General features: G+C 31.8%; 11 protein-coding genes across 19 annotated transcripts; 5 read left to right on the top strand and 6 right to left on the bottom strand.

Moving 5' to 3' along the window:
- Positions 1-499: 499 nt before the first annotated feature.
- On the bottom strand, positions 500-1,605 carry LOC25500444 (uncharacterized). Of its 2 annotated transcripts, none has more exons than XM_024772561.2 (4): positions 1,444-1,605; positions 1,180-1,270; positions 963-1,087; positions 500-884 (listed from the first exon to the last, which is right to left on the bottom strand). In XM_024772561.2, the coding sequence occupies exons 2-4, from the start codon at positions 1,253-1,255 to the stop codon at positions 678-680; spliced, it is 408 nt and encodes a 135-aa protein (XP_024628329.1). In that variant the 5' UTR covers positions 1,256-1,270; positions 1,444-1,605; the 3' UTR covers positions 500-677. The 2 variants fall into 2 exon arrangements, with proteins under 2 accessions (XP_024628329.1, XP_013444318.2); XM_013588864.3 differs by having other exon boundaries at positions 1,374-1,545.
- Positions 1,606-7,763: 6,158 nt separating this feature from the next.
- Positions 7,764-14,226, bottom strand: LOC25500443 (beta-galactosidase 1). The gene is made up of 19 exons (XM_013588863.3): positions 13,827-14,226; positions 13,576-13,671; positions 13,369-13,481; positions 13,176-13,242; positions 12,952-13,044; positions 12,665-12,808; positions 11,833-11,921; positions 11,620-11,725; positions 11,441-11,528; positions 11,210-11,328; positions 10,950-11,114; positions 10,677-10,855; positions 10,472-10,581; positions 10,092-10,201; positions 9,868-9,978; positions 9,672-9,782; positions 9,290-9,495; positions 8,861-9,197; positions 7,764-8,372 (listed from the first exon to the last, which is right to left on the bottom strand). Exons 1-19 carry the CDS (start codon positions 13,986-13,988, stop codon positions 8,262-8,264), a joined length of 2,517 nt encoding a protein of 838 aa, XP_013444317.1. The 5' UTR covers positions 13,989-14,226; the 3' UTR covers positions 7,764-8,261.
- Positions 14,227-25,332: 11,106 nt separating this feature from the next.
- On the top strand, positions 25,333-28,730 carry LOC25500442 (uncharacterized). Its single transcript, XM_013588861.3, has 3 exons — positions 25,333-25,492; positions 25,573-25,728; positions 27,988-28,730. The coding sequence occupies exons 1-3, from the start codon at positions 25,429-25,431 to the stop codon at positions 28,293-28,295; spliced, it is 528 nt and encodes a 175-aa protein (XP_013444315.1). The 5' UTR covers positions 25,333-25,428; the 3' UTR covers positions 28,296-28,730.
- A 3,073-nt stretch (positions 28,731-31,803) lies between these two features.
- LOC25500441 (uncharacterized) lies at positions 31,804-35,892 on the top strand. Its single transcript, XM_013588859.3, has 3 exons — positions 31,804-31,969; positions 32,057-32,227; positions 35,249-35,892. The coding sequence occupies exons 1-3, from the start codon at positions 31,900-31,902 to the stop codon at positions 35,557-35,559; spliced, it is 552 nt and encodes a 183-aa protein (XP_013444313.1). The 5' UTR covers positions 31,804-31,899; the 3' UTR covers positions 35,560-35,892.
- A 13,042-nt stretch (positions 35,893-48,934) lies between these two features.
- On the top strand, positions 48,935-53,607 carry LOC25500440 (3-epi-6-deoxocathasterone 23-monooxygenase CYP90D1). Of its 2 annotated transcripts, XM_013588857.3 has the most exons (8): positions 48,938-49,486; positions 49,704-50,028; positions 50,760-50,909; positions 50,988-51,233; positions 51,747-51,836; positions 51,924-52,109; positions 52,409-52,530; positions 53,069-53,607. In XM_013588857.3, exons 1-8 carry the CDS (start codon positions 49,272-49,274, stop codon positions 53,157-53,159), a joined length of 1,425 nt encoding a protein of 474 aa, XP_013444311.1. In that variant the 5' UTR covers positions 48,938-49,271; the 3' UTR covers positions 53,160-53,607. The 2 variants fall into 2 exon arrangements, with proteins under 2 accessions (XP_024628007.1, XP_013444311.1); XM_024772239.2 differs by lacking the exon at positions 50,760-50,909 and having other exon boundaries at positions 48,935-49,486.
- A 1,411-nt stretch (positions 53,608-55,018) lies between these two features.
- On the bottom strand, positions 55,019-60,819 carry LOC25500439 (calcineurin B-like protein 10). Its single transcript, XM_013588856.3, has 9 exons — positions 60,662-60,819; positions 60,340-60,529; positions 60,134-60,216; positions 58,863-58,922; positions 57,932-58,040; positions 57,777-57,829; positions 56,218-56,298; positions 56,026-56,138; positions 55,019-55,444 (listed from the first exon to the last, which is right to left on the bottom strand). The coding sequence occupies exons 1-9, from the start codon at positions 60,683-60,685 to the stop codon at positions 55,384-55,386; spliced, it is 774 nt and encodes a 257-aa protein (XP_013444310.1). The 5' UTR covers positions 60,686-60,819; the 3' UTR covers positions 55,019-55,383.
- A 350-nt stretch (positions 60,820-61,169) lies between these two features.
- Positions 61,170-65,944, bottom strand: LOC25500438 (phospholipase D alpha 4). The gene is made up of 4 exons (XM_024772238.2): positions 65,746-65,944; positions 64,610-65,170; positions 62,655-63,834; positions 61,170-61,861 (listed from the first exon to the last, which is right to left on the bottom strand). The coding sequence occupies exons 1-4, from the start codon at positions 65,830-65,832 to the stop codon at positions 61,428-61,430; spliced, it is 2,262 nt and encodes a 753-aa protein (XP_024628006.1). The 5' UTR covers positions 65,833-65,944; the 3' UTR covers positions 61,170-61,427.
- Positions 65,945-67,859: 1,915 nt separating this feature from the next.
- Positions 67,860-68,841, top strand: LOC25500437 (PRA1 family protein F3). Its single transcript, XM_013588853.3, has one exon. It carries the CDS (start codon positions 68,111-68,113, stop codon positions 68,651-68,653), a length of 543 nt encoding a protein of 180 aa, XP_013444307.1. The 5' UTR covers positions 67,860-68,110; the 3' UTR covers positions 68,654-68,841.
- A 1,020-nt stretch (positions 68,842-69,861) lies between these two features.
- Positions 69,862-75,863, top strand: LOC25500436 (uncharacterized). The gene is made up of 10 exons (XM_013588852.3): positions 69,862-70,212; positions 70,286-70,348; positions 71,380-71,461; positions 72,043-72,117; positions 72,646-72,712; positions 72,872-72,917; positions 73,203-73,309; positions 73,471-73,540; positions 75,346-75,428; positions 75,527-75,863. The coding sequence occupies exons 1-10, from the start codon at positions 70,033-70,035 to the stop codon at positions 75,558-75,560; spliced, it is 807 nt and encodes a 268-aa protein (XP_013444306.1). The 5' UTR covers positions 69,862-70,032; the 3' UTR covers positions 75,561-75,863.
- A 4,122-nt stretch (positions 75,864-79,985) lies between these two features.
- LOC25500434 (inactive protein kinase SELMODRAFT_444075) lies at positions 79,986-86,227 on the bottom strand. Of its 6 annotated transcripts, none has more exons than XM_013588849.3 (12): positions 85,988-86,227; positions 85,462-85,644; positions 85,239-85,351; positions 84,699-85,007; positions 84,386-84,537; positions 84,204-84,298; positions 82,828-83,867; positions 82,397-82,557; positions 82,082-82,158; positions 81,583-81,730; positions 81,008-81,157; positions 79,986-80,537 (listed from the first exon to the last, which is right to left on the bottom strand). In XM_013588849.3, the coding sequence occupies exons 4-12, from the start codon at positions 84,883-84,885 to the stop codon at positions 80,280-80,282; spliced, it is 2,268 nt and encodes a 755-aa protein (XP_013444303.1). In that variant the 5' UTR covers positions 84,886-85,007; positions 85,239-85,351; positions 85,462-85,644; positions 85,988-86,227; the 3' UTR covers positions 79,986-80,279. The 6 variants fall into 6 exon arrangements, with proteins under 6 accessions (XP_013444303.1, XP_024629031.1, XP_024629032.1 ...); XM_024773263.2 differs by having other exon boundaries at positions 85,581-85,644; XM_024773264.2 differs by having other exon boundaries at positions 85,239-85,347; positions 85,581-85,644.
- Positions 86,228-96,637: 10,410 nt separating this feature from the next.
- On the bottom strand, positions 96,638-104,187 carry LOC25500433 (probable sugar phosphate/phosphate translocator At1g06470). Of its 2 annotated transcripts, none has more exons than XM_013588846.3 (13): positions 103,885-104,187; positions 102,984-103,674; positions 102,522-102,691; positions 101,901-101,986; positions 101,701-101,750; positions 101,015-101,082; positions 100,062-100,162; positions 99,049-99,061; positions 98,094-98,278; positions 97,869-97,955; positions 97,589-97,683; positions 97,322-97,464; positions 96,638-97,018 (listed from the first exon to the last, which is right to left on the bottom strand). In XM_013588846.3, the coding sequence occupies exons 2-12, from the start codon at positions 103,535-103,537 to the stop codon at positions 97,356-97,358; spliced, it is 1,518 nt and encodes a 505-aa protein (XP_013444300.1). In that variant the 5' UTR covers positions 103,538-103,674; positions 103,885-104,187; the 3' UTR covers positions 96,638-97,018; positions 97,322-97,355. The 2 variants fall into 2 exon arrangements, with proteins under 2 accessions (XP_013444300.1, XP_024628444.1); XM_024772676.2 differs by having other exon boundaries at positions 103,889-104,187.
- Positions 104,188-108,425: the final 4,238 nt, after the last annotated feature.

The raw sequence follows: 108,425 nt of genomic DNA, 5'->3' as shown, positions 1-108,425 counted from the left end.
ATGCAGAGTGGTTGAATATATTTTCATTATTCAAGCTTAGGTTTACAGATAACAACTTGTGTTTGAATATTAAGGTCCAACTGGGTTACAAATTATTCAAGCTCAAGCGACCTACCCACATCAGAAAACTATGAGTCATACCCAATATAATGTATTGAGAAAAAAGGAAACATTGATGGAACATAAAGAATGATGTTTTTCATGTGTCTAATTAGTGTTTGTCTATAACACCCTATCCACTATAAAAAAGAAACCATCCTAGAAAAAGAAGTAAAAATACCTTTTGAGAGGCATGGTATGATTTGTGAGCATTGACAGCTTCCAACGCGGTAATTTTCACAAGATCCTAGTGGAGTGCCAAAGCTAGCAAATTTGATTGATGATATTTTTTGTCCAATACCACATGACAGATGTGTTTTTGGACTCACAGGTATCTTAACTTTATTTATAATAATGATAATAAAAATAATAATAATAATGAAGTAGTAGATTAGAATAATTGAATGCAAATGATGATAAAGTAGTTTATATTAGATAAAATTAAGAATAAGAAACATGCAGAAAGTAGAGTGATTATTATACATCCATGATAGAGAGAATGTAATTCTGTAACCAAAAACATAATATATAACATAAGAAGCCACTAACTAACTAACACACATGATTCCAACCTATAATTAAAAGTTAAATGGTATCTTCATCTTGCTTCTCTTGTTTTTCTTCATCTTCCTCTTGGTGGTCTCATTCTTCTTCCGACTTGATGGTCCCATATGAGTAGCCGCAGCCTCCAACTGTTGTTTTGCCGCCCATAAAACCTTGTTCTTCTCATAACCCTCTAGCATTGAAGCACAAATAGCATCCACATCTAAACGGGGACCCTTCATCTGCGGGTTTAGAGATTGATATAAGAAACAAATTAAATATGTGAAACATTGTTGAGAGTTGAGAAAAACTAAACTTGCCTTACGAACTATGGTGTGGTCACAAAAGGTAGTATACTTGGGAGAAAAACACTTTGGGCGCTTCATAGCAACTTGTTTTTTGTTTTTGTTTTTCTTTTTTGAACTGCACTTGTTAGTAACTCCTCCTGTGATGTGAGTCAGTTTTAGATTCACAATTTTAAACGAAAGCACTGTGAATTAGAATTTAAAGTTTGTTTGATTGATTAAAAGATTATACCAATCTGCGGTGCTTCAGAGATTGAGGACAGACATTCGGATGCTGCTTCTGCCACCGTTCCTTTCAATTCCAACATATAGATAGACCACAACTGATGATATGAAAACAATACAAAAAAATCTAATTAAAATTTGAGAACAGATTCAAGAATTAGAAAAACAACAAAATTAGTGTAATCGAGGGTCGAAGATTACATGAAACACACAATTTCACTAAATTCTGAAGCAACACAGAATTGATTGAATTGAAAAGGAAAGAAAAGACCTAATGATTGAATAGCGGCAACCCTTGTGAGCACAATCTAAATCGAGCAAATTGTGTTACCTGGACTACAAGTTTCATTGCATCTCTTTTCTTTAAATATACTATATTGGATAATGAACACTTTATGGATCCTTGTTTTGGTTCTTTTTCTATTTCCTTCTATCCATTCATAATCACCAAAAATTAATTGTATCCATAAATCTTCAAACAACAACAACAGATAACTTGAATTAAATTCTGCAGAAACCTTCAAAATTTTACATTAAACCACACAACAACAACAACCCATTAAACCACACACCAATTGCATTTTTTCTTTCGAGCAACACATTTTTTCTAGCAAATTTCAGACGCCCAGTTTTTCAAAATATGCTAATTTGAAACATTGCAACGTTCTTCCAGCCATAAAAAATCCTATCATATTCCTAGGTTTGTTTGATCTAAGCTTATGTTCTAGTCCACATTGACGAAATTAAAATTGGAATTAGAAGAAGAAGATTTGGGTTTTGGGTTTCTTCTCAACATCCTTCATATATATTTTTCTTCATTGAAGTTTTTTTCCTTCCTTTGTTTAATTATGTTTTGTCCCTAATATGGAATTGAAAGAAGGGGGAGAATTGAGGATTAAGAAAGAATATGTTTAAAACAAAGAGTTTAAAAGAAGAGTTTAATAAGAGGAAATGGAAAATGAGATTTTGATTAAAGAATTTGAATGTTTAATTTATGTTTTCTGGGTTTGATGAAGATTGATAAATGTTGATGAAGGTGAGATTGAAGATGATGAAGATAGGAAGGAAGAAGATGAAGAAACGAAATCAAAGTTTTTAATTTAAAGTTTTGCTAACTCGTGTTTTTGAATTTCATCAGTTTTCGTTTTTGGATTTAGTCCCTATAGCCTTGCCACTGGAATGACACATAAGCCTCACTTGCCACGTCACACATCGCCATGTCAGCTGCCGTCATACACATAAGCGTTTTTGTAACAGATGCTGACGGCAGGGACCAAAAGCAAAATGTTTATAAATTACAGGGTCTGTTTTAGAACAAAAAAAGATACAAAGACGAAAACAAAAAACACGCGAACTTACGGTGACGATTTACATATTTAAGTCTTTCATTTATTATAACAACAGTATACAAAATAGTAACATCCATAACCATAATCAAAACTGGTTTTTCTTAGATTTTGGTATAACTTCTCGCATCTGTTAATCCTTTCTTCAATAATATCTCATTAGTTTTTTGTTTGTCTTCACAAATTCTCACTTGCTTAACACTAAGTACTTTATTTCTTTCTTTTAGATAAAAAGGTCCTGGATAGACTCACGAAATGGATAAGAGCAGCAGACAACCATTAAGCCAACATCAAGGCAGCAAATGAATTGAAAGGAAAAGTAAACAAAGAATGAGCGTTGTGCAAAGAGAACATCAACTATCCATAAGAAGAGAAAATTACAAGTGACGTAAAGGTCAAAAGGATAATAAACAAGTTCAACCACCGCGCACACCGAAAACAGACAGCCGAGAGTTCAAGGAACTCATGAAGCTGGACCTAGTAGAATTAGACATGTTACACTTGGTTAGCAATGTCAGCCATTACTGATTATTCACATAACATCATTAATTGTACATTTATTACTTTCTATTTTACCTTACAACTGTTCCATTATTTTAGGTTGGAGAAAAGTAGAGAAAGAGGGGCTGCTATCGTCCATGACAGACATAGAGGTTTCCTCATCGTTTACAATGTATGTTACAAGAATTGAATTGCACAAAGTTTTTTTTTTCATTTTTTTTTAATCTTCTTATTTCGTTCTAACTTATATTTGAAAAACACAATAACTTTATGAGAGGGATTATGGTTTCTTGAGGAATGTCCCGAAACAAAGAGATCAAAAAAATAGGAAGAAATTTGGATTATCGACGGAGCTTTGCAACAACGTTTTTGTAATGGAAAAACTGAGATTGGGATATATGGTACATGCAACAGTACTATAAAAGCAGCACATAGTCGGTGTTGGAATGATCATCTTTCACCTTCGAGATATTGCGATGAGAAAAGGGGAAGGGTGGTGGTAATCTTGGCCATTGGTGGAAAGTAGGAATGTGTATTAAGGTTCTGCCATAATTATTTAATATTTATCACTTAATTTGAAATTAATAACACTCAGATGCTCAAAATCTATTCTTTATGGAATTGATTTCTCTTCAAAAACAAGTGCTCAAAAGGATTTCCTCTTTCCTACTATGGTTTACCACAATATTCAACACCATCGACTTTTTGAAATATACTTTGATGAAGTGATTATGAAACAAGCTTTATTCCAAGCTTCTGAAATGCAAAGTGCTAATAAAGAGATTCTCGCGCGCATGGGAAATAGAACGGGATCAACCTGCTCTGATATCGTCAAAGCAAACACAGAACTCATAGAAAATGGAAAAGCTTCATTGATTGATTAACCGAAAAAGATACTGCAATATATACAAGAGTGAACAAGCCTAACTGTCTAACAAACTATGACAGCTTAGCAATAGCTAATGTAACTAACTGTAAGGTAAGTAAAAAACTAGCTGTTAGATAGCTATTGCTCAGCTGTCATAGTTAAATATGTTGTTCTTCTTTGTTTTTGCTTCATTGATTGTTTATGCTATGTAATGTGTTATGAAATTCTAACAAACTAACTATTAAATATGTTTTTGATCTAGTAAATATTTCAATTTTTTTATAGTTCTCCAAAAATTTATTTCGACTTTTGGTTCTCTAAGGCTTTGTTTGCGTATTTAGAGGGGAAAGGAGGGAGGGTTTGAAAGAGAAAAGAAAAAAAAAGGACATTGGGAATGAGGGGTTTTGGAAGACTAATTTTTCTTCAAAATATAAAGAATTCTGCTCTTTACCCAACCAAAATTTCTCGTTCCCAACTGAAATTCCCACAACGCCTCTGCGTGACTCACGCACCCCATGCATGCAACGTGAGTTAACTCAAGCGCCTTTGGACGGTGGCGTAAGTTAAGTCACCCACCTTTGGCTGGTTGCGTGAGTTAACTCACGTAATGTTGGCCGGTGGTCTAACACAAAGAATACATTTTTTGGACGGTGATCAGTAATTGATTTTACACATTTTGTACACCTTTTTACACTTTTTTTGACTGCATTTAGTGTAGTTAAAACCCATGTTACCCTAAACCCCCTGTAAATACCCTTCCAACCTTCACCATTTCTCACACCATCATCTCACATTCTCTCCTCCTCACTCTCCTCCTCTTCCTTCTACAACAACAATGTTGTTTTTTCATCCTTGGTCTTTCATAGAAAGAGACATCTTTGAAAATTTCAAGAGGTTGCTTTGAACTTAAGATGATTAGTGACCAATCTTCTTGGGGTAAAAAGAAGCAAATTTAGTTTTACCCCAAGAATGTTGGTTTTCTTGTGGTTTTCTTCTTACCAAGATTTAGTTTTAGCCCATTCCCCCTTCTCTAATGTAAATGTATCAATTATATTAATAAAATGAGATTTTATGTCTATTATTTTTGTTCCTTTATTTTTGCTTATATTTGCATTTATTTGTGCATTGAATAAATAAATTCGAATAAAGTGAATTTGGATAAAAGTTGCGTATTAAATAAATAAATTCAAGTTGAATAAAAGTTGCGTATTGAATAAATAAATGGCAGATGCTACTCACACTCCAAAAAACACAAGTTACACCCCAGACTGACTAATATACCCTTTAACTAATTGTTCAAAAAAAAAAATACCCTTTAACTAAAATAAAAATTTCAAATTAATCTAAAATCCTTTCATCCATCGCTTAATCACTGAAACCTAACGTAAACCTAATTCACATATTCCTCCTTCCAAACACACACACACACAACACACACACACACACACCGTGTTTTTGAAACTTCCAAACCTAATTCACAGATTGGCTAATCCGTAAATTTAATTTACATTAACCTAATTTCACATATTGCGTGCACAGAGTCTCTCTGAAATCAACTATCTTGGCTAATCCGTAAACTTAATTTACATTAACCTCTTTAATTGTACATTTGTAAACTAAATTTACACTACCCCTCTTATATATATATGTAAACTTAATTTACATTAACCTAAATTGAACATAAGTAAACTGAATTCACACTAACCTCTTATATACATACGTAAACTTAATTTACATTAACCTAAATTAAACATACGTAAATTGAATTTACATTAACGTAGATTGACCATACGTAAACTAAATTTACACTAACTTCTCTGTAAACTGAAATTACACCAACCCTCTTATATAAATACGTAATCTTAATTTACATTAATCTAAATTGAACATAAGTAAACTGAATCGACACTAACATCTTATATACACACGTAAACTTAATTTACATTAACATAAATTAAACATACGTAAATTGAATTTACATTAACGTAGATTGAACATACGTAAACTAAATTTACATTAACCTCTCTGTAAACTGAAATTACACTAACCCTCTTATATAAATATGTAAATTTAATTTACATTAACATTGCGGTTAACACATGCATATCTCATACCAAAACAAACCATAAACAAATAGAAACTCTTAGAAAATGAAATTCATGAATAGATTACCGATCAATGACAAAGATGTTGATTCAGATCTTGGTTGCACATCTATGGTGATTTGTGGATGAAAGGGGGTGAAATTCAGAATGATCATAAAAGATGGGTTTTTAGAAATTTACATGAAGAGGGCAATTTTGGTATTATTGTAAAATTTTAAATAAATTTGGGTGTAACTAGAATTATATGGGATGAGACTAGCAAGAATCTAAATAAATTCGAATAAATGACACATTACATTCTCCCTGGAAGTTGTGTATTTGTGGGCATGCAGGAAAATGATGTATTGAGATTAATGAAATCATGTGAACTCAGAAAAATTAGTTTTTTTTTTTTTTTTTTTAAGGAAAAAATTAGTTTTTTTTCTTCTTTCTTCCATGTGAATATGGCCATTGGACTCTTCCCAATCTGATAAAGTTCATTTGGTAACTAAATTGTGCTTTCTGTTTAATTTTTAATTGTCAATTTAGAATGTTGAATTGTTTAATTGATTTTGATTTTTTGAATTTCGAGGTTTGATGAATTCAGGGATTTTTTGTATAAGGGATTGAGATAGTTTTTTAGTTTTTGGAATTTTGGGGTTTGATGAATCAACAAAAAACATGATATACCGAAGTTTCTAGCTGTTCTTTTGTTAGTTTTTTTTAGGTTAAAGTATTTTTTATGTCTTTGATGTTGTCTGTTGGCAAGGTTGTTACTAACCAACTCACGGTGACTTTAAGATACACAAATTGTTAAATTTGTATACTCATAGACAAGTACATTGACAGCCATAGAGATATCATACTTCAATTCAATGGATATGATTTTGTGATACACTATATACCATATCATACCGATAATTAAGAAAACTGATTTACTTGTATCCTGCAGTAATTATACCTGAATAAAAAAATTCCGTTTAGTTTTTTTTTTTTCTACAAAAATAAATGATATTCATTCATTCAAATTGATAGAGTACATCGATATAATATAAATTCGCTAAAAACAAAAATGATGAATCTGTGAACATGCTCACAACACCCATGCTAATAGCATAAAACGACAAGGTACAAATGGCTACACATATGACTATATTTAAATCTCCGGAATAGCCATGTCTCCGGATCTGCAACGTGGATGACGGCAAAGTTATTGATTGGATCTGCACTAGATCGAAGCTGATCTGACAATCTGAACCGATCAAATACTTGAGAGAAACAAGAAAGACAAACAACGTCGCACGAAGACGACGAACTAACCAACGTCGCACGAAGACGACGAAATCACAAAATAAAAAACGTAACAGAGAGATATGGGAGGTATCATTTCCTCTATTAAATCTATTTTTAATTTTTTTTTTTTTTTTGGGGGGGGGGGGGGGTGTGGTGTGAGGAGGTTAGGAAAATTTCTTGGATTAACTGGGACATTATTTGTTCCAAAAAAGAGAACAGAGGTTTGGGGGTGCGGAGGATAAGGGAGTTTAATTTGGCGTTACGTGTTAAATGGTGTTGGAGGATTATGGTTGAAAATAGGAGTTTGTGGTATAGAGTTTTAGCATCACGATACGGGGAGGTAGGAGGAATAATCGATGAGGAGGGGCGATTTTTCTTCATATCAACCTAAGTTCTATACCATGTAGAAGGAAGACAGCAATTTAATATCTCAACAGCAGAAATATAATTGGTGGAAACCAAGACATGGCAGAATGAAGGAAAAAGAAAGAACAAGGAGTTAAAAGCATAATACCATAACATTACTTAATTTAACATATCTGATCTTATTACATTGGAAAATTTCTTACATAAGGAGGAAAAAGTAACTAAATTGCTTTCTCCATGAATCTACAAGGAAAGACAACAATAGTTTTACAGGAAGCAAGAGACTTCCACGCAAACAAAAACCAATTTGCAGCACATGGACTCCAATTGGTGTCGTCTCAATGTGCATCATCAACCAACTTTTCATCTTCCTTCACCTTTGTATAACAAGTTGAAACACCAATATATATATACACACATAACCACAATCATCACAACAATTCTCTATAGGCTTTTCAACCAGTTGGTGTGTTGTGTTTATCTGCAACTTCACCTTGGTAAAGCCAAATTCAATGCCAGCGGTGATCTTGAAGTGTAGACTTGTATTTGACCCAAAAACCTGTATTGAATTGCATAAGAAAAAATATATTCTGGAGTCTTTGTTCAATTTATTTTCTAAGGTAGAAAATCATCAGGTGCAAATAGCCTCTACTGAGAGTTTCTTCATAACATGTGGACATGGATCACCTCCAAAAATTCCAGGTGACACTGTCACAGTGCACGAACTTTGACCAACACAATTCTGTAACAATAAAGAATGAGTTAGAACAACAACTTTGGTTCTAAAGAAAACAGATATGAAAAACACAAACAGAGAACACACAAGATTGGATCAGTGTCCGGCCAATTGTTCCTACTACGTCTCCAACTGCAGAGTGGTTGCGGTGATTTTCTATTATTCAAACTTAGGTTTACCAATAACAACTTGTGTTTAAATATTATAGTCCGGCTTACAAGCTTAGGGTTACAAATTATTTAGGCTCGAGCGACCTAGCCACTAATCAGTAAACTATGAGTCATACTCAATAGAACGTATTGAGAAAAAAGGGCCATAAATATTGATGGATAGAACATTAAAACTGCATATTTTAACTTCTTAAATCAGGAAGAAAAAAAATATAATAATAATAAAGAGTGATGTTTTTCATGTGTCAAATTAGTGTCTGGCTAGAGCACCCTATCCACAATAAAAAAGAAACCATCCTAGAAAAATAGAACAAATAAAAATACCTTTTGAAAGGCATCATATGACTTGTGAGCGTGACAGCTTCCTTCGCGGTAGTTTCCACAAGACCCGACTGGAGTGCCAAAGCTAGCAAATTTGATTGATGATATTTTTTGTCCAGGACCACATGACAAATGTGCTTTTGGACTCACAGGTATCTTAACTTTACCAGAAGCTTGCATTTGATAACTAACAAGATTTGGCTGCCACTCATAAATATCAGCACAAACACTATCTATATCCCTTCTAACCAAAGACACACCATTTGGATCCCCTCCCAATTCCTCAAACATAACCAACAAATTTCCTGTTGGCTTCAGCCAAGATTTAGGAACATGATACCTGAAAACATTGGTCAGTGATTAGTTCATCTGGTGTTTCTCATCAGCATTAAACAAAACTATTAAATAAGCTATGTATGACATATTTCTTACCATCGTTGAGAAGCCTCGCCGCAGTTGGATCCACACTTTTTCTCATTATAGGTTCCTGCATAATTGCAATAATCACAAGAACCAGATGCTTTATAAGCAGGCCAGTAGCGTCCCAAATTCTGTCCATTTAACCACATTTGACCTTTTCCCATGCTATTCATGTCTAAGGCCAAAGGTGCAACTCCAGCCGGGGCATCAAAAGTTGTCTGTAATAGCATATAATGCATTAACATTTATAAGAATAATAATTAAAGAGTAGATTAAGAGGAATGGATCAATATGATTAAGAGGAATGGATCAATATCAATAGGCACTAAAGCAAAACATAAACATATGCTTTTCTGAAACTTCTGCAGGGTTATTGAGGAATAATGATACTCACTTTGTACCAAGTCAATGGCTGCTTGCGTGAAACTAAATATCCTTGGAGCCAATCAACAGAGGAACTTCCAGTAAGAGAATGAAGACTCAAGGCTTCTCCTTTAAGACCAACCTGAACAAAACATGCATTCAAATGAATCTCAAGCAAACTCAAGCAAAGATGGAAAATGAGATAGCGCGGTGAGTGTTTGAAGTACCTTGTACGACCATTTCTGCCATGTTAAGTCCCTTCTTCCCTCGTTGAGACCATTCAATGAAATTGGACCAAGAACACCGGCGTTCCATGTTTCAAAATGTGGGCCAATATTCTGTATATAAAGACACCAAGTGAATAACATAGACATAGCCATGACATCGACACCGGTTCATAATTTTAGAAACGCGCGTGTGATCACACAAATAGAGGAGGGAGAAAACAAACCGGAAGTCCAACTGCAACACTTAGAAGGGAGATTTTGTTAACACCAGCTCTAAGCTTCACACTCTCACTAAAGGTTAGTTTGGGGAAATCCACACTTCCATATGCAGTTCCTGGTCAAAAGAGGATAAAAAATAGGCTCAATATATTGAAGATGAAATTGAATGGGAGCATTGATTAATAGATCATATCTTGATATATTATTACATGTAACAGTCTGATTCAGTGAATTCTCAAAAGTGTGTGAGTGTGTGTGTGTATATCAACTACTTATTTTCAATATTTCTGAAGCGAGATTGCAATATGTCTGAAGCGAGAATAGTTTTAGTAGTCAAAATAACTGGTGTTGTTGAAATGGTATACGCTGAGGATTTGCTACTGACCTGACAGCTGACCATTGATAAAAACATGCAAAGCATGACCAGCAGATAATACTGTAAGAACAGGATTCTTTCCATTCCTAAAAAATCCTTCATTGGAGTTGATCACAACACTAGCAACAAAAAAGGGAACAAGATAAGTAATCAATAAGAAGAAACCAAAATGAATAAATATATCAACAATGCTGCCAAGTTATATGTGACTCACTCTGTAGAGTACCACAAATAGTCCGACAAATCTCTGGTTGCATTAACCTGTTCCAACAGGCCAGTCACAGTGAAGGAGCTATCATCGGTAGTGGTTGTCTCTTCATTAAATGCTTGCCAAGAGAGCCCCCCATGAATAGGAACGCGGCTCATCTTCATTTGTGCGCTCTGCGAACCAACCTATACAAAGATTTCGAAACTTAAAAATCATCATTGTTGCTGAAATATGCTACTTGGTCAATGAAAATGAAAGTTTGTTCTATTTTTTCCTCACCCTTGCAGTGTTATAAACAGTGTGCTTGCAGTTAGGAAGAATGCTTATAGACCAAGGAGGTAAGTTGTAATGCTGGTTCCCAAATGACACTGTTGCATAAGATCGTGGATTGTAGTTTGCAAGGAATGCAGCACAAGCTCCAGATTTTGATTTAAAGACATGAGCCTGTACATCAGCCACGAAAGGTAAATATTTCTTCCAATTACACAGAAATCTAGATAGTAATTCAAAAATTTACAATAACTCAATTTGAGATGTACCTCTTGATAGTTTCCAAGACGAGTTACAGTAGGATCTGCAGAAACTAAAGCAGGTTCGCAGAGTTTAATTGCTCTGTGTAAATCCTTTAAATGACCCCACTTTGGTTGCCTTAGAAGCCCTGCGTAGCGAAAATAATAATATAATACAATGCATGGAATAAAGAAGAAAAAAGCTTGGTTTTCACTTAATATATGTAGATATAGATAGATGTTTGAATGTTGAGCACATACCGTATTCATCAAGAGGTGCATCATAATCATAGCTTGTGGCAATAAAAGGACCACCAGCGGTTCTTCCAAAATTTGTTCCACCATGATACTGAAAAGAACAAAACAAAAGAGCTTAGTTGAATTAAAAAAACAGTGAATCTATACACGGACACTCTGGAATCAACGAATATTGAAGTTACCATGTAATAATTGATAAAGGATCCTCCTTTCTGTATAAACCTTGCAATTGAAAATGCCAAGTCTTCAGCAGGTCTATGAGGAACTGGAGTTCCAAAGCCGGTAAACCTACAAGGTTAACAAAGGAAAAAAAGCAATGATTTTTTTTCTTTTTCCTTAAGAAAAATAAGTACCACTACCAGGGCACTAAATATGAGTTACAAATTTATTTATACCAGCCAGTCCAAGCTTCTGTCCACATCTTTGGTTTGTAAGCCTTATTTGGAGAGAAATAATCACAATAGAAACCATTACAAGTATTAATCTGCAAAATTTTACACTGGAATTAGAAGCTGGAAAATGACATTGACTCAAAGTCGACACAACATTATCTGGAAAAATTGGATTTACATGCAAAAATACAATATTTCTTCAGCATATATAAATATGTTTATCTCTCCTTTGCTAAAAAAAACAGGAAATTGACTAGTGTCAAATTTTGAATTTTAACCACATGCATGTAGGGTAATGATTTCATTAAAGTTGTGATGCTGAAAAACTAGACATGATGATGAGAATGGAATTGAAAGATTTTAAAGGACTAAACAAGTGAAAATATCAGTCATGCATGCACAAGGAGGAATAATATTAATTTTTCAAACTCTTTTCATTTACATCTCCTTTTACGGACCCGGATTGCCTGCTGTAAAGATATCACCCAGTTCAACCGGCAATCAATCTCGGTCATTGATTAGAGATCGGACCATTCAAATTACACCGTCAGTAAATTAATTGTAAACGATATCAAACATTGATTCGAGATCGGACGGTCCAGATATGTAACACAATGATACAGTTACAGTAGGAAGTCCATTTCCCTCCTTTAACACCCCTTTTCCCTTTCAATCTCTCTTTTACTTTCTTATCATCACATCATTTCTTTTTTATTTTCTCTTCCCTTTCTATCATTTTCTTAGTTACACCTCTCACACTCAACATTTACAATCTACAAGTTTAAAAAAGGTAAAAATATTTTTCTGTAAAAGGTTACATGTCAGTTTAACTTACAACAGGATCAGGAGCATCATCTTGTTTGCACATGACCCATGGAACCCCAGTATTAAGTCCTACAGCCATATGTGCTGCCCACTGAGTATAGGCTTTAGCAGGAGCACCAAGTTCATACTCCATTGGTCCATATTCATTTTCAATCTGTGCATAAACAATGGTACCAAAAGGCAATATATTCATTATATATCTCCATTTTTTCTTCAACTAGTAAAGTAACTAGATTAACATTGTTATTTAATACCGCCAAGAAAATACAAAGAAAGTAACAAGATTAACATCTTTACCTGAGATAGAATTATTGGACCACCCTGAGACTCATACAACCTTTCAGCTTTCATTATATTCACAATCTTGGTAGTAAATCTTTGCATTTGAATCTTCACCAAACAAAAACATTAAACAAAAGTCAAATTAAGTTATTGGGAGGGTAAAGTAACAACATCAAATTAATATATTTTTTCTATTTATAGAGTGATTCTTAAAGATATTATTGTAACAGTTATATTACCTTAAATGGTCCATTGTCTGTTCTGAAGCTGATACCTGGAATGTACTTGAGCCAAACAGGGAAACCTCTACAAAAATGAATAAGGTAAAACTCTTAACAAAAATCAATAAGGTAAAACTGTTAACAAAAATTTCAAGTAACCATAATTTTTGTTTAAGTAAAAAAAGAAATTAATATTAAACTATTTTATTACCCAAAATTCCATTCAGCACAAGCATAAGGACCAACTCTCAAGTGAACATAGAGGCCTGCTTGATGCACCAACTTTATGAACTTCACCAAATCATAGTTCCCCTCAAAATAATACTTCAATAATAAAAAACACAAAAAAAAAAAAAAAAAATGATTAGTTCAAATTACACTACAAGCAAAACAAACATTGTTTAATGTTCATTCTTACTTTGCCAGGTGAAGGTTCATGTCCATTCCAGAAAACATAGGTTTGAATCACATCCAATCCTCCTTCTTTAGCCTTCTGGATAAGATCTGGCCACATCTAAAACAACAACAAAAACAACCTTAAATTCAGTAATCCAAACAAAACAAACAAACAAAAAAACATCTTTTTTTCACAAAGGCTGAAACTTGAAACAACCCATTTGATAAAAACACAAAATAAAAACAACCCAGAAACACATTTGATGAAAATACCTCAGGAGTACTTCTAGGGTAATGAATAGACCCAGAAAGAAGTATTCTTCTTTGTCCATTAATGGTGATAGCTTTATGATCATATGATACAGAAGCTTCACCATAACCAATCAATGAACTTGCAAGTATGAACAATAGCAACACATTGAGCTTGAAGGCCATGATAGTGTAAAGAAAAAGTGGTTTTTTTTACACTTTATTCTATGCTTCAATGTATAGAGAGAGAGAAAAAAACATAAATGTTGTGTTGTGTGTTTCTTCAACTTTTGTTCTGTTTTTCAAACAATGTTTTTTTCTTCTTCTTTTTGTATTGAAAAGTGTGAAAGGAAGAAGAAAAAGTTTTTAGAGAGAGAGAGTTTGTTTTTTTGTGTGTGTTTTGGGAATTAATGAAAAATGTAGTGTTTGAATTAATCTTTGTTGTGGCAAAAAGGAAGTGGTTTGCAGGTGCATTTATAAACATTCAAAAATGTGAGGAGTGGAGGGTGTAAGTGTTGTTGGATAGAGCGAAATTTAGTAGGACCAACTTTTTCAGACAATTTTGGGACCCACTTTTTGTCCTTTCACCCTCCAATAAAATTCCTTTTTCATTTATTTTGACTTAACCTCATCTCTCTCTATGTGTTCATTTCTTTTTTATAATATTTTTTTATTGTATTTCAATAATCTAATATTATCCGTCGAGTTAGTCCTTATATGCACAATCATAATTTAAATTATTTGGACATACAACAATAAAAGAAATTAAAAGATAAATAAGTTAGTAAGATCAGAACCATTTTTTGTTTAAAAAAAATATCTCTTTCAACGTGTCCAAATTTTTCTAATTTAAGTTTGTTCTTAAACAAGTACTACCTCCGTCTCTAAATATAGGAATTTTTTGTAAAAATTATGCAAATTAAAAAAGTTGGTTGTAGTATTAAATTTATATATAATTATTATTGTTTTTACAATTTTATCTTTAAGAGAGAGTTAATTTATATTTTCAACATAATACTCCCTCCGTTCCAAATTGTATGTCGCTTTAGGGAAAAATATTTGTCCTAAATTATATGTCGCTTTACAATACCAATGCAATTTTAATGTTATTTTTCCTATTATAATCTTAACTATTTATTACTCTCTCTTCTTCCAATTCTTTCATTTATCTTTCCCATATTATTTATTAAGGACAATTTTGTAAAACAACTTATAATATTTATTTTCCACACAATATTAATTGCATTTCTTAATATATGTGAAATGCCTAAAACGCCATACAATTTAGGACGGAGGGAGTATTTATTATTGATTGAAGAAAATGATGCAAAATAAATAAAGGTATGTTGGTAAAAAAATAATTAATGTATTTGAAAAGGATCTTATAAAAAGGGACAATTTTTTTTCGCAAAAGAGTATTATAATCAGGGACGGAGATAATACTCTCTTTGTCTTAAGTAAATCATTTGATTATTACACAAATGTTAAAAAAAAAAATGTAAGAGTAAAAGAGAACATTTATTGTAAGCCGATGGAGTATTCCTCTTCGTCATATTCCATCATATCCTTTATTGTTGTTCCCTTTCTATATGTAATGTAATGAAATCAGACACTCTAGTTTTAAAATTACTAATAACATAATTTGTGTATTTCCTAAAAAGAAAAACATAATTTGTGTGATAAAAAATTATCGATTAACGATTTTTCATATTTTTTATGTGTTGATATAAAATTTAATTAATTATTTTGTTCATAACAACTTAACAGCGACTGAATATTTGAGCTTGGTAAAGGTGTGTTTGGTTTGATTGCTGAAAACGCGTTTTTTGTGATATTTTTAAAGCCAAACGAGAAGGGACAAAGCTTCATTCCCATTGCATGCATTGCTTGCCATCATAAGTCATACCAACCATAATAAAAAATAAATAAACTTTTTATGACCAAAAAAAATGGTGTATGTGTGAGAAGCTAATCGGCGTTGCATCATAAAATTAAAAGGCTAATCGGGATGGTAGCAAAAAAAATAAATACTCATATGTTAAGTGTATAGTCAAGTTCGTATTGAATTTGGCAAAATCATTTTGTTAGATCAAACATAAACTGTCATCGTGAGCTTAATTCAGTTGGTTGAAACAATGCATAAAATATACAAGGTTTAAGATTCAAACTTCAGCCATTATAGAAAAAAAGATCAAACATAAACTAAACATGTTTCTCAAAACTACGATGAATTTTCATGTTGACGTGAAAGCTTGCATCATTGACAAATCACGGTGAAAAAGCCAATGGAACCTGTAAATGTGTAAAAGAAGTAGAAAATGCAAAACCAAACAATTACTAAGCCAACATTTTTTTTTTTTTGAGATTTTCGTTCATATTTTCATCTTTCATTACAATGATGTCATAATTGAACCAAAGATCAAACTGTGGTATTAATCAAAATAACAATGGTATTTTGATTATTTTTTGAAATCAATTCCAAGATAACTAATGTCATCATGATAAAAATATTTTGATTCGTCAATTAGTGATCATTGTTTTCTAACAAATTTAGCATTATAGTCCTATAAGAAAGAGTATATGAAGCAACCTTTCTATTTCATAAATAGAAAAAAGGGATTACTTGGCTTAAGGAGAAAGGGAAAGAGAAAAGAAACAACAACTTAGGTGCTTTTACACAAGCTTTATGAATTATAAGCATTATCTCATATTTGATTTCTGTTACAACTTCCAAATCCAAACACAAAGCAAAGAAGTAACGTTTTGCATATATGCACTTCACCCCCACTCACTCACCACCCCCCCATGCATGATTGCCAACACCTACCTGGCAAGTGGCAACTTCACCTCCCTTCATTTTCATATGTTTGTCAACAACTTACAAGTATCAAACAATAATATCTTAAGCACTATTATTAAAATCATTCATGCCCTAATTTATGCATATATTCAGATTTAGATTTCAATTGTGTGTTTGACTTCTCATCTTCCATTAATTATAAGTTGATTTTCTTAAACAAAAATATAGTATAATGAGATTGAAACTCTTAATTAATGTGGCTCTGATCTTCCATATATTACAAAACTATTTTGAGGGAAACTTCCCAGGTATGGGAGAAATTGATTAATATAGATTAATGTTGAAAATTATTATAAAGGATGAATAGGATTGTGGAATATAATTAAGTTGCATTATTTGTGGTGTAGTACCTACAATACAAAAGGGTAGTAAAGCATGTATAAACAAATTAAAAGTGATGGGATCTAAGGATACATATCTTGCAAGGAATTGCTTCGTCTAGTGCCCCAATAACTCATCATTGGTTTTTAAATGTACCTAACTAAACTATAACTAATATATATTATTTGATGGTTATAATGCTCTTGTAAAGTTACATTTAACATAGGCTCGTAGACATATCCACCGAAAAAGGGTGAAAAAAAACTTAGACATACATTTTGTTTTTGAAGTGTATTTAGCTATATGAATCAAACTATATATATATAAAAAAAAAACATCTATATAGCGATTTACTTAAAAAAATGTGAATTATATTTCTTTATTTCTGTTATTATTTTAGATTTTATTCAACCTTTTCACCATCTCCTTTTAGAGTTGCGAAAGAGTGGATCATATCATTTACAAGTATCATCATTGTTGATTTTTATTCAACCTTTATCGATCATCTCATTTCTTTGAAGATTGCGATGATGCGGTTGAGTCGAACACAAGTCTATCTCTCTAGTAAAATTCTAGATCGTCAAGACATGGTTAATCGGTTGTTGTAAATCCTCTTCAAAAAATCGTTTTCTTTCTCCATGTCCACATGAGCCAACAAGTGGTCATGAAATATGATATCCTATAAGTCATATTCTCTAAAATATTATGTTAAATATCAAAATGATGCATAATCTCATTGATATATTAATTTTGTTATAATCTATTTAAATATATGTCTCATGACTTATTTAGTATGTTAAAACTCAAATAAACATTTAAGTAAGTTAATTAACATGGCATACCATAGTTAAAAAATGGTCAGACAATAGCGGTCATAAAAAATGAAAGATGACATCTCGTTTGACTGCGTGACGCACATCTATGCCATGCAATTCCAAAAGTGACACCAGATTTTGAAATTTGTACTCCATTAGTAGTACTTTTTTCGAGGATTTTTTCTTTAATGGGTACAAGATATATTTTCTTTTACAAATACGTACAATATTTTGAAAAGGAAGTAACTTTATATTTTTATCAATTTATTAAATATGCTACTTTTATTTAAGGTGTACTTACTCTATAGGTGGTTTAATAGCATACTTTAAAGCATGAAAAATTGCATACAAGCCCTTTAATTTGGGAAAATAATTTTTAGACACCAATAACTAATCTACCACTAAGAGAGGAAGAAATAAATAGACTAATTTGATAGATATGATAGAACAATGATGTGTTAGGATGATAGATATAGAGAGAGAAAATGAAGTGTAGAATGAGTAAATGAATAATAGATTTAGATTATTTTATTCTCACATTCTCCTCTCTTTCTTCATTTTGTGTATTTCTCTCTCTTGATATTCTCTCACCTTTTTTTTCTCTCTTTTGATCTTCTCTCTCAAATTTAGAGAGAAAAATATACAAAATGGAGAAGGAGGGAGAAGAAGAGAATTAGAGAACGAGATGATTCATCCTCGTGAAAAATATGGGCTTTCGAACTTAATTTTTAAGGTTATTTGCATCTTATAAAAAAATAGAGTCAGAGTGGGTCATCTAACACAATTATGGGTATCTTGAGACAATGTTTTATAATTTTAACTCTATTTTTATTGAGATTTAATAAGTTTTATCCTTAGGTACAATCTTTTTTTAACTTGAAAAAAAAACACAATTTGAATTTCAAACTTTTGATTTTAAAGTGGCATTTGAGGCTAAGATCAAGCTTGTATTAGTATGAAATATTTATAACTTTTTAATATCTTTTATAAAATAAGTTTTTTAAATGATAAATTAGTTATAGACACAAGTTAACATTTCCTAATCTTTATACATTTATGGCCAAGTCATATCTCAAACATACATCCATCATGTTTCACATGGAACTATGCAAAAAGTCAAAGCAACTTGTTAAAAGAAGGCATTTCATTAGATGCTCTGTCTTCCACTAATTAATTTTTATTCTATTGCTGCTGCAACTTTTCATGGTTTCACTTCAAATTTCATATCATAGTAACTTCAAGTCAATTTCTTCTCCAACCTTTAAACTTTAATCTCAATATCTAATTGAAAAGAAAATAAGTCACTTGTTGCTATGTTTGTTGAGATGTTAATTTTAACAAAACACAAATAGTACTAGAGGTACCCTACTCAATCACCATCTAGTAGTTGTTTATTAGCTGTGATTCATCAGCTATAGTTTCTATTTCTAAACAACTAGAGTGGACTTAGTTAGCCATATTAATTGCTCCCATATAGTATGATTTTATGACCTGCAATACCATTTTCTTGACCATAATACAAATCCAGCTCATTTATCTTTCATAGTTCATCACAAAAATTCCTTTATGAGCTTAATTAATCAATTAAATTAACATACCTGCAGCATGTTCATTGCCGGTAACCTAATTAATTTGAAAATATCACATGCTAGTCATGTTGTACATTAATTGGTGACAATCCAATTTTGTTGTCAGCAATGTGATTGTGTGTTTAACTTATACTTTGCAAAATGTTGAATTTTGAAAATTATGATTAGATATACTATTAATCAGTCCAATAGTCATATAGTTTGTTAAATATTTTGTGATCATTGTTTGAAATTAATTTGAAAACAACTAAAATTCGCAAACTCACAATTGTTTTCAGACTTCATAGTGACAAAGATATCAGTATGCATGGTAGATTAAAAGTATTTTAATTTTTTTTGTCAAAAAGTATTTTAATTTTTACTCTCAAAAAAGTTTATTAACCTTTTCAATTCTAAAATAAATTGATCTAATCACGTATTTAGCTCATTATTTTTTTTCATCATGGTACTAATATGAGATCTAAGGTCCCTAATTAATATGGAAACATGGTACCAAGATTGAATATGTTTTTTTATTTCTTATAAAATTTCAAAATTTCGTTTTAGTTCATATAATTTTTTTCAACTTTTACTCCCCACAATATTTTCGGTCAATTGTTTTAGTCCTTACTATTAAGTTGATTCATGTGTATCATTCAAATTTTTTGAATAAATTTTCTCAAACCTGCATAATATTTATACATATATCTGATATCTCCTATGAGGATATATATATATATATATATATATATATATATATATATATATATATATATATATATATATATATATTTTAAAAAATTAATCAAATATAAATTTTTAAGTGTCAAAAGTTCAAGAAATTAAAATTACAAAAATTTAAATTTAAAAATCAAATTTTGAAGTCATTTACACATAAAACATACTATATTTAAAGTGTGGTAGTATTCTGATAAAACTTCAATCTATATTTTTATTTTATATGAACTAAAACTGTTGACGGAAAATATTGTAGAAACTAATAGTTAATTTTTTTTTATATTAAAAAATAGATATTATTTAAAATTTTATTGAGACTAAAAACATATTTAAGCGAGTCAAAATTAAACTATCTTGTTTTCTCAAATTCAAATATAACTAAGAAGATTTTATCTTATAAAAGGATGAGTTTGCCACGTATACACTCCCACTTTGGATATTGTTGCTAAGCTTCTTTGCATCTCTCCCGTCACCACCACTTGTCATCGATCGGATTTGGTAGGGTCTAATTTATCCAACAAAATAGTGGTCGCTAAAATGTGAGGGCATGAATAAAGTGCATGCATGGGACAGATGAAGAGGGACCAATTGCAATTCTTATCCAATCCAATTACATCAAATGTGTAATTTAAACCAAGCTACAACAATACATTATACATGTTGCTTTGAGTGTCGGGGATTTCGAACACTTAAGCAAATGGTTAACGGTTTGATACACGTTTTAAAGAAAATTAGTTAAGAAGAGAGAATTCGTGTTTATTGATTTTATTATAGAGATTAATCTTCACTAAACGACGGTATATACTTTACTTTATAACTATAACATGGTTATGAACAAGCTACATAATTCAAATTCAACATAAGTGTGAGAGTTTGGATTGGGATGGAGTTATAGTGAATCAAGTCTAAACTAATATATTGAGTACTATAATAATTAAGATCTAGTTCTACACGGTAATCAAATTTAATCAATAAATCGGTAAACATGATTGTGTTTGTCATCTTATCATATTGAAGCATCAAAGACTTATGGCGTCGTACATAATAGTACCTTTTTATTTTCAATACTAAATTGATGACAATTCATTCATATTCATATTCATATTGTAATATAATTGTTTAAAGGAGGGCTAACTGGGATTTCCTTTTGTTAAAATGCACATCCTGATTTTTTCTTCTTCTCTAAGCTTTCTTTAAAATATATGTGCATGCATGCACTTTGTTTTTTATATTGTGTTTGGTGGAGATTTGAATTAATTGTCATCATTCACTATCAAAGAAGAAAATGCACAACACCCCAAGTTATTATTATATAGGTCAAATATCTTATGTGATCATATAAGTTAAAAGATTGTAACGTATTAATCTTTCAATGTTTCCTTATAATAAATTAGTCCTTGAATTTGTGAAAATACAAAAAAAAAAAAATTTCAACCAATTTAACTTGTTTTCAAATTTTGTACCACAAGTTTGAAGACTCTAGGATTATTGGTATTGTGATAGATGTTTAACGGTATACATTTGTCCCAATTTGTAAAATAAGATAGATGAAAACACTTTTATATGGATAAAATATGATAATTTTTTTTTTTTTGTTTTTTGCAAAAGCAATAAAACCATGATTAGAATCTTAATTTTTGGTTGGGTTATAATGAGAATGATAACTAAGGGGCCCCTTATCTCCTAATGTGAGTCACGCATTTGTTTCCCTCTCATCTCAATCCATTTCTAATCTATAAGGCAGATAAGCACTTGCATCACTCTCCCTAAAAAAAATAAGCAGCCATTCATTTCACAAGAACAATAATATTATAAATTTCCATCTATACTATTGTGATCAAGTATTTATTATTAGTGCTAGTAATTGAGATGTACCTTTCACTACTCTATACTATATATATGACCTGTGTCATGTTAGCTTATCTTTTTAAATTTTAGTTACATTTTTTAATCACTGTACTAATCTGAGATCTTAGGTCATTAATTGAACTATACCTAACTTTGTCATTAGTGAATTTAAGGAAAAATATGCTCTAAATTATAATATTGATATTTTCCCAAGTTACTAACTCTTTTACATCATTAGAAGTTTCTATTCGTAATATACCTCCTTTTTCGGTAGTTAGTAAACATAATTGTACTTAGCTAGAATCCGTTGGTCCTATTTTAGTTAAGCTTGATTGAGACCCAAAAAATGAAGGTAGTTAGACATAGTTGGCATGATGCATATACTTTTAGTTCAACTACCATAGTTCCTTGAAATAGGATTTTCCTCTAAGTTTTGAAGATCTTATAGACCAAACTAATTGCTTACATATAACTCAATGTCATTAGTTAATTTCATTATGATTTTGTTTTGCTTTGTTCTTTTGGAAGTTGTGATGGGACCAATCCCATGTTCTAAATTCTAAACATTGTGCAATTCTTTTGTTGAGTGTCAATTCACATTGACTCACAACTAGACAATGCCAACAAGGACCATGTGTCCAATTAACCAAACTAACCGGACATAAAAGATAATATTGAGTTAAATTGAACAATACTCTTTAATCAATATTGCAAAGATTAATTTTATGCTTCTTTGGGTGGGAAAGAGAAACTATGTATTGCTGGTACTTTAAAGTTGTTGGACCACTATCCTACTTCTAAACGTTAACACTTTTTATTTTCTTCCAATTTTCAAAAAAGAAAAAAAGACTATCTACCAAGGCAAAGAGAATACCACTCTTTTTTTTTTTTTTTTTTTATTTTTTAAATTATTATTGTTGGCTGAAAGGAATGTGAATGTCACATATTCATCAAGTGTAATACCATACAATAACTATGAACATATCTATAAAGTTGATAGAATGGGTAACCTCCCATACCTGATCCAAATGAACATCAATATGTAGTTACAACTTGAGAAGATAGATAGCATTCAATTTATGAGTCATTATCTATTTGCCTATGCCTTATCCATGAATGTGATGTTACAATCAAACCCTATCATCAGTTCATCACATATTCTATTCTCTTCAAACAAATTAAATTTGTGGATAAAATTTAAGAAATCAAATGCATTACGAATGTCAAATCCAAAGGGACACAATTTCATATTATTAATTGTTGTTACTTCAAGTGATTGGGTACACTTTTTAATTACAATACAAATCTATAAGTATATTATTACATAGAATCAAAGGATATTGTTGCATTATCATCTCTTGATTGTGTGCTTCTCAGAACAATATCTTTTGCTATGGGACCACGACATGAACATTTTTTCATTTGTAAGGACATGAATGGGTTTAGATTTCTAGCATGAAATAGAATGTAGTTGGAATGTGTCTCAAGTTCTCCCATCACTAGTTAAAAAGGAAATTCAATCATGTCCTAAGATAACATTTTGCAAATAAAATGCATCAAAAGAATCTCTAATATTTTTATCTTTTTCTGGGCCAGTCGAGGATTTTCAACAATCTTTATGAATTATTCTTCCTGTCTGTCTAAAAGTGATGAAAATATGTAGTTTTATGAAATGTTTTAATTTTCACATTTTATGCTCAACTAGAATTTTGGTTACACATACTTCAAGGAATGATTTTTTATCATGTAACATGGTTTGTTTGAGTCAATAAAATTTTGTTGTAGATATCCCTCTATTGTACCAAATAAAAAATCTACTCATTACTGATTGTTATTTCCTCCATCTTAAATCATAGATCTTTAACTATTCCATACGAATTAAAAATATAGTTAATTTTATATGTGAAAAAGCAAGTATAAATGATTTTATAAAATTATCCTTCATTAATGATACGAGAAAATGATGATTTAATCCAAAATTACTTGAACAAAATACCATCAAAGACCAATGGAGGAATATTGAGAGGTATACTGGTCTCATTATCCAAATCGATTTAGTCCAAAAAATGTGAGCAATTTTAAGAGATATATTGTACAACCATAGGGTTGGAAAAGAAACAGTCAATGTTTAATGAAATTCTTCTCCTCCATGGCTATCACGCACCCTTTTCAACAAAAATAAATAAATCACGGGGCTCACACTCATTTTACTATATTTTCCTTTTTAACCGAAAAATTTCCCAAAACGTTTTTTTAGCTACACCAAGAAATACATGAACAGATAGAAAAAGGAAGACCGGTAAAGATATGTAAATATAGCAAAATAAGTTTTGTGTTTAATTGGATGTCTCTAAATTATGCATATTAGCCAAACAACGTGACCTTAATTGTATAGGCTCTGCTAAGCTAGTTTTGTGGGTAGTGTGTTAGTTTTCCTCATTCAGGAGTTTATGGTGCCCCGTGTTCGACTATGAGTTTCTCCCTTCATGGCATGATTCATTGACAAAACTTTTGGTCCGCAACTCCACTATGAACATGATTGCTCTTTCACCCTCTTTTTAGTTAATGGCACTACAAACAAGAAAACATGAATTTTATGCATTATTGTCCAATCCCACTTAATTATGACTCAGTATGAGGTTCTTACGTCCCATATACCCTCTTGGCTGACTTGAGAAATTGCCTAACCTTTCATTGACCGGGAAGTTTCCTTGCCTAAAGTTCAATCATCTATTTATTGATGTTGGCTAATATGATAATTATTTTTAAGTATAAACAACAAGTATTCCACAAATTTCAAGTACTTGTAGGTATTTATGGATATCCACCGAGAACATTTTTTTTAAATGATTTGTATAATCCTTTATTTATTTACCTAAAATTTAAGAAGCGAATTCATCACATTATTTCATCTCAATTTAACAACAATAGATCATCACATTCATTTCATTTTTACCAAAATATAATAACATTCATACATTTCCTTTACAATCAAAATAAAGTCCATTACATTCCACAAAAGCATAAAAAAATCTGAGTTACGGTGAAATTTCAAGAGGCCTGCTCGAGAAGAATAGCATAAACAATATCTAGGTTTTCAATTTAAAATGAAACTTGTATATTTAGTTAAAGATATTTAAGCAATATAGTTAATTTATTAATAAATACGAATTTCATATATACTATCGTTAAATCTATATTCATACATCCATTACATAAGGAGCACGAATATATGTTAGGATACATATCCCGTGTATGTAACTACAAGTTTTTTACTATCCTTACATATATCAAATCTAACAATGTTGATATTATGGTTGTGTGAGACATATAATAATATTATTTTTTTCTTAAAAAAGAAAAAAGAAAAAACTAAAGAAAACTTGGTGAGAAAGTTAATGAAAAAACAAAAGAGTTTGGTTGTATTGCAAGACAAGTAGAGTGTGATCTGAGTTAGGGTAAAAGTGAATAAAAGAATGAGTGAAGGTGGTGCTGATCACGGTTCTTCTCCAAAGCTTTATAATCACAAACCCAAAATATGTATTCTTTTTTTCTCTTTCTCTCTGAGGAATTTTTCTTCTTTTTTGCTTTCAATTCATAATTTATATTTTTTGTAACAGCGCAACTGAAGCAATTTCAAGGGCAGAAATCGAACGAGTTCTCTTCGCAGTCGTCGATGGGGGCACAAACGGCTCCTCCTCCGCCGCCGCTACCTAAGGAACCCTTTATTAAGCACTACAAGTTCTTTTTTCCTGTGCTTTTGGCTGGTGTTGGAGGTAATTTTTCTAAATCCCCAAAAGCTAAAAATTAGTTTTTTAGGTTAGGTTTTTAGTCATTTTTTATGATTGGTGAGTTTGTGAAATGGGGTTTGATTTCTTTGACTTGTTGCTGTACTAGATAGTTCATGTTGGAGAATAATTTATGATTCATGATCATGATGTTTTTTGTAATTAATTGTCCGTTAATGCAATAGTTAAATGTTAGCATAGCGGTGTTAGCTTGGGACCTTGGAGTGTGCTCCTCTCAAGGTCTCTCTAGTTTGATTCTCCCATATGCCAATTTTGATCAGCTAAGTCCCGTACAGAGCTATATGTGGCCGTGCAAGTGGATGGTGGGATTGGGCCCATAAGATTAGTTGGTCCTTGGGCCGGATACCAAGTTTAAAAATAAAATAAAAAATGCAGCAGTTAAATGATGGCCCCAAGATATGGAAAGGTTTGTTCCAGAAAAGGGGGAAAAGGTATAGGTGGTGTGGAGGAGACTTGGATCTGGATACCCTGTAGTCAAGGAATTATGTATTTTCCACAATCACACAATCAAAATCATTACATAAAGATTGTATGATTCACGTTCTGACTTGGTTTTTGAAATCAATTTACAAAGTCGGAATGTGAGCATTGGACAGTTTAGATTGTTTGACTTTGAATTTTCCGACCGTAGGGAATCTAAATCTGAGGAGACTTAGGGGATGAGATTGTTATGCTGAGTGGAAATTGAGTGGGGTACTGGAAAAGTGGGAAGAAGGGAGGCGGTTACGAATAGGGAGGGGGCACTTTGTGGGATAGCCATATATCCGAGTATAACAGAATCTGCAATTTCTAGTGTTGTTTCTTTTATTTTCTTTGTTATTCTGAATCTGTTTATTTTCATCTTCTACCGATACATTCATGTTTCTGAATACTTTTGCTTCTTTCATGTTATTTGTGTTCGGATTTGTACCATAGGATGGATGCCTTATGTCTTTACTGTTGTGATGATTCCTTCATTCTCACTTTCTTAATTATGATAGTTGAGTTTGTTAGTAGTAGCATTGTTTCTAAGATCTGTTTCTAGTAGTAGCATTATTTCTTAATTACGGTAGTTGAGTTTCTTAATTATGATAGTTGAGTTTGTTAGTAGTAAGTAGCATAATTTCTATCATTGCACTTTGAAGGTTCTATTGTTTTGACGGTTACTGTTATAATGTATAGTTTTCCTTATGTTGATTCATTGAAACAAGGTTTGACCTACAACAATAATCTAGCTCACACCTTACTAATGTTTGAAGCTATAGATTGGACTAAAACGTGCTGTAATCCTTATAACTATAAGCCATCAATACATCATCCTATATATGTATATTTGCACAAGATCTATAGCTGTTTACTTGTTAAAACTTCCCTGGGTAAAAAATTAAATAGTGCTACATTTTATCAAATGGACGTTTTTAAACTCAGTGAATTAGATAGAGGAAAAAAGACCTGAAGATCAAATCAAAGTACACATTTAGGGTATTATTTTACATGTAAACTAGCTATCTAATCTTCAAGTAATTACTTCAAAATATGGCTAGCTGCATTTAGGTTTTGATAATAAATTTCAAGTTCGCTTCCTAAATTAATTTTCTAAATTGAGTTACAGCATTATCGCTTGCGGATGGAAGAAACCCGAAAATCCGCCATTTTGAGCCCTCATATCTTGCCTTAAAACACCTTGGTGCCACCATCCTTCGCAAATTGGTCATGGAAGTTGTTAAAAAGTCCGCCGCCACTATCCGCCATGGCGCCACCAAGGCAGATATCTGATAACACTGTTTAGTAATCACTTTTATTAGTATTCTTTTGCACTGTTTTCCAATTGCTTTCTTCTAGAGTTACAGTTTTTAGCAACAAATAGGAGCCATCAATTCGAAGTCATCCTTGTGTTTTTTTAAAACATTGTGGAAGAAATTATTATTAATTAATGTGATACTAATGACCATTTTACAACCGTCCTCGAGGGAATTTGAAGTCATCCTTGCATATATAACCGCGAGATTACAACAACAACAACAACAACCAATCCTTATCCCACTAACTGGGGTATATAACCACGAGATTAGTCAATTATATTTTAAATGAACTACTTTCTCCGCTAGCATGTCACATTTTTAACTATCAAATTTAACTCTGGTTTTTCTGATCCGAACTCTAGTTCACTTAAGTGAATTTCTATTGTCAAAACCTATCTTGAACTTGTTGCTAGATATGTGACTGATAATTGTTTGAACTCTGCAGTTTATTGGGCTTTAAGGACAAACACAAAGAAGAAAGAAACTGTGGATGATGAAAAAGATGCAACTCCCGTTTCGATTAAAGATACTACTGCTCCTGTTGTCAAGACATCTGTGTCCCCGCCCCTAACTGCAAATACTGTGATTAAAAGAGAACCGATTCCGGAAGGCCAACAACGTGAACTCTTCAAGTGGATATTGGAAGAGAAGAGGAAGATCAAACCAAAAGATTCAGAGGAGAAACAGAGAATTGATGAAGAGAAAGCTCTTCTTAAAAACCTTATTCGGTCAAAATCTATCCCAAGTATCTAACGATGATGTTTCTCCTATCTTTGTCCAAAGGAAAGAGGGAATTTTTTTTTTAATTTGAATATACTTGAGTTGATTCCTTCAATGGTTCACTTTTCTGGTTGCTTGGTTGGTTGATGAGTTTTAGACTGTACATATTTTTTTAGATTGTCATTATTTGCAATTTGCAAATTTGGGTTTGACTCATGGGTTCTTTCTTACTAGACAATTGTACAAGAAATTGATGGCACAAAAAAAAGAAAGAGCTATACATTACAAAGGTAGTTTACAAAAAAGATGTGATGGAAGAACCCATTACTATTGATCATGTTGGTCCATATTCACCATTTTACTATGTAGAAAAAATCGAATATTTTTATTATGCTGCCAGTGAAAGTTGGATGTTACCTTTTGCTTGCAATTTGAAATAATGAAATGATGCAATGGATGTGAATGAAATATAACATAATTCCATTTTGTCTAATGCTGCAATTTTTTTCTCCTCTAAATTAGAGGTAGAAGGTTGAATCGTCATTTCCCCCTCTCTATTTTCTATTTTCTTCATAATAATAGCCAAGCATTAATCATTTAATTAATTTCACTAGACATGGTTTCCTTTTATTCCACTTTGGATCTACGTATAATTGATCCTCATCCTTTGTATTGAGAGTCTTTCATTTAGTCAAATTCAATGTGTTACAACAACAATCACACCCTTCAATGGGGATTTCTCGTTATATTCTCTGCATATAGGATGAAACAAATCATAAACTAAGCAGAAACCAACCGTGCATTAGCGGTTAATATAAATATGGCTAAATTATCTTTTTGGTCCTCTAACTATATAATTGGTATCGGATTGGTGCTCTAACTAAAAATTGATTTATTTCGGTCCTTTAAGTTTCTCACCGTTACTACATTTAGTCACTTTTGTTAGTTTTATTCAAATAAACGTTAGAGTTTGTGTTATGTGGGTCATCTAACTTTATTTATTAGTATCATTTTGGTCTTATGCCTAGTTAAGGTATTATAATTAAATAATGACCGATATTATTGGTAACTGTTATGGTTCATATGTATGTGTGAAACAGGAGGTCAGATACCCACATAACACAAACCCTAACGTTTATTTGAATAAAACTAACAGAAAGGACTAAATGTAGTAACGGTGAGAAACTTAGAAAACCGAAATAAATCAAATTTTAGGTAGAGGATCAATCCGATACCAATTAAATAGTTAGAGGACCAAAAAGGTAATTAAGACTATAAATATTCTAAGACCCATTGAAGTATCTAATAGGTACCAAGTCTTTAAATTTGAGACCCCGGTGGAGACGGTCTTATTCGGTGGATTCTAGAGTGAGAGTCCAATTAAGTCCCTCATCGGTGGACCATGAAGGAAATACCGTTAGATTAATTGAATTGATCCGATTTGTTAAAAGTAATATTGAGAACATTTACATTTGTTTACGCACAATCTTGTCCCATGATCTCTTCCCCTCTCCTTCCTCGTGTCAGGCTTCCATCAACCTCCACCCTTCATTTTTCTCATATTGGGGAACCTCTCACCGTCATCCGAGTATGGTTCTTTTTCCCTATTTTATTGATTCTTCTCTCTCCGTCCAATTAATTATTCTCTGAATTGCTTAAATAAGCTTTGACATGAAATAAAAAATGAAGACGAAGGCTTAATTAATTAGTAGATGATGCATGGCAATGGCGTGGAATGGAATTAAATTAGCAATATGTATATCTTGACCCTTGCAACAACACCAAACTACCTAATTGGACTCATCCTTTTTTGAACCAAGTAATATTCAACACAAAATTGGAATGCAATATACTACAATTTTCATGAATCGGTGGAGTAGGAGGAAAAATTATGCTCAAGTTATGGTGAGAGGTTATCTGATTTGATAAAAATGAAGGGTGGGGTGATGGAAGATCACCAAGTGATAGGAGAAGGAGAAGGAGAAGGAGAAGGGAAGATGTGGGAGAAAATTGTGTGTGAACAAATGTAAAAGTTCTCAATATTATTTTTAACAAATCGGAACCATTCATTTCATCCAACGGTATTTCCTTCGTGGTCCACCGGTGAAGGACTTAATTGGACCCTCACCCTAGAATCCACCATCTTATTCTCTCACTTTACTTAAATTTAAAATAACTTTTTTAAAAGATTAAATATAATGATACGCTATCAGTAACAGTGTGTAGTTTTCTGCAATTAGGGTATAGATAATAAGGTACATTGTTCTGAGACCACGTTAAGTTCAAAGTTAGCACTAAAGTTCTTCATGTAGTGAGAATAATTGAATTGAATACACTATAATTCATTAAAGACATTTTTGGTCCCTACAGTAAATACATTTTTATTCATATATTTTTTAAGAGATATTTTTACTCATTCTTGATAGTTAGGGTGGCATTTAGGGTGGATGAAGGAATGATTTTTCCATCACGGGAAAGTAATTTTTGATCATTAGATTAAAGAGGAGCACATATTTTATGATGGTCTGTCATTACTATATTATTTCTTTGCATTTGTCTTCAACCTCAGATTTTAAAACGTGCAATTAACCTACACCACCATCAATAACTTTAACCTCTATTGCATGTCCAATTCGAGCCTCTCATCCATTAATTTCTGATTCTGAAAACAAAAACGAAAATGAATATAATTAACTATTAATTTCTAAAAAGTAAAAACCCATTAATTTCTGAAAACTCATTGATTCCTTCAATTGATTCTTTTATATGCTGTTTAATGTTCTTTAAAGTTGCTTAATCCAGCAAAGGGGAACCAATATAAACGTGGCTCATTTATGTTGAACATATCTTTTGATTTTCTTCGGATCTTGGATGGAGAATGTGAACTGTTGTGAATTTAGATTTGGGTCATTCCACAAAAATGCTAGAAATTGTGAATCTCGGATATTTTTGTTTTTTTTTTAAATGGTGATTAAAGCTATTGTATTAGGAACTACGGTGGTAACCAGGTGAAATTAAATCTTGAGGTTGCTGGTGGTGGTACTGATGGTGGTGGGGGAAGGGAGGACACATAGGAGAAACAAAGATGGTGAAAAATAGTGTAAAAAAATAGTGTTGGGAGGAACAAATGGATTTGAGAGGTTGTTGTTGTTATTGTTGTTGTTGGTGGTGAGTGAGTAAGACATGGAGAGAGAAGCATGATGGAAGATAATGAAAAAATAATCTAATGTTGAGAGACTATGATATTACCATAGTCTTTATTTGATCTAATGGTTTAAAAGTATCTTTCGATGAGAAATTCTTTCCCTCACCCACCCTAAATGCCACCGATAGTTAGGGTAGGGTACATTTGAATTTTGATATGCAAAAATGTAAGTATTTAATATAACAATTTAAGATAAAACAACACAACATAAGAAATAATAAACTTTTATAATATCGAACATTTTTTTTTTGTCTTGTACGAATTTTGATGAACAAAATTTTATTTTGGTATTTTAAATCATCTGTAGATCGGACAAAAAATTTTGTAGTGGTTTAAAGACTACATTTCTTTCTGTTTTCGTCTGTTATGTTCTATTAACTCAAATAGAGTCTTAAATGTGATTTGGTAATTAGGGTAAAAGTGAAGAAAAGAATGAGTGAAGGTGGTGGTAGTGCTGATCATGCTTCTTCTCCAAAACTATATAATCACAAACCCAAAAAATGTACTATTTTTTTTCCTCTCACTTGAAGGATTTTTTTCTCTCTTGTTTCGATTCATTGTTTTTTTTTTTTTTTTTTTTTTGTAACAGCGCAGCTGAAGCAATTTCGAGGCCAACAGAAATCGAACGAATTCTCTTCGCCGCCGTCAATGGGGACTCAAACGGCTCCTCCTCCACCTCCGCCGCTGCCTAAGGAACCCTTCATTAAGCGCTACAAGTTCGTTTGGCCTATGCTATTGGCTGTCAATTTTGGTATTGGAGGTAATTTTTCTACAACCCAAAAAGCTAAAAATTCGATTTTTCGGTTAAGTTTTTGCCCCCTTTTGATGATGGATGAACTTGTGAAATTGGGTTTGATTTTACTGACACTTGTTTAATTTTGTTCTTTTGGATTATGATTTGTTGTTGTAGTGATGTGCTAGATCTTTTAGGTTGAAGAGTAATCTAAGTTTCCTTTTTCTCTCATGAAAATGTTAGCTTCAATTCCTATTGTTTTTTTTTTTTTTTAAATGGCCAAAGTTAATAATTTAGTTGTTAGGTTAGTATTTTTATCATTCACCGGGTTTGAACCGGGAGTCCTCAAGTTCCTTTAACCTTTAGCTCAAAAAAGTTGTTAGGTTAGTATTTTTTTCACTCACCAGGTTTGAACCGGGGTCCTCAAGTTCCTTTGACCTTTAGCTCAAAACAGTTGAGCTATCCAACCTCATGGTTGCTAGTATTATTTATTTTTAACGGCTAATTTCATTAATTAATTGTTAGATTTATATTTACTCTTTCATCCGAGTTTGAACTCAGACCTCCAACTCCTTATCCCTTAGCTCAAATCAGCTGAGCTACCCAACTTTTGTATTATCACTTATTGATCACATAGAAGGAGGAAAAGAAAGCAAACTTAAAAATAAAATAACCTGATGTTTTTGTAATTAAAAGTAAAATAGGAAATGAAAGTTAAGGTGATGTTTTATCAAACTAAACTGGTCGTAATTTTTCTTTTTCACTTTGAAATTGCATTGGGTGACATCCTTGAATATTTGATTCTGTTTGTGGAGAAATGGGGGAAGCTAACTTGAAACTACAAGTTGAGTGTTATATGGTTTGGTTTACCTTGCCCATGTTTGTTTGTGGAAAATATCCGCGAAAATTGATGTGCTGATATTGGTTGAGGCAGGAAGGTCAATATGGTGTTCCATTGAGCTGCATTTGACTTTGCCAAGTTGATTCACGAGGGTGGTGTTAGTGAGATCATAAGTTCTGCTCTATTGTAGTATTTTTTTTATTGGAGAGGTGGGCTTAATGATCTTCTGATTCTACTGCACCTAGGTAGTCAATCCCGGATAATGGCGCGGAGCGTCCGACCCCAAAAAGGAGATAGCGGGATCGCCACAATTGATCATTTTTTGGGACAAATTACATGAATAATATAAAGTATAAACAGCCATATATTGAATATAAAATAAAAAAAAATAAATAAATGTTTGAGACCGATATAGTTAGTGACTGATGTTAAGTGCCCAGTAATGCAGCAGTTAAGCCATGGCCTAATGTGTGGAAGGTATGTTCCACAAAAGGGAAAAAGGTATATGTGGACATTGTGGACTGGATGAGACTTGAATCTGGATCCCATGTAGTCAGGGGATCACGTATTTCCGCAATCACAGTCAAAATCATTAGATAAAGATTGGATGATTCACGTGCGGACTTGGTATTTGAAATCAATTTACAATGTCAGGACGTGAGTATTAGACGGTTTGGATTGCTTAACTTCGGATTTCCAGACCATATGGAATCCAAATCCGATGAGACTTAGGGGGTGGGATGGTTATGCTAAGTAGAAATTGAGTGGGCACCAGGAAAAATGGGATGAAGGGAGGTCGTTAAGAATAGGAAGGGGACACATCTTTGTGGGATAGCCAGAAATCCGAGTTTAACGGAGTCGGCCTAGGGGGTTAGAAGCTAGCATTCATCATCTACTTCTTGTATTCTTCCTTTTATTTCCTTCTTTGTTATTTTATTTATTTTCATCTTCTACCGATACACAAGAGGCTACCTTATGTCTTTTCTATGGTGATGCTTGTTTGATTATTATTTTATTAATATATAATGTAATAGTTGATGTTCTTAGTAGCATCATTCTAACTTCTAAGATCTGTTTGCTAGTTTAACATCATTGCAACTTTGAAGGTTCTATGGTTTTATAATCATTGTTATGGTTTATAATTGTCTTTATATCGATCCATTCAAACAAGGTTTGACCACAACTTGATGTAATCCTTATAATTTCGTAATACATCATCCTATATACATATTTGAAAAAGATCTGTAGTCTTATAATTGTTAAAATTTTCCTAATTAATACATGGAAACCTAAATGGTATTAAATTCCATCAAATGGACATATTTTGAATATAACCTTGCAGAAATTGCCTCACAACTTACTGAAGATGACCAATTGCCCTTTGCCTGAGTATGTTTGTTTTAGGTCTGTGAGAAATCACATGTGTAAGCAATTTCTCTTGTACTACCGTACATGATAGTAAATTAGATAGAGGATAAAAGGCCTGGAGATCAAATGAAAGACATACAAAATACACATTTCTGGTACTATTTTACATATAGACAAACTACTGGTTAGTAGCTATGCAATGTCCTAGTATTTACTTCAAAATTACGGACATTTGATAATAGCAAAGTTACAGTTAGTTTTCTAAATTTAGTACCCACTTTTACTAGTATTCTTATGCACTATCTTCCAATTGCTTTCTTGTCGAGTTACATTCTTTAGCAACAAATAGGAGCCATCAATTTTAAATCATCCTTGTGATTTTGTAAAGAAACATCGGGGAAGCATAAATTATCATTAGTTAAAGTGACACTAATGGCTATTTTAGAATTGTCTTCAAAGGGATATGAACTCCATCCCTTGAGTTTATAAAGTCAAACATGTTCCATTGAGCTGATACATCATGGACATCATCCTTGTGTGATATCCACTTGAGTAGCAAAAGGTGTTGGTTGATCTTGTTACTAGTTTATTCTCTAGCAATAATTTAGCTAAGTTAGCCTCTCAATTCTGTATACACATAGTTTAACATACTGAAAAGGTCAGTACATATAACATGAGAGATTAGTCTGTATATTTTGAATGAACTACTTTCTCTGCCAGCATATCATATCTTACCCATGTGGTTTTTCTGATCGTTTTCTAAATTTGAGTGAATTTCACTGTCAAAACCTATCCTGAACTTGTTGATGTTGTATCTGATGATTGTCTGAAATCTGTAGTTTATTTGTTTGCAAGAACAAGCACAAAGAAGGAAGATACTGAGGTGGAGGAAAAAGATGCAGCACCCCCAATTTCAGTTAAAGATACTACAGCTCCTGTTGCTGTGACATCTGCATCCCCGCCACCAATTGCAAATCCCGTGATTAAAAGAGAACCGATTCCAGAAGGCCAACAGCGGGAACTCTTCAAGTGGATATTGGAAGAGAAGAGAAATATCAAACCAAAAGATTCAGAGGAGAAACGGAAAATTGAAGAAGAGAAAGCTCTACTTAAAAACCTTATTCGATCAAAATCCATCCCAAGTATCTAAGGATGATGTGCCTCCAATCTTTGTCCGAAGGAAAGGGAATAAAAGTTTTTGGATTCGAATATATTTGAGCTGATTCCTTCAATGGTTCTCTTTTCTGGTTGCTTGGCTGGTTCATGAGTTTTAGCATGTACCTTTTTTTTTTTTTAGATTGTCATAATTTGTCATTTGCAAAATCTGGGTTTGGTTCATTGGTTCTTTTTAGACAGCGATAGAAGAAATCGATGGCACTTGATGTATATTACCGGTGTTCTGTTATAGATGTCATGTGCATTTTCAATAGCCTTATTTGTTTGATGAAGAAAGCCAGATTTGAGCTACACTTTAGACCCATAATAACATAGCAAATGAAGAGGTTGGTAAAAAATAAATTACTAAGGTAATTTAAAGCATCAATATTGGTTTGGAATTAAATTCTGCCAACACAATGAACTTTGATGCTTAGGTGTTTATAAGAACTTATTTGGACTTATCTCAAGTGTTGGTTATATGTTTAGAATTGCTTGACATATATCTGTCTTGAAGTAGTTGTTAGCTTATTATCAAAAGCTTTTCCAAATAACTTCTGGTCATAAACTGTTTTTAATTTACACGATTTTACTTTCATTTTCTCTTCGATAGTAGAAATAACTTATATATAAGTTCTTTTATGATAAACATTTATTTAGAGTACTTGATTAATTTTTTGCTTATATTTTAGATATTTGCTTTTGTAAACTAATGCTAATATGTTATGCACAAATTTTGGTATAAAAACAGTCATGTGAAACGGATACGATATTTTTGTCTTGTGTATTTATTATCAATTGTTATTTTCCAACTTCCAAAACGAAGCATATATTCAACATGTTGAATGCACCCCCAAAAGAATGTTGTCATGACAATGTGCAGACTAGCATGCATGCGAATTGCAAGCTTTACCCAACCAATAGTATGTGAATAATATGTGCAAGTTAGATACGTTTTACATCATGTACAAATTACTTTTGGATTAATAATTCTCACTATTTAATCAAATGAGATGAGACTTATTGATTAAGGGGTAAAAAAATACACTTTCATATGATGCAAAATTACTATATATGTGTACCATAGAGAAAGCCAAACTTAAATACTATTAATTATTTTCTTTTATGATTTTTTTTTTTTTTTTTTTTTTAAGAATTGCATTTGATGTAATTGATGCCCACATTCCTCAAATTACAAGAGAATATACAATACAATATGTTCTCATCTATTTTGTTGGCTCTTAATTCTTATAATTCGAATTTTCATTTGTCTTTAGAATTTTTTTTCTTTTCAAAATAGATACTTTTTTCCTCATTTTGATCTTTCATTGATCTTTTGAAAATTAAAAACATTTTGTAATAAATCCTTATAACATTTCGGTCCAAGTTTTTTTTAGGGAGGTCCAAGTTTTGTTTGTCAGTGTAATATGACTATACTAATGCTTTACGGTTTAGTTCTTGTAATTTGGTTCCTTAGAAAATAAAAGTTCTTGTGATTTGGTCTTTGTCATCTCAATAATTAACAACAACAAACTAACATCAAAGACTATGAAAAGAAAAACAAACTAATTAACAACAAACAAAGATCAAATTGAAACAAAACTTTTACAAGAATAAGTGAAAAATCATCCATTTAATGAGTTTTTTTGGGTAAGTTCGATGAAAAATATATTTAATACTGATTGCCTAAATTTATGTTGGGTGTTTTAACTTTAAACTAAAAAAAAGCTGATATGATGATTTGAGTTTAGCATCAAAGAAACTACATAATCAAGAAATGGGCCATTGCTGATTACACACAAGAAGAGTTTATACAAGTTGTCTTAATTGTATTCTTGGTGCCTTAACTTATTTGTCGTTTTCATTTTGATCATATTACTTATTAACGTTATATTTTGGTCCATTAAGTTAGATTTTATTAGCCAACTAAATTCTCTTTATCAAAATATGTCAACCCAATGTCTAAAATGGATACACATTGTAAGCGTTCCACCAAAGACTTTAGTAATTTGTTTAATATTAACCGTTTGATTTTTTTCTCTCGAAATGACAACTATTAGATCATATCTGTCTACTTGATTAGTACGCCATCAACACCTAATTTTTTTTTTATGCCTTTCTTCTTCTCCTTTCCAAAGATAAATTAAAATCCAAAAAAAATGGATCTCTTTTTTTTTTTTCTTTCTTCTTCTTCTCTTCTCTCTTATTTTTTTTCTTCTTCTTCTTCTCTTCTCTCTTATGTCTTCTCTTTCTCATTCACATAACCATAACCAAAATAAACACAAACACAAGATCCTACACTCTCTCACTCTTCTCATTGAATCAACAACAACACAACATCTTCATTTGAAATTCTTTCACTCGTGGCTGTTCTTTGAGCTCTTCTCTGTTGTTTTCAATTCATAATAAGTTTTAAACTTAGATCCACACCTTCAAACTCATAAACGATCAGAATTATTTCAAAAACAAATAAAAAATTCAATTAAAACCACATATCCTTTTCAGTTTCATAAAATAACAACAAATAATTTGGGTATGTTTTTGTAAAAAAAAACTTATAACATTTTGGTCCTTTTAACAACAAATGCCATCTGAAGCGACGATGTGATGTGTGATTTTCCTTTAGCTCTACGACGATCACCACTATAAAAGAAAACCAACACATCACCATCCTCCATTTACTTGGCTAACATTGTAGCTATTGCCAATGCGGAATGAAGATGCTCAATTTGGTTCCCGTAGTTTCCATCATCCATCGTGAGATGAATGTCTTCCTCACAAAAATCAAAACTATTCATCAGCAAGTCCCTTGTGTCATCCTTATGTGTAGGCTGTCAATGTTAAAAAGGAATAATTGTACGATTGACTTTTACAATGTATCAAAACAATATTGAATTTACCTCCTCTAACACTTTTTATGTTGAAACTAATATTACAAAATTAATTCACCTAAATTTAAAATATTTGGTGATCTCTTGCTTTATGCGTGCATTGAAGAATTAAAGCTACAAAATTTTAAGAATCTAGTGATATGAAACGCCACCTAATTTTTTTTTTTCTTCTGGGTTTGTTTAAAGTTCTTTGAATAATGTACAAATATGTTCATGAAGATGAAGAAGATGAGTAAAGAAGGAGATAAAGAAATGTATAAAAAAAATTAGATGTTGATGGTGTACTATTAGATCTAGTAGACATGCATGATCTAATGGTTGCCATTTTGATTAAAAGATCAAATAATTAATATTAAACAAATTACTAAGGTCTTTGGTGGACCACTTACAACATGTATCCACTATAGACATTGTGTTAGCATTTTTGACGGAGAGGATTTATTTGGTTAACGAAGTCTAACTTAAAGACCAAAATGTAACATTAATAAGTTATGGGACTAAATTAAAAACAACAAATAAATTAAATGACCAAATATGCAATTAAGTCATAGTACAAGTTTAATCATTGTTGGTATTAAAATGAATTATTCTCAAACAAAAGGTGATTTATTTTAATAGCAACTTCTGTTCATAAAAAAATATTATAACAAATCTCAGTTTCCTATTCAATATTAATTATTTTTTGGATTATGCTAATAATATCCTAAAGACACTTGTTAAGATATAAAAGAAGAAATTATTTATAAACTAGTGTATTTACCCGACGTTGTTCAGGTTAGACATATACTTAAAGATGAGCAAAATTTGGTATGCATGGTATCCGCAAATAAAATTTACCAGAGACTAATACATGACAAATATCTTAATAGGTACTCACAAATAGAATAAAAAATATATTTTAAGTACATGTAAATCACCTTTTAATCAATAGGTACCACAAACCGTTTCTTATAGTTTTTTTTTTAAGAAATAAATCACTTTTTTTTTCTTTTTTTTTAAAATAATCATTTTTAAGAGAGTTGCATCCGTTTGTTACAACTTTTTAAAAAAATCATAATCTTAAAAAAAAATCTAAAAACAGCTTCAAAATGAGAAATATATATATTTTTTTAGAGGAGAGTGAAAATATGCTTTAAAAGATTGAACTAATTTTGTAACAAAAAAATCCCTTTTATATAGTTGTATCCAAACAAACTAAATTATTTGTTTAAAAAAAGTTATTTTTATTACACTAAACAAAGGCAAAATAGATTCTGATTTTTCATAAAATCTCTAAAATATAGGGTCTATTTGTTACGGATTAAAATAAAAGTGATTTTAACATAAAATAATTTAGAGATTTTAGGAAAAAGCAGAATCTATTTTGCGTTTGTTTACCTTAATAAAAATCATCTTTTTAAACAAATAATTAGTTTGTTTGGATACAACTATATAAAAGAGACTTTTTGTTACAAAATTTGTTCAATCTTTTAAACCATATTTTCTCTATCCTCTAAAAAAATCTATTTTTGGAGAAGCTACAACTTCTCATTTGATGTTGTTTTTAGATTTTTTTTAGATTCTGATTTTTTTAAAATGTTGTAACAAACGGATGCAACATTCTTAAAAGTGATTATTTTTTTTTTAAAAAAGTGATTTTTTTTCTTAAAATTGCTATAACAAACAGACTCTTAGACTATAATCTTTAAATTATTTTATGTCAAAATCACTTTTATTTTAAATTTTAACAAACGGGCCCTAACTTTAATAAAATACTTTTTGGTAGTATGAATTTTTTAGTGGATATGATGAAAATTCGAAGAAAAAAAATCAATTTAAAAAAATAACAAATTTTCCTTCAAATTTTTATTAACAAATTTGTAAATTCTTAAACAAATAAAAAAACTACATTTATTGAAACAAATAATGCTCAAATTGAAGTAGCCATTCATTCATTAAATCAAAAATTATTTAACAAATGAAGTGAAATATATAATGGATAGGATTGAAAGTATTATATATAGTTTGTTGAGATATTTACTTTACATAAAATATTAATAATTCAATAAAAAATTAAATAAAATATTTAGTGGATAAGATCAAAAGTTTGTTGAGATGTTTATGCGTAATAAAATAATGATTTGCAAAAATAAAAAATAATAATAATATTGAGAATAAACGTGGAAGTGACACGTGACATAAAAAAACTTTACTTTATATATATACTATTGATTATATGTAGAAAATGTTCCTTTTTAAAGTTTTTGTGTTGAATACACAATTTTCAAAAAAAAAAAGTTTCTTCTTTGGACTTCTAAACTTGTTTGAAAATCCACAATGGTAGTTCCCTAACAAAGACTCCTTAAATGGACCCCACGTGACGCATCACTTATTTATAATTTTTTAATAAAAGTACATATTAATGACTCAATGACTCCAATGACAATACACTAATAAGGACTTCAATGAAAAGTACTTAAATATGTCTTATTACACCTTTTTACAAGTGGGAACAAGTAATACACATTTTATTGCTCCTTTATGCAAGTAGGACCAAGTAGTACACATTTTATTGCTCCTTATATAGTTGCCCGTTCCTTAACGAGGACTCATTTTTTCTTCCTTCAATGGAGGGTCCTTAACGGGGAGTGGTCCTTGTTAAGTAAGGACCCCCCATTGGAGATGCTCTTAGCATTTTTTTTTTTTTTTTCTTCTTCTTCTTTCAATTATACACTATAATTAATACTACTTTTATCATTCTCAATTCAATATCTTCCACTTTGTATTTATGATAATGGTAAATACACCAATGCTTGACAAGGACACTCAAAATCATTTTTCTCTCTCTTTCACTTATGCATTTATCTTAATATGTGTGGAAATGAAAAAAAACTTAGATATTTTGGGACAAAGGGAGTAAATTAGAAAAAAGATGAAATCAAATTATAATAGGTTTTATTTATTGATTGGTAGACATAAGGGAGGCAATAATGTACCATTAATCCGTAAATTTATGGGTTAATATTGTTTTACCTTTGTAATATAGGTCATTTTTGGGTTTACCCCCTGTAAAAATTTTGTTTTGGTTTTCGTACTTGTAAAATTATTTTTTTCCAGAATACCCCCTAATAGGCCATTTTCAGAATTTTTGGTATTCTAGAAAAAAATAATTTTACAAGGACGAAAACCAAAACAAATTTTTTACAGAGGACAAACTCGAAAATGACCTATATTACAGGGGTAAATCACTATTAACCCTAAATTTATTTATCACTTATCACTTCACTTATATATATATATATATATATATATATATATATATATATATATATATATATATATATAAAAGCTTCTTAGTATAGGCAATTGCTTAACCCTAGTCCCTCAAGATTTTCCCTCCCAAAACAATCATTAAAAGTGTGCTTAGCAGGTCGCTTCCCACCCACATTCTATTAAATTAAATGCTTTTTTGAGTTGCCATTTTCCTCCTTCAATGAAATAAATTCATCCTTAATATTAAAGAAGCTATTCATTCCTTCTAACGCCATTGATGCCGAATTTTCTCTTGATGGGTTCATGTTGGTTTTGAAACGATTGCAACTTTGTGTGAAAGAATTTGATGCGAGCCTTTCTTTATACGTTGAAGCGTTCTTCTATAGCGGAGAATGACTTTTTTGAAGATTCGACACCTAAAATTGTTTAGTGCTGTGTTTTTAAGAGCCGTTTTTGGTATCCCCTGTGTTTTAGGAGGTGAGAATGAGATTAGTTTGCACTCAAGAAAATAGCTCTTTGGACTGAAGTTCTTATGATAATTGTACACACTCCAAATCTCTTATTCCAAGTCCAATTTTGTTGTATTTGATTTCCAAAAGTGTAATAGGATAAGTAGAGTTGTAGAAGATAAAAACATAGTCTTCCTTCTCATTTACATGAAAGAGTACAAGATGTATTTGAGTTCCTTTTTCTTCCTTATCATTTATTTAATGGCTTATGAATATAAATTTAGAATTTGTTACTTATTTCTTTTCCTCATCTCAAACATTGGCGCATATGTTTAGAATAGTTTTAATGAGTAATGACACATGGTTCAGGCACATATGTTTTGATCACTCGAATTGAGAAATTGTATCTTAACTATCCATGAATGCCAATGTTGCTTTGAGTAGTAAAGAAGCAATAAGGGCATGCTCCTTTTTGCAAGGAAGATTTTCATGCCAATACTCCATGTCTACGCTTTGAGTTGCAATATAGAAATCTTATAGTGATATTTAATTTGACTTCACATGTAGTTAGTTTTGCGATAGAGAAGTAATTTAAATTTTGTAACCAATTAAGTTGTAAAATAAAAATTCCAATTAAGTTATAAAAAAGGTTTACTACACGGTAGTTATTTTTTATTTTTATTTTGTAACCAATTTTGTGTACACCTCTTCAGGGTTTATACATCTTAAAACAAAGAAAAAAAAAAAGAATTGTGTGATAAGTTGGTGATGCAATATAGAAGAAGAGAAATATAGAAAAAAATGAAGGTAAAAAACTAAAGAGTGTTTATTTATCTTCAAAAAATAACTATTATGTGCATAGGTTCCTAAAAAGGTGATGGGGAGAACCCGTTACTGTTGATCACATTGCTCCCATTCATCATTTTACTGTATGTAGAAAAAATGGTTGTTTTTTTTTTTTTGGTCAAGAAAAAATCGATTTTTTTACTATGCTACAAGTGAAAGTTGGCTGTTACCTTTTGCTTGAATTTTGCAATCATGAAATGAAGCAATGGATATGAATCAAAGAAATAAGAGAGAACGAACTATAACACAAATCCATCTCATCTAATACTCTAATTTTTCTCCTCTAATTAAAGGTATAAGAATCGTCATTTCCCCTTCGCTGTTTCATCATAAAAATAGGCAAAAAATAAGAAAAATAGTAATTTAATTAATTTCATTACACACACTGTTTCATTTTACCCCCCCTTTTGGATCCAAGAATAATCGGATCATTGTAGCCTTTTTTTTTTCTTTCGAGGGAAGATCATTGTAGCCTTTGTTGAGTCAAGACTCTGGGTTCTGTCGCTTGCTAACAATGATACACGTGCAGTGATATGAGAGTCTCGTATTCGAAGAAAGATTGTTAAAATTCATATGTATGGTTTGACTTGATTGGAAATTATGTTGGGTCAGTGGGGGAGTTCCGCGGACGGTCCACATCGAGGCTTGAACAACCACACAAGTGAGGGAGACGTCACACTCTTACAAAAAACCTTAAGGCAATGGGTTTATGAGTCCTCTTACTTATAAGATGTTCAACCTTTACTATTCTATCCGATGTGGGACATATAATACACACTTGCATACAACAAATTATGCATGGTTCAAGATATAATGAACCCTTGTATAGGAAGTCTTTCTAGAGCAAGAAAACATATTTTGTTGGTTGTTAATGACGCTAGTGTAGTGATGCAAGTTACTTTAACTTGAAAATGAGGTTTCCAAAATTCCACTATAAGTGATTAGTCTTACGTTGACTAAAAATTGACTAAATGACAAGAATTTTATGGTGACACATGCTTATAGCGAATGTAATTCTTGTGTAGATAGCCTAGCAAATAAGAGTTTAACCTTAACCTCTCATGCTTGTTGGAATGATTTATTTGATGTTTTGAGAAACGTGTACTCCCTCCATATTTTAATATAAGCAAAATTGACTTTTTAGATTCATTCATTTAATTATGTATGTGGTTCATATTATAGACCATATACATCATTAAATGAATGAACCTAAAAAATCAATTTTACTTATATTAAAATACTGAGGGAGTACATTAAGAATAGGTTGGGTTATCAAACTTTCACATTTGTAACTTTTTGAAAAGATTTTGGTATAATTCTCCATTTTTGTTTTGTACTTGTTCTCCATTCTTATAATTTCGTGTGTTTGGTTCTTAGATATTTGCTTTTGTAACTAATGTTAATATGTTATGCAAAATTTTGGCATATAAAACAGTCATGTGAAACAGACACGATATATGTTTGTTTTGTATTCAAGCAACTTTGGTAGAAGGATCAATTTGCTGAATAATATACCGATGTTCTTGGTCAATACTCAATACATTGGACCTCCCTCATCATCAACTTGTCTGTATTTATTTATTATCAATTGTTATTTACCAACTTCCAAAACCAAGCATATTCAATATGTTGAGCACTAGAGAATCACATGGAACTCGTGTAAGCATGCACAATTCCCCAAAAGAATGTTGTCATGACATTGTGCAGACTAGAATGCATGCAAATTGCAAGTTTTACCCAACCACTAGTAAGTGAATAATATGCGCATGTTAGATACTCCATCCGTTTCTAAATATAAACAAATTTTATTTTTTAGGTTCATTCAATCAATGATGTATGTGGTTCATAATATGGACTACATACATCATTGATTGAATGAACCTAAAAAATAAAATTTGCTTATATTTAAAAACGAAGGGAGTACGTTTTATATCATGCACAAATTACTTTTAGATTAATAATTCTCACTATTTAATCAAATGAGATGAGACTTATTGATTAACTGGTGAAAATACACTTCCATATGATGCAAAATTATTTTATTTTTGTACCTTAGAGAAAGCCAAACTTAAGTACTATTAATTATTTTCTTTTGCGATGGATATTTTTTTTTTTAAAGAGTTGCATTTGTTGTAATTGATGCCGGCATATACAATATATGTTCTCACCTATTTTGTTGGTTCATCTCTAAAAAAAAAAACCTATTTTGTTGGTTCTTAATTCTTATAATTCGGTTTTTCATTTGTCTTTATAAGATTATTTTTCTTCAAAATAGATTATTTTTCCTCATTTTGATCTGTGATTGGTCTTTTGAAATTTAAAAACATTTTTGTAAATAAATCCTTATACATTTTGGTCCAAGTGTTTTTTAGGGAGGTCAAGTTTTGTTTGTCGGTGTAATACTAATACTTTACGGTTTAGTTCTTGTAATTTGGTTCCTTAGATAAAAAAAGTTCTTGTGATTTGGTCTTCTGTTTGTCATCTCAATAATTGACAACAACAAACTAGCATCAAAGACTATGAAAACAAAAACAAACCAATTAACAACAAACAAAGATCAAATTAGTGAAACAAAACTTTTACAAGAATAAGTGAAAAATCGTGTATTTTATTTGGTGTTTTTATTTTGGTCCATAACTTATTAAATTACATTTTGCTCCCTTAAGTTAAACTCCGTTAGCCAAATAAATCATCTCCGTCAAAAACGTTAACCCAATGTCTAGAGTAGATATACTCGGTAAGTTGTCCACCATTTGGGTTTGTCTGATAGTATTGACTTGAGACCTGAGAGTGCGCTCCTTCTCGAGGTCTCACGATCGATTCTCCCGGAACCAATTTAGCTTCTTCAAAAAAATAATTAACCGTTTGATTTTTTTTCTTTTCAAAATTACAACCATTAGATCATGCATGTCTACCAAATCTAACATTACACCAACAAAATCTAATTTTTAATACCTGTGTTCATCTTTCCTATTTCATCTTCATAAACATCTTCATACATTCTTTAAAGAATTTCAAAAAAACCTAAAAAAAATCAATAAAAATAAAATAAAATTGGATGTGGAGTTTTTTTTTCCTTCCCTTCTCTTCCTCCTTCCTCCTTCTCTCCTCTCTTCTATTCTCTCTTTCTCATTCACAAAACACAAAATAAATACAAACACAAGATCATACGCTCTCTCCCACTTCTCACTGAATCAACAACACAAAATCTTCATTTGAAATTATGTCATTCGTGGCCGTTCTTTGAGCTCTTCTCCTCTATTATTTTTAATTCATAATCAAGTTTCAAACTTAGATTCACACCTTCAAACTCATAAACAATCATAAGTATTTCAAAAACAAATAAAAAATTCAATTAAAACCACATATCTTTTTCAATTTCCTCAAATAACAACGAATCATAATGGGCCTGTTTTTTGTAATAAATCTTTATAACATTTCGGTCCTTTTAACAACAAATATTTTTCTTATAAAATGTCATATTTGTAATAATTTTTTTAGAAGTCTTTTTAACAACAAATATTCATATAAAATGACGCGCCGTTTGAAACGACCATTTATGACTTTCCTTTAACTCTGCGGCCATGACCACTGTAAAAAAACCAACACATCACCATCCTCCATTTGCTCGGCTAACATTTTAAGCTTCGTAGCGATGCGCTACCGCCAATACGGAATGAAGATGCTCAAGTTATTTCCAATAGTTTCCATGATTCCTAACAAAAACCAACACTATATTGGAGCAACTCTTCGTAGCAAACCCATTGTTGTGTGTAGCCCATGCAGACTCTCAATGTACCCTCTAGAAAAACACATTCAATTGTAAATACACATGTAATAAAATAGAAAGAATTTACAATTGAATTTTATATATAATGTGTATCGACCGTGCATTACAAATTAATATATTCAATTATTTCAATGGCATAGGTTTACGATAGTGTACAACTTGTATTAAAATACATGTCGTTTGGATTGCAGCATTACTTCTATGAGTCATATTCGACAATATTCAAGTGTAGTATCAGTCTTACTTTAATTAAAGAATTTTTTTTAAAGAAAACATGAATTTATATTATTCGCAATCGTAGGTTTCTTAAATTCATTTGCTAAATAAAAAAGGTTTATTGTATTCACACAGTCAGCTGCATCGATGGTTGTAGGATTTAAGGTTTAGGGTTCAAACAAATTTAATAATTTTAAAAATTGATTTTGAAATCTACAATGATATAATGACTAAACTGCATTTTTGGTCCCTTAACTATTTAGGTAGTATCGCTTTGGTCCCTTAACTAAAATTTGATTTATTTTGGTTCCTTAACTTCTTCTCGTTGCACATTTTGGTCATTTCCGTTAGTTTTATTTCAAAAACGTTAGGTTTTCTTCATTTTCTTCTGAAATTTTTATGGAATTCTTGTTGTTGAAAGGTCGATGGAGATCATGGGAAAATGAAAAAGAGGAAAAGAAGATGAAGAAAATCTAACGTTTTTGAATTAAAACTAACAGAAAGGACCAAAATGTGTAACAGAAAGAAGTTAAAAGACCAAAATCAATCGAATTTTAATTAGAGGACCAAAACGATACTACCTAAATAGTTAGGGGACCAAAAATACAATTTAGCCTATAATTGACCGCGTGAATACGAAAACATGCAGCAGCATGAATCAAAATCGAGAAGATATATAAACTTTATATTGTTCTAGTACAATGTTTAAACTTTGAAAAATATACTCCCAGTACCATTGCCTAATACATTTTAAGGATTCAAATGATGGGAAAAGATAAGCAAATTTATATTATAATGAGAAAGAAAGGTAGATGTGGCCTCTAGGCTCTAGCATATAATAAGAGAAAGGAAGGAAATGATGATAACTTGAGAACATGGTTGGACTTATTGAGTTTCACATGAAAGCACGATCTCACCCAGCTGCTATTGCCAAAGAATTAAAGGAAAAGGGATGAAGGGGGGGCCAAAATCTAATGTGTTACAACAACAATCATGCCCTTGCAATAACAATCATAACCTTCAGTGGGGTCTTCTTCTTATATTCTTTGTATAGCATGAAACAAAATCATAAACTAAGCAGAAACCAACCGTGCATTAACAATTAATACAAATATTCAAAGATCTCAAAATATGAAAGATCTTATTATCTCACTTTACTTACATTAACAACTTTTTTTAAAAAGTTGAAATATGATACATTATTAGTGAATAGTGTATATTTTCTTGGAGTTTAAAATATAGCTAAGGTACACTGTTCTGAGACCCAATTAAGTACAAAGTTAGCACTAAAATTCTTCTTCTGTCGAGAATAAAATATATAATTGAATTGATTAGCATATTCACTAAATACATTTTTGGTTCTAAATTCGTGAGATTCTTCTCATTCTCATGTGCAAGTCAATTCATTAATTTGGGATTACTTCTCCTCGAGCGGTATTTTTTTCATCCACATTTATTTACTCTGCCATTGGCTCAACGGGACACAATGCCTAACCAACCCATTGTGGTAAAGATTTTCGATACAAAAAGTTGGTCACCTTTGATCAAACTATCAACTTTGATAACATTGTTGGGGCCATGGGAGAAGCCCTAAAATATTGGCAAATCATCACATTGATCTGAGAGCAAACATAAGTTATTTGAACACCACATCTTCGTTCAAAAGCTAAAGACATTAGATATATGGATCTCTTTACTTAAATCTTATTCAAAATCCACTTTTCCAAATGTAAGACTCTTACTCACACTTGATATATCAACGATTTATCTTTTTTATTTTATTTTTATTTTTTTATATTATCTTTGACACATCTAGAATGACATGTCATTGTTGCCACATATGACTAATATTCTCACGTGAAGTCTACTTCACCTTCATCTTCTTCTCTCTCTCAACACCATAGGAGGTTGGAAGTAGGGAGTGTGAAAGGCTGAGTGAGATGAGTGACTAAAAGAAATGATTCTAGAGTTAAAATGAAAATTCTTTCTAATAAATAACTGTTTTTTTTTTGTTGCATAAACTAAAATAAAAAAAAAACCTCGTATTTGCAGAAACTAAAATTATTATACTTAAGAAAGAAAGCTCATGCTTCACAAACCTCTTACTATGTCCCTCTTGCACGCGTGCACACACACATGCACATAAAAATCTATATATATCATAAAGCATAACTAGGTTACGGCTGTGTCCACCATATACATGATTGATTATGTATATTTGCATATTTAAGCCAAAGCTAGCATAGAAAGTGTGAGAAAAACAATGGACACTACTTGGATTCTATTTGTGACACCAATTTTCTTGTGCACTTTGATCCTCTACTACAGAAACAGGCTTAGTCTTAAGCTCAAACCAAAACAAAGAAATCAGCTTCCACTAGGCACTCTTGGATGGCCTTTTATTGGTGAAACCATAGATTTTGTTTCTTGTGCTTACACCGACCGCCCTGAGAGCTTCATGAACAAGCGATGCGCCATGTAAGTTCATCATCATACAATACTTCATTTTAGTTTAACTCACTTTCATTCATTGGCATAGCTACCTTTCTATGAAGCTCAAGAGACAAAGCTTCATAGAAAGTGTGTTTGTCAGTAAAATGGTCGTTAGTGTCACTTTAATTAAAAATAAGAAAAGCCACGCGAGATTGTTTGTTTTTGACAAGGATTTGTGGTGTGCTGTTGCAAATTGTTGCAGGTATGGTAAAGTGTTCAAGTCACACATATTTGGAAGCCCTACCATTGTTTCAACAGATGCAGATGTGAATAAGTTTATACTACAAAGTGATGCAAAGGTTTTTGTTCCTTCTTATCCCAAGTCATTGATGCAGTTAATGGGAGAGTCTTCTATTTTGCTCATCAATGGAACCTTGCAAAGGAGAATACATGGACTTATTGGTGCTTTCTTCAAGTCTCAACAGTTAAAGGTTCAGATTACCTCAGATATGCAGAAGTATGTACAAGAATCAATGGCAAATTGGAAAGAGGACCAACCTATATACATACAAGATGAAACAAAAAAGGTTACCTCTGTTTCCTTCCCCCTCAGTTTCTGAGTGTGTGTGAGTTTGTACTATCTTTGTTTGCTTCTCTCTCCCACGTGTGTTGGTGTCAGAATCTATCTCCAAAGTTTGAACTCTAATATTTTACCTTCAATCTCACGGTGACTTCTTGAAAAGAGTTCCATTCAACTGACACAAGATAAAACAAAAATTGCATGTTCCTTCTCTTAAATATATATTTGGCATATCACCTTTTTCTATGTTCAAGTTGTTTATATGAAAGCAACCAGTCAAAAATCATGTCACAAATTGACCCTCCTCTCTCTTATGTTTTTGCATGAGTTGTAAAAGTAATAATTGGTGATCAAATTATCTATCTAGCAGTGCATGTTTAAATTATTAGAGATAAATTTGGAAAAATCATGGTGTGCCGTCGTGATTTTGACAAAAGCTACACTTTGGAGCTTCAACAAACTCACCACATCATCATGATTTTGTCAAACTCAATGTGATTTTAAACATGCTCGTCTTTTGATTCCAACTTTGTTTCAACATGATATTATTAACTACTTAAATTAAAAATATATCTTAGTTATCTTTATAGGGTTCATAATCATTTTACTGGAACCATGCTGCATTAAAAAGGAGATTCACAATAATTTACTATTTTCCAAGATACTTACACCAACAATTAATTTCTACCAAAAAAAAAAACACCAACAATTAATCACTTCTTCTTTTTTTGTCCATAGATTGCCTTTCATGTACTGGTTAAGGCATTGATTAGTTTGGAACCAGGTGAAGAAATGGAACTTCTAAAAAAACATTTTCAGGAATTTATCTCTGGCCTAATGTCTTTGCCAATAAACCTACCAGGAACCAAACTCTATCAATCTTTACAGGTAGTAATGAGATTGATTTCTTCTACCATATATAGCATGCTTTGCTGAAAGTAATGATGACTTCACATTTGGTTTCAGGCAAAAAAGAAAATGGTGAAATTAGTGAGAAAAACTGTCCAAGCTAAAAGAAATAAAGGCATCTTTGAAGTTCCAAGAGATGTAGTGGATGTCCTTCTTAATGATACAAGTGAGAAATTGACAGATGATTTAATAGCAGATAATATTATTGATATGATGATTCCTGGAGAGGACTCAGTTCCAGTTCTTATGACTCTAGCTACAAAATACCTATCAGAATGCCCTCCTGCTTTACAACAATTGACGGTATATGTGTGTTAACCATCTCGTTTAGATAATTAATCGCATACGAATTGTTTAACCTTCTATATTGTTGTCGAATTTGATGCTAAATTTGCGTGTCAAAAGTTATGCAGATGGCTCCTAATGGCCTAGTCTAAAGTTAGAATAACATTTTTTTTTTTATTAAAAGAAAATCAAGATTTTGCGAGTGACCATTATGCTTCTTTTCATCTATGTCATTGAAGTTTGAAATTTTTCCATAGACAAAATTGGCTGGTAGTGGTAGGTTATGTCCTTTCTATACTAGCTATATATGACTATAAACAATCAAAACGGAAACATCACAATCATACTCAGAAACTCAAGATAAATGATTGAAAGTTCTAGTGGTAGAAACGTGTGCAATTTTTCCTCCCATTCACCCAAGTTTTTGAAAATCTCAATGGTTATGGTATGTGATTGCAACACATGCCCTTAAAAAATTCCTTGAAACGATTTCTTAATTAGCTTTTGGTAACTGAATTTGGTGATTCACAGGTGGAGAATATAAAGCTCAAGAAACTCAAAGATCAGCTTGGGAAGCCTTTGTGTTGGAATGATTACTTATCATTGCCATTTACTCAAAAAGTAAGCCAAGCACAAGTGTGTTTGTCAAACACAAACAAAAATGATCCATAATTTTAAACTGACTTATTATATGCCCAACTTATACAGGTAATCACAGAAACTTTGAGAATGGGAAATATTATAAATGGTGTTATGAGAAAGGCCTTAAAAGATGTTGAAATAAAAGGGTATTTAATACCACAAGGATGGTGTGTGTTTGCAAATTTTAGATCAGTTCATCTAGATGAGAAAAACTATGAGTGCCCATATCAATTCAATCCATGGAGGTGGCAAGTAAGAGAAAAGTCCTCTACACTTTAGATCTTGGTATAGTTTATATGGATATAGGTTTTGTCCAGTCACAACCCTGTGACTGCATGCAGTTATAGCCACATTTGGACTGTCTGGTCAAAATAAGACAATCCTGATTTCAAGCTTGGTATTTTGGATTTAAAAAAAATAAAACCGGCACTGAAATCTGCGCCGTTCGATCTTGATTAGACGATTGCATACAATTCAAATCTAGTTTCTTTATAGTTCATTTTCATGTTACTACACGTATAGGTTAAATTAATGTAACGGGGGGTTTTCAGGATAAGGACATGAACAGTTACAATTTCACTCCTTTTGGAGGAGGACAAAGGCTGTGTCCTGGTCTTGACTTGGCAAGGTTGGAAGCTTCCATCTTTCTGCATCACCTTGTTACTCAATTCAGGTAATAATCATTCTATACTTATTAAATGTTATATTGCTTAAACTTAGGAGCAGAGGCAAAATTATAACATAAGAGCAGACACTAAAATTTCTGAAATCACAGATTCCATATGTGTCCAAGTAGATAGAATAATAGCAAAAATGTCTCTTTCTAATTCCATATGGACAAATATGGAATCCAACTAGTAAAGTTTGTGGGGGCCATATAGATTTTAAATGCTGCATCAGAACAAAGAAAAGCCATTTGATCCTAACCTTTGTTGTAAGATTTGTGTGTTTCATTGGACAAGTACATTTGACTACTGTCTCTTGGGACTGTTTACTTATTTTCTTGCATTGAAGCAAAATTACCCGATGTTCAGAACCAAATTTGTATAGCATCATTATTGTTGTTGTTAGGTTGATTCTGCATAGTATACAATCCTATGATGCATTTTTATGCAAAATTTCTCTACTAAGCTAATTTCAGACTTCAGTAAAAAAATATAATATATAATTCAATGAATATTAGACATTTAAATTTAATGTTTCACATGCAGATGGTATGCAGAAGAAGATACAATAGTGAACTTCCCCACAGTAAGAATGAAAAGAAAGATGCCTATCTTAGTAAGGAGAGTGGAACCTTAGCCAGAAAGTATGAAGCCACTACTACATACTGATACAGTACAAACAGTATATGAAAAATACACAAGGCAATAAAAAAGGATAAATGGAGAGGCCAGGAAAAATTGGCTAATGTAGACACACGTGTGGAGAATTTCACTAGCATTTTTGTTTCTTTGTATTTGTCTTTTGCAAATAAAGACAATAGAAAAAGTTTTGTCTTTTGAAGGACCCCGTGAATTAGGTATTTACTTTTCATTAATTTTGCTTTTCCATTTTACCCGGTATGCTAGGGAAGAAAAAGTTGATCGTAAGAGACAACACTAATAATCATTTTATAACTGTATTTGAGGAGATTATGAACTCTGTCTATTGAAGTTATAAGGTTAAATTCTTACCCGTTACCACTGAGCTACTACCTCATGCACAAGGACAACACTTTCATCTTATTTACTTTGTTTTCTCTCTCTTATTTACTTTGTTTTTTCTTTACTTTGCTTTTTCTCCTTTTCCTTTCTTTAGGAGGGAAGGATTTAATAAGATGAATAAGTGGACTTGGAAATATAGTAGTTTGAGTTCAAGGGTCCCATTAATCAATGATATTGATAATCATGGGACAAGTTGCTGATAGTCCCATTTCAATCATGAATCTAACTGTATATAGTAGTGCATTTATTCATACTTTAGGTAAGGATGATTGAAATGGGAAACTTTAGTAGTAAATAATTATCCCATTTCAATCATGAATCTAACTGTATCAGATTCTTGATTCCCCGTTTACTCTGATTCGTTCTTCTACAAAGTTGTACTTTGAACCTATCCCTTTGTTCTTTTTTTAAACCTTAGGAAGGGAAAAATGTTTCTTGATCAAACAGAAAACTGCACTACTTATAGATTATGAATTTTTCAGTTTATTTAATCAGTTGTTATCTGACATGGAATCCAATATGAAACCATTGGATGGAACTCAACTTAACTATGATTGCATCAATTTTCTAAAATCTAGTTCTAACCGTGATTCTTAAACTCGTCAAGCTTTTTTTTTATTCTTTTGTTTATTTATCTTCTTCGGTCCATTTTTTTTTTGAAGAAAATCTTCTTTGGTACATATAACTTTGAATATAATAAAATGGCATCATAATGAAATAAAATAATTATATGGACGTGTAAAACCTTTTTTACAGTACATAATTATTAAACTCCTTTGAATATTCTAATGTGTAATATGCCATTCATCTTTGATGGAACAACTAGGCATGAAACCACACAATGCATCCAACTCTAAAAAAATTGTTTTACATGTTAGTTTTGTGGAATGACTTATTTGAACATTTTATTTATTTATCAAAATACCTAATTCTAACATAACTAACAAACCATAAAAAAAAACATTACTACCCAAAAGCACCTAAAAAAAGACATCCACGCTTTATCCTATGAAGAACTCAAAATGAATTAAAGGACTTTGGAGAGTTTTGGAAAACTTAAAAAAGATTTTATTAATTTGTTACCTCTTTTCATAATACTCTAAAAACAAAATATATTAGTAATAAGTCTTTCCCTCGCTTCCCCCTCCCGATTCCTACACGCAGCCTAAGAGACAATACTAATTAAGACTGAAAGCCGATGTAATTGTCATGTAATTGGTTGCATTGATCAGTCATCAATTTGGTTCTAATGCAATTGTAAGTATAACTGCGTTCTGTGTTTTAACCTTTTCAGTCACCAACCTGGATTATAATGACAAGCAAAAACGATGATAGCTGTTTGATGACCCAATCACACTGCAGCGAGATTTTATTCTGATGACGTTACGTGCCAGATGGGTACCGACAGTTCCTTGGTCTCTGTTATCAGTTCCATTCTCCTCAGGCGTCATTGCATCTACAACATGGAGACTATGTATAATTTAAACACAATAAAATTCAACAAATTGTTTGTTTTAATACTAAATCACATTTTAATCATTTAAATGTTTGTACACTGCACCAAACCAAGGTATACACCGCGCACCACAATTTGATACAATTTAAACGGGTCACTCGGTTTGGATAAGATTTTGGAGCACCACTTTACTCAATCAAAACTTGTTGGATTTGTCCACTTTCAAAAAATTTGCCCGGTTGATCTTCAAATCAATGGGAGAAGGAATCACCATAATCTAATTCTCAGGGAAGCAACAGCAGAGGCATCAAAACAGAACAAGCTTCAATTCCTTGATGTCAGATTTTGACTAGCCAATGAGTTGCTAGTGGAAATCATCAACTCCAGTGTTGAAAATGAAACTGGTAAATAGAGTGGTTACGTCCCTGGCAAGTGACCATACAAAAATTAAAGCTTGAATTCAGTCCTAAACCAATGCAATCCAACCATTGAATCATAATACTGTCAAAATGTTGGCAATGGTGCCTAGAATGACTTTTGTATTGATGGTGAAATGAGTATAAAGCAAATTTACATTAGCAATACATCAAAATTCACGTATTACAATTTATTGGCCTTATCAACAGATTTATACATGACTTCATTATTTTAATTTGACATGTTTGTAGAGCTGACAAAGATTTTTTTCCAAAATGAAAAAAAAAGTACATATTTAAAATTTCAACACTTTCTCTGTAGTCTAAGTATGTTAATATTTATTCTGACTATTTATGCAAGTAGTGAATTGAACAATACAGCACTTGCTAATGCTTTGGATACTAATCGTTCTCATTCACTCATCCCATGAGGTGAAGACATATAATGATCAACTCATATAATACAAATTTACAAATTATATAAGATATGGGAGAAAAAAAGTAAATACAAGAACGACGAAGGCAGGAATAAAAGTGTCAAAGAAGAAATAAATAAAATTAAAAGAGGTAAGGTATGAGGAGTATTTTACTTCAGTTCAGGAAGAGTCAGGTGCCTCAAGAGTGATGGGTTCCGAATGACAAATGCTTTCCACTCTTCTTTACTGATCTTATCATCCTTGTCAGCATCGGCATCTTGAAATGTCTGTTTTTTTTTTAAAATGTTACCTAAGGGATTAGACTTAAACAACATACGAGAAACACATGTTCCAGCAAACAATTACCTTATCAATAATGGATTCAAGGATTTCATTTTCCACATCCATACCACATTCTGACAAAATGGCAACCACCATTTCCCGAACCTGGAAAAGGATAACAAAATAGATCCAAGCATTAGTAAACATATAAGTATTGGGAGAAACAAGCTATATAAAAAAGCAGGGCCCTCATGGTGGTTATAAGAACCGACTTTAAATACAAATTTTATTTAGCAGGGAGAAGATGAAACAGTAGCACCCTGGATAAGGAGAAGATGAAACAGCAGCACCATGGATACTACGCTCGAGCTAAGTGTGAATGTCACAAACCAAGCAGGCAACTTCATTTCTGATTCGAGATTTATCTGCATTTGGCAATGGCATAACTTAGAAAAAAATGAGCCTATTGATATCTCCTTCAAAAGCTCAATGTGCTCAATGTTGGATTTGTCTTCGGCAGAAGGAGGAAAGAATGCAAGCAAAATTTGTAGCATTTATGCTTGCGGTGGACAACCTCTCTGGCGCAATCATAAACGCAAGAAGGAATCAAGGCTTTAATTTCATTTTTCTAGTAGACATGACAACGCTGCAAATCTTGCTTAAGCTCTTTCCTCCTCGTGCCGAAGACAAATCCAACATCGAGCTTTGGAAGGAGATATCAACAGGCTTATTTTTTCTAAGTTATGCCATTGCCAATGCCTCAAGATAAATCTCGAATCAGAAATGAAGTTGCCTGATCTTGAATGAGACATGAAGAAATGAAGCTGTCAGCTTGAGCATAGTATCGGCGATGTTGCTGTTTCATCTTCTCCCCACTAAATAAAATTTGAATTTATTTATGGGGATTGTATTTAGGGATCTCTTGAACATAAAAGAGGATTTCATTTTTCAGAGTTATTGACCGAAAAATTTGGCTTCAGGTTTTTCATCTTTCGGCCATCAGCATCAACAATCTTAAGGAATTATTCGCAAGATTGCGCAACTCCCTCAGAATACAGGTTCCTCACACAAGAAATAATCATAAGGTAACCCAAGGACTTATTTGAATCAATGATGAAGCTTATGTTAACGCCATTTATGAAATGAAAGTGTATATAGGATTTTCTTTTTTTTTTTGGTTACAAAAGTGTATATAGGATATGGTTACACTGAAAGAAATAATATAATTTTGATTTAACTAAAAAATGGTTGTGTGGTGATAATTTAGTAAAAATTGTCACTTCTGTAATTCTCTATATTGCAACTATATAGGTGAGCTTCAGAGAATAAAACAGAAAAATTAGTCAAAGCCAGCCTTATTTTTCTCTTTAGTTGGTTGTTAATGTAGATACTAGTTCCTAAAAACTTGGTCAACATGTGACAATTTAGAACACGTGGGAAGGTAGAATTTTCAATAAGATTAAGTCAAAGTTCATCAAAAATAATAATAATGATTCTATACAAATATATTCCCTTTTTTTTTTTGGAAGAAATATTTTCCCATATTTGTCACTGAAGATATATGAGACCCCAATTTAATCGATGTTGCATTAAGAAAATTCTAGAGCAATATTATTCTAGGATAAATATGCCAAGATACTTACTTCTTCTCGTTCAATATATCCAGTTTGTCTCAAGTCATACAATCTAAAAGCAACTGCAAGCAAACCAGGAAAATATAATTGATCTTTAATCCATACAGATGGTACTAAACAAATAATATGAAAATACAACTGCAAGATGCTTACTGAAGTCTTACAATCAATTTTCTTTTCCAATGGAGTATAAGGATGAAAGACACTGAGAGCGTGCACAAACTCCTCAAATTCTATAACGCCATTCTTTTTTTCATCAAAGAGATCAAAGACCTGGGAAATTTTACAAACAACCAAACGTACTCAATTATACATACAAAGGAAGAATAGTCAACGTCAAAAAAGAAAAGAAAAGGAAGAATAATCATAACACAACATATCATTCCGCATATCAAGTATAGACGTATATCTGTCTAAAATGATAGATTAACACAACCTTAATGCCCCATTCCCTTGGATACTTTTATACAAATATTATATCACTTTTGATTCAAAAATGAAAATTTTATCCTTTCTTTCTTTCTAAAACCCTTGGATCCAAGCATAAAAAAAAACGAAAAATGGGGAGAATACACATAGAACATCATCTCATACCACTGGGATATAATACATGGGAAACAATGAAAAATTAGATATTAAAACATTAGAATTACATCTGTCAATTTGTAAGATACATTTTGCAATATCTCTGACAAAAGAAAAATATGTATTTGATCTTTTAGAGAGTTCTACTTAGAGAACAAAAACTAGGAAGCTATATCAATCCATCACAACAATTTAAGACCTAAGTTTGTGAGGCAAGGCAACGATTAGGACTTAAAAATATAAACAATTAAGATTGAATATGCTTTGGGGTTTTATTTTACAATTCCCAGGGTGAAAAGTACCAGTAGGAATAGATTGAGTGGTGTGAACAAAATGAAAGTAGAGTGTGAATATATTTCGTCCTACTTGAATACAAAAATTGGGTTCCTAACAGGTGTTTTCCTTGCAAATCAAAAAATTGACTTCCTTAATACAATATACCCTCGCAAATGATATCAAGAAAACAAAAAACAAAAAGAGAATCAATAACAATTATGAAAATGCTTATACCCTATCAAGGAAAAGATTCTTGCCAACTGAGGTCTTCAATAGTGCCAATGTAAGCTCTTCCTTCATAGAGGGAAAATGAAAAAAGAGTTAAAACAGTGCTATCTGACCAGAAATTCAACACTGGTGCTGGTAATGATAAACCTAACAGAGTCGACACCAAACACAGTTTTTTGTCTTTTAAAAACAGCACAAAGCATTGTACTTAGAGCATTGTATAAGAATATGCATTGTACTGATAATAATAAATAAGGAGTAAATGGATGATTCAGTGGATTAAAGATCGGAGTGTCACAAAGATAGTCTTCTAAAGATTAGTCTCACCAAATTAGCCCCTCATAGATTAAAGCATTGCCATAAATAGCCCTTCAAAGAATTTTTCAACAACATGGATCCTCGGTGGCCAAAATGTTCCGGCAGGACTCAAAAACGAAAAATGTAAATGCCAATAACTCGATTAATTTAACACTTGACTTAATGTCTCAACTGGTAGATTGGTCCAACAACTAACATTGTAGATGGAGACAGCTTTAGCAGCATTTTGACTTCAAAGGATCCAGATTCATTTTTCACCAAATAATTTGGAGGATATCAAAATTGATGACAAAATATTTCAGAACATTACATGGTGCAAAAAAGTTGTGAGACGACTAATGCGACCACAATATGAAAAGATGGAATTGAGTGTTCAGTCACTAAATAAATAGAATTATAACAGGCATACACTACCAGTGTAATTCAGTTTTACATTCACATCCAATGAGAAACCTCTACTTTTTTATCTCATACCATCAATTTCAAAATATGAGTGGGGTGAAGGGGCCAAAACAATAAATTTCCATTGGATTATTAGAGCTTAACTACTAGCATAAGTTTTGTGAGATTGTTTATGAGAGCTTATTAAAAAAAACTTATGGCATTGCTCACAAACTATTTTTAGCTTCTTTTGCAAGAAAGCTTATGAAAACCAACAACATAACTGTATTTTGTACTTTACTATAAAAATAGCTTATATACAAGTGGTTATCATGATAAGCACTTATTCTTTAATCTGCAAATAAGTTGTTTATCCAAATAGTGCCAAAGTCATATATAAGCTATAAGCTAACCTAGAAATCTTACAAAAATAAGTTGAAAATGTGTTTGGACAAAGTCATAAGCTGTTTTTATAAACTCTACCAGCCTCACAAATGCTTGCGTCAGTAGATAAACTCGAATAAATCAAATTGAAAATGAGACTTAAATTAAAGAAGTAGAGTTAGTTAGTTAGTTACTTTGTGGATGAGACCATCGTCGATGATTGAACAACTCAACTTCTTGTACAACTCATGCAACGCCTCAATTTCATTCACATTAACTGCATTCCACAAAAATCATACCAATTACTACAAGATTAAAACAAAACAAATAAATTAAAAATAGTAGTAATAATCATTTCCTAAACAAACAAAAAAAGATGAAAGAGAATGAAGAAACGAACAAGGAGAATCGTTAGCGAGTGCGAGAATCTCTTGGAAGGTAGAAAACATCTTCTTCTCTTTTTCTTTCTTCTTCAGCTCTGAACTACGGAAATCGAAGCAACCAGCTAAGCTGCAAAACAAAGCTTCAGCTATTCCAATCAATGGAATGCACACCATACATAGTGTTTCTCCAATCGTCAACCTCGACCCCTAATGAATATGAATGATAAAGAACAAATTCGAAATCAAGAATAATGATAATGATGATGATTGAATTTCTGGGTAATGAATGAATCAGAAATTGAAATATATATGAAAGGTTAATAAGAAAATTGAATTTACCAGAGATTGAGAGTTTTCTTCCATGTCAACTTAGCATTGCAAAACTTATTCTTCAAGGGATCACGATCCAAATTTATTTTTGTCTTTTTCGATGGATTTGGATTGGATTCAGAATTCAAACTTTTCCACTTTCGGCTTATGTCATGTTTTTACTTATAAAATAAAAATTATTTACTAAATTATACATTTTTTTTTTTTACAAAAGTAAATTATACTACATTTTATTACTCTCTAATTTGGCTGTGAAAAAATATTTTGTTGAACGGGTAAAAATTATCCTAAGGTGCAAAAATGTGGTTGACTGAATTGTATCCATAAATTGAATCAAATTGAACCACAAAAAAATTGCACCATATTAAATAGTTTATGGATACAATTCAGTTAATCACATTTTTGCACACCCCTACTTAGGATATGTACACATTTAGTATCCAATCCATCTAAAATATGACTACTTTTGGAAGAATAATTTAGGAAAAACCAAAACTAATAATAATAGAGTAGTTACGTACCGTTGATATAAAAATAGTGTTTTGGAAATATATTGGTTATATTTTGGACTGAGAATTATGAATAATTTTTTCTATATTACTCAGATCAAGCAAGAAGTGATGATAAATATGTCTATAGATAGAACTAATTGTTGTGAAAAGTATGAGATCCATATTCTTCTTCAATTTATAGATAAAAATGATTACATTGTATTTTATGTCAAATTTGTTTTAAAGCAATTTTTGAAATTATAAACAGTGCACCAAATTTGATCCTAAGTGGTCAAGTTAGGGGGCAACAATGTAGATCTCTTCCCTTTCACTAGAGAATTTGTATCAGGAAAATAAACTCCATTACTCAAGTCTTTCACATACCCTTCTTGTGTTACCCTCATTGGATAAGTAACAAGGTGCACACCTTCCATGTCTACAATTTCTTCATTGCTGTAGATTTCCCACATTTGATCTCCAATTGAACACATTCTTTTCACACATTCCAAACTCTGTGGCTCTAAGAATAATTCATCAACACTATTTGTGTGCTCATACCATAGTGCCATTCTGTATGCATGAACATCACCAAGGTTTGTTTGTTTCTCAAGTTCATCTTGAGATTGAAAGCATCCTATGGCAATCTCTGTGTCCTTTTTTCCATCCATGGATCTTTGGTTCATATTAGCTGAACCTATTAATATGTACATGTCATCCACTGGTGACATACATACATGCAAAAAAACAGTACTTTTGTCAAACAAAAATATCCATAAAATTTAAGCTACAATTTAATATTTGCACAAAATTACTTGCTTGTTTATCCTTATATAAACTGAGTCAGAATCAATTATTGGTTATTATGTCATATTTTAAACATTATGTAAATTTGAAATAGTAAAAAAAAAAACACTAACTATTACATGCCTTGAGAAAAAAAATTATTGGAAATGAATTTGGTGAAGAAGAGGTGCATGAATTCAAAAAGGTAAAAACACCTGTAAGTTTATTATTAGTCATTATCACCATGTGTTTCTTTCGGTTCACCAAAAATTTCAAATTTCATGATAATCGAGGCTAAGGATAGTTTACAAACATATACTCTTCTCAATCCACCGAGACGTCTTTTAATTAAGGACAAAATCGTGAGAGCTCACAAGACCAAAAACAAACAATACCTCAAAAAATACTTGGAAGTTAGATTTTAGAAGGACTTAAGCCACACGCGAGGGTTGACATAACCTTTAGTCCCACGTTATTTGGAAATCGAAGCTAAGAGTGGTTTATAGACACTTACTCTTCTCAACCCACCTAAATGTCTTTTAACTAAAGACAAAATTGTGATACCTCACACAAGACTCAAAAATGGATAATACCTCAGAATAACGGTGCAACCGAGTTGAGGTCGGGGACACAAGTATGCAAATTTCCTTTGAGTAATGTACATGTAAAGACCAAAAAGTGGAAAATAAAATAATGATAAATAAACACTAACAGAATAATAATATTACCTATCATGAGCTTGGAATGAACATAAACCATGAATCTTCTATTTTTCTGTGCATTCCAGTATTGTGTTTCAGGATAAGGAGAATCCAATGGAAGATACTCTCCTTTTCCCTTATGCTCCCTATTTGCAAGACAAAAGAAATTCAAGTAGTCTTTTGGATGTCCTATTTCACCACTTTCTTTAATTGCTTCACCAATCAATCTATACATCATTGCCACAGTTTCTCTTGTCCAATGCAATATATCTTGAACAGATTCACTTTCAGGCACTCCTTCTGGCCACATTGGTATAACTATATACACTGCAAATCTCTCTTTTGCTTTGATCTTACTTACCACCTTAAGTGCAATTTCAATTGGAATTAGATTTGTGCATCCACATTGCTTATCTTTTCCCCACCATTGGCATCCTCCAATAAAGTATTGGTTTTCAATGTATATAAACCTCTCAGCATGCCTAATTGCTTCAACATAAGCTTCATGGATAGTACTCTCCACATTGAAATTTCCACAAAAATCATCAACAGAAGTATGATCAATAGACCTATAAACTTGAACTTTCCAATTAGTTTCTATTGAAGTGTTTGAGTTTGTTTGAGGAATGAGATTAACCAAGGTGCTCGTAGGGACTAGAAGCGAAGGATCGCATTGCTTTGTCCATCTTTGCTCAAAATTTGTTAACACATCCCAAGCAGCCTCACCAATAACACAAGCATGAGCATCATGCCAAGGCACTCTTGGTCCTCCTTTGTTAAGGTTTGCTTCTTGAATGTTTGGTTGGTAAAAATCATAACAATGTGATTCCTTAATGAGTGTTTGAAACAATGAATGTTGTTCAGTATCATATCTACCATCACACAAATCTAATCCACCAACAAAGCTCATAATTTGTCTATCACTAACAGATTTAGGCACTTTGGTGTCTACTGTGATAGTTTTCTGATGGTGAGAATATAGTGTTGGGAATTTGTGGTGTAATCTAGGACAGTTTTTGCATATTACTTTTGTGTGGTTGAAATATGTAACAGCATCCTCATCATGTGTGTTCTTAATAAAGGGCAATGATGTTTCATCATCCCAAATCATAACTCTCACAGCCACTCCTTCATCTGCTTTCTTCTTCAATAGCTCACCCAAAATCATTCCTCTAGCATGTTGGATTTCTGTATGTGGATCTCTTACCTGTCAAATAAGCAAAGACGCTCAAACAATGTATGATCATTGTAAAAACTAAATATGAAATGATATTGATTAGTGTGTGTTTGAGTAGAATGAATTTTGTAAAATTAATTGTATTTAAAAGTAAGTTAAAGATAAAATGATTTATGTACGATTCATTTTCATGAAAATGAATTGAACAAGTATAAAAAAACATGTTTGTAGACAAAATTTAGAAATCATAGCTTTATGTTAGAATCAATTATAAAGACAAAATTAATTGTAATTGAAAAGCTCCAAACATACTAAATCAATTTTAAGCCTTTAGAAACACTTTTGACTCTCCAAAAAGTGAATCTAAACATGTATGTTTGCTTTTAGAATTGATTCTAACTTGAAGTTTTTACCTCTACAATTAAACCGTTAACCTCAAATTAATTGTTCAACTCACTTTTAGCAAAAATCAATTTTACAAAATCAATCAATTTAAAATGAATTTTTGTCACTACAAAGTTCAATATGCATGTGAATCGCAAAAATTGACTTTAATTAAAAGTGGATTTAAGATAAAATTATCAATATATAGTGTAAAAATTATATTTAGAAGTCAAAGCTACATATTCTAGCTTCGAGTTAGAATCCATTTTTTTTTTCGTCGAAAAAAAGATACAATCAATCTTGTATGCAAAACCAATTCTAATTGTGAACCTTCAATGAAATTAAAATAAATTTTTACTCTTTAGAATTACTTTTGACTCTCTTAAAAGTGAAATAAAAAATGCAGAGTTAGTAAATTTACCAAAACCATCTTGGGATTTAGGGACCAAGCTGCAATATAAACTATATGCTTTGCACCCTCAATGGCTTTATAAACATCCTCCCATAAATTTTTTGGAGTACCACATGGATCAAAGGGAGGTTGGAAGGTAGGAGAATGATGAGCATCATGATAAAGTTTGACTTGACAATTAGACCTTAGTGGAAATTTTGCATCCTTTAACCCTTGAAATTCATTATTGCTTAGTACCTTTGCCAAACTTTGTTCCAATTTTGCAGGCTTAAACCATAATATAAATTTCAATTTAAGTTTAGGGTTTGGTTTTTCATTTTCCATGAGGAGAGGAAATATTCCATTGATTATACTTCCTTCCTTTAAAAGTTGTTGGGCCTTGATATGGTACTTTCCTAAATTTGAATCTAATGTTTTCAATGTAATGGTGATAACTGATTCAGAAGGATGAGCACATTGAATATGAAAGGTTTGGTTCCAAATACGGTTTCTTTCTTTGCTTGTTTTTGCAACCTTCTTGTTATCTACTTTGATGGTTACATAAGCAGGCTCTCCATTTGAACATATGCACTGAAAATAGGGGAAATTCATGCAATGTTATGAGTTTATGATTACACCAAAAAACTTTTAAAGTAGAGCAATATACAATACATAGGGGTTACAAGGGTTGGTTTAGACAAAATTCATTACTTAAACCCATCAATGTTTTCTCTTTCTCTTTCGAGTTGGAAAATAATACACAATTTTTTCGTTATACCCAAATCAAACTAGTTCGATTGGGTCATAAACCATAAACTATGTTGTTATAATTTTTTTATTCTTAAAACAATGTAGCACTTAAAAGTCAAAATTCAACAACTTAAAAAATAGAAAGAAACTAAGGTATTTAATCCTTACATGTCTCACCAATCGATAAATATAAGGTATATAAATGTAAAAAAAAAAACGTAAATGTCAACTGGTTTGGTTTGTGAGGTCTTATCTTGGGTTTCAAGTCATAAAAACTATTTCGGATTTGATCGAGTTGGTTTTGGTTTGACTCTCGAATTTTATAAAAACTGAATCGGAAACTTGTGAGTTGTGACCACACCATTATACATACGTAGGTGCCAAGTCTGTGTATTTTTGTGTGAAATGATACTCACATTGAAGGGGAAAAATGATGTGTAGGGTGAGGCATTGAAGATGGTAGCTTCAATTGTTCCATGCAGAAGGGTAGGCGTCTCCTCCATTTCTTTAATTTACTACTTGAAATATTTACAACAAATAAATGAACCGAGAGATACAAAACTATTGAATTTGTTTAGACATGAAAAATAATTTGAGTCAATTTACCTTTATCAATTATTGCATATTACCTTACATATATAAGCCAGTTAAGTTACTAGTTGTAAAAGAAAATTTAAATGGAACCTTGGAATTCAATTGAAAGTTAGCAACTAGAGAAGACTTGTATAACTTTGCACTCACATACAAACCCAATCCAACCTTGAAGTATTTGCTATTACAAGTTTTAGCTTTGAAGCTAAAGTTTCTTGAGCCTGAATCACGGTATGAATTTACCGTAATCAATAAGTACAAGTAAAAATACTTGAAACAATAATTATTACGTACCAAGAACTGTAATAATAATTTTCGGTACATTATTAAATCATATCTTGAATTCTTGATCAATTAAAAATTGCTGATTTATTAAGACAGTAAAATATTATTTTTTTATAAAAGTAAATTTTGGTGAGATGGATCTGGAGGGACTTACCATTATGATGCAAACCTCAAGACTCAAAAAATGCTTACATAGATTATGTACATATCATCTATCAAAGAGGTTTTCACGTTAATAACGAAGGTAAAACCAAATTGATTAATATATAAACATTTAGACAACAATAAATAACATTTGACTAGAGAATTAGTGTCTTAGATCAGTATAAAACTACGTGGATGTTTGATATCACCGTGTCACATTGACTCACCGTGATTTCGATAAACCTAAATGATACTAAACATTCACTACTATTGCTATTTTTGAATAGGGAATGGGAGATGAAGGTGGGGTTTAAGGCTTATGCTCTCACTTGCCTTAAGCTTCTCGACTCTCGAGCCATGATCTGCTGTCACTACAAAATGTAGTGTGATTAGTTGGAAAGTGTGGGATCATTTCAAGAGATGAAATAAAGCAAAGATGAGTTTTTGTATCCCACTATCCAATCATCTTACTACTTCTACTCTCTGTCGTTTACAGAAAAACAAATACTAAAAACCACAACCTGTTTGACATGAAACATGGGTTACTAAATTGATCCCCGATAATTACTCGTTGTTTTTCACCTCTACTTTCGTGGCTCAGGATAGAAAAATAGTAAGTTTAATAATGTACATGATCTACTTTAGTAAACATTGTGATACTATTTGTGTTTAAAAAAAAATAAAATTGTGATACTATTTATAAGAGGTATTTAAGTCAATAAAAATTATCTATTTAATCCAATTTGAATCAGATATATAAACTTTTTTGTAGACCGAAATATCTATTATGTATAAATTAAACTGGAGAGAGTAATTTGTAATAGTAAGTAGGGCTCAATCTTAAAATCTAAAATTTAAAAATAAATTTTTTAAATAATAACAGAGTTACTACATATAGGATTGTTACAAATATTCTAAAAGCCAGATAAATTTGTGACCGTCCCAGGCCCCAGCTAAGCATGGCATCTTCATTTGTTTGCCTTCAAATAAACTAACCATATGATCAAGTGAAAGCAAAAAAAAATTAATGTCTATTACGAGGATTTAAAAATTTGCAACCCCATGATCACGTGTGTAGGTGCAAATCTTTGTTTTTTTTTTAAAAGTCAAGCTATCCAATCCAAATTGACATCGAAAAGAATCGAACCTAAATCTTTAAGAGGAGCGCAAATTTTCAAGCCAACGCTAAAAGGCCAGTCCAAGTGGGTTGCGTCGGACCAAATCTTAAATAGAAAGATTTGAATTGGAAAAAATCACTCACATGGCCAAAGCTTGTGTAAGGAAAACTCAACAAAAACACATCAAATTTTTTTCTGATTAACTAAGTAACTAAATATTGAAGTGCAAGAGTTTTCTTCTCTCATGAAATAGGTTCAACATTACAACCAAGGAAGAAAGCAACACCAACCACCTTCCAAATTCGAGAACAAAAACTTATACTATGAATGTCTTCACTCGTTTGGAAACAAACATATCAAACATCTACCTATCTAACTCACAAAAAGAAATGCAAATCCAATAGCAAAAACCAAATCAAAAACTCAAATTATTACCATATCCACATCCCATCCTTCCAAACCATAATAATACACTCACTCATATGTTAAAAATAAAAATAAAAAGCATAAACAAACTCACAAAATCGTAGGACCCAATTGCTCCTATAATTATTAAACTCTAATAAGTAGTAACCATTTCATTATATTGTTCGTTCCAAATTGCAATTACATTACAATTTTTGCATTGGTTGTTTCCACCACCATGACATCAACCTACGGCACAATCCCAACCTCACCAACACCACCAAAACTTGAATACATAACACGTGGCAAACAACGGATCAAGGCCGGCTTAGGAACTCGTCGACCGTGGAAAACCATGTTCGATATCCGGTCACTCGGCATCCCCACTGGTGTACCGGAAGCAATTTCACGTGTTCGTGTCAACATCTCATACTTCCGCATGAACTACACTATGGTGATGCTTTTGATTTTGTTTCTGAGCCTTTTATGGCATCCTTACTCACTCATTGTTTTCGTTATCCTAATGGCGGCATGGTTGTTCTTCTACTTCCTCCGTGATCAGCCGGTGATTTTATGGGGTCGGCTTGTTGATGATCGAATTGTGGTTGTTCTCATGGCGTTTGTTACGGTGGCTTTGTTGCTTCTTACGCAAGCTACTGTTAATATTGTTGTTGCGGTTAGTGTTGCCACTGTGGTTGTGGTGGCACATGGTGTGTTTAGGAAGACAGAGGATTTGTTCTTTGAGGAAGAAGAAGAAGTCATTGTTTCTGTTGCTTCTTGATTTTGATCTATTATGTTCAATAGTTTATTAATCTTTTTTATTTATTTCAATCGTCATTCTTTTTTCATTTTTGTTGTGTGCGGATTGGGTAAAATAAAAATGATTAGTGCATGTTTAAAGTTATGGCCAGTTTGACGAAATTATGATCACATCTAAGATTTTACTATGTAATTTTTGATAAATCACTATACGTTTGGGTTCAAATTTGTTAACGTTAAATGTATTTGTGTAACGAGATTAATTTTGATAAGTTGATAATGTAATTTTTAAAACTATTATATCTATGTTTTTTTTTTAGTTATTTGTGCCACAAATAAAACGAGTTCTCTTTTTTCGATCGGATTTTTTTATACACATGAGTCAAAAATCAAACTTCTAACTAAATACTTGAAGGACCCAAGTCTCTTACCACTTAAATCAATCCATAATTAATATGTAAATTTTATATATAACTATTACTAAATTTACTCTTTGTCATCTCTTGATATGAATTTAGTGGTTAAGTTTGTTAAACAACAAATAAATATGATTGCGCAGTCCCTGGTTAGAGATATATTTTTGGGTTAGTGATATCAAGTTTGTGGTTACATCTCCTTGCCTTCACCAATTTTGTATTTATTAATGACATAAGTCGAGTTTTCTTTAGTAACAAGGAAAGTGTAAATGATTATTTCAATACATGAATCTTATGCATTTCATTGGGGTGAGTTTAGTGTATTTTGATGATGAATAAATGGTTAAAATAAATTATTTAGATGAGCAAAAATAATTAGTTAAAGAAAGATATCAAAATTATCAAACTTCAAAATCACGAATTTTTTATTCAAATGAATACATTGTTGTGATATTAAATATTAATTTTCAAAATATGAGACATACAATATTTCCACCCTTCGAGACACAAAACAATGTAAGACAGAGACACATAGTTGTTGGGTGAATGAGATGTCCACAGAGCTTTTCTCGACCAAAATTATAGGAAATTATTTGTTAATAATTTTAATGATATGTTAACTAAAAGAAGATAAATTTGAAGACCAAACTAACTAACTAAAAACACACCCAAAAATTATATTGATTAACAAAATACACATTTAGATAATTTTTGTATTTTTTATTAAAGTGATCACTCACTCTAAAAAATCATGAATGAAAAAAATGGAGATAAACTTAATGTCGTTTAAGAACTAATTGGTTAATTAATTAAGAGAAAAAAACGAACCACATAAACGACACATTACATACCGAAACACGAACTTCGTTTCATTTACAAAACTATACCTAACCGGAGCAGTCACAAACCTCCATCTCCGGCCACCGTCATCACCGCCACAAACGACTTACCTCACCCTTTCATCTTCACCAGCGCAACCCTCGGAATGGCTATGCAACAATTTGATCAGTATTACCACTACCAACAAGACGAACGGAGCAACATCAACACACTCTTCGTCTCCGGTCTCCCAGACGACGTGAAAGCGCGTGAGATTCACAACCTCTTCCGCCGTCGCCCTGGCTTCGACTCTTGTCAACTCAAGTATACCGGCCGCGCCAACCAGGTACTCAATTTCAACGGAGATGAAAACTTGTGAAACTTGAATGTGATAATTGAAATTTCGGTTTTATTTTCAGGTTGTTGCTTTTGCTACGTTTTTCAATCATCAAGCAGCAATGCAAGCGTTGCACTCCCTAAATGTGAGTATCTAGTTTCAAATATTGAAATCGGTGATGAACATTGACAGTTAGGGATTAAGTTCAAGATATTAGATAGCTTAGTTTTACGAAATTATTTGTATTGATTAATGTTCCTTGGAGTGAAAGTTTTGATACCACTTTCTCCAATAGTGGATAGCTTATAGCGGGGATAAGTTAGAAGGATGAATTTGTAGTTATTGGTAAAATTAACCGTTGATTTAAATGAAAAATATGAAATGACATAAAAATCTTTTTAATGAGTATTTATATATTTTTTTATTGAGATAACAGTGGTAAAATTTGAGATGAAAGAATGATATGTTATGAGCTATAAGCTACTTGAAATAGCTTATAAAAACGCTATAATCTAGTTATAAAAAGCTATAAGCTTGTGGTCCCGTGAGCATAGCTCAATTGGTAGGACGAACATTGCATTATATATGCAAGCGGTGTGGTTTGAACCCCCATATTCTCCACTTATTCACCTAAAATACCCTTTGTATAAATGTACCTAAAATACCCTTTGTATATGTATAAAGTTAATCTTGACTTTTCATATTCCAAGACACTTATTGGTATTAGTTGGGGTTTATTTGGAAAAGAAACAATAAATGTATCTTGTAATTTGAAAATGGGCTTATATTTAGGGACAGTTTTTTTTTTTTTTTTGTCAAATGGGTGGTTATATTTAGGGACATAGGGAGTATTTTCAATGAGCTCTTTTGAAACCACTTATGAATGAGCACTTAATTAATCTCTCTGAAATTGCTCATTAAATTAACATTCAATTAAACTTTTTAACCAAATGCTTCCTAAAGTGATATTGAAAAAGCTTTGAAGTGCATCTCATCAGAATATGTTAATTTTAGTGACTTCACTTGACACATACTCTAAAGGAAGTCCTAGGAGTTATAGTGGATCATACATGTTTCAAATTTGTTATTCAAATGTAGTAGTTTAATAGATAAAAGAGGAAATGTTTACAATTTATAGAAGTTGATCTTCGATCTAATTTATCTTTTTATTGTCAGGGTGTGAAATTTGATCCTCAATCTGGATCTGTTTTACATATTGAACTTGCCAGATCAAACTCTAGGCGGAAGCGAAAACCAGGTATATATATTATGCATGATTGGTAGGATGAATATGAAAAAAATATACGAGGAATGGAAGACATGAGATTATCAACTTTCAAGCTATAATGCATATATAGAATTAGATATCATCTTGTTTTCACTTTTATTCCATTCCTTTTTTCCGTCAAATTATTTTTCTTCCATTTTCCCCAATTTATTTATTATTTATTTTGATGAATTATGGAGACATTCTATGTGTTTTATACTATGTTCGGGTAAACAACTTAATCCAGCACATATTGAATAAACACTAATCATAAAACTGATTATGTATTAGTTGTTTCTGTAATCATAGATGACATTAAGTTAAACTCTGTTCTTATAAACTGTAAGTTGTTTTCATAAGCAGTCGGGAACATCTTATTGAAGTAAACTGAAAACTTCTTATAGACATGTGATAAAGTTAAACTACTTTATAAGCTTAATCCAAGAACTTACACAAATGCTATGACATAAGATAAGCCAATATTAGTTGCTAAAAGTAAATAAGCTTTTCCAAACTTATAATTTTACGGTTTTTCCAGGATGATGATTAGTGGTTTTATTTTGCATGCACAGGTGGTGGAGCTTACGTGGTTATAGACAAAAGGTCAAAGGGGGAAGCCAATGTTCAGGGATCGTCAAGTGATGATGGTAAAGTTTCTTTCATTACAAGTTCAATGTGACATAGACATTATTTATTCTGAATGACTATGATGATATGGCTTGCTACTCCCTCCGTCCCGGATTAACTGAGCCATTTGCTCATTTCACACCTATTAAGACAAATGTATAAATGAAGGAGAGAGAAAAATGGTTTTAAGTGCTTTTGTCAAGTATTGGTGCATTCTCCACTATCATAAATGCAAAGTGGAATATATTGAATTGGGAGTGTTGAAAGTAGTATTAATTAGAGTTATAAAGGGAAAAAAAGTAATTAATATTGTATTGAAAAGTGAAATGACTCAGTTATTTTGAGACACTTTTTTTTTGCAAATGGCTCAAATATTATGGAACGGAGGGAGTACTATTTTATTGTTGACTCTCTATAAAACATCCACACCTATTTGTCCCTTTCAATCTGGTAGGTTATATTAGAATTTAAGTAGGAAAAGGTAGCTTGGTTTCACACTCTTTCCCCTCTTATTTTTGTTGCTCACCTGCACATGTTTTCACATTTAGGTGAAAGTGACCCTGATGAACCATCAGAAAATGGCAGCAACCATGGCGATATAGCAACCGCGCAAAGGTTGAGAATGGAATTAATTTTAATGCTGTTTTCCATACCTAAAAAGTTCAAAATTGTGCAAATTGTTAACATAAACGAAAAATGAAAGATAAAAATACACAATTTTTCGAAATTTTCAATTTGTTCACTGAGAATATAATATTTTCTGATTGTGTGCAGTGGTGATGCAGTTGTTGGTTCTGACAATCATGTACCTGTGGCAAGGGTAAGTGAAACCCAGCATTAGCAATATGTTGGAAATTGGAACTCTTTATCTCTTTGCATTTATAGAAGACATAAAATATCCAATATTCTTTCTCTCGTCAAATGCTGCACTCAGATTTTGTTCCTCTCTGCATTTCGGCCAAACCATTACGAAACATGTTAGATTGTGTAGTTAATTTCAAAAATATAAAATGAATATTGTATAGTTTGTAAAATATTTCTTTTCACTTTCCCATTAAGTACTTATGCCATATGTATTATTATGATGTTTTCAAATTGGCTGCAGGCGCAACATGGAAAGGGTGGTGGTGATGGAGGACCATGTTCCACTCTTTTTATTGCAAATCTTGGTCCAAACTGCACTGAGGATGAATTAAAGCAAGCTTTATCTGTGTGAGTTGTTGCTTCTATTTTTTTATTCATGGATTTGTCAAGGACCTCTGAAATTGGAAAAGCATTCAACCCGCTTGTTCTTGTTAAATCTAAATCCTACATTGTTCATCATCTAATTCATTTTGATTATCAAACTTGATGTCTTCAATCCATTTTTCCAGGTATGCTGGATTCAACTTGGTCAAAATGCGTTCTAGAGGAGGAATGCCTGTAGCATTTGCTGATTTTGAGGTAACTCAACTGTTCTTGCTGGTTATAAGTAATTTGGACGCTGTATGTTATCTAACAAGGAATATTTTCATGCATTTTAAATTATATATTATCTGTTAAGTTAAAACAATAAGATGAAGTATCAATTTTTATTTGCATAAATTGCTTTTAAGCTTGATGTAATTTATATGAACTTGGAATTCAACGATGAGATTAGTCAACTTTGCATTCTACTTATGACAAAATTCAATGTTGTATTGAAAACTTGAAAGTTATTATCACATAGCTCATATCTTTTAATTTTCATGTTCATATAATAGGCATCATTGGTACAAATAGTAGGCATCACTTTAAGCTTTGTTAACTGATGTTAATCATTACATATCTCAATGACTATTGGCATTATTGGTAGAATAGATAGACATTTATAATATTCATACATTGTGTGTGGATGTCAGATAGGAAAGGGGGAGAGAGGAAATTATGGAGTTAACCATAAACAATTTGAGGGTTACAACAGTAAATCTTTGGCCCTATTCTTTTCATGAGTTCTTCAGTTACTCTTTTCTTTGGAATGATGTGCTGGGCTCTTTTAAAAAAAAACTCTACTTTTAAGTATAACATATTATATAAAATATATATATATATATATATATATATATATATATATAGAGAGAGAGAGAGAGAGAGAGAGAGAAGGGATCCATTGACTCCTAGAGTAAGTCTAAAGACTTACTCCAAATCATAACCATTGATTTTGATATTAATTAATGGTTGTGATTGATTATATCAATGCTTAGCGTGAACCTTTTTATAGTCCCTTCTCCTGAACAGTACACGAGACTACTGCTGAAACGAAAATCTCAAATAATTAGAGTATGACACCATGATTATCATTATCTCTGCAAGAATTGTTTTTATTGAATCCAATTGAAGAGTATTTTTTATTCTGACCGACAGATGGCTGTGATGTTAATAGAATCAGGTGTTTTTTATTCACAAAGATCATATAAACCTAAGAATTGAAGAAATAAATCACAGGTATCACCGAATTACATTCTTCCAAAGCCAAATTATTTGGGATTGAAGGCATATCATGTACGAATCAATAGTAATTACAAGCACACGCCGTTTATTTTGAGATTGCCTTCGTCTCACTCGTGTTGGGTTGTTTGAGATTGCCAATGGTTATGATTTGGAGTAAGTCTTTAGACTTACTCTTGGAGTCAATGGATCCCTTCTCATATATATATATATATATATATATATATATATATAACATAATACATGATAGTTGATCATAGTCTTTGAGTTGTGTCATAAGTTTAAAACATTTTTTCGGGAATTTTGATTTTCATATTGGCACACATCAGTTGTGGTATGAAATTTATCTGGAAAGTATAGCTGTGCAACTTCAGCTGACAATAATGGTATAGTGGAACAAAATCTGACCATCACTAGGTGCAAAAAAATATCAATTGGACAACTTTGTACTATGTTACTATTGTCTCATGATTCCTGTACAATCGACTGTTAATTAAAATTATAAGAACGCGGCATACGCATACCTCCGTTGAATTGGACATGGTTGTTTGATATTACTTTTTAGTTGATTTTTTTCCACTTCTTATCCATTCAGCATTTATTTAAAAGAAACAAGATCTTGTCCAACCTTCTCTCTTGATTGCGATTACCTAGTATTCACCCCTGCCTTTTCAATGCCGTCACTTGAAGTATAACTAAGTATACCAAATTTATCAAATAACCCTTGCCCTGAATTTTCGCTCATTTATCAATGATCTTATCAACCTTTCTTCTTTTGACAGGAAATTGATCAAGCTGTTAAGGTCATGGAGGAGCTTCAGGGAAGCTCGCTTCCATCATCAGATCGGGGTGGCATGCACATAGAGTATTTTCTAACCTAATGGATTTTATCGATTTTTTTCAGTTATGTTGGATACTTCACATTTCTAACTCTTTTTTTCTTTCCTTGGTTGTGCTCTCTAGATATGCAAGGTCTAGAATGAGGAAGAAGCGATAGAATAAATTGGAGCTAGACCATTTCTGGATAATTTGGGTTCGATATAAAAGGAAATATTGTGTTCCCTCTGAGTAGTTGCAATTTATAGAAAGGTTGGTAAGATGTACCATTTGCAATTTACAAAATGAGTACAGCAGACAGTTATGTCTGAACCATGTAATCTGTTAGAATTAATTGAGGACAATTTTTCAGCAGCGAGAGCAACACTATCTTTAGTAAACAATTTGTTCTATCGTACGAAACAAGTTTGTCTATGTATTTTCCCAGCATCACTATTTAAGATTGTGAATCAATATATGTAAATAGTAATAATACTGCGTTTTCAAAGATCTAAAGAGAAGCACAAGGTCCAAGTCTTCACCACCAAATAAACCCCTAAGAGTTAAATCCAAGCTAATCTTAATTCTATTTTCAATTAAAAATGTAGCAATTAAAATAAGAATACCAATACTAAAGGTATAATTTCGTCTAAAACTTCAATCTTAGTCTTCACCATGATGAATGTCGACAATGGTCTTCTTTTTTTTTTTTTTATGAGAATTTTTTTAGGTAATTTGGGTTTCGACTTTCGGGGGCTTACCAGGGTCAGAGTAGGTCTCAATGCTCAAAAAACGCTTATAGAGGTATTTATAAATCACCTATCAAGGTCTTCACATTGGCAGTGTGAATTGAACCCATAACAATGCAGAGGAGTTAACTTCTTATCAATAGAGTCAACTTTCATTGGCTCGATTGTAGTCTTTAAGAGAAAAGCGAACAAACAATCTATCATACTAATATCAAACATACACATGTAACATAAATAAATATATAATATCAATGTGGGTTGAGTTTAGCTGAAGAGGCTAAACTACCATAATATGGTGAATCAAGATTCAAATTTGATTGGGAGAAGTATCGACATTTAGTGTCCAACACCCCTTGAATATGATTACTTCCTATTCCTAGGAGTGAAGAAACATATGAAAAATCATAAAATAAATAAATACATATTACAATTATTTGTCTCATTCTCTCTTTTCTTCCTACCAAACACACGGCCACCACAAGCATCCTCTCAACGAGGTGGAAGTCGGTATGACCTTCAGTCTTATCTCTCGACTTTGAGGACAAAACCTTCAAAGACTTTCTCCTTTCAAAATTATGTGCGCTTTCGTTTTGCTTCAAATGTGTCAACAACAACTGTTGTGATCCATATGATGTCAATAGATTTATTTTAACTTTGCCATGCAACGAGGAATTGAGAACCTTAACATCAGCATTGCCATTGAATTAAGCCTTAGCCTTCTTAGTTTTAAGACGCTTAAGATTCTTAAATTGGAATGGCTAAAGGTGAAAGATCTTTCTCATCAAGTGTATTTACCTCTTCTCAAAACTCTCCATTTAAACAAAGTCTATATCCGTCATGAACATCTTGTGAAACTTCTATTATGTTCTCCTATTTTAGGAGATATGCAAATAATATATTTACATATATTGCATTCTCTTCTTCCAAAGGAAGAAAAGTTTAAGGCCTTGCCTTATTTGATTTGAGCAAAGATTTTTTATTATAGATTTCCGATTACTTTCGTTTGTAATGTGGAGAGTCAATGTGTACATTTGGTATGAATATATCATCTTTCAAAATAAATTATGGTTTGTTAAAATTACGATTTAATCATTCATTCTATACATGTCTAATATTGTGTCTTGTGTAATCTATGCACAGCAAATGGTCCTGGTGTACCAAGTTTCCCATGTTTCATAAGCCGACCAACATTGAGCTAAAATTTGACTATGTATATTGGCCTAATAGGTGGAATTGGTTGCTAAAAGTGCTTGAATGTTGCCCCAAACTTCAACATTTTACCATTGAGGTTTTGTTTGGTTGTGATTCTTTTCTTTTTTAAGTATAATTCCATGTATTTTATTTTTTCAAAACCAAAGAAATACGTGAATCGTTGATAGGGTGTAGATCAAGGCGAGTTGGGCGACGAAAGTTAGAAGGATCCACAAATTGTTTCAAAATGTCTTTCATCACAGCTTAAAACATCTTGCCTTAGAGGTTACAGAGGTTGGGAACTTGAGTTTCAATTCGCAAAATATATTATGCAAAATTCAAAAGTGCTACACACCATGTTATTTGAGGGGATTCACTTCCTAGATATGAATGCCCTCTACAACATGTAAATTTATATTTGTTTCATAATGGCCATAGGGCATGTCAACAACAGATCCTATATGTCTACTTTTTTATTTGGTTCTACATATAGTAGGATTTGATGGTTAGAAATACACAACTTTGTTTCATTTTGTCCTCTGTGGCATAATTTTTTTCAAATATATATGATCTTTTCTTTCATGTAGTTAAAAGATCCACTTCACTTGACCAAAAAAAAAAAGATCATCTTCATTGTTTTTATTTCCTTAATGATGATTATCTTTATTAGAGATTTTGAGTTATATCCATGTCTATCATTTTATGACATATTGAAGCAGTGCCTCACTTCCAAACTTGTCATAGAAATGGTTTTTTGGTTTTAGCTTTTGATGGGGTAAGTAGTTTTAGATCAGAATAAACAACTTTATTTGATACTTTAGTCACTGCTTAGCTCTTATATCTGTCTAATTCAATACGTGAAAATTTCTTCAAACGACTCAACAAAGGAAGTAATCGGTTCCAATGAACTAATATTAGGGTTAATCCGTAAGTTGTGGTTATTGGTCCGTAAAGACTAGTTCAACAGGGAATGCCGAAATTGTTAGGTTAGGCGCCTTCAAGCGGATTCGAATCCAAAATTCCATAATTGTGTGTGTGAGTTTCAGTAGTATTTGCCACTTCATCTAGGAAGAAAAGAAAAAATATTGTGGATATTGTTGATCATGCTCATCAATGCAAGAGTTTTGCATTTGGGTTCGTCCTGACCTGAAAAAAGTAATTCTTACTGTGTTCTTTGATTGCTAAGCAACATAAAAATTATATTGTTCAGGAGACAGATTTTTAAGTTTTTTTTATGATTAAATTATATTGTTCGTGGATCATGGAAAATTACAATTACATAAAAATTATATATTTAAGGGTTAATGGTGTTTTTCACCCCTGTAATACATGTTATTTCCAGTTTTCGCCCCTATAAAATTTTCGGTTTGATTTGCACCATCGTAAAATTTTTATTTTCCGAAAAACACCCCTAATAGGCCATTTTCAGAATTTTTTTTCAAGAAATTTTGGTTTTTGGATGGCCTATTAAGGGTGTTTTCCGGAAAATAAAAATTTTACGAGGGTGAAAATCAAACCGAAAATTTTATAGGGGCGAAAACCGAATATGACATATATTACAAGGGTGAAAAATACTATTAACCCTATATTTAATCATCAAACAACTTAAAAATCATTATCCCCTAAACTAAAAAAAGTTCATTTTGGTCATAAATGAAGTGGTAAATCACTGAAATTAAACTCACACACAACTGTGAGGTCCCGGGTTCGAACCTGGGTCACGACGTCCAGCCTTGCAATTTCGGCATTTGAGCTAGGACTTCTAGACTTTTTAGATTTCTTATATATGTTAAAATCTGTTTTTTTTTTACCCATATACATTTATAATCCCATGAGGAGGTATATGCCTCAACCTTGAGGTCTTTGGTTCATGGCTGGGTAATGAAAAAAGGTCGAAAGAGATTTATAATCCCATGAGGAGTGAAGGCATGCTTATTGAAATTAATTTAAAAATTGCTATAAATCAGTTTTGTTAATTAGTGGTGCTCAGTCTCACTCATAGCTGTATAACAAAATGTTGTCAAATAACAGTTACATAAGCAAAATAGCACTGTTGCTTAACACAAATTGAATAAAACGTTATTTTCCATGATTCCCGAACAATACTGGAGGAATTATAGTCGTAGGTTCTGCGAACATTTTTGTTGATGTTGATCTGTAATGAGTAAAAGATATACATGTATGGACAAGATTCAGACCAAGTTGTCCTCAGGATAAAGTGTGATGTTACATTGTTTACATAAGAACTTGCCAAAACATAACAGAGAAACAAGACACTCACATGACATGTTTCTCAATTGTATTACTACTATTTATGTCTCAATCGCCCAGCCCTGTCATCATCATCCAACCAACAAAATGTTTTTTATACATAACCAATGAAGTCTCTTTTACAAGCTACAGAAATCAAGAATTCAAAAAAAGATATGACATTGTCAACATCAGCCAACTTGGTTTTTAAATTTGATCTTAAATGCTTCAGAAGTTGAAAATTCAAAAAGAGAGAAAAAATTGACATCTCTGATTTTACACTACATTAATGTTTAAAGGTAACTGTGGTATGTGTTATCATTTTCATTGTTTTCTAGTTCAGAAGACAATCATGATCACATGTTTGTTTTCTTCTCATCACATGCAAGTTCATGCACATTCAACAATTGGAGAGAGAGAGAGAGAGTTGGACCACCTTACAATAAGCTATTTCAATTTCATCCATTTGTAGATCACAGAAATCTCTCAAGTGTAATCAATTAAGTTCATTGAAGCACTTGTTTTACATAATTTCTCTAAACAAAATCAAAAGCTTCTCTATATACTTATACAACTTTCACTCTACTATAGACAGATACCTATGTAGCACCGACACTTCCTAATGGAAAAAGTAGAAAGAAAACATAAAAAATAGGAGGGTAAACAAATATATTTAGCATAACGAGAATCATTTTTCAAGATCAATCACTTCAAGTATCACCTTCACATGATGCCCTTCTTGGCTTGTCCCTGCTCCTATCCCAATAGGAAGCAGGTTTATACTTGTCAAGAGATAGATTTCCACTGAATGATGACTCCAATGAATCTTCTAAGAGGGGACCACTGCAATGGTGCTGCCTCTGCAGTGGCTCTGACCAAAGGCGACCGCTCCTGTTTCCAACATCATAGCCTGGAGTTGAAATGTAATTTGCGTCCATCACCATATCACCCTCTAGAATTCGGAGAACCTTCAATAAACAACCGCAAGTATACCAAAGCAGTTAGCATTCGGCAATTAGCATATTATATCGAAAATTTAATAATTATACACCAACAGTGTCATAACGCTGTAATTTAAAAATCTGTGCACAAACATCTACATAGTGAGATATGATTGGACGTCTGTGTCAAAAAAATACATTGTCAGCGCATGATAATTAAATTCTTGTATTATTAGAAATATCAGATCTAAAAATTTAGGAAAGTAGAGGTGGTCCAATTTATTCACCCAAAAAAAAAAGTGGTCCAATTTATAATCTTTAATATATCATTCGATAATTAAACAAGATATGATATGCAGTTAACCCTTTCCCACTGACTCACTCTGTAAGAAGTCTAACCTTTTTAGGTAAAGTTGAAAGAACTATGCAATTGTTAATGCTTTAAAGAAAACAAAGTTGCCACACCAAAAAAAAATAATGTTGAGAGCTTTGTTTACCTGTGACATCCGTGGTCTAGAATGAGGATCTCTCCTTATGCATAATGAAGCAGCATGAAGCATGCAATAGACCTCATGTTCTAAATAGTGACCTCCCAGCCTCGGGTCAATCAGTTCGTCAATGGCATATTCTTCTAACAGCGGCCGTGCCTGTTTAATATCCAAATATTTAAACACAATTAGGCCTTTTTAGATTGACTTATTCGAATTTATCTACTAGCATAAGCACTTGTGAAGTTGTGTGATCCAGGATAGCTTATGAAAACAACTTATATGAAAACAATTTGACTTTATTTTTCATATGTTATTGAAATTGCTTAGCCATAAACACTTATATGATAAGTGTTTTTGTTATAAGTATTTAATTAAGCTGTTTATCCAAACAGGGCCGAGTCAAGGCTAAGCATGAACATTGATTGAACAAACAAAAGAAAAATTCAAGCACTTTTGTTTTCAACTGTAGTGTCATGTTACTTTGAGTCTAGAAATAGTAACAATATAAGACAATTAATTAAATATCATAACAAGTTACTCTTTAATATATCATTATATCATAATCTTAAGTCTTAACTTACCCACTCAGCAAGGCACTGTTGTCCCTTGGGCCTAGTGAGATCAACAGCTTTTCTACCAGTTACAAGCTCCACCAGTACCACCCCAAATGAATAAACATCAGCTTTTTCAGTGATTTGGCCACTTTGAGCATATTCAGGAGCCAAATACCTACACATACAATACAACAGTTTAGTTGCAATTTAAGAAGCATGTATACAACATGTCACAGACATGTTATACATTATTATATAGGACATGTCACACTTATAATATAGTACAGAATACTAATATAACATTAAAATAAAAACACAAATCACATATCCATATCTGAGATGGTTATTATTTAAAAAAGTTCCAAACATAAAATTTTGAAAAATTTAAATACAATTAGATGTATCTAACACAATCTGTAATTGAGATGGTTATTATTTTGAAGTGTCTGCGCATTCTTGGTTGTAATCTCATACTGCACTCACAAGTTTGGCAATGAAACAGAATCAAGATCGATACAAAACGTACCCAAATGTTCCAATTACTCTAGTATCCACACCCATGTCTCCATCAGGTTGCCACCTTGCCAGTCCAAAATCACCAACCTTGCATATTTTAGCACAATTCATTACTGTTAGAAAATGAAGTGCACATTTGATGCACCTGGAAACACACTTCAGATTCACGGCCTTCGTCTTTTGGTAAGTAAACTTAAAGTATGTCCACATCCACTTAAATTAATTTATTTTTATTTTTATTGAAAGATATATAGACAGATGAAATATGCAATAGTGAAGTAATGGTATTTTTTATTGCCAAAAAGAAGGCAGAGAACTAACGTACCAGAGGTTCAAAATCATGAGTTATGAGAATATTGTTTGGCCTCATGTCACGGTGGATGATACAACCTACTCTGCACTCTTCATGAAGATACCTTAACCCACGAGCAGCTCCAACAGCAATTTTCTGCCGTGCGGACCATTCTAATGGATCCCTTTGCCGCCCTGATGGATCAATATGCAATCGAGTAAGTGACAGTAAAGTGCTTCAGATATCATATTGCAATCACCAAATGTATCATGAAGAATATAATGATATTAGCATACTCTGCTTTAATCCCATTTTCCAATTGTTTAATGACGGTTAGAAATATGAAAAACAAAAAAACCTAATGAACTATATTAAAATTGCATGCTGAGTGTCTTTATTCAAGCAAAATTTAAAAATATATAATTCTATCATGAGATAATTTAGGATTGAAAGAGAGAAATCACCATATAAATGTGAATCCAATGATCCATTGCATATGTACTCATAAACCAGTAGCCTTCTCTTATCCTCTATACAAAATCCAATCAGCATAACAACATTCCGGTGCTGAGCACAGCTCAGAACTTCTACCTCAGAGCAAAACTCAACATCACCTTGAGAACTAGCCAATTTATGTTGCTTGACAGCAATGACCTGTCCTTCTGGTAGAACCCCTCGGTGAACAGAACCATACCCTCCTTCTGCCAAGAAGTTAGCTTGTGAAAATCCACCGGTAGCGAGTTCCAACTCAGCATAGCTGAACCACCTCGGAGGTTTTCCAAATACAGGTGCCTTGTGTTGACATATTGAACACAATGGAGGTGGACCAAGTGGAGCATTTCCTGATAATGCTATTGCTTCTCTTAAATTACCACTAAAGTCCGAGTCCTTTCTATATGCTGCCGACATTTCAATTCCAGCTCCTCTATCAAGCCTAGAAAACTTTTCTAGCAAGGCTTTGGTTGTAGTTGCTTGAGGCATACCGTGATAAGGCTCGGATCTTTCCTCGTTGTGTTGAGATGATTGTTGATGTAAAAGCAATTCCGTGATCCACGGCTGGTATCTAAAGCTAGCGGAAGATGTGGACAGACTTTCACTTTCTGTGTCTGAATTAGTATCACAAAGTTCTTGACTTTCCTTGATGGTTTCCTCTTTCTTCGACTCACTATTCATTGAGATAAAGAACGGTGATGTTCCAGGATCAGAGCTTGAGGCTGATGAAGTACCGGCCTCAGTAGTAGTAGTGAATGGTGTACCTAACTCAGGGCTGCTAGTTGGAGTAACATTTGGTCCTTTGATAGAATCTACTAAAGAATCAATCTTATTTTTGGTTTGCTTTTCAAGCATATCGTCTTGCACAGAAGGTGATGTACATGCCTCTTCAACTTCCTTCTTTTTTGGTCCAATCAAGTTCAAGCGAAGCACTTTCGGTTGAGCACGCTTCATAACAACAATGTTACACTGCAGCTCTTCCATGCATTTCTTTTCCTCGGGTTTGAGATGTCTGAAAAGAAAGCAACACCAAATTTCAACAAATCACAAACTGAATTATAATCTATGGTCAAGTATCATAGCTGTAATCTATAAAGCACTGATATAGACATGCACACCGGATATGATAATGACACAGACACTAACATAAAAGTAATTTAAGAAATCAAAGTAAATTAAGATACTGACATGATCAAGTTTCAGTACTAACTTAAGAAATGAAAAAATGAATGTAACATGTGTCAGTGTTAGAGACTGACATGTATCAAACACTGAACACGCCTTCAATCCATAGATTACAATAGTATAGTATGCTTCTCAATAAGGAAAAGATAAGAGTGACTATTACTTGTCTAATACAACCCAACTAGCTTGTCCTTTCTTGGCTTCTGCAGCCACTGATCCGCAAGGTGATCCGGAAACAATTTTAATCCTGACATTTATCTGTTCGAAAAGGTTTAACATGAGGATTAGTATCTTCATCAATCAATTTGCATGAACCTTTTACACATCAAAACCAAGGCTACTAACCTTATTTGGATCATAGACATCATGGAGCTGAAGGATCATCTGAGAGCAAGAATCAGTGATATCACTCTTCTGCTCTAAAATTGTTCCTGGAGGATACTTCTTAATACCACTGGCACAGTCACCAGCAAATCTTGGAAAACCCCATTTTCTACCTGTACAATAGTAGAAAAACTGTCAATTACATATGTTTACATTACAATTTGCCACTAGAAAAAACAATAGAGTTTAATTTGTATACACTGACAATGTAAAATAGTTTTACACAATCAATATAACAAGTAAAAAGAAGCACAAAACCAAAAGAAGGAATCACCTGAACTTTGTGAAGGAACAACCACCAGAAGTGTAATGCAATCACCAGGTTGAACAACATGAGTCAGTGACCAAACAAGAGCTGTCTTCGGAATTTCCTTTGTCGATGCCTTAACAGCAACAATAACCTTCTCAGCACCATCACAGCCTTTCTCTTGCTTCCCCCTCTTCTGCTGCTCTCGACTCATCGTCACCGATAACAATGCCACAAAAACTACCTTGCTTAAAACTAACTCTCAATTCAAGTCTCAAAGACCATGTATGATAGATATATGCTCCACAAGAAGACTTTCAATACCCTTAGCTTACCCTACAAGTACAATTAACATTTAATACCAACATGCTTATATAATATAATTGTATAATAAAGTCTTGTAACCAAATTCAAACCATATTTATCACAAACTCTCTCAAGTTTAAAAAAACTTTCTCCAACGTTCACAGAATCTTGTTTCTTTATTTTTATCACAAACATAAGACTGATTCTCTAACAAGTACATTCCTAAAGTAGTATCAAATAAACAAGTGAAGAATCAGATACCCTTTTTGTGGCTCAGAAAGCAAGATGTTTTCACACTAGTAGCAGCCCCCCCTGAAGTTCAAAATGCACCTCACCCTTTCATCATTTCACTAGCTTTGCTTTTTTGTGCCTGCCTTCAAGTTTCAAATCACAAAGCCAAGTCAAAACAGTTGAAAAGAAACATCTTCAAAAAAGGTAAAGTTTTGTGTGTGTGATTTGGATCCGACTAACTTGGCTCTAGTACCTAAAAAAAGCAACTTAGAAGGAAAAATCCACCAATAATTCCAAATTTGCTATACACAAATAGTATCTTGGGACCCTATGCTTTCTATTTCAACAGGAAACAACACAATCAACCCTCACATGATCATTTATAGGTTCATTTAGCTTTGTAGCTCTATCAAACTTCATCATCAAATTTTCCACCCTGCACAGTTCCAAATCAAACTATATTACAAAAATATATTACAGAAAATGTAATAATGTTACAAAGTTAGGTAAATGCACATTACATAACAATACATACATGTGCAAAAACATGTATAATTATGATATAATGAAAATAATGATGATGAAGGTCAAATACATCATTGGAGACTAGAAAACAAAAAGAGGAAAAAAGGGGTTGGCTAAAATAAGCATAAGATCCAAAAAAATCAAACCTTTTATGCATTTTTTTTATTATATTCATTTTTTATATTTGAAAACAAGATATAAAACAACAAAGAAGAATAAGAAACAAACAACATTGTTTATGTTTTATAGCTTACAATTATTGTTGTGTTGTTTAATGTTGATTTCTTCCAGGTAAAATGTATTTGAGAAAACGGTTATGGAAATGAGGGGTCAAAGAAAATGAAAGAAAGTTGAAGACTTTAATGAGAGATAAGGTGACCCTGAAAGAGAAAAGAGTGTTTATTGGAATGAAGAAGAAAGGTGTGAGCTTTGTTTTGATGAGTGAGGTGAGAGAATGACCAATTGAGATGGATCAAGAGAGAGAAAGCTTTTTTCAAAATTGCTAATTGAATCAAAAAAATGTATTATTTAATTTTGTAATATTAGTCTCTCAAAAGAAAAATTGTAATATTAGATTTTTCTAGGAAATTAGAATTTAATTTTGTGCATGCTTATTATCATCATATATTGAATTTAATTATAATTTTGTGAATACTTAGTAATTAGGATCATCATCATCATATATTAAATCCAAGATACCAAACATGCAAAGTTAATGAATGTGTAAAAAGTTTTATACAGTTAACAAAACACAAATAATCATATATGAGATTTTATAAATATTTCTTTTATATGATAAATATTGGTAATTAGTTGTTAGATTAATATTTTTTTAATCTTTCTAAAGTTTAGACCAGTATGTTCAACTCCTTTAATTTAACATTGGTTTGGTTTCAACATGTTGAACTACTTAACTATTCATTAGTCTTTTATAAATAGTTATACAACAACAATCAATACACATCACATAAGTATGATCTGCTATGTAAATCAAACAATACAATAGTTATAATTAAAGTAAATTTTTTTAATGATTTGATAATTATAATTTTTTTTTTTTGAAAATTCGGTATCCAGCTTAAGAGCAGACTAATCTAGCAGGTTCAACTGTGAGGACTTAACCCACCGAAATCAGCGTCAGGGAGAATCGAATCTGGGATCCTGAGAGGAACACACTCTAAGATTGTAAGCCAACCGTTAGGCCAACCTCAAATGGGCTATTTGACGATTATAATTGATCCACTCTGAAAAAAATATTTAAACCAACATTATAAATTAAATCATTAACTTCAATTTTAATTTCTTCTTTGAGAATGATATAAATTTGAAGGGAAAAGGCAATTGTGTTCATCTTTGGTTTTGTACAAGTAAAGGTGAAAAATTACAGATTCAGTGGCAGCCGGTATAGTATCAGTTTTGTTTTTGGGCAGTAAAATCACCTTCGAAGAGTGTTTTGGATTTATGATATGAATACGCCCTTATATTTTGATCTTAATTTCGGATCTGCCACTGAATCTGAGCAGTAGAAGTAGAAGAGAAGGTAGATATGTATGTGTGTACACTCTTGTCGACATACATTCATCTATTCCATCTGATACTTTAATTCTAACTTTCTAATTATTAGTTTGAAAAAAATATTGAACCCTGTAAATTTAGTTTTGGAGAAAAAGGATATTCATGGACTATTATATAAAGTTTAAGACCAATCTTAAACACCCGAAATCAAAAGTTGAGCCAAAACATCATACCTTCATTGTGAATGGTCATAAAAAATAAAATTCAAACACTCATCGTCCGCTGCTCACACCAAAGTTACTAACAAATTTATCATTACAATCAACTTTTTAAATTTTTGTAATTTAGTGAATGAATTCTTAAATATATAAGGACAACTTTTTTTTTTTTTTTTTGAGAAATTTGAAAATTTAGTTGCATGGGCGGGATCTTAATAAATAAGTCTAGAGATTGCTCTGTGCTCTGTGACGCAGTGATGTTGTTATGACTTATATGTAATTAATAGAAGGCAGTGTCGTATATTGGTTATTGTTATTGTTGTTTATGACAAACTCACTGGCTTTAGGTCACTGACAAATGAAGCAATTGTTTTTTTAGAGCAATGTGAAAAATAGAGTGGGGGACCTACGTGATCTTCTATAATTTGTTTTATCTTTTGTGTGAGATATTTCAAATTTCAAAATAAAAGGGTTTTGTTTTTGGGTGTGATTCGAAGGTGCTAAAGTTTGCTTCTTTTTGAAGTTGAAGTTGTGTGCCAATTAAGACCAAAATAGTTGGTGAGTGAGTTGGGAGGGAAATCTAGGTGTGACATCAACTCAAAAAATACTACTACAAGAAGTGAAAGAAAGTGCAAAAGTAATATAAAAAATGTTGAAAGAAATCAGATTAATTTATTATTGTCTAAAGTAAAAGACATCATCCACAAATCCATGCATCCAACATTATTATGACACCCTTTATAAAATTTTCCCTTCATGATTCTTCTTATGATTGTTTGAATGTTTACACTATGAAGTCAAAGCTATGAGTGTCACATAATTTGCATATATAACTTAACCATTATATATGCCACTTTATAGGTTAAAGAAGACAACATTTTTTTATTAACACCGACAGAGTGATAAATACTACATAAAAATCAACACACAAAGAGGATATAAATGGTTAAATCAGGCTTAAACACGAATAACTATAAAGAATGTGTAGCGTAATAATCTTGACATTGATGGTTAAATCAAACTCTAACATATGAGTGTAAACATTTTTTTTGTCAAATTTTAATGACTAGAAACTCCTTCTAAAAGTGAATAAGTGAAGAATCTGAGGTTCGATCTTCATACCCTGCATACTGCAATACCACTATCAACTGAATTAAACTCGCGTGACTGTGTAAACTTTTTAACATCAATTAATAAATGATTATAATGTATATAAATTAAAACATACATATTTAAATTATGAAATTTTAGAATATGTTTATTAAATTAGCTAGAACATTTTTTTAAAAAGAAAACTATCTAGTGGAGAATTTGAAATATATATGTATGTCAAATTGCGATAACCTTAGAATATAATCATTTTTAAAATTTTCTAATAATAATTAAATAACATGCAAATAATGCACAGCTAACTGACACAATTCATTCACTCAAATAAAATGTAATGCAAGGCGGTCATTACACAGTTCAATGAGAGAGCAAAGACAGGGGTTCATAGTTAAATTTTCAGAGGGTTCATTCAAGAAAAAGTTAAAAAATTAGGTCCAAATATGAAATTTGAGGGGATGCAGCTGCATCCCTTTTGCCCAACATGGATCCGTCATTGCCTGAGGACACTTGTTAACAAGACTTTTTTTTTAAATATATTTATTTATACTAGTTTTTTTTAGGTAAGCATAAGAAATTCAAAAGCAGTACAAAAAAAAAAAGATATTCACACATTTCCATTAGTAAAAAAAATAAAAACTGCATTAAGTGTGGGTCATTAAGTGGGCATGGCAAGTGTGTGTGTGAATTTGTGCAGAAATTACAAATAAACGACAATCCCATGAACGTAAATTGCTCCACGATGTTGTCTTGTTATGTGATCTCATTCAATGTTTTTGGACTTTGCAATAAATGTGATGCATGGTGGTTTAATAAGTTTAACATTAAAACCCACCGTCACGTCACCGTAGAAGCATTCATAGGTTTATCTTTTGCTTCCAATTTCCAAACCAACCACATACATACCACACTTTAGGCCTACTTCACTTCGTCATATATAGAGCATAGAGAGTTGAACAAAGATGAAGTATATGACTCTCTTGACAAAATCATGTAAATTAAGAAAGTTAACGATATGATTAAAGAGAAATTTTTATCTGGTCACAAATTTAACCACACACAAAAGTTTTTTTTTTTTAAATATTATAATATACTCAATTTCGTTTCAAATATACGTCATTTCTAGCAATTTCACATAGATTAAAAAATGTAATTAATGTTGCATAAAAAAGAGTAATAATTGGAGTTGTTTTACAAAAATATCATTTATTAATGATATGGAAAACATAAAATAAAATAATTGAAAAAAGATAAAGTAATAAATAGTAGGGACGTAATAAGAAAATAAACATTAATGATTCAATGATATTGTAAAATGACATATAATTTGGAACAAACAAATTTTACTAAAATGACATAATTTGGAAAGGATGGAGTAATTGATTTTATATTTGGAACAAACAAATTTTGCTAAACTGGCATATAATTTAAAACGAATGGAGTGATTTTGGTTTTATATTTTGGAGATAGGTGTCTTTCTATGTGTCTAAGCATTATACATTTGTTATTATGATTTGTTTGTATTTAATGTTGTTTTTATAAATTTATCCTTCAACATAGTTAGTTTATATTCTCATCATGTATTGTTGCTTGAAGAAAAATATATAAAATAAGGGTGTGTAAAATATAGACCTTTTAAAATTAGTCAAAATGTGAACTTTGACCATTTTTAGCAAAAAAAATATAACTTTATAAAAAATTTGGAGAACAAATATAATATTGTATTACACACCATTGGATGTGTTCATATGAAACGCCCACATAAACTAAATTAAGGTCCTACGAAAAATGGACAAGAAATTTTCTCTAGAATTATATATCTAAGAACGGATGTAGTACATCTCAAGAAATGTTGACAGTGTGATTAACATTTTGTATATGACTTTGAATCTGAGAAGTCATGGGTTTAAATTCACTGGTATTTTTGGAGGAAGGTAAATATAAATTCTTTTGAGTCTGAAAGTCTTCTTTGCCTTGGAATCGGATACGATTCCCTCACTTTAATTTCTAAGGGGGTTGAACAATTTTTTCTCGTCCTTTTTCTCTAAACCTACCGGTCGTATTTGTCTATCCATTTCTAAGGGTTGTTTCACAATCCACATCTAGAACAAAATATTTGTCTCTTCATTTCTAATCTTGAACGAGAATCCTTCTTCTAGGGCATTTAAGGTTTTAGGGTAACTCTCCATGTCGTTAAACCTGTTTTTTCTTATGAGAGAACAAGTTACCTTCCTAGAGGTATTTATCTACAATAGAGAAACCAAATTTTTATTTTCAAATTGCAACAAACTCCAAGTTTACCAAGAAAAGCAATATTCTAGAGACGAGAAGGTCCAATACCTAAACCACCAAATTGACGAGGTCTATTTGTTTTTTTCAACTATCCATGTGCCTGGCTCAGTTACATACCCCATGCCTAATGAAGTTACAAATATTTCTATCAAAAGTCTCACAAAAAAATTGCAGGAACTATTAAATTTCCCTGTAGAAAATCCCAATCAACTATGTCATGGTATTTCTCAATTGATCTAGCTTGTATATATCACATCACCACTCTTCTTTCAGGACACTACTGCATGTGGTAAATAAATTTCTGGAGAATGGTAGCATTATCCACTATGCCACGACCATTGATATAACTGCTAGCAAAGGAGCCACAATACTCCCTCTGTTCCATTTTAATTTTCCTTTTGAGGTTATTGTCACATACCAAAAAATCTAATAATTTTTTGTACTTACGATTAAATTATGTATTTATTTTTGTATGATACTTTTAAAAAAAATATAGAAAAATTAGGTAAAATAAATTAGTAGTAGTAAAAGAAAAATAGTGAAGGCAATGTATGTGCTTCCAGATTTGGTGTTCAAACATGTGCTCCGTGAAGGTAATGTATGTGCAGACTTTTTGATTAGGTTGGGGAGGAACTATACTCTTGAAGTAACAATTTGGGTGATACCTCTTGATGAGCTGCTCTTGTTGCTCAACTTTAATGCTTTTGATTTTTAGTTAGCTTTTGATTTTTGTTTTTTATGACCTTAAAAAAAATAGTACTAGTAGCATATATATGGATAATATATCCAAAAAAAATGTGGGGTAATATAGATAGAAAAATACTCAACGACGTCGTTGTCTTCGTATCCTAGATTTTCGCACCATGTATCCCGGATCGTGTTCTGTAGTTTTCGAACCTACTGAATATTTTTATTTCTAAGCTCTAATTTAGAAAATTTTATATAATATTGTTAAAAAACAAAGACGAAGTATATAATATTTTTATTTTCTCAGCAAGAAATAAAATAGAAACGTATTTTCGGGTCTAGATTTTTTCTAGTTCTATTGAGGATTCTTTTACTATAATTATAGACATTGTATCAGTGTAAATCTTGAGATAGAGGGGCTGAAACAAGGGTTTAGAAAGGCAACAACAAAATTAGGGTTTATATAGAGTTTGTCTCTTGGAAACAAACACTAGGGTTTGAGGGTTAATTCACCTTGGGAAACACTATTAGGATTGAGTCTCTTGGTTATGGGAAGAGATTGGGACTTTGAGTATAATTAGGCGGCAGACTTATTCTTGTAACTCATTGATATCTTTTTTGTAAGGTTACTCATCATTATAGTGAAACGGAGGGTTACTCTCTCCCCCCAGACTAGGTCAATTTGGACCGAACTGAGTCAATAAATTATTTTCTGTTCTTTCTTTCTCTCATTGTTTTCTACTTTTGGCTTGAGTTTATAACTGTTCCATACATTTTAATTTTAGTTGCTTGAATATCCATTGCTCCACACATCAAGTTTGTTATTGATGTGATTTTTTTATCGAATTCAAAACAGGTAGATTTGGATAAAGTAGAAAAATTAAGAATTGTTTTTAACAATGATTAAACGATTGATATTCAATTTAGATAATAAGTGGAGTGTTCACCGTAGAATAGCAGAATCAATTTTTGGTAAAAAAAAATCATGTAGATTTTATATTTGGCACAAAAGTAGAGAGAGAGTAGGAAGTCGATTTTCTAATTATAATATTAACTACTCCCTCCGTCCCAAATTGTATGACGTTTTGGATATTTCATCCATATTAAGGAAAATAATTAATATTGTGTGGAAAAGAGATATTATGAGTTGTTTTACAAAATTATCCTTAATAAATAATATGGGAAAGATAAATAAAAGACTTGAAAGAATAGAGAGTAATAAATAGTTAAAGTTATAATAGGAAAAGTAACATTAATGTTTTATTGGTATTGTAAAGTGACATACAATTTAGGACAAATATTTTTTCAAAAATGACATACAATTTGAGACGGAGGGAGTAGAAGTGTGATTAAATAACTACTATCATTTTTTTTTTTTTTGAGAGAAACACTATCATTTTTTATGAATATAATAATATCCTATTTTATATCATTGAAGCGTGGAGTAATTTAAATTTGTTGGCTCAAGCGTATAAGTCAAAAACAGGTATTCTGAATAGCATGCATGATGATGTCAAGAAAAGCATGTTAGTCAATATTTTCCTGCTAAATAATTACAAAATACAAATTCCTATATATTTTTTTAACATCCAACATCCTATATTTTATATTCATATAAATGTAGAATCATATTCAATATATAGAACGGTTTGGTGTCGTGAGTATATATTTTTTTGAAATGAATTGGGAGAGGAAATTAAGGTTAAATTACATACTACTACTCCTAAAAAGAATTTGCATATGATATACTACTATTATATTATTATTTTTTTCCTTCAAAAAAAAAAATATTGTGGCCTCAGCTCGATTTAAATGAGTTTAGGTGGACCGTTCTCATAACCGTATTATTAATTTCAGAAATGATAAATAAACACATAAATCCATACACAAATACGACAGCAGTGGCAATTTCGTAATTCTAATTAAAGTATAAGGACAAAATTGGGTTTTCAACAGAAAATGAAGTGGCAATTTTGTCATTTTCCCTTTCCTTTCTCACTCCATGTCCGTTTCCCTCTTCTCTCACTCTTCTTTCTCTCTCGTCCTTTGACTTTGGTGGTGACAGCAGAAGTGGTTGGATTTGTAGGAGGTGGAGACATATTTGAATTGATCGGATCTGAAGAGGAAAGCAGAAAATGTTCCGGTGTTTGTCAGTCGGTGATCAGAATCTGAGAGTTGCAGGTCGTTTGCAGAAGTGGAAAGAAGGACAAACTTGTTGGTGGTGGTCAGATCTAAGCTGATCGGAGAAGAATGAGAAAGCAGTGGTAGGTGAGAGCTTAGACGGCGGTGGTTGTAGAGAGACAGCGGTGAGAGAGACAGTGGGTGCCGGGAGGTGGTGAGAGAATGTCACGTAAGTGTGTAAGAAAAAGAAAAGAAAAAAAAAAGAAGAAGAAGAAGGAACACTGATATATAAATACCGTATAAATATACGGTGAACAGTGTTTGGTGTCAAATTTGTGTTTGTATTTTGATGTTCAGTTATCATTGCTGTATTAATTTTTAAGTTCATGGAAAAACAGTACATTAATATCATCACTCCATGAAAATTAAGCATTTCACAATGTTAATGGACAAGGTACACCTATAAACGTGTACTACGCGTGGATAGTGAAACGTTAACATAGTTTATAAAAAAAAACAACAAAAAAAAAAGTCGAAATTGTAGCTCAACTAAAGAAAACAAAAATTGCGAAATTGTTAGAGTGAACTTTATCTATGAGATTCAAACTATGTCTTCTGTATGATATTTAAACTCTGTCTTCTTTACTTATGTATGTGTGTTTTAATGCTTATTATCATTTCTTCTATTTATCAAACAAATTCATCCGTTATTAATTACAAGAATGATTGTATTTTCTATAGAAATTAAAGACGTTTTTAATAAATTTGCAAATTAAAAGAAGTTAAACTATATTTGGACCAAAATAATTTGATACAATGGTTAAATTATTTGAAGCTTACATAATGAGTTGATTTTTCACGTGGCTTGATTAACTACCAATGCATAAATTAATGCATGTTTGTAAGGTTAATTTTATCATTAAGTGTTTTTAAAAGACTTTCAGTCAAAGAAAAAAACGTGTTCCAGCTAAACTACATGCCAAACGAAGTAATCCAAATAACCCTTTTTATGGTATACTTGTCTTACTCGAGCACCCCATTTTCTACAATTAAAATAAATTAATTGGAACACAACTCTAGATTGTAAAGCACCTATCAATGCAATGTTTGTAGAAAATATTTTAATTGTGCAGTGAGAGAAGGTATATTTCTCTCATCCATGATCCTCACAAACAAATATAAACAAAAGAGACAACATGGTCTCAATTATTAATAACATTTTTTATTGTGGCAGTGATACGAATGGAGAGAGGGCTGCTCATATATGTATTCTCTGAATCACCGATCTTTATTCGTCTTAAGCAAGGATCTAGTTATCAAAATAAAATTTGTTGTTTTAAAAAAAAAAAATGTAATGGAACTTGATACTCAAGTGTTGGGAAAAACTCTTACTTGAAAAGCAATAGAGAGAAAGAGATCATATAGAGAATTATGACACAAAGTCTATTACTTGTAAAGCAAGTTAACTTGTAAAGCACCTGTCCCTTTAATTCAAATGCTCCAAAGATGTGACACACATCTTGTTCCTCAGCATCTGTGCTTCACAATTTTTATTATAACGTCTGCTTTAAGTATAACAGTAGGGCAATGCAGCAGTTCTAACCTCCCTTTGTTTGATTGATCTCTAATATAGTGATTCCTTGTCTTAATGTGTTTACGGTAAAATTTCACAAATTTTTTTTTTATAGGTAAAGTTTCATAGTGTTTAATTTACGTTTAACAATTAGATTGGAGAAAAAAATGATAATTTATAATTTTTTCTTGATTTATATTGTATTTCAAATGATTCAAGTAAAAAATTAAAATTTATTTCATGTGGTTCCTAATCTTCACATTCTTTTCTCATAACTTATAATATATTAAAACAGAACCCGAACTCTATAGGATTGATTTCATGTTCTAGAGCTATATATATGGTGTGTGTGTGTGTAACGACACACATGAGTGAAACTATATTGATTGTTTCATATTTCAACAATATTGTTCTTCTCATTTCCCTCGAGTTGCTTCGTGTACTACAAGATACGCATAATATGATTTTAATGTTTATAGTAAAAGTTCACAATATTTTTTTTGGATAGCTAAAGTTTCGTAATGTTTACTTTTAAATATCATTTTTGGATAGCTATTGTTCTTCTATATTGTTTTTACCCGTTAAAATTGACTTAAAATTGAAGATTTGAAGGAGTACAAAATCGGGTCCCGATTTGTAGAACTCGATGGCCGATTTTAACTGTGTTTCCAGCCATTCCATTCGAAGTTGTGCATTAACATGTGTGAAGTGATTGATTGCAACATGTATTTAGGAACAGAGGAAGTAACTGTTAGATTAATATTTACTAGGTTTGAACTCAAGACCTCCAACTCTTTAACTCTTAGTTAAAACCTGAAAAATTGAGTAAATATTTACACCTTCGAATTGTTTTTTTAATGACAAATGTTAGTAATTACTTGTTCGATTAATATTTACTCCTTCATCCGAAATTACTTGTTAGATTCCTTCATCCAAAATACTTATTAATATTTTTACTCTTTCATCCAGGCTTGAACTCAGGACCACAACTCTTTAACTCTTAGTTCAAACCTAAAACATCGAGTAAACATTTACACATTCGGATTGTTTTTTTTAATGACAAATGGTAGTTATTACTCCTTCAATTAATATTTACTCCTTCATCCATAATTACTGTTAGATTTATATTTACTCCTTCATCCAGGCTTCAACTCCTTAACTCTTAGTTCAATCCAGTTGAACTACACCCCCTCCTCCCTCTCTTTTCTTGGATTGACTAATCTGGAGGTGTAAATCTTTTTGAAAACTACTATAATAAATTTCAGACTTCTTGTCAACTAGTTAATCAGGAGAGGGGCAAAATTGGCAGAAAAATAAATAAATAAAATTTGGGGAGCTTTTGAGAATGTAGGGTGAGGGGGTAGGAGTTAGGAGGAAACAATACAAGTTTGTTTGGTGTTAAGTAGCGTTGCCAATGTAACAATGAAATTGACCCTCCAACATTTTTTCCCCAAAAAGATAGTTGTTGAGTAACCATTACCAATCACTGTATTGGTAAGAAATTAAAAATGCATCGAAAATATTTAAAGTGGCCAAAAAAATATTTTAATACAAAACTAGGAAGCAAAATTGAAGAAAATTTATTTATAAACAACCTATTATGATCTACAACATATATCTTCTCAACTTGAAAGAATGCCAAAATCTGTAACTGAATAAGCAACCTATTCTGACAGAATATCAGAAAGCTTTGGTGTTGATGATATGGCTAAGGCAAGTCCATGGAAGATAATTCTGTGTCCCTTCCTCTTCTTTGAAATCATTGCTTCAGCCTTCAATATTCAGGAAAACAGACTTCAGTATATAGTAGTATATAGTTTATTGACCGAGAATTATGATTAAAATATGGACAAACAGCATGCAATTTATGGAATGCTCAAGATATTTTAGTTATGCCAATATTCGTGTCTCAGAAAATGAATTTGATGTTACATGGCTAAATGTATTACAAATTCCCTTGCTAATTGTAAAAAGCAGGAAACTTGGTATAATCAAAACTTCTAATTTTATGATTCCCAAATAAAATATTAAGATTTGATTTGCATCGTTTAACTGGCATCCAAGAAAAGGCTTACTTTGGATATGAAATTATTTGGTCCATATAGGTTTTCAGATGCCGCCATCTTGTTCATCCATCTCCTCAAGAATAACATATTTGGCTGCCGAATCTTTTGTATGATGATCTGCCACATTGTCACCTGCATGAAGCTTCTGGTATCTGAAACAACCAAACATTTAATTGAACAGTTTAATTAAGTGATTATTCAATAAGATATATTTCGAGTGTGTAAAATGTTTATTCATAAGCTAGGGAGCTTGAAATATGTCTGCTGATGACTTACTTGTACACATTAAACAAACTGACACCAACCATAATAGTGAATAGGCCAAATCCTTTCAACCAAGTAAACGCATCATGAAAGTATAATACCGCAACCTACACACAAACAGCATGAAACCAGAACATTAAGTTCAATATGGTCAGACAGCCAGAGCTAAGAAGATTTAATAAAATAGAGACATGAATCTACATTATTCAATATAAAGCACTATATGAGTAATATGCCATCCACTGGACCAATCATATTAAAAAATGTAGATAATATAAAAGTTAATTGATACCAATATGGTGACGGCCTCCTTAACAACCCCTGCTATTGTGACTGTGACGGCACTAGTTACAGAGACTAAAATATATTCTGTTAGTACCTGCAAGAAGATAAAGATACAAGTGTTTGAAAGACAAATACGATAAGTTGAAAAATATGACCGTAAACACAATAAAATAAGGTTAAGACAAGTCAAGTAAGAAGTAAAATATATATCAGAGGGAAAATAAACTCCTACCATAAAAAAGGCAAGTGTTCCACCAAAGAACATCAGGAAGCAACTTCGAGTTATATGCCATGAACTATCAAAGTACTCATTTTCTCGGAATTCTTCCCATGGATCTAATGCAAGAGAAAGAAGTGCGGATGCCACAGCCATTACTGGAGCTACATAGCTCATCAAGGTAAGTGGATTTTTCAGACCTGAAGTCATTGGAAAAAGCATATAAATATAAAACAGAGCGTACAAAATTCTAACTAGAAGATAAACGCAGGAAAAGAAAAGGATCAGGGAAAGATAATGCTGTCTACAAAGGTAGAGCGTTCAAACAAACAAAAATAACATTAAAAGCCTTTTCAACTACGTGGGGTTAGTTATATGGACAAAAAGATGCAGTGTCCTGTCCTAAATCCTTCATAATGATTGAACTTATAATTTTCCTTGGTCTTTTTATACCTCTTAACAAATATTGAGTATCCCACATACGATTTACCGTCCTTATTAGGCCTTCTTCAGGTCTTCTTTGCAAGTGCCTAAATCATCTAAGGCAAAACTCTACAATATTTTTCACATTAGGTGCTATCTCTCAACTTTCTATCTAATAATATAATTTTAATCCTATTTTGTCTTGAGTATCCACGCATAAATTGTTGCATTTGTATTTATGAAATATTGACAATGATTTCTTTTCGGTTCTATATCGCCCAACATTTAGTTCCATAGAATATTGCCGGTCTTATAGCTGTGTGGACAAAATTCATGATTGATAAAAATTAAATAAACTCGTATAATTAATGTTCGATCTAAGGATTGATTGACCAAAGGCAGCGGAAAAAATAAATGAAAAAGAAAATATTGATAATTTAATTAAGTAAAACTGCTCATTGAATATTGAATATACATATCATCTAATCTAAATCTAGCATCACCAATATTTTCAATAAATAAACTATTACATGTGCAAGGAACTTACCATAGGATTCTTTCTTTTCAATTTGGTGTTCAGTTCATAAATGAAGAGAAAGAAAATCGTGTTCCAACCCAAGAAAATGAAGCAAGAATGTTCAGTTAGCGATAGCAAGAAAAAATAGTAATGTGAATGTCTTTGTGTGTGTATGTATAGATAGACATGTACATATAAATATACATTAATAGGGAGCATATCCGGTGAGAACTCTTATTTATTGTGAGAAATGAGAACATTTATTTATGTGCATTAGATATAATAAACAGTTAAGATTAAATTTTTGTAAAATATATCATGTGTTGTCTCCTCCACCAAATTGTTCTCCACTTTTACCTTTTCTCATTCACTTCTATGCTTCGGTCTCAAGGTTGTAGCCGGCGTCACCGTTAAACATAGCAACGAAAACAAGTTTATGAATTGATGATGTTGTGCAATAAAATTACACTGTAAATGTAAGGATAATTCGCCCTTGTTTCTTATGGATCAACAACTGCATTAGACAACTTTGAAGGGTTTTGGGATTTTAATTTGTTGGCTATATCGATCATGTTTCTCATTTGTCGGCAATAGATATTTGCATTATTTTTTGTGGACAGTATTCAACAAAGTGATTAAATTGTAGGGTAATCAGATTGCATAATGTCCAGTACTATATATCTATATTTAGGAATTAGGACTAGGCTACCCGTGAAGTATGGACGGTCCAATAACGCAGATCTGACATGAGGGCACAATACAGTGAACAGTTTGGCGGTGCTATGCAGCACAAATTCACAATTTGCATTTTACAGAAGGAGAGGGAGATAGGGTTGATGGATGGATGAGTCAAGAGACGGTGTCGTAAGGAGGTAAAAAGAGGGTAAGAGGAAGACTGAGTGGAGGAGGGAACAAGTTATATTGCCAACAAAACTTTAATCCTAGTCGTTTGTTATATCTAATGAACATAAATAACTGTCCTCATTTCTCACCAGATACGCTCCCAAAAATAGTATAAGAAAATGAAAAGGCATATATACTACCTGCAAAAGGATCTGAGTCATACACCAGCGAAACCCAGACATAACAGCAGCAAGCATGACAAGTACAAATCCCCAAATTTCAAATTCTGTTTCTTTTGAAACTGCAGCACCAAAATAAAATTGAAGACATTAGTTTTGAATTATTGTTGAGGTATAATTTCCTAAAGCTTGCACAATGCACTTTTAATATTCTAGAGAGCCATGGGAAAAGAATAACTAACGAAAATTGTGAATCTTTTAATGTTCGAGATATTTGTCACTGTTCCAATCATTTATAGAAAAACCACCATTATAATTGATACATGATTCCCACCAAGAATATGAAGAGCTTATTGGCTGTTCTAAATTCTGGTAACTGTTTAGTTGATTAACTTCCATAAAAATTTGTTAGTATAGAACGTATTTCCTAACTTCTGTCTGTATGCTACTTTTTTGGAATTCAACAACAATCTTTCATATACAAAACTCAGAAAGATATAGTAACTCACTGGACATGATTCCTGATAGGGTATTATGGAGTTGTTTGATGTATGTATCCTAACTAGAGCGATATGGCATGCTGAGATGGAAACAACTCATAACAAATAACTCTTACTACTGTAAGGGTGTGCTTGGTGGAGGATCCTAAAAAGGAGGGTTTTGGAGGGATAAGTTTATATTCTGATATATAGTAGAGATTTTTAAAAAAATTGAAAGAACATGTTGGATGAGCATATAACATTTCAATCACACTTTTATTTTTAGAAACATTTTATAGTTTCCTTAATTTAGAAAAGAAAAATAAGTCCCCCACTCTCCTCCAAAATCCTCCACCAAACATGCCCTACAGGTGTACCTAACCATTCAGCTTGTAGGAAGCCATGCAGGCTTACATCTTATGAATTCCTAAGTGTGAATCAATGTACATTGAAATGATAAATAATACTATGGTAACGCGAACGAGATATGAATACCTGTTAGTAATATGCCGATGGAGATGACTAAAATGATTCCTGATAGTTTAAAACTTGGTACCTCCAACCTTCCAATTCAAGCCAACATTTATAATTAAATGACAGAAAACAGATAAACACAAACTAATATTCATCGAGAGGATATACAACCAAACATATGATTATTCAAGAACCAAAATCACAAAGCAGCATGAAAAATATATGATGACCAACAATTAGAGAAGACAAAAGTATCAATTAAAACTAATGTACTCTCGACAAACTATAAGCCATTTTTAGGCTGTGTTATATGAAGATGTAGATCGTAAACAGAAGTCCACAATTTCTTGCATTGTAAAGCATCTAATTTGTGATATAGTCTTTTAGGTATCATAGATGAGAATTGGGTATGTACTTTAGCATCACAGCAACTTTTATAGTTCGTTTTAAACATTTAGTAAGTTAAATGCTAAAATTAAATGCTAAATGACAAAAAAGAACACCTAATTCCTTCAAAAAAAAAAAAGAACACCTATTATCTTCTGAGATATGAAAGACTTCATAACATAAAATGTGTTTTCCTTGATGCATTAATCGCTCCATAAATTATCGTAGCAATGCAGCTCCTTAAATTTTAGAATGTTTAATACTTGTCTTAAGAAATCACAATCAGAGTGATTACAAAAACAAAATGAAAGGAAACTCACCGGAAAGCAAAAGCAAACAAGAGGAGAAAGATTGGAGCAGCAGATTTACACTGCAAAATAAAAGGAAAAGTAAATAAGGAGGGGAAGGATAGTTAGTTGTTTCCATAAAAATGGAGGAAATGTAGAATCCGGTTCTGATGTAACATTACCAAAAAAAAAATTATTTCATTCTATATAAAACTGAAAGAAATGCCACAAACCATTGTAGCAAATGTGACAGAGATGAAAACTAGAGATGCATTGCTCAAGTTAACATCCATAGCCGTTCCAAGAGCAGTCGGGACAACTGTGAAAGGCAAAGTCCATCTGTGGCATTAGTTGATATAAAAGTTAATGTAATAAGTCATGTATAGTGATAATAAATTTGCATAAAAGTGTGCTTCAGGGTAGAAGATCAGCGACGAGCAAGAGAGAAGAAAGAGAAAAAAACACAGAAAACGGCACAATCAATCAACCTATGTATTGTTAGAACATTTCATATCGCTAATTATTTTTTGAGTGAAAATGGTAATTCAGAACCACATAATCATAAGAGTGGGAGCCTAGACTATTTGCCTTATTTTCCATGTTTGGACCACGTAACATTAGAATCTTAATAACTGAGTGAATGGTTTTGAAAAGTAAACACTAATTCAGAACAGCTATCACCACAGAATTACAGATTATATGTGGAATATTCTGCATCCATAACACTCAATAAGTAACAAATAACGAAAAATCATTAGCCAAAATGTAATATGAAGTTACAGTGTTGTTGCCTACTTAATCATCCTGTTAAAGTCAGCAAAGTTAAAACATAGAATACCAAGAATGAAATTTACCTCGCAAAAAATAATCCCGCCAAGACATGACAACATTAGTCTCAAATTTATGAGACCAAAAATAGGTGATAAATTTCGATAAAACCGCTTGCATTACAAAGTGGACAGTATTCATTAAAAAGGGAGCTGGGAACTTTCCCATATGATCTCCCAACAGACTTTTATTATACCTGTTTCAAAAGATATAACAATAAGAGACAAAGCATAAAAGGGTTTGCATCATAAACACTAAAAGATTTTATTCATTGTAAATATTTTTACACGGTCAATAAATCGTAAACGTCAAATCATAAAAAATAAAAAATAAAAACGTTTGACTATAATCATAACTACTTATAAAATCATGCATATGAGTAGCTGTGATTAATTGACAGCGTAATTTTTTTTTGCCCCGAGAGTGTATCAAAATTAAACTCCAATATAAACGCCAACAAAGACCAACAGTGTAAACGAGGAACTTACAAGGTCAAAAATAAACTGAAGGTGTACCACACAAATATGAAAAACATAGTCTTCAAGATATTTGCTACAGGAACAGTATTTTCAGAGCTTTTATGAAGTGATCCAACACCACCCCCCGAATCATACGAGTCACCACCAACTGTTCCCCTTTCAGGACTGTCTTCAATATCAAAAGGCACATACTTCTCAGATCCATTACCTCTCCTATAAACAGAATCATCATCCATCGCACTAGCACCATTCATCGGCACGCTCCTTTCCTTCCGAAACTTATCAAAAGAAAATCTCTCCCTATCTAAAACTCTTCCTTGCACCTCATTCTTTTCAACAAAAGGCAACTCATAAACCGCGTCTTCTTCTACAATAACGTCTTCATCACCTAATTTCTGATCCAAAATCACCCTTCCATCACCACCATCATTATCATCGTCGTCACACCAACGCGAAAACGAAAGCTCTCTCCGAATACCGGATCCTGAACTTCCACTATCAAAATCATCAATAGCAATCCCTTTAAAGCTACAACTCTCTGAATCTAATTCAATGTGTACCATCTCCTACTCTATACATATTCATATCCATGTGACCATGTTCCATCCAACTTGTTTTGTTTTTTGACAAAATCTTCAGTTGTTTGTCACAAACACCAACAACATAAATTGTTCACTTGGACTGGTGTATCATATATGAACTGTTTTTCATAATCAAATCAAATTTGCATAAAAATCAATAATAAGTATATTTATGATGACCCTTTTGAACTAAAATTAGCTAGCACATGATAAATGTGATGAAAATGAATAAAAATCCAATATTTTGATCAAATAAAACTGACCCATGTAAGGTTTTGATTATTATACATGATCAAAATATTGATGAAAAGAGAACGAAAGGAATTAACCTGCCTGGGGTAGATTGATTGAGGAGAAAAGAGATCTGAGCTGAATGGGTCGGATCTGAAGCTTGGTTTGGTTTTGATGGAGTTTGAAGCATTGAATTGAATTGAATTAATCTGAAATAACCTTAATCTCAGATTACGACATAAAGTGCGTTTTGTGTATCACCAAACTTTTCTTAATTAAATTACACTTTTTCCTCAAAAAAAAGAAAAAACAAAATTTTTGCATACCATTATTTTTGTTAATTCTTATATTTTTCTTTAGAAGTGCATAATAAAAAGTTCATTTAAACACTCCGACATTGTTGAGTTTCAAATCTTACAAATTATGCGACCATGTTCAAGACACAATCATGTTCAAGACACGGTCAAACATTATAGATGATGTGACTATGTTTAAGACATAGTCAAACATTAAAATTGTGATAAATTTATCATTATTATTGAATGAAATTTTTGTACGTATATATAGAAGTTAAACTTAAGTTTATAAAAGAAAACAATTCAAGTGTTTCACACAATTATATTTTTGACAAATTTTTGCATCATTTGATAAAAAAAAAATTATATAAAAAAGTTTAAGTTAGATGGAGCATCGTACTAGCTCATCAAAATTTTGGGCATACAACATAGTTCAACAAACGTTATGGTACGTGTCTAATTTATTATCAATTAAGACAACTTTTGTGGGATCATTTAATGAGTTTAAAATCATCTCAACCTTATATAAATCATGACCAATGATATTTTAAACAAATAAAATATGACAACTTTTTTTTTTAGGGATAAAATATGACAACTTTTAAAATACTGTATTATTAAAGAAGAGAGAACAAATTATTATTAAATTCACAATTGTTTCTCATAAATCTTATACATTGTCTTTGATCTATATGAATGAATATAAATTAAACTAAATTATAATTTGACCTAAAAAATTAAACTAAATTAGTATTATTAATGTTTTTTGTGTGAGAAAACTACTTTTTTTTTTTTTTTTTATATAAAGAAATACTGCTATTTAATGTTGGAGTAGTGATATTTGAACATCTATTTGAAACAACTTTTGTGACAATCTCTTTTTTCTCTCTTTTTATTGGTCAAAAACAATGGAGAGAGAAAAAGTAAGAGAGAAAATAAAAATATAATATAAGTATGTGAGAGAAAGTTATCAAAAAATTGTCATAAAGTAGTTGTATAAATATCATTTCTCTTAATGTTGATATGCTCTTGCCATCTTCATTTGCTTTTATTCGAAGTCAAGACCTTGCTTTTGATGATGAGAGGAGTGTTATAGAAACTTCGTGGGTGGCTCAGTTTGTTGAATGTATTCCAAGTATAGTTTTTTCTTTTGTATAATAAATTGAAAAATGTTGATAATGCATACATCCAATATATTTTTGGCCAAATATCACGTTTGATCTATTTAGTTTGACAGAATTATCAAATTAATCCTTTAAGTTTTAAATACACCGTTTTAGTTGATAAATTATTTCACCGTTACTCCTGTTGTCAGTCTCCGTTTAACTGATGTTGATGTAGCTTTTAAGTTGTTGACTTTGATCAAAAAGCTGCCTTTTAAAAGCTCCAGAGTGTCGAAACACTATGTTTAATTGCCACAAATGATCATTCATAGTGCCAGAAAGACATTTCTAGTTGTAAAAAGTTGTCTTTTTAGCCGTATAAATGATCTTTTGTGAGCACTAAACGCATCGTTTTGACTACCTAAAACCTTTGAAACACATTGTTTTGATCCAAGTCAGCAACTCAACGCCCATATTAGCATCAGTTAAACGGAGATTGACAGCAGGGGTAACAGCGAAATAGTTTATCAACTAAAAGGACCTATTTAAAACTTTTGAAACTTGAAGGACTAACTTGAAAATTCTGTCAAACTAAAAGGATTAAAAGAGGTATTTTGCAGGGAAGGGATTGAAACAAAACAACAAGGACAAAAACTAAAAGTAATATATTTGAAGGGAGTAAAGCAAAAAAAATTTGCATGAAAATAACCAAAACTATTGATATTTGTGGTGACCATTTGACATACTTAGTCCAATAACTTGTGTTTTGGGAGGTGACTTTCAACTTAAATTTTGAAAAGCATAGTTGAAGAGTAGTACTCCTAACATTTAGGCTATATTTAGATTGATGATAGATGGAGGAAGGGAATAGAATGAAGTGAGTTAGATTTTATTTTTATTTTTAAAATGAGTGGAATAAAAATGAGTGGAATAGAATGAAATGTGATGGAACAAATTTCATCCAATACCACTCATATATCTATTTTTTCATTCTCTATAATTTGAGGTGTATGCAATGGAATGGAATACAATAATAATATAATTACACCCCAAACAAAAAATAATAATATAATTACAATTTTATCCCTCTTTTTCTATTTCACAATCGTTTCTTATTCCCTCTTCAACTTACGTTCCTTCTTTCCTTCGTACAATTTTAGCTATGGGTTTTTTCTCGCGCTTCAGTTTTTTTGGGGTTTTGTTGCATGTCGCCACTGTTTTTATCCTTAGTTGATTGTGTTTAGGAGCTTGGAAGGGCAAGTCTTGTAAACTGTAGTGTTTTGTTGTAGTGGTTTAGGTGATGTGTGTCTGTATTTGTATTTTTGGAGATTGATTTCTATGTCAATGAAACAATAATATTGTGTCGTAGTCTTGTAATGGTTTAATTTCATTTATAGTTACTCTCAACATGTATTGAGTTTGTGGACAAATGCTATAAAAGTACTCGTTAAAAAAAATAGTATATTGAATATGTTATTTGAAACGCTAAAATATGATTTTGGTCCCTGCAAATATGCTTCGTTTTGGTTTTAGTCTTTGTAATTTTTTTTTGTTGTTTTTGGTCCCTGCAAATATGCTTCATTTTAGTTTTGGTCCCTGACTCCACTTTTGTGATGATTTGCACACGTGACTGAACCCATTTATTAGAGAAATAGTCCCTGCAAAATCTTTTGATTTTGAATAAGATCCCTGCAAAATATTTTGTTTTTGAAGACTATTTTCAAAAACAAAATATTTTGCAGGAACCAAAAACAACAAAATTTTTTTATAGGGACTAAAACCAAAACGAGGCATATTTGCAGGGACCAAAATCATATTTTAGCCTATTTAAAAACAACCACGTCGTTCAAATGATGCCAAAATTAAAACTTTGGCCAATCTGCTAAGAAAATTAACCGAAGCTTGTTGATTGAATTCAGTAGAGAATTCAAGATATTGTTTTTTTTTTTTAAATAAAAGGTAAAAATATAATAAAAAAAATTATAATTTCCGTCCATTTTTCAAATAATGGTGTGGAAAATTTGTTCAATTTCATCGCAAATTATCCAAGCAATATAATGAATTTTTTTTCATTCTATTTCGTTCCACTCCATTGATTTTAAGTCATCATAATAATATGATTTTTTAATGTGTTTTTTGGAGCAAATTTTTTATTGTGTTTAAACAAGATATCTTGGTATTTTTGTAATCGACCGTAATTATGATTTTTGAGTCTAGTAGGAGCTTGAAAGTATTTATACTATTTTCATCCCTTGGTTTTGGTACAAGAGGTAAATTATATACAATTTTCTCGAGAAAAAATGGTACTCCTCCCGTCTTTATTATAAGCAACAGTTAACTTTTTAGATTTATTGTATAAGTGATGTATCTAATCCATATTTATAACGAGATGCGTTAATTATCCAATGAATCTAAAAAGTCAATTGTTGCTTATAATAAGGACCGAAGAAAGTACTTTTTATGTCTCATTTTAATAGTCGTTTTAAGTTTTTTTTTTATTAAAAAATAGTCGTTTTAAGGTTGTGCATGACTTTTTAGGAAATGATTAGTTGTGTTGATTTTAATGATAAAATTAATATCATTTACTAATGTACTTTATTAATTGTAGTTAATGGAATAATTAAGTTGGATGAAATTCAATAAAAAAGATATATTAATAAAAAAATCATGTATTGGTATTTTAAAGTTATAATTACTTTGAAACTGAAAAAAAATGCAAAAAGAACAATTAAAATGAGTCAAATGAAAAAGTCATAAACCAAAGTAAGATTTTTTTTTGAAGGGAAAGTGAGACAAAATTGTCTAAAGTTTTATTTGCACGAGGAAAGGGACATGCCATATTTAGTAAGGGTATCCCTAAATTTATCTTTTTAGCAAAAGTAGTAATATTTGAACAGACAATTTCAGTGACAATTTAATTTTTCTCTTTTTTTATTGGTAAAAAAAAAATAGAGAAAACTTAGATACAATTTCGTAGGTGTTTTTCGTATGATTCTTAATTAAAAATACATATTTTTTAATTATAATAAACTTTAAAAAAAATGATGGATTTAAGAAAATTATGGTGAATTTAGTCAAGAACCATGCGAAAAGTATTGCAAAAAACTAGAGAGAGAATAACAATACAACTACAACTATTATTTTTTTAGTTAGTAAAGGGGCCAACGTTTGGTGTGTGTGTGAGTTGTCTGCACGAGGAAAGCGTGCCAATTTATTAACCATGCACGTAACTTCTGAAAT

This window comes from Medicago truncatula, chromosome 8, assembly GCF_003473485.1.
Source record: "Medicago truncatula cultivar Jemalong A17 chromosome 8, MtrunA17r5.0-ANR, whole genome shotgun sequence".
NCBI classification, from domain to species: Eukaryota; Viridiplantae; Streptophyta; class Magnoliopsida; order Fabales; family Fabaceae; genus Medicago; species Medicago truncatula.
Note: the sequence above shows the minus strand (reverse complement) of the source record. Positions and strands in the feature narration are given on the sequence as shown.

Bases quoted from the DNA above. Each gene is read 5' to 3' on its own strand.
- LOC25500444 (XM_024772561.2), bottom strand. From the start codon at position 1,255: ATGTTGGAATTGAAAGGAACGGTGGCAGAAGCAGCATCCGAATGTCTG. The intron at 1,088-1,179 runs GTATAATCTTTT...CTCACATCACAG, and splicing joins CTCTGAAGCACCGCAGATTG to GAGGAGTTACTAACAAGTGC. The intron at 885-962 runs GCAAGTTTAGTT...CTAAACCCGCAG, and splicing joins ACCACACCATAGTTCGTAAG to ATGAAGGGTCCCCGTTTAGA.
- LOC25500443 (XM_013588863.3), bottom strand. From the start codon at position 13,988: ATGGCCTTCAAGCTCAATGTGTTGCTATTGTTCATACTTGCAAGTTCA. The intron at 11,329-11,440 runs GTATGTGCTCAA...TTCGCTACGCAG, and splicing joins TGCACCTCTTGATGAATACG to GGCTTCTAAGGCAACCAAAG. The intron at 11,115-11,209 runs GTACATCTCAAA...GCTGATGTACAG, and splicing joins GTCTTGGAAACTATCAAGAG to GCTCATGTCTTTAAATCAAA.
- LOC25500442 (XM_013588861.3), top strand. From the start codon at position 25,429: ATGAGTGAAGGTGGTGCTGATCACGGTTCTTCTCCAAAGCTTTATAAT. The intron at 25,493-25,572 runs GTATTCTTTTTT...TTTTTGTAACAG, and splicing joins TAATCACAAACCCAAAATAT to CGCAACTGAAGCAATTTCAA. The intron at 25,729-27,987 runs GTAATTTTTCTA...TGAACTCTGCAG, and splicing joins GCTTTTGGCTGGTGTTGGAG to TTTATTGGGCTTTAAGGACA.
- LOC25500441 (XM_013588859.3), top strand. From the start codon at position 31,900: ATGAGTGAAGGTGGTGGTAGTGCTGATCATGCTTCTTCTCCAAAACTA. The intron at 31,970-32,056 runs GTACTATTTTTT...TTTTTGTAACAG, and splicing joins TAATCACAAACCCAAAAAAT to CGCAGCTGAAGCAATTTCGA. The intron at 32,228-35,248 runs GTAATTTTTCTA...TGAAATCTGTAG, and splicing joins TGTCAATTTTGGTATTGGAG to TTTATTTGTTTGCAAGAACA.
- LOC25500440 (XM_013588857.3), top strand. From the start codon at position 49,272: ATGGACACTACTTGGATTCTATTTGTGACACCAATTTTCTTGTGCACT. The intron at 50,029-50,759 runs GTTACCTCTGTT...TTTTGTCCATAG, and splicing joins TACAAGATGAAACAAAAAAG to ATTGCCTTTCATGTACTGGT. The intron at 51,837-51,923 runs GTAAGCCAAGCA...CAACTTATACAG, and splicing joins CATTGCCATTTACTCAAAAA to GTAATCACAGAAACTTTGAG.
- LOC25500439 (XM_013588856.3), bottom strand. From the start codon at position 60,685: ATGGAAGAAAACTCTCAATCTCTG. The intron at 60,217-60,339 runs GTTCGTTTCTTC...TGTGGAATGCAG, and splicing joins ACTCGCTAACGATTCTCCTT to TTAATGTGAATGAAATTGAG. The intron at 56,299-57,776 runs GTAAGTATCTTG...ATCCTTTTCCAG, and splicing joins GATATATTGAACGAGAAGAA to GTTCGGGAAATGGTGGTTGC.
- LOC25500438 (XM_024772238.2), bottom strand. From the start codon at position 65,832: ATGGAGGAGACGCCTACCCTTCTGCATGGAACAATTGAAGCTACCATC. The intron at 63,835-64,609 runs GTAAATTTACTA...CTTATTTGACAG, and splicing joins TAAATCCCAAGATGGTTTTG to GTAAGAGATCCACATACAGA. The intron at 61,862-62,654 runs GTAATATTATTA...GTATGTCACCAG, and splicing joins TCATTCCAAGCTCATGATAG to TGGATGACATGTACATATTA.
- LOC25500437 (XM_013588853.3), top strand. From the start codon at position 68,111: ATGACATCAACCTACGGCACAATCCCAACCTCACCAACACCACCAAAA.
- LOC25500436 (XM_013588852.3), top strand. From the start codon at position 70,033: ATGGCTATGCAACAATTTGATCAGTATTACCACTACCAACAAGACGAA. The intron at 72,918-73,202 runs GTAAGTGAAACC...AATTGGCTGCAG, and splicing joins ATCATGTACCTGTGGCAAGG to GCGCAACATGGAAAGGGTGG. The intron at 73,541-75,345 runs GTAACTCAACTG...TTCTTTTGACAG, and splicing joins TAGCATTTGCTGATTTTGAG to GAAATTGATCAAGCTGTTAA.
- LOC25500434 (XM_013588849.3), bottom strand. From the start codon at position 84,885: ATGAGTCGAGAGCAGCAGAAGAGGGGGAAGCAAGAGAAAGGCTGTGAT. The intron at 84,538-84,698 runs GTGATTCCTTCT...ACTATTGTACAG, and splicing joins TGTTCCTTCACAAAGTTCAG to GTAGAAAATGGGGTTTTCCA. The intron at 83,868-84,203 runs GTAATAGTCACT...CTTTCTTTTCAG, and splicing joins AGTTGGGTTGTATTAGACAA to ACATCTCAAACCCGAGGAAA.
- LOC25500433 (XM_013588846.3), bottom strand. From the start codon at position 103,537: ATGGTACACATTGAATTAGATTCAGAGAGTTGTAGCTTTAAAGGGATT. The intron at 97,956-98,093 runs GTAGGAGTTTAT...ATCTTCTTGCAG, and splicing joins GAACACTTGCCTTTTTTATG to GTACTAACAGAATATATTTT. The intron at 97,684-97,868 runs GTATCAATTAAC...GTTTGTGTGTAG, and splicing joins AGGAGGCCGTCACCATATTG to GTTGCGGTATTATACTTTCA.